Raw genomic sequence first — 144,179 nt, 5'->3', positions numbered from 1 at the left:
AATCCTGGAAATACTAAAAGGTATCAGATAGATTATATAATGGTAAGACAGAGATTTAGGAACCAGGTTTTAAATTGTAGGACGTTTCCAGGGGCAGATGTGGACTCTGACCACAATCTATTGGTTATGAACTGTAGATTGAAACTGAAGAAACTGTAAAAAGGTGGGAATTTAAGGAGATGGGACCTGGATAAACTGAAAGAACCAGAGGTTGTACAGAGTTTCAAGGAGAGCGTAAGGGAACAATTGACAGGAATGGGGGAAAGAAATACAGTAGAAGACGAATGGGTAGCTCTGAGGGATGAAGTAGTGAAGGCAGCAGAGGATCAAGTAGGTAAAAAGACGAGGGCTAGTTGAAATCCTTGGGTGACAGAAGAAATATTGAATTTAATTGATGAAAGGAGAAAATATAAAAATGCAGTAAATGAAGCAGGCAAAAAGGAATACAAACGTCTCAAAAATGAGATCGGCAGGAAGTGCAAAATGGCTAAGCAGGCATGGCTAGAGGACAAATGTAAGGATGTAGAGGCTTATCTCACTAGGGGTAAGATAGATACATCCTACAGGAAAATTAAAGAGACCTTTGGAGAAAAGAGAGCCACTTGTATGAATATCAAGAGCTCAGATGGAAACCCAGTTCTAAGCAAAGAAGGGAAAGCAGAAAGGTAGAAGGAGTATATAGAGGGTCTATACAAGGGCGATGTACTTGAGGACAATATTATGGAAATGGAAGAAGATGTAGATGAGGATGAAATGGGACATACGACACTGCGTGAAGAGTTTGACAGAGCACTGAAAGACCTGAGTCGAAACAAGGCCCCGGGAGTAGACAACATTCCATTGTAGCTACTGACGGCCTTGGGAGAGCCAGTCCTGACAAAACTCTACCATTTGGTGAGCAAGATGTAAGAGACAGGCGAAATACCCTCAGACTTCAAGAAGAATGTAATAATTCCAATCCCAAAGAAAGCAGGTATTTACAGATGTAAAAATTACCGAACTATTAGTTTAATAAGTCACAGCTGCAAAATACTAACGCGAATTCTTTACAGACGAATGGAAAAACCGGTAGAAGCCGACCTCGGGGAAGATCAGTTTGGATAGGTATTAAAATCCATGGAGAAGAAATAAAAACTTTGAGGTTCGCCGATGACATTGTAATTCTATCAGAGACAGCAAAGGACTTGGAAGAGCAGTTGAATGGAATGGACAGTGTCTTGAAAGGAGGACATAAGATGGACATCAACAAAAGCAAAACGAGGGTAATGGAATGTAGTCGAATTAAGTCGGGTGATGCTGAGGGAATTAGATTAGCGAATGAGACACTTAAAGTAGTAAAGGAGTTTTGCTATTTGGGGAGCAAAATAACTGTTGATGGTCGAAGTAGAGAGGATATAAAATGTAGACTGGCAAAGGCAAGGAAAGCGTTTCTGAAGAAGAGAAATTTGTTAACATCGAGTATAGATTTAAGTGTCAGGAAGTCGTTTCTGAAAGTATTTGTATGGAGTGTAGCCATGTATGGAAGTGAAACATGGACAATAAATAGTTTGGACAAGAAGAGAATAGAAGCTTTTGAAATATGGTGCTACAGAAGAATGTTGAAGATTAGGTGGGTAGATCACGTAACTAATGAGGAGGTATTGTATAGGATTGGGGAGAAGAGAAGTTTGTGGCACAACTTGACTAGAAGAAGGGATCGGCTGGTAGGATATGTCCTGAGGCATTAAGGGATCACAAATTTAGCATTGGAGGGCAGTGTGGAGGGTAAAAATCGTGGAGGGAAACCAAGAGATGAATACACTAAACAGATTCAGAAGGATGTAGGTTGCAGTGGGTACTGGGAGATGAAGGAGCTTGCACAGGATAGATTAGCACGGAGAGCTGCATCAAACCAGTCTCAGGACTGAAGACCACAACAAAAACAACAATGGATATGGTGTCTGTCCTTTCCGACATGTCCGAAAGAAAAATCTATACATCGAAGAAGCAATGACGGAAATGAAAGAAAGGTTCAAAGGTGCGATAAAATTAAGCGTGGAAAAATTTCAGTGATAAGATTCACTGACGACGTTGCTACCCTCAGTGAATGTGAAGAATTACTCTTACGGGACTTGGTAATAAAATCTTCCACTAGTAATGAGTGTGTTGGGTAGGGACACTACGAATGTAGTGTGTGGACATATAAGGTGAGAATGTGGGTCTCGCGGGAGACGTGCGCGAGATAGTCCCTGCAGTCGCACTATCCTCTGTGCCCTCGGTGGCTCAAATGGACAGAGCGCCTGCCATATAAGCGGGAGATCCCGGGTTCGAGTCCCGGTCGAGTTACACATTTTCACCTGTCCCCGTTGATATATATCAACGCCCGTCCGCAGCTGAAGGGATTAGTATATACTTCTAATCACTAATTTGGTCAAACCAAGAAGTGCTTTCTACGATACGTAAATTCACATTTGAAAATCAGCAAGGCTGATGGGGATGCGTATGGTGTGACACGTTGCAGGAGATGATTTCTATTTTCAAGCACTTTACTGGATGGTAAGACTTTGTTAGGGTTGGTAGTATGTTATTAGCGTTTAATTGTGTGGAAATGTCCTCGAAAATTAAGGACTTCTTGTATGAAGGAATTATTAGTGTTTAATACAGCTTGCATTAACGTCTGCTTCGGGACGTTTCTTCGACAGGTAGCGCCCTGCCTTATGACTCCGCTACCGGCGCGCGGACTGGGTGTGCACGGTTTCTGGTGGGCAGCCTCCGGCTGTGGCGCGGGGACACAGGTCTTCCGCTGGCTAGCTTCTTGGCGCAAAAATTTTAATGTAAAATATATTCGTATTATTCTGTTTATTCGAGATTAGAGTTTACTGTCCCGTCGACAGTGCCGTCCTTAAAGAGGGCGCACGAACTCGGATTCCGGAAAGACGGGGGAGGAAATCGGCCGTGGCCGTTTGAAAGGAACCATTCCGACATTTGTCTTGACCGACTTAAGGAAATGATGGAAAACGTAAGCCTGGGTGACCGGTCGGTGATTTTGGCCGCCATCCTCGCGAAAGCGAGTCCAGAGTGCTAACCACTGCGCCACACGCTTAGTTTTCCCCCCTAAATTGGCCGCGGCGGTCGTGTGACGTTGCTATATCTATGACGTCATGGGTCAGTAGACAGACTGTCAAATGCTATGGATCTTAAAACACCTTGTGCGTTTCCCGAAATCTCCAGTTAACAGATAATGTTACCTGATAATTTTTTTTTCAGTTTCAAGAGTTGAAGAATCAGCGTCTGGCGGCAAGAAGTACAAAGTTTTAAGGATCCTGAATTGCATAAAATAAGATAATTATGAAAGAGATCAGCCTCCCGCAAAATCTAACTCATTTCAAAGTCTTAAAATTCCTTTGAGCGTTGTTTTAAAAGTCTTTTATGATCTTGCCATCTGAAGAGACAGGCTTTTGTTTGAACGCAGCTAGAAATTTGATACGAGGAAACTCTGAGTTTGAGAGGTGAATGTGACTCAATTCGTATTAACTGTCCACCGAAAAATTCAGCCGAATAAGCCCGTACAAAAAGTTACGTCTACTTCCTTTACAATTATAAGAACGCCCGCACCGCAGTATTGAAACAGATATTCGTTAATTTATACTAGCTGTACCTAGCCATGCGTTGCCGTGGCTCAGTCTGGTTAAATGGAAAATAAAGAAAAGGGGAAGCAGACGTTTCTGATATGTATGGGAATTGGATATACGTCCTAATCGCCTTCTCCTCCCCCTCACCTGTCTCCGTTCATGTCCTCCCGTTCCCTCCACCTCCCTCTCCTTCCCCCTCTCACAGTCCGTCTTCACTCCCCCCCTCCACCCGATCTCCAATCATCTGTTGCCCCCTCTCATCCTCCTTCACGCTTTCTACGCCTCTCCTCTATGACCTAGAGACTTGTTTGTTGGCGTTGCAGATTTTGACATCTAAAGAAAATGTGTCGCGTAGGAACAAAATTGGAGGAAACAGTTTGCGACTTTGCGGAAGAGAAAAAATTAATCTGATTTGACAACTCTGTAGTTATCACAATATGCAGTAAAAAAAAGAATATTACAAATAATTCCATTTGAACTAGGACAAATGAAAGTCTGAGAATGGACTCATAGTTTGGGCAGTTTGAAAATGCGAGAAAGCAGTCTGCGCCAGTAGCAATTACAAATGACACTAACACCGGTCTCGAAGCGCCGTCGAGAGAGAACAATTTCTTCAGTCCTATTTGGGAAGAACAGAAACATGAAAGATTAATTCAGGGTGTTAAATAACAGTAACAATTACTTCATCATTAAATAATGTTATTATGAACTATATAGGATGATCAGAACAGTCTGAAGAGCTTGTAAGAGTGTTGCAAGGTATGAAGATGAGACCGTGCAGGTCTCTAGAATGAAATTACAATTAAATCAATACCATTAGCTGTCGATGGGCGTTGATATGCATCAATGGGGACAGCTGAAAATGTGTGTTCCGACCGGGACTCGAACCCGGAATCTTCTGTTTACATGGCAGCCGCCCTATTCATCTGAGCCACCGAGGGCACAGAGGATAGTGCGACTACAGGGATTTATCGCCGGCGCGCTCCCTGTGAGACCCACATTCTCAACTTATAGTCCACAAACCACATTCGTAGTGCCCCTTGCAAGTGCCCTTGCAAGGTAGGTTTTGCGGAGGACCAAACTGTTAAGGAAAAAAATTCGAAAAGTTGCGCTGTTTCCGATTTCCTTAGCGTTGAAGTCAGCCATCAGGCGCTCGGACACGCAAAATTCAAGCGCCCGCCAGATACAACTAGTGTCAGTTGTGCCCATGGCGTAGGTCACGGGAGGGCAACGGGGTTCGGCCAGTGATTGGTTTCAATCCTGCCCCCCGAAAGAATTCGTGGGAGGGAGAGCGAGGCGCTGGCATTGTACTGTGCCCGGGACGTATTTTCGGATACTTCCAACGACATTTGGTTCGCCTTGGATATGTAGCTCATGACACAGACCAGTGTCCGTTTTACTTAATCCGTGCATGCACAAAACCACTTTGCCGCATCTGGTTTTGAGCAAAAGAGAAAAAAGTTTCCAGTAGTAGCACAAGTCCAGCAGACAGGGGGGAAACAGATTACTACCTTGAAGGGATGCAGGGACGAGTATTTTCGCCTACGGAACAGTGCTGATGACACGTAGACATTTACTGTTTACAGTCTATGCCTGTGCTGAACACTCATAGCTCGCAAACGTTGTTGACTGTAGGCGAAAATGGAGAGAAAATTAGCGACTACTCGCAAAATTTGCCGACTTGATCAGCGGCAGTAGAGGTCATAGCTTGGTGAGCAAACCAGTTGTCTGCTGCCGGTCCACGAGTTTATTTTTGCATGATGGCTCTGCAAGATGCCTGGAATCTCATCTTCACATACATACATTTATTTACGCGTAGTGAACGTTGTTCCTTTACTAACGGCGTTGCAGAATTTTGCAACGGAAATTTTTAGGACAGCTATTGTAAAACGTAATAAGTAAAGAAACAGTGAAACTGACAGAGTAAAACTCTCTGCTTGTGAGTTAACGACCACTGCGCTCTCATTTAAATATATGGCCGAAAGAGTCAGCCTACAGGAATTGTGAAATGAACCCCGTCTAACGACCACTGCGCTCTCATTTAAATATATGGCCGAAAGAGTCAGCCTACAGGAATTGTGAAATGACCCCGTCGTCCAGGACCGCGTGTCACAAAGGGCGCAGATTCACCACGAGATGGGGAAACCCACAAGCGTCTATTGTCTGTTGAGGCCTAAGCGCTGTAGTCTGCGAGTGAGACAGACGAGAACCTACGAAAAATGATTCAAATGGCTCTAAGCACTATGGGGCTGAACATCTGAGGTCATCAGTCCCCTAGACTTAGAACTACTTAAACCTAACTAACCTAAGGACATCACACAAATCTATGCCCGAGGCAGGATTCAAACCTGCGACCGTAGCGGTCGCGCGGTTCCAGACTGAAGCGCCTAGAACCGCTAGGCCACAGCGGCCTGCCGAGAACCTACGTCATAGAGAAACCCAGTAGAAGGCTTTTGTGGCCAAGGAGACGAAGCAGTGTTAAATATGGCGGACCTAGGATCGGCCATAAAAGGAAACATTTATGAAAACTATTTAATTCTCAAGTAATGCAGGGAATTAAGCCACAGCAATTTTAAACTGCCATCCTCCATAAATTTTAATGGTGATCCCAATAAAACTTGAATATTGATCATTTCTACAATAGTTTAGGATTTACTGTTAAAGCGAAATCAACAAGTTTTCTAACAAAGACCTGAATGCCAAAATCTGAACACTTTGGTCGATCTTAACCATCGACATTTAATATAGAAGTGCATCACCAAAATGACAAACGTTCTAAATATCAACTCTGTAACTTTATTTGTTTAAAAGATATAGTGAATTTAAATGATCAGTATTTACAGTTAAGCATCAGATCATCATTTCACCCGCACAAAACACATTGAACGATGACAGCATGAGACCTTATTGAATCATTAGGTAATAGAATATTTGTTGTAAGGTTTAGTGCATAATGGTTACTTTTGTTCTTTATTTATTTATGAGAAAGCACATGTGTGCAAGGCTACTGGCCGTGACATTCAAAGTTAAGAAGGAAATTGTATTGGTTTTATGTAAAAGAAATTAACGTTTATTATGTAACTGATATTATTTTTACTTTATTTAGAAAGTGAAAGTGGTCAAGCTTTGATTATTTAAATATGTTAAAATGTAAAATAATGTAGAATAAGCTGTAGCCAATCAGATGGACGGCTTCAGGACAGGGAACTGCCCTAGTCAGTTGAGCGAGGATATTAGGCGCGCGGCCGGAGACGGGCAGAGAGGAACAGCTCTGGTCTAGACACCAAAGAGTACAGTTCGGCTGGAGACACCAAAGGGCACAGTTCGGATGCACACGCGAAAGCGGACGGCCGGTCTTTAAGCAGCTAGGAAGTGAAACGACTTTGAAAATTTCGCGTTGTGTGGCACCGCGGGACTTAAGTGTCTGAGAGGTGAGCAGTCGCGCGCCTGGTGTGAAGTCTAACTTTTCGCATAGTTAATGAGGTGGAGTATCGGACTTGTAATTCAAGATGAGATTGTGAATGATCTAACTGTCTCAAATGGATATGCGATCGAGTATAATAGCAATTCTAAATACGAACACTTTCGCTATTAGTTTCCTTTCTGAATAAACATTATTCTAACCAAATCGCAACTGTGTGGCCTACATCATGTATGGGTCGTTAATTTAGTTCTCGATATTATTATCACTGTTATTATATGTCATGTTAACTTTGTATTTCGCGAACTTACCATCCGCTAGACAATTTAACGAAAGGGTCACAAGCGCCCAATTTAGAGTGTCTAAAGCGACACGTGCGGTTCAACCCCGAGACGAGTTTGAGCCAAGACAACACGACGAAGAGGAACCGCATGTGAGCCCGAACATCTTTGGGATGTTAGCTTGCATGCTGGACCGAGACTCGAACTCCGAACCTTCCCCTGTCTTCGGCAACTGTTCTACCAACTTTGGACACATCCTCACGGCTTTACCTCCGCCAGTACCTCATCTCCTACTTCTCATCCTTCCTGCCTTGCAGACTTCCATCTTCTGAACTTCACTACCATCACTACTTTTTACTACCTTCCAAACCATCACTACCTTCCAAACTTCATATCAGCGCACACATTTCATTCTGTAATGAAACATTGTTCACGATGGTTAAATAAATTTAAACATCTGAACATGTGGTGAACATACACTACTGGCCATTAAAATTGCTACACCACGAAGATGACCTGCTACAGACGCGAAACTTAACCGACAGGAAGAAGATGCTGTGATATGCAAATGATTAGCTATTCAGAGCATTTACACAAGGCTGGCGCCGGTGGCGACACCTACAACGTGCTGACATGAGGAAAGTTTCAAACCGATTTCTCATACACAAACACCAGTTGACCGGCGTTGCATGGTGAAACGTTGTTGTGATGTCTCGTGTAAGGAGGAGAAATGCGTACCATCACGTTTCTGAATTTGATAAAGGTCTGATTGAAGCCTATCGCAATTCCTGTTTATCGTATCGCGACATTGTTGCTCGCGTTGATCGAGATCCAATGACTCCTAGCAGAATATGGAATCGGTGGGTTCAGGAGGGTAATACGGAACCCCGTGGTTGATCCCAACGGCCTCGTATCACTAGCAATCGAAATGACAGGCATCTCATCCGCATGGCTGTAACGGATCGTGCAGCCACGTCTCGATCCCTGAGTCAAAGGGTGGCGACGTTTGTAAGACAACAACAATCTGCGCCTGCGATGGTGTACTCAACGACGAACCTGGGTGCACGAATGGCAAAACGTCATTTATTCGGATAAATCCAGGTTCTGTTTACAGCATCATGATGGTCGCATCCGTGTTTGGCGACATCACGATGAACGCACATTGGAAGCGTGTATTCGTCATTGCCATACTGGCGTATCACCCGGCGTGATGGTATGGGGTGCCATTGGTTACACGTCTCGGTCACCTCTTGTTCGCATTGGCGGCACTTTGAACAGTGGATGTTACATTTCAGATGTGTTACGACACATCATTCGATCCCTGCGAAACCTTACAATTCAGCAGGATAATGCACGACCGCATGTTGCAGGTCCTGTACGGGCCTTTCTGGATACAGAAAATGTTCAACTGCTGCACTGGCCAGCACATTCTCCAGCTCTCTCACCAATTGAAAACGTCTGGTCAATGGTGGCCGAGCAACTGGCTCGTCACAATACGCCAGTCACTACTCTTGATGAACTGTGGTATCGTGTTGAAGCTGCATGGGCAGCTGTACCTGTAAACGCCATCCAAGCTCTGTTTGACTCAATGCCTAGGCGTATCAAGGCCGTTATTACGGCCAGAGGTGGTTGTTGTGGGTACTGATTTCTGAGGATCTATGAGGATTTCTGAGGATCTATGCACTCAAATTGTGTGAAAATGTAATCACATGTCAGTTATAGTATAATATATTTGTCCAATGAATACCCGTACGTCATCTGCATTTCTTCTTGGTGTAGCAATTTTAATGGCCAGTAGTGTACATGAATGTACTCTCAAAAACGTGTATTTTGAAGCATAATTGTTGGCCTGACGTGTCGGGAAAAGCGATGCCATTAGTATCCGTGCGTTACCCCATAAACATAGACGCTATTACTGTGACTTCTTGCGCTAGGAGCACTATTCTAGCGTCACGTGACAAGGAGGTCCGTGAACTTCATTATGTAAACCAGGCCCGCGGTTCACCAAAGGTTGTCTGTGCCTGGCGTGGATGGCTGGACACGAGACTGCTCAACCTTTGGCTCGAGTTCGATCCTTACTACCACCCCATGACCAATTTACGTATCGCTCTCTCGTTCGGTTTTAGGAAACCGAACAGAGAACAAGTCTGATGACGTCTGGCGGGCTTCTTGAATTTGCGAACTGTAACGTAACACATCCCTTCCTATCAAAATGTTCGAAGATGTACAGAAAGTAAATCCCCTGCGCTGAACTAACTATTCTAATGTTGTCAAATGTTGTATAATTTCGTAACAGTTGAAACATTATACTAGCAGATAAATGTTACTTACCTTGCTATATCTGTCTCGTTGTCTAATGTGTCGGTTCTTGTTTATGCTTTCTAATTAATAGGTCCAAGGTTTTTTGTTTCAGTAAAAGTCGCTGGAATGTTGTTGCTTTTTGATATCAACAGTATTTATTCATAAATTCTTGACACTTCCTTCAACATCACTTGTTAAGTAAATGCATTGTGCAATATTTCAACACAACATAAAAAACTTAATGGTTATATTGACCAGTATCGACTGCAACTGGAACTATTATGGCAGGTTTGGCGCCTAAAATTTCTATAAATATTACGTATATAGCTTCCACATCCTTATAGAACAGGATATAGTTCAAATGAATTTTATTATGACTGTCTCAACTGAAATTACTTTCTACATATAATTTACATAATGTTCTCTGGAAATAATTATTTACATAAAGATTTATGCGCCTAATAATTCGTAATCAAGCTTGCAGATTTTGATAATATAAAAGCTATCAGCTTCCTGTCTTTGTATAATTATCGATTCATTTATCGCTAGTAAAATTATAAAAATTAAAAATGAAATCAGAAATTTTGTTTATGTGGAAACTAAAGCAAAAGCAAAATCAGTTTCACTGTGAAGTGGTCTTTGACTCATTCAAGTTAACAACTGTCATTATTGTCATGGTTCAAGATAGATATTGCTAAATGGATCGGTATGAAAAATAAAATTATGTTATCACAAAAAGAGTGTTTCGGTCATCCTTTATATGCAAAATTGTCTTTAGATGTGGAATATATTCTTTAAGTGTAAAAATTAAGTCAGGCTGAAATTTATACTGAATCGAACATTTCAATTGAAGTATGAAAGTTCTGAGGAGACAAGATTCATTACAGCACTCAAAGGCCTGATTGGCTAACTTCAGTGTTAATTAATTTGGAAACGGTACAACATACCGAATTTCTATCTTAACGCTTATTTCTCAGTAAAACGTAACTTGGAACAGCCTCACAAACGTTTCAGGCTGCTTCTGACAACCCTGTTTCCTGGTCGTCTTCGTCTAAGGAGAAACTCTAAGGCCGAAATTCCATGTCACATTCATTATGCAAATATACAGTACAAAAAATTAGTCTTAGCTCAAAAGACATCGCGCTAATACCTTGTAACACCGCTTCCAATCATGTTAATGGCCTCAATTAGACAGGGAAGAGAGTCCACAAATTTCGTTTTGTATGCTATATCCATCTGAAACCGCTGATCCCGTAGACCTACCAAATTACGGGGTTGGCAGCACTGTACGGCACACGCAACTCTAGGGCGGTGGCGAGAATGATACTTGAAATAGCGACATCTTCAGTACAAGAACAGCGTGTGCACTCATTCATATTCCCCGTTTGTTTGGTGTGACACAAATTGAAATTCATCACCAGTTGAGTGAGACATGTAGTGGTGGTGTCATGGATGTGTCTGAAGTGCGTTTGTTGGTGTGACAGTTCACAGAACACGAAACTCCGTGTACAGTAAAACAAAAGAATGACGGCCTCGGACCAACCATGATCGAGCGAGTGAAGACAGTTGTTTTGGAGGATCGCTGAGTGAGTGTGGAACACACCGCCTACAAAGTTGGCATTTCCGTGAAATCTGTGCACACAATCGTGCATGAGTGCCTGAAAATGCGGAAAATGTCCTCTAGGTGGATGCCACGAATGCTGACGGACGACCGCAAGTTTGCGCAGATGCTATGTTGACAGGCAATGTCGACGCTTTATGGTGGCGTGAATGGAACTTCCTTTTCATCGCCTGTGACAATAGATGAGACATGGATACCTTTTCTCAATCCTGAAACGGAGCACCAGTCAGCTCATTGGAAGCTCACACACTCATCGTCATCAAAACAATTTTGAGGTAAGCACTAGTGCTGGAAAAATGATCGTGACCGTGTTCTGGGACAGTGACGACGAAATCCTTACTCACTGCGTTCCAAAGGACGCTACAGTACAAGGTGCATCCTACCAAGATGTTTCGAAGGAGGAGATACTTCCAGCATTGCGTGAATAAGGGTTGGAAAAGACTACCCCCGTGTGCTCTTGCACCTACACAATATACCGTCCCCAGTGAAATACTAAGACAAGACTTAAAAACAGTACTTATAAAGAAGACATTTAAAAATTGAATAATATGTGGACACCAGCCGCTCAGATGAACATGTATTTTTCTCGTGTATCTGTATTATAATAATTTCTCTGTGTAAGTTTCGAGGGGAAAGAAATATAAAAATGCACTCAAAACAAAATGATCTAAAGAGACGACAAGATGCGCTCTTTTGTTAATATTCTTAGTCGTCTTCACTTCTTCTTTTGTCTTGGTCATGTGGAGATGGACGTCTTGCGAATGCTGGCAAATGTAAGCATATTTGTACTAATTAAGCAGATAATATATTGATTTAATATTATTGTTCACTTTTAGTTTGTAAGAGGTGATCCCGATTTCATGTCCGCCTTCCTTGAATTAACCTGCATTCGAGTAATTTACAGTGTAACAATCGCAGCGGCAGTTTCAGCCAACGACGCCATTACGTGGCGATATTAACTTCCAAAAATTAGCGGAAGCGGAAAACTCGCCCGCTATTAACATAACATACAACAACGCACCAGCGCTTCGGGTGAACGCGATGTTGCAGTTTCATCGTGACAACAACTTTGGTATGATTTATCATGTTCCTTACTCACCTAACCCGGCTCCTGGCGACTTTTGGCTGTTTTCCAACAGTGAAATACACTCCTGGAAATGGAAAAAAGAACACATTGACACCGGTGTGTCAGACCCACCATACTTGCTCCGGACACTGCGAGAGGGCTGTACAAGCAATGATCACACGCACGGCACAGCGGACACACCAGGAACCGCGGTGTTGGCCGTCGAATGGCGCTAGCTGCGCAGCATTTGTGCACCGCCGCCGTCAGTGTCAGCCAGTTTGCCGTGGCATCCGGAGCTCCATCGTAGTCTTTAACACTGGTAGCATGCCGCGACAGCTTGGACGTGAACCGTATGTGCAGTTGACGGACTTTGAGCGAGGGCGTATAGTGGGCATGCGGGAGGCCGGGTGGACGTACCGCCGAATTGCTCAACACGTGGGGCGTGAGGTCTCCACAGTACATCGATGTTGTTGCCAGTGGTCGGCGGAAGGTGCACGTGCCCGTCGACCTGGGACCGGACCGCAGCGACCCACGGATGCACGCCAAGACCGTAGGATCCTACGCAGTGCCGTAGGGGACCGCACCTCCACTTCCCAGCAAATTAGGGACACTGTTGCCCCTGGGGTATCGGCGAGGACCATTCGCAACCGTCTCCATGAAGCTGGGCTACGGTCCCGCACACCGTTAGGCCGTCTTCCGCTCACGCCCCAACATCGTGCAGCCCGCCTCCAGTGGTGTCGCGACAGGCGTGAATGGAGGGACGAATGGAGACGTGTCGTCTTCAGCGATGAGAGTCGCTTCTGCCTTGGTGCCAATGATGGTCGTATGCGTGTCTGGCGCCGTGCAGGTGAGCGCCACAATCAGGATTGCATACGACCGAGGCACACAGGACCAACACCCGGCATCATGGTGTGGGGAGCGATCTCCTACACTGGCCGTACACCACTGGTGATCGTCGAGGGGACACTGAATAGTGCACGGTACATCCAAACCGTCATCGAACCCATCGTTCTACCATTCCTAGACCGGCAAGGGAACTTGCTGTTCCAACAGGACAATGCACGTCCGCATGTATCCCGTGCCACCCAACGTGCTCTAGAAGGTGTAAGTCAACTACCCTGGCCAGCAAGATCTCCGGATCTGTCCCCCATTGAGCATGTTTGGGACTGGATGAAGCGTCGTCTCACGCGGTCTGCACGTCCAGCACGAACGCTGGTCCAACTGATGCGCCAGGTGGAAATGGCATGGCAAGCCGTTCCACAGGACTACATCCAGCATCTCTACGATCGTCTCCATGGGAGAATAGCAGCCTGCATTGCTGCGAAAGGTGGATAAACACTGTACTAGCGCCGACATTGTGCATGCTCTGTTGCCTGTGTCTATGTGCCTGTGGTTCTGTCAGTGTGATCATGTGATGTATCTGACCCCAGGAATGTGTCAATAAAGTTTCCCCTTCCTGGGACAATGAATTCACGGTGTTCTTATTTCAATTTCCAGGAGTGTACATGTGATCGCACATTTACTAGCTGGGTCACTACTGCATCGTCGGTTTTACCTGTAGTCAGGCCAGATTCCCAATTAAGCGTCCCCAGCGCCCATCGGATTATCCCGTCGACGTTTTGGAAAATGTGTACGGTTGCAGGGAGATTCCGTTGAGAAGTTACATCAGTTTCACAGTTTTCGTGTGACTAATTTGTGACAAAAAATTCGCAGATGTAATCTGAATGTACCTCGCATATGCATGCAGCTCTGTGAACACAACTATTATAATCTTGGGAGTGTCCATACCACACTTTTCATGAAGGTGTAGAAGAAAGATCAACACTTGGTCAACGAGAATGTTCAAATAAACACTCTGGTTTATAAAGTACAAAAAGAGAGCATCATGTAATTATATAAACTGACGGTGGTTCCTGTCTTATTCTATGGAAGCGAAACCTGGGTTCCCACCAAAAAAAATCAACAAAAATAAAATTTAAACAGCAGAGATGAAGTTTTTATAAAGAAGAAGGGGTACACAAGAAGAGGCATAATTAGAAATGAAGATATTACAGCAGAACTAAATATTTTCAACATGAATGAATAATTTCAAAAATATCGGGACGATTGCAGAGAACACTTTAAGAGAATTCCAGGTCACAGAATTTCCCAGAAGATCCTGAACTACAAACCGAACGGGAAAAGAGATACTGAAAGACCTTGAAGAAGATGGAAATTATTCTGTTTATGAATTCGGAAGAGGCAATAACCTAATCCTTCAAAGAAAGATGATGATGATGATGATGACGATGGTTTATGTTCACAGTAATCTGAATAAGTGTGCTCAAGTGATGGTACGAAAAGCACCTCCAAAAGATCACCGAACCACCTCCAGTGTGAACTACACTCTCCGCACATTGCATGTTGAATGCCTCATTGGGCCGTTAGCGCAGTCAACGCTTTATTTCATTTGAGAAGAGACCCTTCGGACCACACCACACACCTACGTGCAGCGTCTGTCCAGTGTCCGTTCTTGTTGGCCCATTGAAGACGAACTTCTTGATGTGCCTTTTGCTAGGTGCCTTATTCCAAGTGCCCATTTCAGGCCGTTTCCTTCGCAATATTCGCTCAGAAACTGGTTGAGACGGATCTGTATTCACTGGCAGCAGGAGTTCTCGTCAAATTTGAAACCGACTTTCATTGACAGGGCTTAACGTTCGTCTCTAGTCCGTGTCAGTTAGAATCTTTGTACGCCCACTGTTCTTCACCATGTTACCTATCGGTCAGCAGTGCACCGTTCCTCGCAGACTTTGATGGACAGTCCGCACTGATGCACCAACAAATCTGGTGTAGTCGTGGGCATAGTCAAACAAGGATAGCTGCTTTCTGCCATTCTGTCATATCTCCCCATCGACTATCTTACTGCCCTGATTTCACGCAACGGAATGACACACACACCGCCTCGCTACCATGACTTACGTCGTCGGTGGAGGGTCACAGGTCCACCAGAAAACAGTCCTACGCCTTGTAGAGCTCTCATTAGCTGCCAGTGTGGTCCTTTAAGAGGTATGTAATATTTCGCCCATTGAGCTTCGTTATCACATTTCGACACCACTGCTGGTGGCTTCTTGACACTTTTTGTGCACACATGAGAACCCTCAAAACGTCTCCTAAGAACCGTTCTAGCAACTGCCAACGACCTTGCCGCTATGGTTCCTATCCGATCACCGAAGTTAAGCACCATTGGGCGTGGCTATGATCTGGATGGGTGACCATCCGGGTCTGCCGTGTGTTGTTGGAAAGTAGGGTGCGTTCAGCCCTTGTCAGCCCAACTGAGGAGCGACTCGATTGAGGGGTAGTTGCTTCAGGTCAAGAAAACTGACAACGGCTGTGTGAGCCGTATGCTGACCCTACGCCTCTCCAATCTGCATCCGATGGCGCCTTTGGGCTGAGGTTGACACGGCGTTCGGTCCGTACCGTTGGATCTTCCAAAGCTTTCTCGGACGGAGTTTAGTTGAGTACTAGCAGTTGTCTTCTGCGCATGGAGGAACGCTCGGTACTGCTGTCACGAATTGGGCTCTCAACGAATATATTTAAACTCACGACTTGGGCAAATAACTATTCTGTAACGAGGTTATATTTTCAGATCTAGGAATCGTCAATTTGTTCCACACTTTTAGTGTAGAGAAGAGTAAGTACAATGAGAAGACTGTACAAGGTACGATGAAGCATACAAGTGATAAGATGGTTTGGCAGTAGATATCGGTAGAAATCCGTCGACCACTTGGGATTGCAGAAGGTTTGTATTGCATCCGACGTCGACTCGGATATCGCTATATTGGCAATTACCAAAAACCTATGGATATTGATGGTGAAAAAATTTCTGTTAAGAAAGACCCCTGTCCACGCTAAGTCTAGATGATATAGTCAAAGTTGTAAGGTAAGATGACAGCTTTTGCAATAATCTCGTTGCCCCGAAAATTGTAACGAGATCTAGCATTATTTACGGTACTGCAAACCAAACCTGTATTTCGGCTTCGGCGTCTTTGAAATTAGGCAGTTCTTCCTGCAGCGTTCAAAACTGACAGTTTCACTAGTGTCCACGAAACCCATAAAAATTTTCTCAAGTAGGTAAAAAAAATAGTACACAGACAATCTCCTTGCACGCTTACGAAGCATCTCTTTGATGAGGAACTCGTATATCACAGTACAAGGCTACGTCTTGTCGGTTCCAGCTCATCTAGATCTACATTTACTCCTGTACTCTGTAAATAAATATTAAGTGGAAGAGAGCACTTCCCGTTGTATCAGTTATTAGTGCTTCTTCCCGTCCATTCGCTTATGGTGCGCGGAAGAATGCTTAAACGCCTCTTTGCACTGCAGTTAGCCGGCCGCTGTGGCCTAGCTGTTCTATGTGCTTCAGTCCGGAACCGCGCTGCTGCTACGGTCGCAGGTTCGAATCCTGCCTCGGGCATGGATGTGTGTGTGATGTCCTTAGGTTAGTTAGGTTTAAGTAGTTCTAAGTCTAGCGGACATATAACCTCAGATGTTAAGTCCCATAGTGCTTAGAGCCATTTGAACCATTTGAACCACTGCAGTTAGTCTAATCTTGTTTCCTCGATCCTGCAGGAGTGATACGTAGAGGGCTGTACTACATTCGTTGCTTCGTCGCTTAAGGCTTATTTTTGAAGCTTTGTAGTGAGGCTTTCACAGGCTAATTTATGTCCGTATGCAAGTGTCTCTCAGTTCATTTCTTTCAACACCTCAGTAACACTTCCCCGCAGATCAAACACACTTGTGACAATTCCTGCTGCCGTTTCTGTGTACGTTGAATATCCCCAGCTAGTCCCGTCTGGAACAGGTTGCACCTATTTCGGCAGTATTCGAGGATGGGTCCCACAAAAGTCTTGTACGCAATCACCTATGTAGACTGATTATATTTCTCTAGTATTCTACCAATGAGCTGAAATCTGCTATCTGATTTATTTACAAATGAGCCTGTGTGATCGTTCCATTTTATACCCCTAGAAAGTGTTACACGCAATTTCGTATCAACTGACTGATTCCCATTATGAATCACTGATGTTGTTAGTCATAGGTTACTACATTTTTCGTTTTGTTACGTGGACAGTTTTACGTTCCTGAAAATTTAAAGCAAGTTATCAATCTTTGCACCACTTAAAAATCTTATTAAGATGTGAACAGATTTTTGCAAACAGTATTTTATTTTCGTAAACCGGATCGTCTGTGAGAAGTCTGGGGCTACTATTAATATTTTGTATAAGGTCTTTCACATACAACATGAACAACAAGGGTCCCAACACACTTCCCTTGGGCAAACCGAAATTACGTCTACGTCTGTCGATAACTCTCCATCTAAGATGACATACTACGTCCTCCACCAATAATCCTTCAATCCAGGAGCGAACTACGCTTGATACCACGTAAGGCGGTGCTTTCGATAATACGCGTGGCTGTGGTACAGAAGCAAACGGGGACATCACACTTAAACCGAAGGGCAGAAAATTGGACACGTCTGTCTCATATGGGTTGGGTACATCGTGGCAGATTCCCACTCGTCAGCGCAGAGTTTGCGATAAACCATTGCCAACATCGTTTGTAACGCATTAGGCTGTTTACACAGTTCGCTGGTCGTTACCCGCAGATCTGTGCGGATGATCTTATCGAAGTCACATTTACTGTGAGCGGCCGCAGCCAAACATGGACTCCAGAAACGTGGCTTGGCTTGTTATAGGCTCTTCAAGTGTTTGACATGCGACAGCTGGCGCACTGTACTGCCTCGCCACCAATACACCATTGGAAGTCTGGCATTGTCAGCTCCCACTATGTTGCCACTTACTCTGAACTAAGCATTGTGAGTGTCACTTCCCAATAAGACAACTTTCCCGGACGTAAAAAATTCATCGATTAAAAAGAGACTCCAGCCATAACTAAAACTAAGAATGGTTACAGAAACCACAGAGATCTCCCAGCCAACCCCCGATTCTTTTTTAAATCCAGCTCCCATGCATAAAACAGCTTCAAGCGGTTGATTACTTAACAGTTGAATTCTGTCAAATCTTTGCCTTTAAGGAAGAAAGTGAGAAAAAGTTTAAGAAGGGTTTGAAATTATGCTTCAAGATAGTTAGAAGTCGCTAAGTGGTGTCATTATGAAACACTTGATGAATATAAACAGAACAACTTGCGCTCAATTTTGAGCAAAAGCTAGTCTGTTACGAATCTAAATGTTCATTACGTCATATTTACTGAATCACGTATCGTTCAGTGAAATAACGTAGGTATTTTCAGTGGTATAGGTGGATTTAGTTTGAAAAACTCTGTTACGAATATAGTCAGCAGTAAAGAAGTAATAAATTAAAAAACATCATACCTGATGCTGCCGTTTTCCTACATGAACAGCGATAACGTAGTAAGCTATAAACTTTTTTTCCTCTCATCTTTTTTTGAGGGGTTTCAGCGAAAAATAGTTTCGCAAAGGTTTTAAATTATGTGTAAGGTTTGTTGGAAGTCGACAAGTGCTCTCATTCTTAATTACTGGATGAAGTAAGTCGGGGTTTTTGCGTGTCGTCAGTTACACTACTTCAAGACCAAAACACAACTTCTAACTTCAGTATTTGTCTAATTGTGTTAAACTTTTGACATGAGATTATACCTCTTAAAGAGTAGATTACGACAGAACTTTAAGTATAACCAGCAGTAAATAAACCATAAGCTGTATTTTCATCATTATGCCAGAGGAAAAATGATGCAAAAGCGAAGCAGTAACCGCACCATCATATAAAGTTGTGCTCAGATTGTTTACGAGTGTACAGCCGTGTTAGTGCGATGGTGCAGATGCTGGTTGGCGTTTGCAAGATATTTTCTCTGGCAATATAAGCTCAGCCATTACGTTCCCATAGAAATCGCGACGATGGCATAGTGGAATGCCGAAGCCGATTGCCTTTGGAATAAATCAGAGATGAAAATAAAGGTGTTGGTTTACGTGGTTTATTTATCGTTGGCTGTTTATATGTGATGGCTGTCACCCTATCGTCCTTCCTAGCAAGGGTGGATGAAGTGTAATTTTAAATTATTAAATTCGAACAATAATTATGAGAAATATTGAAAATCTTTTTTTCATGCAACTCCGCTGCAACTGGTATCGGGTTCCTGGTTCCAAGAGAGCGTTTTAGTACCAAAGATAGTCTTATAATATGTGAATTTCAGAATTTTTATGTGGTTTTTGCCGAATACAGAGATTTTAAACTTCATATATGCTAGGACTTCGGTATTAATGAAACTGAAAAAGACTATGTTTCTAAGATTCATTGGCGAACAAGGTGTTTTTGATAATAAACCCGAAAAACAGCATTTCATGACTTAATTACTTTTCGAGACGTGACGTAATAAGTTTGAAGCTATTCCCTAGAGGGCAAAAATTAACCGGTTTCAAAAAAATTAACGTAGCTTCGGCCCTATATAGAATTAAGAACAAATTTTTGACATGCCTAGACATGATAAGAAATCTAAATGAATGTCAGACTTTTTTACATAATTTTTGTGACAGGTAGAGTTTTTAAAGAGACTTTCTATTTCGCATTGTGATGTATGTAGACAGCACGTCGCAACTTAGGATCATTACATCGAAGCGAACGCAACCGAATGTGCAACAGCGGGCGAGATTTCCGTCTGGTGTAAACGCTAGGCGCTTGTTACCTAATGGCATTTAGGTTGTGCGCGCTTCGCAATCGCAGCTGTTCGCTCGTATTCCGATGGTTGTCGATTTTTCAGCTAACCATCCAAGGAAGTTCATGTAGCCTCCGCTTTGGCGCTAAAGAGTACAGAACTCTTTCGTCTGTTACGTTGACTACTTTTGTTATTGTTGACATGAGTTATGGAGGGGTAGGTCTACCATTTTTTTCATGAAAATACGGGACATATGAAGAGGCTGTGATCAACTGATCAATAATTAGCCGGCCGAAGTGGCCGTGCGGTTAAAGACGCTGCAGTCTGGAACCGCAAGACCGCTACGGTCGCAGGTTTGAATCCTGCCTCGGGCATGGATGTTTGTGATGTCCTTAGGTTAGTTAGGTTTAACTAGTTCTAAGTTCTAGGGGACTAATGACCTCAGCAGTTGAGTCCCATAGTGCTCAGAGCCATTTGAACCATTTTGATCAATAATTTTTTAAATATTGTGTTAACAGAACCTTAGGATGACGGAAACATGATACTGAATAAATGCACTTTGCAGTAGATCAGTGGTTATTAATACACAAAGTGAAGTGCTCTTACAGATCCTTCGTTACCGCAATTTTTGTGTATTTGCTCACTTAACTGCTTGTGGGAACATCGAAAGCTTCGAGAGGTCGAAACCTCTTTGACGTCCCAGGAAGAAGATCTCTGAGGGAAGAAAAAGCAGAGACTAATAGTACGTTCTTGACGGTAACGGTGCCGAAGCTAAGCACATTCAGTTTATGCGATAAAACGATTCATGCATAATCGTGTAGAGCATCATTTAGTAGTGGTTCTAGTATGCCTTAGTACCCTACTTCCAAATACTTATTGCATAACAATCTATCATACAAGCTCACAGATGAAATGATTACACACTGGCAATTGTGCTACCTAAAACATCTGCTTTATCACATGACAATAATGAAACTTTTTTTTTTTTAAAACAAACGCTCATTTCCCACATTCGACACTGGGATGCATAGAGCAAGTTCTAACAATAACAGTCAGAACTTTTACTTTTATGCATTTTCCTTTAACATTTTAAATGTTCCAAACTATCTGCTGTATCATGCACTTCTTCCTTGAAATCGTATCAGTAATTTAATTTTTAAAATACAATTTTTTGACAATACAATATTCATCAAACAGTTTTGTGCTATCAATTTCTACACTGCATACTTTCTTTATCAGTGGTGTACCTGGTTGTATATCATTCCATCATAGCTCCCTTTTCAAAGGTGTCCAACAAATTGAATTATAAACTGTAAACTGTTTTCCCCATAAAATCAAGTATTCAACTGCTACATTATTTAAAGCATAAACAAAGGAATAAAACCTACCTTGATCATCAACATACAATCATCCATATGTTTACAGTAATATGCTGCATGCACCTACTTATTTTTGACTGTCACTAATAATGTGATTATTTTAGTCTTCTGAAGCAGGATACTAGGTGCCTGAAACTGGTAAAGAAATAAATATTCTTTTGTGCAACTGGTTGCGGTTTTTTCAACAAATACTTTTGTAGTTGCTGAAGACAGGTAAAGTACTAAATTCCTTACAGCTCACGAAATTATTTCCTTTCCTGTTTTTTATCTAAGTTCATAACAGCATGCTGTAATGCAAAATAAACACTCTGCTTTTCGATTTCTCGAATGCTTGTTTCAAAGAGAATGGTCTGACTATGAGCAATCCACAGTCGTAATTCAGAGTTCTTATTCCTGGAAACTAATTGCAAAGGTAAAGAACATCCTGATACAGAGGAGTAAACTGATTTTTAAAAAAGATATGAATTCAAAATTCTTTCAAGAGGACGAAGTAATGCCAAAGATCTTGTACGACGCAGTTGGCCATAACTGACACAAAAGCACATAACTCTTTCAATCTTTCCTCCCTTCAAGTATAAATATGAAAATACTTGTAAATTTCATAAATGATTTTCTTTTACCAATTGGCGGCTTCTCAGCGGCAGTTTCCACACTGTTGTTGATTATATGTACTATGCAGTCCACGCTTATAACATAATTGCTACCAAGGTTTGCTTGTAATTTAGCAAAAATATAGTCTCTGTCACTTTTGCTTGTTCTATCAAACATACATTTCATTTTATCAGCTGATAAACAGAAATGACGTCTTATTTGAGATATTAGATTAAAAGTTTTGTATTCAGTGGTAATGAATTGAGATATTTTTTATTCACCTGCTTTCTGAAATAAAATAATTAATCAATACTAGAAGAAACTTTGTTGATTTGTGACTACTGGTAGGAGCGGAAAAACTTACAAGTTTACATGGTCCAGACCTTCGTTAAGAAGTTGTATGTACCGAGGAACTAATACATTATTAACGATGGCTTCAGCTTTGTTTTATTTACAACTAAACACGACTTGACACATTTTTTTAGTGGCATTTGTGATGCAATCCATGGTACAGTATGCAGATGTTCCCTCAGCTGCAGCCATTGTAGCCTCTTCATTTCCTGGATTTTCACAAATTATAGTTTTACTATTTTTTTTCATTCTGTACTGATACAAATTAAAGCTCATAACTGCAGTATGTGTAGTTCTTTCTATACAGAGCGACTTTAATGGAATATTTTCTAGCAATTATGGTTAAGTATCAGGTCAACCATCAACAGTAAAACAATATCTTCCTTTATTATAATTAATACAAAAGCTCTGTGATCCTGAACATTAAGGATTTTATTTCATTATAGCCATTTAATAAAACAAATTATACCACCAATGTTTTACATTTTTAAGTACATATTTCATAGAAACAACATAAGCAGAATTTCTCACTATGTATAAACGAACTCACCCATTATTTTTTGTGAACAACTAACTGATTTTAAAAGTTGTTGCAACAGCAAACAGAAAAAGCAAGCTTAAATTTACTTTATTTATCGAGTTGAAAAATATCAGATTTCCCACCATGTGCAATCGCAAATGTGGCATTGCAAATTTTACAATGAACTTCATAAACTTCATAACTAAGTTTTGTTGCTTCGAGGAAAGGACATTTTTCCTTGAAGTTGGAAGAAAAACTACATTAGCATTTAGACATAATAGATTAGATCACACAAATAACAATACACCATGTCAACTGCCAACACTGTACTAGGCAATCTTCGTTTGTCTTCATTGTTCACAGAATGCGCCAAATAATGACAACAATAAGTGAGATAAGCGTCGATCCAGCATTTCTCAAAACATGATATGGCAAAAATTTTGGTTTTTAATTTAGGAAAACGGTGTCAAAAAACTGTTCGCCTCCCAGCAAAAATTCTGGAGAGGCGTGACACAAAAGCAAAAAAAGGGGACTGTCCCGTTTTTTTTACGAAACTAATGATAGGCTTATGAAGTGGTCTGAAAAAAAATGATATTTGTTACAGATACGAGAATACCAGTAAATCCCCATTCTTTAACGAATCGAACTCTCATTTATTAAACGACTTCAAACATCTGATTCTCTTAAAAATGAGTTTATGTGCTAAATATTGGACATTAAGCACGTACACACACCTAACATAGCAACAACCAATGAGAGCACGAGTTCAGTCACACCTTCTGTTCCATGCACAGTTGTCATATTATCGTCTTGCTACCTCAGCTGGTGGTTATTAGCTGTAGGTGTAGGAAACATGTAACAGTCCTCAGCAGATAGGAGGCCTAGGTCAGCTGCAAAGTCTGAAAGTCTAATAGAAAAATGAAAGTTCTGTTGCTAGGTAGTCCGATGTTGCAGAAGTGTTGGGCAGTCAGTACCAGGTCACCAGCATTATAAAGCCTGGTGCAGAGTTGGCTCACGTGACTGACAGCATAGAGGACTTATGTAGGAATTTTACGAAAGAGGAACAAGTAGTGATTGTGGGTAGAGCAGGGAATAGTCTTGATAGGGACGGGGAATATGATGTAAGTGTTGACCTGGTTGCATTCCGTGCAACTGTTTCAGCGTCATGATCGGGCCCATCTTACTGTGGCTGTTAGGTGCATTAACCTGGGGCTGGAGAAGGCGCTGATGACAGGGGCCATAGGTCGCATTTCCGTGGTGCCAGTTGAGTCTATCAGTAGATCGAGTTTCACTAGGCATAGCCTGCACTTCAATATGTATGGGAAGGGGAGGCTGGCAAAGCTTATAGGTGACAGTGTAGTGAGGGTGGTGGGATCACTCATGGAAAAATTCGTCTAGTAGTTGGTGTTGGAGCTACACCTTTTCTAGATAGAAGTCAGCTGATAGGTATACCTGCTTTAAGTAAGTCCCTCTAACTGCGGGCTCACCTTCAGAGATCGTCATGTTTCCAAGTACAGAAGGAACTCACATATTAAATCATAATATAAGAGGTATCAGAGGTAAAGTTTGTGAACTGCTTATAGATGTTGACTCTGAAATTATTGGTATATCGGAGCACCACTTAAATAATTTGACAATTCAAAGGCTTCCTTTGCCAGGATACAGATTAGCTGGCTGCTTTTCGAGGAGTTCCTTACGGAGTGGAGGTGTGGCCATGTACATAAAACACTGTATCCGTTTGCATCCACAGATGTATCACGGCACTGCACTGAACAGATATTTAAATGTTGTGCAGGGGCAGTTGAATTTAGTGAAACCAAAGTTCTAATTCTTGTTGTTTATAGGTCCCATAGTTCCAACTTCAGAGCATTTCTGCTCAAGCTAGAGAGGGTTCTTGGTTCACTTTATATGAAGTACCAGAAATTAGTTATATGTTGTGACTTCAATACTAATTTTGTATATGACGGTGCAAGAAAAAGGATGTTGGTAGATCACCTAAATCCATATGATCTGATACAGACTGTGTTTTCTTACAACTATGGTGCAGGGGAACAGTAACACAGCCATTGATAACATTTTTATTTATTCTTCATCACTAGATGAGGATTCTGTTAGTAAAAGGATGAATGGCCTTTCAGACCATGATGCACAAATATTAACACTAAAAGTCTTTTGTACTCAAATAAATGTCACATATAATTACAAACTATGTACAAAGGTTAATACAACAGCAATAGAGAGTTTTTTAAACCTCGTCAAGGAACAAGAGCGTCAGGATGTTTATAGTGCTGATAACATAGATGATAAATGTAATGCTTTCCTTAACACATTTCTCATGCTGCTTGAGAGTTGTTTTCCATTAGAATGTTCTAAACGGGGTAATAGCATTAAACTAAGTAGTGGCATAAGGATTTAATGTAGAACAAACCTGTAATTATATCAAAATTTTAGAAGTAGTCACAATCAAGCCACAGTAGCCCATTACAAATAATACTATAAGGTGCTTAAAAATGTTATTAGGAAGGCAAATATTATGTGGTGTGGAAATAGAATAGCTAATTCACAGGATAAAATTAAAACCATATGATGAATTGTGAAGGAAGTGTCTGGTCAGCAGCACAAGGTTGATGATATTGGTCAGCAGCACAAGGTCGACGATTTAAAGTCAGTTAATAGTAAAAATATTTCTATTACTGATCAGTCAGATATATGTGCAGTTTTAACAATCATTTTCTGATCATTGCTGGTGAATTAAATAAAAATTTAGTTTATACAGGGAATCACATAACTCTCTTGGCAAATGCCTTTCCGAGATTGATGTCTGAAATACTCCTCTGTGATGCAGACAAGGGGGAGATTGAGTCAATAATTAAATCACTGAAGACTAAGGACTCTCACGGAGTACCTAGCAGAATATTAATGTGCTGCACATGTTAGCCCTGTATTTAGCCATATTTGTAATTTTTCCTATGGGAATGGTCATTTTCCTGAACGATTAAAGTACTCAGTATTTTATAAAAAGGGAGAAAGACAATGTAGACAATTTTAGACCCATTTGTATGGCATCAGTGTTTGCTAAAGTTACTGAAAGGGCTGTGTATGTAAGGATAATTCATCATTTTATGTCACACGATTTGCTATCAGATGTACAGTTCGGCTTTAGAAGTCGTTTAACAACTGAAAATGCTATATTCTCTTATCTCTGTGATGTACTGGATGGGTTAAACAAAAGGTTTCGAACGCTAGGCGTATTTTTTGATTTAACTAAGGCGTTTGATTGTGTTGATAACAAAATATTGCTCCAGAAGCTGGACCGTAACAGAGTACTGAGAGTAGCTCACAGTTGGTTCACCTCTTACTTTAGCAACAGACAGCCAAATCTCATTATTCACAGTACTGAAAATGGCTGTGATGTGGGGTCTGAGTAGGGTATGGTAAAGTGGGGTGTGTTGCAGGGATCAATGTTGGGGCCACTCCTGTTCCTTATTTATATAAATGATATGCTCTCTAATATTAAAGGTAACCCTAAAATATTTTTGTTTGCTGATGACAGTACCTTGGTAGTAAAGGATGTTGTGTGCAACATTGATTCGGTTTCAAATAGTGCAGTTCATGACATAAGTTCATGGCTTGTAGAAAAGAAACTAACGCTAAGTCACAGTAAGACACGGCTTTTTCAGTTTCTAACACACAGTTCAACAAAACATGACGTTTTAATTTCACAGACTGGGCATATGATTGGTGAAACTGAACAGTTCAAATTTCTAGGTGTTCAGATAGATAGTAAACTGTCGTGGAAAGCCCACATTCACGATCTTCTTCAAAGACTTAATGCTGCAATTTTACTGTTCGAACGGTATCTGAAAATTAGTCTACTTTGTCCGAAAATTAGTCTACTTTGCTTATTTTCATTCGCTTATGTCGTATGGTATTATACACTCCTGGAAATTGAAATAAGAACACCGTGAATTCATTGTCCCAGGAAGGGGAAACTTTATTGACACATTCCTGGGGTCAGATACATCACATGATCACACTGACAGAACCACAGGCACATAGACACAGGCAACAGAGCATGCACAATGTCGGCACTAGTACAGTGTATATCCACCTTTCGCAGCAATGCAGGCTGCTATTCTCCCATGGAGACGATCGTAGAGATGCTGGATGTACTCCTGTGGAACGGCTTGCCATGCCATTTCCACCTGGCGCCTCAGTTGGACCAGCGTTCGTGCTGGACGTGCAGACCGCGTGAGACGACGCTTCATCCAGTCCCAAACATGCTCAATGGGGGACAGATCCGGAGATCTTGCTGGCCAGGGTAGTTGACTTACACCTTCTAGAGCACGTTGGGTGGCACGGGATACATGCGGACGTGCACTGTCCTGTTGGAACAGCAAGTTCCCTTGCCGGTCTAGGAATGGTAGAACAATGGGTTCGATGACGGTTTGGATGTACCGTGCACTATTCAGTGTCCCCTCGACGATCACCAGTGGTGTACGGCCAGTGTAGGAGATCGCTCCCCACACCATGATGCCAGGTGTTGGCCCTGTGTGCCTCGGTCGTATGCAGTCCTGATTGTGGCGCTCACCTGCACGGCGCCAAACACGCATACGACCATCATTGGCACCAAGGCAGAAGCGACTCTCATCGCTGAAGACGACACGTCTCCAGTCGTCCCTCCTTTCACGCCTGTCGCGACACCACTGGAGGTGGGCTGCACGATGTTGGGGCGTGAGCGGAAGACGGCCTAACGGTGTGCGGGACCGTAGTCCAGCTTCATGGAGACGGTTGCGAATGGTCCTCGCCGATACCCCAGGAGCAACAGTGTCCCTAATTTGCTGGGAAGTGGCGGTGCGGTCCCCTACGGCACTGCGTAGGATCCTACGGTCTTGGCGTGCATCCGTGCGTCGCTGCGGTCCGGTCCCAGGTCGACGGGCACGTGCACCTTCCGCCGACCACTGGCGACAACATCGATGTACTGTGGAGACCTCACGCCCCACGTGTTGAGCAATTCGGCGGTACGTCCACCCGGCCTCCCGCATGCCCACTATACGCCCTCGCTCAAAGTCCGTCAACTGCTCATACGGTTCACGTCCACGCTGTTGCGGCATGCTACCAGTGTTAAAGACTGCGATGGAGCTCCGTATGCCACGGCAAACTGGCTGACACTGACGGCGGCGGTGCACAAATGCTGCGCAGCTAGCGCCATTCGACGGCCAACACCGCGGTTCCTGGTGTGTCCGCTGTGCCGTGCGTGTGATCATTGCTTGTACAGCCCTCTCGCAGTGTCCGGAGCAAGTATGGTGGGTCTGACACACCGGTGTCAATGTGTTCTTTTTTCCATTTCCAGGAGTGTATTTTGGAGTAACTCTTCCCATTCTGAAAGGATATTTTTGACTCGGAAACGGGCGGTTTGGGCAATAAGTGGAGTAAGTTCACGAACCTCTTGTCGAACCCTGTTCACAAATCTGGGTATTTTGATATATTCCTTACTGTAATATCTTGCTAACAATATTAGCTTATTCCCAAGAATAAGCAGCTTTCACTCAGTTAATACTTGGCAGAAATCCAACCAGCATTTGGATTGGACTTCCTTAACTCTTTTGCAGAAGGGTGTGCAGTATACTGCTGCATCCATTTCCAATAAGCTACCACTAGAGTTCAAAATGTTATCAGTAATCCACGCGCTTTCGAATCGAAACTGAAGAGTTTCCTCATGGGTCACTTCTTCTATTCTGTTGAGGAGTTCCTCGAAAAATTAAGCTGATTCTTGTTATACTGTCGATTGCTTTTACCTAAACTTATGAATTGACTTTTTTCGGGTTCATAAACATTTTATTTTTATCTGTTATTTCTTTTATGTTGTAATTTCAGGTACTGACATGTTCCATTACCTTGGAGATTTCCTCCGCAATTTGGTCCTACAGAACTTGATGTGTAAATAAATAAAAAACGCATAGGACAGTTGCGATCTGTAGTATAGTTGTCGTGATTTGTTCGTGCACGGCTTGTTGCTTTGTGCGGTATGTTTCTTTTATGAAATTTGTGAAACTAACTGTGGAATTGCTGAGGAAAACAATAATACTACTAACGTCTTGCGAAGTGAGCTCAACATGCACATTAACAGGGATCATAATGTAGTAAATTGACAACTCCTTGACTTCTTGCATATGTTAACACGCCCATTACTAATTATACTGGCCCATATTGGGCGCCAAAATGTGATGAACCCTTAAAACCTCTGTGATATTACATAGTCTGCAGATTATCAGTGAGACCGCCCCACCCTGAGACCCAATAATTAAGTGAAACCAATAATTTAAGTGAAATCAAACAGCAAAAAGTTTATGAGATTAAGGAATGGTAAGTGGATGGAACAGATTAATTAGAGGATTTAAATATGAATTTTCTCATTTATTACAGTACATTTTCTACATAAAATTACAAATCTCAAGACCGATTTGTTTGGGCGTGGACTGACTCATTTATTAAGGGGAGGAAGGGTGAAATGACGCATATCGCTATTCTTCGTAGTCTTTTGTCGTACTGTGATGTCGCCTGCAGGCGCTGGGTCAGAACGACGCGTCGTCTCGGTTCTGTGCAATGGCGAGTCAGCCACCCTCTTCGGTGTCCCAAGGCTTTAGAGTGAGGCCCAGGAACTGTCTCCGCGTGTCGCCGTATGTTTCCGTAGCTGATGCACCGTTATCACCGAGTGGGACGAGAATGTTAGGCAAGGAAATTGATGCGCTCCGTTGAGTGCTTCATTCTCAAGCACTGGACCGTAAGGATTCGTCTAGTTAACATGGAAGAGGCCAGGAATAAGTCACAATGTGACGATGAACATTGGGATGGGAGTAAGGATCAGTTTCAAAGTCAGCAAACTGGGTAGGGGATGGATATAAGAGAGACTGTGGCTTGTTGCTTCCACGCTGTCTCACCGACTTTCCTCTCCTCTCTTCTTCTCTTCACTCTGCTAAGTTCACCGACTCCTCGAATTTTTCCTCCTCTTGGCGGACTAATTTGCAGTGTCGCCCATTTTTAAGTGAGCTGACTTCTTCTCCAGTTCTTCAGTTCCCCACGCCTTCCTGTGTGAATTCTTGGCGCTTTGTGAGTACGCTCCATCCCAATACCATAGGAGTCCATCAGTTATTGGTACACGTCTCGCTTTTTAACACAGGCGAAAATGGGTGCTGCCAGCCAAAAGTTTCACACACCTGCAGGTGTGCGTTCCTGTCACTTTTCTGTCTACACTCTATCTTCGCCGTTATCTGCACGTTTCGAATAGTCCGCCAGGCTCTTCACAAGGTGTCCATTATTTTTAAGCGAGGCGAGAGCATCCGTCAGACTACCCCTTGTGTGTTTGCAGAATGCTTCTCCGGCGCTCTCTGTATGAGGTATGACTTTTCCATCATCCTGGGCAACTGGTGCTCTGAGTCGGGAAAGTGACCCCCAGCAGAGGTATCACCATACGAACATAGTCAGTATGGAACAGCACAGCTCCTACTAATGGGGCCACACTTCGCTTACTTATAATAGCGAACTGACAACATCCTCTCCTTCCATACTCAACTGTCAGTCACTTTATTATTTTGACCCAGGTGTAGACGGGTATATATGTGCTTCGCAAATCCAAGAGATCCGCAGCAGAAATGCCAAAGGAAAAGAAATGTAACTGGTTGAAAATTAAACTGCTATAATTTTATTGGTAGAAGAAATAAACAGGTTCTACTGGGGCGTAAGAAAAACGATTAATTCATTAACTGCTTGCATTAGGCGGGAATGGAGTCAATAAATACAAGCTTCATAACTGCTATGAGGTATATCCACAAAGTAAGTTCCGTTTGGTTATATAAAACAAACGTGTACAGATACAAAAAAAATTATTGTACAAAAATCTTCAACTGTTAAACTACTTTTCTACATAGCTTCCGAAATTTTGTAGGTACTTGTCATAGCGTGGCACAAGTTTTTGTATGCCTTCTTCATAGAAGTTTGCCACCTCTGTATTCAATCATGTGGTAACATGTTCTTTCAGCTCGTCATCATCGTTGAAGTGTTGACCACCAAGGACAGATTTTAGGTGTAAGAAGGGATTAAAGTTGCTAGGAGCGAGGTCCGGGCTGTACAGAGGATGACCAAACGCGTCCCAGTGAAATTGCCGTAAGAGTTGTTTGGTCACATTTGCCGTATGAGGTCGGGCATTATCGTGGAAAAAAACAACATCTTTTGACAGTTATCCTCGGCGCTTGTTCTGTATTGCGCGGCGCAATTACTTAATGGTCTCGCAGTAACCATGTGCATTGATTGTTTGGCCTCGTGGTAAGAAATCAATCAGCAATTTGCATTTTCTGTCCCAAAAAACGGTGCACATGACTTTTCGAGGTGTCAAGATTTGCTTAGGTTTAACCTTCGTTGGGGATGAAGTGTGCCTCCATTCTATTCATTGCCTTCATCATTGTAGTCAAAACTGAAGAGCACTGCCCATCCATTGTTTTTTGTGTTGTTCAGTAAGAATTTTGGGTACCCAACGTGAGCAAAGTTTTCGAAATTTCAGTTTTTCAGTAACAATTTCATGAATTTGTGATCGTGAGATTTGCGGAACTTCCATAGCAAGGGCACTAAGTGTAAACTTATGGTTGTGCTTAATCTTCTATTCAGTTGTGCGAACCAGTTCATCAGTAACCACAGACGGGCGTCCACATTGTCCTTCATCGTGCACTTGATCACGTCCTTCATTGAACAGTCTGACCCATCTTCTAACCATTGAATCACTCATAGCATTTTGTCCGTAAACCTCGCAGATTTGCCAATGAATTTACTTTGGTTTAACTTTCTTTGCATTTAGAAAACGAATCACGGATCTGATTTCACAGGCGGCGGCATTTTCAATTACGGCTGACATTATAAAGAAGCACTACAAAGCACACGTCGGCAGCAGCGATCTGAAAATGGCGTACATGTCTTCTCCTTGAGTTAGAGTAACTGCCGCGCATGCTCGGAACTGCGATCGTAGCGCTGCACCGGGTAGAAATAGAAAAGGAATTTACTTTGTGAACGACCCTCGTTTTACTAAAAAGAAAGAGAACAGTGCAAGTAAACAGGTGCAAACATGTATCTATTGTGCTAATTAAAATATACAAAAAAACTTCAACATTTTCGTTGCTTACGTTCATGGTATCTGTAATAATATGGCTGATGTTTTTTATGATAAATAAAAGTAGTTTACCTGGGATAATACTGTCAGCCCTCTAACAGAGTTCGAGGGGCAGTCAAATGAATACTTCATACCCACTACAATGGGACCGTGGAATTGTTCCATCCAAAAATAATCACCACATATGTTGAGATATTTATCCCACTGGGAGACGAGAAGTTCAGCTCCTTTTTCGTAGAAAGCGGTCCGCCGCTGACGGATCCACAATGGCATCCACTCTTATACTGCAACCAGTTGCTGGCCTTACATAATTTTGTAGGTTCCGGGCAGTAGCACTGCACCGGCAGAGAGGAGAGGTAACTGTATATCAGTCGTCTCTGGTCGATGTTTTCCGTTTCCTCCCTTGCTCCGGCTTTCTTGTGTATGTACTAGTTTCACGATATTGTTTCCGAACCGTCCAGACAACCGAGTAGACACTGCACAAGCAGTTCAATCTTCCTGCTCTAACGTCAGTGCCCGAACACGTTCTGTCTCATATGTCACATGCTGACTGATGAAACATGTACAAAGAGTATACACATGCACTCCTTAGTTACTTTTAATGTATGGCAGAGTGAGACGTTTCTCGTTAATTCCCTCATAGGCATTTGAAACATAAGCTGCGATGTTTGCAAAAACAGATATAATGTCTTATGGGATAACAGCAATCAGTGATTTTATAATGTTACTTAAAATCCGTCTTGATTGCAATTTTTTTTTATTCGTATGACCGGTTTCAGTTCATTCAGAACCATCTTCAGATCTGATATTTCAGTTACAGGAGTAACCCGTCCAAATCACGTAGCATGTGAAAGTTGCTGGATTTGGACGGGTTACTCCTGTAACTGAAATATCAGAACTGAAGATGGTTCTGAATGAACCGAAACCGGTCATATGAATAAAAAAAAAATTGCAATCAAGACGGATTTTAAGTAACAATAAGCTGCGATATTGTTGCGAATAAAACAGTGACCCGTACATACAATAAGTTTCCTTTAATTTACGTCTATGGTCACAAACTTTTTGTTAACAGATTACCGGTTTCGGTCTATTTGTATCTCTGACCTTTCGTTGTCTTGTGTTGGGGTCGAAATCTTCAACTTCATAAGTAACATCAGGCAACTGTCTTACAACATTATAAGGTCCAAAGTAGAGCCTGAGGAGCTTCTCAAAGAGACCAACCTTTTAAACAGGAGTGAAGAGCCAGACGAGGTCACCACGCTGGTAGACAACAGGGCGGTGGCTGGCGTCATACATTCAGCGAGCGTTTTCTTGAGCCTGCAGCGTGTAGAGTCGAGCTAACTGCTGAGCTTCCTCAGCTCTGGTGAACACCTGGCCGATGTAGTCGTCGTCTACGTCATCAAGATGTAACGGAAACAGTGTCCACCGTCGTAGTCGCCTCACGCCCATCCACCAGGAAAAATGGCGTAAATCCTGTGATGTCTTGTTTGGCGGTGTTGTAGGCAAACGTTACGAAAGGTAGCACCTCATCCCAGTTGCTCTGCTCAACATTGACGAACATTAATAGCATGTCGGCTAAGGTCTTATTAAGGCATTCAGTAAGCTTGTTAGTTTGCGGATGGTAGGCAGTCGTCGTGTGGTGAGTAATGTTGCACTGGTGGTTTATCTCTGTCACAAGATTCAATTTAAAAACCTTCCCTCGATCTGCAATTAACGACCTTGGGGCATCGTGTTTTAATACAATGTCTTCCACGATGAATTTGGCTACCTCTGGTGCTTCGGCTGTTTTCACGGCTTTTGTAATGGCATATGTGTCAGATAATCAGTGCAAACAATAATTCATCTATTGCCACTAGCAGACGTTGGAAATCGTCCGAGGAGGTCAATTCTAACACGCTGGAAAGGTGTTTCGGCTGATGGAATTGGTATGAGTCGGCAAGGTGGTTTCTGAGGAACTGCCTTTCTCCTCTGGCACTCTCAGCAGTGCAACACATAGTGACAGACACTCTTAAATAAATCTGGCCAGAACAATCTCTTGCGGATTCTTTCGTATGTCTTAATAACTCCTAAATGTCGGGCCTCAGGTTTGTCATAGAATTTCTGTAGAACATCTAAGCACATGTGTTTAGGAATCACTGGTAGCCACCTCTTTCCAAATGGATCAAAGTTTTTTTTTTTTTTTTTTAAGTAATCCATTAACTACCTTAAATTGTCACTTCACGTCCTCTGACTGATTTAAGGCAAGCAGAAATTGAGATATCTTGGCGTCCTTCTTCTGCTCAGCAGAGAGATCCTGGAGTGCAGTGAGACAGTCATTATCTTCATCAAAGTCTTAATGGTATTTCACAGGGTTTCTTGAGAGACAGTTGGCATCTTGGTGATTTCTTCCACTTTTGTACACTATGGTAATGTCATACTCTTGATGACGTAGTGCCCACCTGGCGAGTCGTCCTGTTCGACCCCCCCCCCCCCCCTCCCTCCCAAATGACCTATTAATTGAGTCTTTTTCCTGCCAATTTCCAGGTGAGGAAAGAGTAGGGGAGGGCTGGAGGTTTTCCCAGAGAAGGAGGGATTAATTGATTGACTGAGTTAATTAATTAGTAAATAAAATTGATATCAAAAATGTGCTTTTATTGGTGAGTGGAGTTCCCAGTGGCATGGGGGAGGGAAGAGGAGAAGGAGGGGAGGGACAGGGATGATTTGGTAAACCACTTAACCAAACAATAGGACAAGGACCTGTCAATCGAAAGGACGGATCCCCAGGGACTCTTAGCAGAACAATAGGTTAGGGACCTGTCAATCAGATGAGAACAATAGGTTTGCCCCTGAATGTATGCTTGCCCCTGATATGGGCAACCAGCACTAACAAATTGCCGTCGCACCTCCTACACCACATACTACTCATAGACACACAAAATTATTCCCAACAACTGTCAGATTTATAGTCTCAGAGAATGGAATCATCACATGCCTGCTTGATTTTTATGGGGACCCTGATGAAAAATCGATCAATATTTACATTAATATTAAAATAGAACCAAAGCGCTGGATTTAGGATTTCACAAATGTATCTGCTTACTCAGCCAACAATGCCGATGTTAATTTTGGCGAATACATTTCAGTATACAAACTACTACACTTTCTCAAGATAATACCAACATCTTGTCTGCAGTGTGCTAGGCACACATGGTACATGATGTCCATCACGCTATGAGAGGTGCGAGTTTGACGTGGAGCATTTGGTACTTAAAGTGTATGGGTACTTATCATATCATGCTCAGAGAGTCCAAACCATAAGAGAACACTTTGCTGAATCTGGAATAGAATTTCAAAGTATTAAAAGACAGGTCAAGACAAGGTGGCTGTCATTGCATCCTGTTATTGAGAAAATTCTATGCTAGTTTCCAGCATTGAAATCATATTTTATAACTCTTGGAGATAACTGGTTCAGTTGTATTAGGAAAATATTTTGATGATAAACGCACAAAGAAAACACAATGCTTTCTTGGTATCTAGATAATGCTTTAAAAATATTTCAGAACGCCATCATGCTTTTGGAAAAAGATAATGCTTTATCTTGTGAAACCTACAACATCCTAACAAATTTACGCCAAAAAATAGAGGAAAGAATAAATAACAAAATATTTGGATTTACTTGCTCAAATGCCTTCACCAATTTCACAGCTGATGAACAAAACTCTATTAAAATTGTTTTGATTACATGGTACAAAAATACATTGAAATACCTGGACGATCATTTTGATTTTGCAGAAGGTAATAATTTGGCAATAACGCGAATATTTGCTTTGGAAAACACAATTATTCGCAATGATATGTCTTGTGTTGTGGAAAATTATCACTTACCAAACTCATAGATATGGACGAACTTTATAATGAGTTCTCCAGTGTTAAGGAAATTGGGCAAAGCAAAAAAAAAAAAAAAAAAAAAAAACCCTATCTGTTAAACTTGGCATGAACAGTTTCAGCATTCGAATACACCGAACTTATTAAAAACTTTCCAGTTTATTGTGTCCGTTCCATGTCCTCATGTTGCTGCTGAGATGGCATTTTCACTTTGTGGAAACGCCTAGACTGATTTGAGAAGTAACCGTGTCTTGAACTCTTAAAGGCGGAACTGTAAGTAAAAATTATCAGTACAATTCCATTGATTTTTATAATTACGTTTTGAAGAATAAAAAATTGTTCAAATGTTCCAAACCACTCCTTCAAAAAGAAAAACTAACAAATTGTGCGAAGTGCTTTATTTACTGATTTGTGTCAAAGTTTTTTGTGATTACTTTGTAATAACAAAGAATTTTGTTAATTTTGTTTCAAATTTAAAAAAACTGATAACAAATTATTTTAATTGTTTTTCTCTCGTTTCTGTACATTTAGAGGCAGGTCCCACTTTTTTGTCAAGTCCTGCTTCTAATTTTCTGGTTTCCTGCACGTCAGTGAATAATACACTGAAGAGCCAAAGAAACTTGTACACCTGTATAATATGGTGTAGGGCCCCTGCGGGCACGCAGAAGTGCCACAACATGACCTAGAATGGACTCTATTAACGTATGAAGAGCTGGCCATAAATATTTAAGAGTACGAGGGGGTGGAGGTCTCTTCTGAACAGCACGTTGCAAGGCATCCCAGATATGCTCAATAATGTTCATGTCTGGGGAGTTTGGTGGCCAGCGGAAGTGTTTACACTCAGAAGAGCGTTCCTGCAGCCACTATGTAGCAATTCTGGGTGTGTGAGGTGTCGCATTGTGCTGCCGCAATTGCACAAGTCCATCAGTATGCACGATGGACATGAAAGGATGCAGGTGATCAGACAGGATGCTTATGAAAGTATCATCTGTCAGAGTCATGTCTAGAAGTCTGAGGGATCCTATATCATTCCAATTGCACATGCGCCACACCATTACAGAGCCTCCACCAACGTGAACACTCCAGTGCTGACATCAAGGGTCAATGGATCCATGAAGTTGTCTCCACATCCGTATATGTCCCTCCGCTCAATGCAATTTCAAATGATACTCGTCCAACCAGTCATGAACAGCCCAATGTCGGTGTTGGTGGGCCCAAGTGAGGCAAAAGCTTTGTGTTTTGCAGTCATCAAGGGTACACGAGTGGGCCTTCGGCTCCGAAAGCCAGTATCGATGATGATTCGTTGAATGGTTCACACGCTGACACTTGTTGATGGCCCAGCACTGTAATCTACAGCAATTTGTGGAAGGGTTGCACTTCTGTCACATTGAAGGATTCTCTTCAGTCATCGTTGGTCCCATTCTTGCAAGATCTTTTTCCAGCTGCAGCAATGTCGGAGATTTTATGTCTTACCAGATAGCTGATATTCACGGTACACTTGTGAAATGTTTGTATGGGAAAATCCCCACTTCATTGCTGCCTCGATGATGCTGTGTCTCATTGCTCATGCACCGACTATAACACCATGTTCAAACTGACTTAAATCTTGATAACCTGCAATTGTAGCAGCAGTAACAAATCTAACAACTGTGCCAGACACTTGTTGTCTCACATAGGTGTTGCCGACAGCAGCACCGTATTCTGCCTATTTTCTTATCTCTGTATTTGAATATGAATTCCTATACCAGTTTCTTTGGTGCTTCCATGTGTATACAGTTACAATTAAAAGTGAACTATTTTTCAGTGTTAATTCATAAGAACACACTTCTATGTGCTGATCACTACAAAATCTACTTGTTTAGATTGGGTGGGAATGCAACACTTTCATCATGTGTTGGCAAAGCTAATGAATCTTACAGTGAAAAAGCAGTCTGTGGTGACAGACTAATCTGTAGTGTGGCCCAAGGTCTAGTTTAGGTTAGACTACAAAACTTTGTTTGTGATTTGGCAAGGCCAACGAATGTGGTGCTGTGTCTGTCATGAAAGACTGATCTGTATTGTGGCCCTTTTAGCAGGTTAGGTTGAACTTAAAACAGATTGCTAATGAAAACCAATTAGACCACATGTGCTGAGACACTCACCTGTAAGTGGCCCATGGTCTATGTTAGTGTGAACACTTCGCTGGATATTGTCAAAGGAAAAGACTGTCAACACTTAACTACAGTTGCTGTAATATACTGTTCTGGTTGATCAATAGTATTTGTTCATCCTTGTAATAACGTACTTATATTTCTCATTCCTGATTTTGCCTAAAATCTGGACAATGTGGTTCAATTAAAACTTATTAGGGCAAATAATCAACTGATGTTATTAATAAACAAGTATTGTCATTGGATAAGAACAGTGTACTGACAACTGATCATATTCAGTTTGTTGGTTGTGATGCTTGTTTGGCTATTAGGTCCAAAAAGGTTTTGATTTACAAGGTGTTTGTTTACATAAATATTTTGCTATTTGAAATATAATTTAAGCTACATTTATTTACAAAGCAAATAATATTTTCAGGAATCTTATTGACTAACTATATGTGAATTATTTCTTCTATTGACTTTCCATTATTTAATGCAAGAGCCATTATTAATAATAACAGACTCTGGAAAACTCCCTGATACCTTAAGATCACTCCACTTATCTTCTCAGTTTTCTATTACTTCCCATACTGTGTATTCCTTTCTGTTCATACATTTTCTTGTATTTATCAATTTTTATTTTATTGTGATTTCCTATGTAGGCCTACTCCACGTATTCTGTTGTTGCAATTATAATTTCTGTATTTTACTTTATTTCTGCATCACTTCTCATTTGTAATACCTCTTCAAGCCAGTCCTTAACAATCTTGTCAAGTACTATTTTATTTTATTATTATTATTAATTTAATGTAAATTGTTATAATTAGAGGCACTGTTTTACAAGTTTAGTGTTAATGTTTTTCCTGTTTGGCTCCTTTTTATATTTATTTACTGTTCAACATTTTACCTTTTTAATTGCATTACCACTGCATTGCAAAAGATGACATTTAATGTTTGACTGTGCTTCAGTGTACAAGAGTAGCATCTTCTCCAAGATTGTTTACAAATCTTTTAACTTCTTCAGTGATGATAGTCAGTTAAAATGTGATGATGGCCTCGTAAGCTGCAAACCAACTAACTAAATAAATTAACCTCTTAGAATATAAACAATATTATTAGTTTTAGTATATGTCTATATGTTAATTGTATGTAGCTGCAGTCTGCGGAATTTCTTTCTTTGTTACAGATAGCAGCATACCACCAGTACTCATAGGGTATATTATGTTAGATGATGTAATCGAGCCAATAAGACAGACCTGCCCAAGGCTAATGGTTCAGAACTGCCGAACATGCATCGATGGGGCAGACGAATTTTGTCTCTTTTTACTAGTATTAGTGTAAAAAAAGTGTATATGTAAGTATTAATATAAGTTTTTAGTCAATACTGAAGTATCTCTGAACAAAAAATTTGCTAGTTTACAGTAAAAAAAAGTATCTTTCAACATATGTATAAGATTCTGCTTATTATTAAAGTATCTTTGAACAAAAATTGTTAACAAATACATTAAACATATTGCACAAAAAACTTTATTAACAAAGAAAATATATGTACATATTGCTAATAAAGCTGGGATTAATTTATTATATATATGTATACTGTTATTATTAGTATTAGTACTACTACTATTATTGCTGCTACTACTACTAATTACAAACAGCTCACATCCTGATCTCACCAAATCATACCACATTGGCAGGTCAACTAAATCTGATTTCTGCTCATGATGATGATCCTTCCACTATAGTGCACAGACAAAGAACAACAAAACCCCCACACTCGGCCTAGAGAGACGAGGTCTGAGAAAAGGGGAACTTGTTTTCTCCAACTTCTTAAGTCATCCTATTAGCCTAAATAAATGGGGGAAGAATGACCATTAATTGTGTCCTTGTGACAGCATAGTGGATTGATGACCTTCTGTTCCCTGCCATTCTTATGCCATACAATTGGACAATGGGTATGGGCAGCAAAATAGGGACCTTATCTTGACACATGATAGGCACTGTAAAACTTTCTCAAAACGAAATTGCATTGGATTAAAATAATTTTCCAATATGTGCAAGTTTCCACATTACACAAATCACACTATGCTATATATAATTTGTAAATTACCATGCACAAAAGTATAAATTTGTAATTATGCATGTTTTTATGTACCATTACTGCTGTACAATAGATATTCACTTACTGTATATTTTATGATAGATCACTATACTATTACACTAACTGATAGATAATATGGCAGGTTCGTATTTTTACTGTGACTTCAAATTAATATAGTGTTATACATCTATAATTATTATTCCTGTGTTTATTCATTTCACATTTTACTTTTTTTCACATATCAAAGAGGGAAACTTGTTTGAATTTCCTGTTCAATCTCCCCCCTCCCCAATTTTTTCCACTATACAATAATTACTGCAGCTAGAGAATTTGTGTGTGCTGAAAATTGCACATCATCGTCTAAGCATGCAATACCTTCATCAGGCATATTATTTTTTCTTGGGATATCATTTTACTCCTCCTCTTCTTCCTTTGATTCTTACTCGTTTCCTCCCGTGTTGCAGATTTCTATTAGATCTGTTGCCCTAGTTTCATAAAGTCTCACAAATTTGTGTTTTGCCACATGTGAAATGCAATATTATTTCATGCACAGAGAGATTGTCTGTCTCACTTGCCTCAATTATCTTAATTTTTTCATTAAGTGTCAGTGACAAACACTTTTTGTTCAACATTATGTTGTCACTTAAATTGCTACAAGTAAACTGAAACTGGCAGAAGGTAATGCACATAGTGCAGTTTTTTGAAATGCTTGACCTTGCCAGGTAAAACCATTGTTTAGGGGAATAACAATCACTTCTTTCTCTTAAACAATGTTGTCATGGCTGTATAATCTTCATGTAAAAGGTTGTGTCCTTGTACAGACGTGAATAGCTAAGGTATACTTTAATACAGCAGTTCTGTGTAACCTTTTTTTTCACATTATACAATGAATTGTTTATTAAGTCTTAAAATTTATGTTCCATTTCCACATTAGCGAAGTTCCACTTTATTCAAAAAATTAATGTATAAAAGTGTATTGCATGTGTCATCTCTAAAATGGCTGTACAGCTTGGCCAAATTTGTGAATTATATATGTTGTGCTCTGATCAAGTTTTACTGTATATGGGTACATGGTGAAGTTCAATTTACCACATCCAGTTGCTCTATAGAGGTGGGCAGGGTATCAGGTTACATTGTAACCTTGTCTTCAAACGAGCACTGATCCACTATGAACCAGTTCTTGATCTACACAAGTGCTCTTCATGATACATAAAAATTTATCCTTAAACTACCTGATTTAAGTGTCATAAATATTACCCCTTACTTTGCACAAATACTTGGACATAACTAAGCTGTTAGAGTAGGAAGATGAATATCAAAAAGACTTAGCTAGAGTTAAAGCAAAAAACAGTCATCAACTAATAGATTGCTTATAAAATTCTGAATTCTGAAATACTGAAATATTGAAATGTTTGAGATCCATATGAGACTGGATAACAGCACAACTTGAACATACTCAATGAAGAGCGTTGTGTATCATCACAGCCATAGCTTACTCAGGTCAGGGGAAAGTGTAACAGAAGAGCTACCAATATGGGGCAGAAAAGTATTATACAGCTCATGAAAATGTACTTGTTAAATTCCAATAATAGGGCAAAGTATTATATAGCCCCATACCTATGTCAGCAAAAAAAGAAAGGGCTGGACATCAGTTTAGTAAGGATTAGTCTGATCACTCTATCTGTTGTTTTTTGAATGCGCATGTTGGTAACTTTTTTCCATTATGTACTGCCTATATAGTTTGCTTTATCTCATTATAGGTATGTTCTTTACACACACACACACACACACACACACACACACACACACACACACACACACACATACACACATATATACATACACCACGAGAGACTGTATGTATGGTCTTGGTGCGGTGCTAAATGACACGATGGCTGATTTAAGTTTCATATTGTTAGCTTGCTCTAGGCTGCATTTCATTACATTACCATCTGTCAGTCATCAAAATCACTAAACCTTTTCAATGGTAACCTGGCCAAATGCTACACAGTAGCTCTGCAGCATGATAACATCCCAGAAATATGGGGAGAGGATGAACTCTTAAGGTAAAGAGAAGGAAACAAAAGTCACCAAAGTTGTCAGAATATCAAAGGGGAATTGCATTTAATACAATTCTTCCAATTGTATTAGAAATTCTAAAGAGAGATCTTTATTCAGTGATGTCTGTATTGCTGCCTTCGCAAGATCTGAGCTTACTGTCATACTAATTATCAGTCGTAATATGCTGCTGAGCCTCTACTTCCACATCCCTTTCAACTGTTACACTAACACATACTCCAATTCTTTCTCAATGAAACTTTTTACCCAGAAAATTAAATTTACCCCTATACTTATCCATCCTATCACCCCTATCTCATTCTTCCCTATTCCACCCCACAGCAGAGTTCCCACCACCTCCACATCTTTTGCTCTCTCTTTCCTCTTCATGCCATGGCCGGGTAAACACCCAAATCTTTTACTTCATTTCTGTTTCTTACTATCCTCCCCAAAACCTACCTCCATCACCACAGTTTCAACTAACCATTCAGATCCTACAACCCTACAAAATGTCTCAGCATCCCTCACGTAACTGCTCATTCCCTGTAAATATCATTCCACTTTCAGAGACTGTATGGGACTTCCTTTTAAGTTCATATTTCTGAAAAATCTTTCTTATTTCAGTTTTTAATTTGAAAAGGTGATCAGTCTACTGTTTAGTATCACAAATGAAAATCACCTTTTTAATAATTTTAAAAACATGTAAGTGTTTCATCTGTTTAATTTTGTATGTGGCTGGTAATGGAATGCTTGTGCTGCTGACAGTCCAGCTCCCTTCCATTAGAGCAAGGTGGACGAACCAATGCTAAGTGTAAAAAGGACTGCCACAAGTAGCATTTTGGACTTAAAACAGATATGGGTCTCCAGCCCATATGTCACTTTTCTCGTCCTTCTTCATTAAGAACGAGTGCTCTGTCTCTCTCTCTCTCTTCTCTCTCTCTCTCTCTCTCTCTCTCTCTCTCTCTCTCTCTCTCTCTCTTCTACCTTGATCTTACTTCCTTATTACATTTACAAATGGAGAGCGTGAAGGCTGATTGCTTATATGCCTTAGTGCATTCTGTTACTGGCCTTATTTTATCTGCTTCACCTTTGTGGGAGCAATATGTAGGAAGATGAAGAAAATTTGTAGACTGTGCTCTGAAAACAGTCTCTTAAAATTTTCAAAATAGGTTTTTGTGGATTATCAGACATCTGTTTTTGAATTCTGTCAGCCTAAATGTTTCAGCTTATCAATTACAATCCCTGGTAAGCAAATGAGCCAGTGTTCATAATTTATTAATGAATTAAAAATCTGTGTTAAACCAGAACTCAGACCCATTTTCTTGACTGTCACAATCAATGCCCTTACCAGCTAGGTTATCGAGATGTGACTAATAACCTGCCTTCATACATTCAGCTTTGTTTCCATCCTGGAAACTCTTTGACACTTGTTCAACTCTCTCTGTATGTGCTATCTATTTTATTTACAGTTGACCCTCCATGATCACTGTCCAATTTGTGGGTTTCGGGTATTTCAATGATAAGTCTTATTCACAATGTGGCTCATTAATCCTGTAGCCAATGACCATTATAGTGTTATTTTTCTTGCAGTGGATAATCTTTACACTAAGAGTAGATGAAATGGGGTAGGGGGGACAATTAACTGCACCTTAGTGAGGGATAAGGCAACCAACTAGGATAGACCAAAATGCCCAGTTGAGATGTTCATGCCATGCAACTGTTAGTATGGGCCATAAGGTAATACTCTTGATAGAATGCCCAATGAGGAATAAATATGGATGTGCTGCTTACTAACCTGCAGTACTGACGGCATGGTAACTCACCAGACTGCTACTGTCACAACTAAATACATTAAGCATGATGTGAAGAATGACTGATTGCAAAATTATGATGTGGCTAGGGACTTGAGGGCTCTGCTGGCATGTGATTAGTATGTCAATTCACCATGTTCATCCCCAGCTCTGAGAACCAGAAGCATTGAGGTCTTGATTGAGAGTCATGTGAGCATAACTCCGCTACAATTCAGCACTGTTCAAAGGTCCTTTTGCCAGACTATTTACAGCTAGGTAAACATGTGTACCAAGCATAGGACTGTCAGAAGCCTTAATGCGACATGAGAGTTACTGATATGGCAAGACTCTGGCCAATACTCTGGCCCAGAGGAAAGAATGCTGGTCATAGTGGACTGAGGTAATTCAGGCAATGGCTTTCAGCCATGGAGCAAATCCAGATACTTTCATAGCTGGACCTTACTACACAAATTTTGGGAGTTTGCTGGAATTTAGGAATGAAAGATAGGTTAGTAGAGTTAAAAATGATATCACACACATTGCAGAACTGTCAGACAGATTAACAGGACTTTTATCAAAAATAAACAAAAGACAAACTATGGAAATCATTCAAGTCTGTTTACTAACATGATCACCATATACATATCAAGAAAAAGAATATCAATCTCAGTTGTAAGCCAACAATTATTTCTGGACATTTCCTGTGATATGTTTCCCTGATACAGTATTTGGAAAGACCTTCCCATTACTTCACTACCTGTATGTCTTAACTTTTATTTTTACTGATCTCTCTTCTCTCATAAATACTGATCTTGAAATTAATTTCAGCATTTCTCTAATAGGTATTTGTAATAATGTACAGTGGTTTGACTTTGGACAGAAACAAAACTTTTAAAGTACAGAGAGAAAGTTGTTTCTGCAAAAGCCTATATGTGATTTTTTTAAATGCATTACAAGCACAATTTCAGTCATTGCACAGAAAAAGAAACTACAACACACATTAAACTAAGATATAAAGTTTATATATTGAAAGCAACTAGATTAATGTAGAACCAACAAGTCTCTTGAATGACAGTTTCTGTTGCAGTAGACACAGTTAAATTTTTCAACTAGAAATAGAGCACAACAAAAATCACTATCAGGAATATTCTGATGTTGCAGTGAGACAATTGATATCGTCTCACAATTACATTGGAAAATCTTTCAAGTTTTCACAGGTTGATTGGTATCCATACCATCCATGAGACTGGAAAATCAGAATCTGAATATTAAATCACAAGGTGACAACAAGACTGAACAGCCAGGTATATTCCTATTGTATATGGTCCTTAGCAATGTCACAATGTTTATTCATGGGTCTTTTAAAATGATTGGTTAATAAATCTTTATTCCCATGTAATTTTTTATATCCATATTTTCAATTTCATAGTGGTTTTATTGTTCTACACTGTATGCTTCACTGTTTTTGCATAGATGATAGAAATCTGGAACATGAAACATTCTAATTATTATTTCAGTTATTTGAATTAATGAATTCTCTAGAATTAATTATTTCATAATGGTCTGCCTACTTGACCTATGAGACATTCTGAAAGTATATTTTATAGTTAAAGTGCAAGGTGAAGCAGCTAAGACAGCCCACCTCAAATGGCTCAGAATGATATGTGTATTTTTATACATGTCTAGCAGTAACACTGACAAGTCCTCTCAAAGTAAATAATAGCTAGTAACTCTGCCTCATAATTTTATACTTTTCTTGAGGGAACTTTCCTTTTGTTACAATAAATGTGTTGTGTAATTTTTGCTAAGTTACAGCAAACTGTTGCAGATTTTCTGATCCATGCAAGTAATTTTTACTGTTTTTAGTTGCTGAATTATGACTACAACTTTTAAAATTAAACTACACTCCTGGAAATGGAAAAAAGAACACATTGACACCGGTGTGTCAGACCCACCATACTTGCTCCGGACACTGCGAGAGGGCTGTACAAGCAATGATCACAAGCACGGCACAGCGGACACACCAGGAACCGCGGTGTTGGCCGTCGAATGGCGCTAGCTGCGCAGCATTTGTGCACCGCCGCCGTCAGTGTCAGCCAGTTTGCCGTGGCATACGGAGCTCCATCGCAGTCTTTAACACTGGTAGCATGCCGCGACAGCGTGGACGTGAACCGTATGTGCAGTTGACGGACTTTGAGCGAGGGCGTATAGTGGGCATGCGGGAGGCCGGGTGGACGTACCGCCGAATTGCTCAACACGTGGGGCGTGAGGTCTCCACAGTACATCGATGTTGTCGCCAGTGGTCGGCGGAAGGTGCACGTGCCCGTCGACCTGGGACCGGACCGCAGCGACGCACGGATGCACGCCAAGACCGTAGGATCCTACGCAGTGCCGTAGGGGACCGCACCGCCACTTCCCAGCAAATTAGGGACACTGTTGCTCCTGGGGTATCGGCGAGGACCATTCGCAACCGTCTCCATGAAGCTGGACTACGGTCCCGCACACCGTTAGGCCGTCTTCCGCTCACGCCCCAACATCGTGCAGCCCACCTCCAGTGGTGTCGCGACAGGCGTGAAAGGAGGGACGACTGGAGACGTGTCGTCTTCAGCGATGAGAGTCGCTTCTGCCTTGGTGCCAATGATGGTCGTATGCGTGTTTGGCGCCGTGCAGGTGAGCGCCACAATCAGGACTGCATACGACCGAGGCACACAGGGCCAACACCCAGCATCATGGTGTGGGGAGCGATCTCCTACACTGGCCTTACACCACTGGTGATCGTCGAGGGGACACTGAATAGTGCACGGTACATCCAAACCGTCATCGAACCCATCGTTCTACCATTCCTAGACCGGCAAGGGAACTTGCTGTTCCAACAGGACAATGCACGTCCGCATGTATCCCGTGCCACCCAACGTGCTCTAGAAGGTGTAAGTCAACTACCCTGGCCAGCAAGATCTCCGGATCTGTCCCCCATTGAGCATGTTTGGGACTGGATGAAGCGTCGTCTCACGCGGTCTGCACGTCCAGCACGAACGCTGGTCCAACTGAGGCGCCAGGTGGAAATGGCATGGCAAGCCGTTCCACAGGAGTACATCCAGCATCTCTACGATCGTCTCCATGGGAGAATAGCAGCCTGCATTGCTGCGAAAGGTGGATATACACTGTACTAGTGCCGACATTGTGCATGCTCTGTTGCCTGTGTCTATGTGCCTGTGGTTCTGTCAGTGTGATCATGTGATGTATCTGACCCCAGGAATGTGTCAATAAAGTTTCCCCTTCCTGGGACAATGAATTCACGGTGTTCTTATTTCAATTTCCAGGAGTGTATATACTTGAGTGACATACAGATCAGATGGAATTTGATCTGATATGCTGCCAGGAGAAGAGGTCCAACGATTTTTTGCTCTGCTAAACCAAATCCAAACCAACAGTAACTCTGGTATGGTTCAAATATTTATTACACTGACAGGGCAGAGGAGCAGTGGGGGACAATAGAAAACACTTTTAGAGGTTTCCAATTCTCTCAAGATTTATTGTGACAACATCATTGGACATAGAGAACATAAAATGATTTACAGATCAATAGCACAAGTGGTTCTGTGGTACCAGGTATCGACCCATGCTGAAACATCCATATCAGTAAGTGGTGTAGGCTCCTTGGGCGGAAACGCAGGTGCTGACTCTGGCATCCAGTTGATTGTACAGCTGGCAAATACTGTCATGGGATGCGTTATGTCATGCCTGCTTGACCTGTTCACATAGTTCTGTAAGAGTTGTTGACCTACAAGTTGCATTGATTGGAGAGAAGTCCACATATCATGCTGGCCAGATGCAGAGTACGTTGAGTGTCATGGGCAGTATGTAGAAGAACAGCAAAAGAACAGGTCCAACAACATTCTGCACACACCAAGCACTGGTTAGTGTCCCCTCCACAAACACAAAAGATAAATGAGAGCTGTACCATTTTGCAACCCAGACTACAAGGCCAATATGTCTTGGATGAATTCACTCTACAAGACAGTGGTCACCAGGTCTACATTGTACATACAAACAACCATCACTTGCATGCAGGCAGAATCTGCTTTCAGCACTGAAGATCACGTCGTGCCATTCCGGTCTCCCAAGTGATCTTCTAACGGCACCAGTTGAGCTTAACAAGGCATGGGTGGAAGGTGAGCTAGGCGTGTGTGTGCCTGTAGCCCCACTGCTAATAACTAGTATGCAGCAGTTCATATTGACACATCTGGCCTGCCAACACTTTTGTCTGTGCTGTGGTAGGTGTACAGCCTGCCAGATGTACTTTTTTTTTTTTTTTTTTGCAGTGTATTATGACTGTTATAGCAAATGTTAAAAATTATTATATTGAGCACTGACACAGGCTATAAAACATTTCTGGAGAGATGATTTTACACAGTGATTTCCATTAGAACTTCTCATAGTAAAGGCCAATGTTATAAGGCATTTTATAGCTTTGGGTGTCATCGTTGTTTCCTCTTATTTTAACTTTCCCCATAGGTAAAAGTCCAAAGCCTGGTGAGCAATCCTAGCATTTTGTGTTTTCTGAATGACCAAACTAAATCCAAATGTTCTGCTAAGAATAAGTGTAATTATCTGTGCAGAATGTATGGGACAGCCACCATGTTGGTACTACATGAAATGCTGTAAGTCCACTGAGGTTGTTTTCCAATAACTGCAGTAGCTTAACAGTTAGGAATTGTAGATAGTTTTGCCTGTTCAGAGTCAAAGCAAGAAAAGAAGGACCAAAGGGCAATTCTTGAAAAGCCTGGACAATATGCTGACAGACAAAGGTTGTTTTGTGCACTCCTCTCACCTCATGTGGATTTTATCATCCTGGCAGTAGAGTACATTGACCCATTTATTTGCCCGTGGTTGGTAAATGATGCTTCATCCATAAAAAAAATCTTGCATATAAATGCTGCATTACTTTGCAGATTTTGTAGCCACAAGTCAGAGAACTGTAACTGATTTTGAAAGTCATTTCCACGGAACTGTAATAGATATGTAAGAGATGAACTGCAGTGGAATGTAGTATTTATAGAACACTCCTTTGTCTGATCCCACCTGCACACTGAAGCTGCCTTGTAGTGGCATGTGGACTTTGTGTTACTACTGCTAAGACATTAGTTGCATTTATCTTATCAGTTGTTCTTTTGTCTTTATGTATTTTATGTTTTGCACTGCCAGTTTGCTGAGACATTTTTTATAAATTTTGTGAAGTTAGCTCATGAGAGCTTGGCATGATCAGGATACCTTTCAGCTTATAAAACTGATAGTGAGGTGACATTACCTATAAATGAAAACCATATCCATCTCTTTGATTTTTGTATATGCTTTTAAAATCTGAATGGCTTCAGGAGCAAATTGTCTGGTTATTGTAGCAGCAGGGCACAGACTGATGGGCAGCAAGCAGACCATACTTTTGTCACATGCTTGCCCTATATTAGGTGCAGTCAAGTGGATATTTGTGAGACCTCTCATGATGTCAACAGTGGTTTGCAGCAACTGTTGCCTCAGTACTATTTGATCAAGTTCAACACCCGTCACACTGCTGAAGTCCCCTCTGAAGGCTCTTTCCAATGCCAGAGGAGTAAGTACATTGTCTTATTACATAAAAAATCAGTGTTTTAATGTGGCAGCTATTAACAATAAAAATTACTTACTGACTCATGAACTACAATAGTATTCACATAGGTTGAGACACAGGTGGGTTTTAGATTGTTGCTAGTTCAAAGCAACAGTTGCAGTACCTTGTTTTGGTAAGACCATATGATTTGTATCACAGCAGTAATAAGTGGAGAGCATTCATGACCACAAGTCAGTTATAATGGAAATTACAGGGACAGGTTAAGGTTTTGTGACAACAGAAAAGAAATGATTTTACCATTACAATTTAACAAAAGTAGCAGAGCTGCAGGTCTTTCAAATATAAAATGGCAGAGAGAGTGAATAGAAACTGGAACAACAATATATGACAAGTGGAGACAGTTTAGAGTATTTATGAGGAGGGTACAGGAACAGAAAGGACAAAAAAAGGCAAGAGGAGGACATGAATTGCATATTATAACAGAAACATAACAAGATTAAAAAGCAGATGCTGGACAGCGCACAATAAGTTACAAAAAAGGTTTGAGAAAATGGTTTACTTAAGACAAATAAGCAATGTGAGGAGCAAAAAATAATTTAATGTCACATATGGTAGAAAAAGATAGAAAGACACAAGGAGGGTTTATGATTATGTAGGATATGTAAAAGAAACTAATAATGTTCCATATGTGGAGGAAGGAAGACAGATCCAGTCACATCTGCAAGGAAAAACCTTTAGTTATTTGTGTGGAAAGATGGTGGGTAGTATGTGGTGTGTAAACTAGACATTAGTAGAGAAACAAGGTGGGCATGTAGCATGAAATGTTTCTGGGAAATTCCAGTTGCACATGAAGGAAATCATGAAAATACGTAGAAACAGCAGGACTGGAAAGGCATGTGGACGAGACAATATCTCTCTGACCTCCTGAGAAAGCTTGATTTGGCAGTTAGTTCACTACCTGGCATAATTGTTCAGACTGTTCAGATTAAGCTTACAGAGAGGGGAGGTGCCATATCACTGGCAAAAAGCTATACTACATATAACACAACACATTGGCTCAAGGGAACTCATCACTGTTTTAGGGAACAGCACTCTTCTGAATCATAATTTGTAGGTTTTGCTGAGGATGCAGCAGACAGATTATATGAGATAAGGCAACTGGTCTGCATCACTAGCATTTGAGGAAAAGGCATTTGAGAGAAAGTCTGTCATGAGTTTTCATTGCACAAATTACAAACTGCTGGAATAGAAGACCTTGAATACAGGCATTTCAGCAGGGCCTAATCCAGAGGGTATACTAAGACCCATGTTATTTGTAAAATATTTATAAATTATGCAGACATAAGGATCCACTGTAATATTAGGAGCTTTGCACATGAACTGTTGGAATATCTCACAATAAAGACAATTATGGTTTGTGAGACTTTCCAGGAAGACCTTACAACAAGAGGGAAATGGATAAAAATAAATGGAATGATCAACAATGTACACAAGGGCCAAGTGGTCATTTCATGCTCCAGAAAATCCAAGACAGCACTTGAGTATAAGATGCGGGAAGAAATAATTTAAATGTCAACTAATTTTAAATACCTAGGAGTGAAATCTGGCAGAGCAATACATATGGGTGTTCCTGTGACAGGGGTAGTTTGAGACGTAAATAAGGTCCTCTTCCACAAGACAAGAATCTGGAAGGGCTTCAAGCAAGATGAATAAAGATACATTGTTCTATGGTAAGGCGTCAGCTGGAGTATTGCAGTTCTGTATGGGACCCATACCAGTCGTACCTGACATCATACCTGGAAGGCATACAAAGAAGTGCAGCAAGATTTGTTCAGGGGTTTTTCAACAAATCTAATAATGTCACTGCCCTGACAAGGGAGCTGAAATAGAAATAACTGGAAAGCCAGAGAATAAAATCACTGATCAGGTAACATGTTTAGGTCCATTGCAGGTTGCAGTGCATTGGCTTGTACTAAGAGTAAGTTTTAATGTGGAGAAATAGAGGAGAAGCCAGAGTTTAGATCATTCCCATATAAAAAATGTACTACAGTGCTAAAAGTCTGAGAGCTGGTTTTCTTTCATAGGTAAATGGAAACAGGAGTGGAACATTTGACAGAAATGTTTTATATCCCAAGCCTAAGACACTACAGTGTTTCAGGAAGAGGCTGCAATAGGACATACTGAGAGATTAAATGAAATTCAGTGAATGTAAATATAACTAAAATGTATATTGCCACAGAAACATGAATGCTTCATTGCAATATGATGTATTTCTAATAAATTGAGAACTAGTGAATATATTGAGTTGTGGTTGTCACTAAGCTATACATATTTGGAGTCACAAATGATGGCTGTCAAGTTTAGTTCTGCACCCCTTCATCATGCATTCTCTGACAACCGAGTGCTCTGTTATGGATGTCTTAGCCAGTGTCAGCATTAAACATGATCATAGAGAATTATTTAGTGAGTTTTTATTCCACTTTTTGCAAGCTGTCATCACTAATGCTGTTAAGTGACAAATTCTACACAAGCAAGGAAGATACGTAATTTGCAGGATACATACTTTCTTTGAGTACAAAACAAATCCAAAATTAGTTCACTATTTGCTTAAAACCTCCATCCTCTAGCAAAGTGTTTGCTACCTGCTGCTTTTTTATGTCTACACCTCCATTTTGGGTGGCCTGTTTTAGCTGCCTTACCTTGTGTGCTTCACTACTGATTCACACATAAACTAGGAAAGTGAAACTTGAGACAGCTGTACTATAGAAATACAGCAACCAGCCACTTTTGTTCAAGTACTTTAATCCATAGTCACCAGCCATCATTATCATGTATAAACTGATGCCACTCAGCTTCATTTTTATGCAAACCAGCTACATCCACCTCATAATCATATGCACTTTTAATTCAATTTGAGCAGGTTTACAAATTTCGTATTACAAATTCTTCTATTTGATTTGACTGAGGTTTATGTTCTTACCTAGCCCCCAATTTTAAAGACAGCTTTAGCAATTAGTCCCTTCTTCAGCTCTGAAAAGGCTTCCTTGTGCTGTTTCATTGAAAAAACTTTTACTCCCAGCTTTTCATAGTCCATATATCTGAAACAAATTAATATGTATTTGAGTATCACACAGGACATTTTCAGGTAACATGGCTTCAAATAGGCGATTCACATTAGTACTGTCCTCTTTCTTCTTAGTTTCAATTAACTTTATCTACAGCTGCATCCATATCCTGCAACCCACTGCGGAGTGCATTGCATATGGTACTTACCATTTATCACAACTACTGCAACTATCTGCAATAATCCAATAATTAGTGTCTTCAAAATTCCAGTGTTTACAAAATTTTAAAAGTGCATATTATTAGAGTGTTGCACATTTGGAATTCGGTTCTGTTTATCATAAAAAGATTTGGTAGAAGTTTTCATGAAGCTACCTTCTTAACTTTTTTTTTTTAATTAATAAGTCAAGTCCAATTTTTGTGCCAAAAACTGAGGCAATGAGTTAGATTAACTAAGTATGTAAATTACAAAGCTAAAATGACAGCCCTGTATTTGATTTAAGTGATAATGAAACTGCTCTGACTTTCATTGTGATATTGTAATTCAATAAAGATACAGAAATTAGGAAGAGACAGTTCAGAGAAAGCTATCTGTGCTGGTGTATGGCTTCGCCAGCACACCGGTCGGCACTAGGAAACATTGTATTGCAGGTGCTAAACTAGATGCGCCTATGACAAGAGAAGACCAAAACATGACCCCAGACTAGGCACCGATAATGCCCCCTGGGCAGCATGCATATAGGCAGCTGCTGCCGACCGAGCTTTCTCAGTCTCTCAATCTCAGTACCTCAGTATATAGCATCGGGACTCAGTTCTCATTGAAGCTCAATATGTCACACTGTGCTCTAATCTTCCACAGCAATAGTCTTTGCCTTGTACCTTACCTAGCAGTGAGGGAACAATAGTCATTGCATATACAGGGTGGAGAAAAATTCTGACGTGAAATTTTAACCCTGGATAGCTGATGCTAGTAGGAACCAGACTTACTAGTGTTGTGTAAGTCAACAATGCATGATTTTTAAACTACGGAATCTTGGCACCACATGCTATGATTGGCTGTGGGATTGCCCTGTTGCTGGCTGCTCTGGACAACGCATGACTGCAAAAGCTTTGCCTGCCAGAGATTGCGATGTATCCAAGGTGACCTGCATGCTTGGTGGTAGCATGTCAGCCTTCCACCCTCGGGGCCTGGGGGTGAATCTGCCAGAGTCCTGACACATCCATTGTAGTTTCATGATAAAATGTACTGGGAAAAAAACCCATCAACAGCTGTTAGTTTGTGAACGGAAAGTCTTTTAAAAATTGAATTGGCCCTCAAAAGGGCCTTTTTTATAGCTAGGACATTGTTTACTTAAAGCAGGTGCTCGAACTAGCGACCCTCTGACACAACACAAGCTTGGCAACATCGAACGGTGTTTTGCCAAACTCTTTCAAAGATTCCTGGAATTGCCCTGATGTGATTGGTGGCATATTGAATGTTATACATTAATTCCTCTTCATTTCTAGGTGGTTTGCTTCTGGGTGGGTGAACTAGAACCTTGAAGAATCCCCACAGGAAATAGTCCGGTTGCGTGATGTCTGGTGATTGTGGGGGCCACGTCATATGAGCACCTTTGCCAATTACCCAGCCATTGAAGAGTTCATTTAAATATCCACACACAGCATGACTGCTATGTGCAGGATACTGTAACCACATGCATAGCTGTATGTCCAGGGGAACATCTTCCAGCAGGCCGGGTAGAGTTTCTTGCTAAAAGTGAAGGTAATTTGCCCCAGTAAGTTGAGGAGGTACATGGACCGGCCCAGTCAGATGGTCATCCACAATGTCTGCCCAAATGTTTAGCAAACATCATTCCTGGTGTTCATGGACATACATGACATGATGATTTCCCCTTGCCCAGTAATGAACATTTCAAGTATTGTAAAGGCCATCCCAATGGAAGGTGCACTCATCAGTAAACAACACAATGGCAGGGAAGTTGGGATGTTGTGCAACACATCACAGAAACCACTAACCACTGGCAAAATCCTAGCCTGTGTTCATAGTCTGCCACATGGTTTAGGTCTTGAACAGGGTGAAAATTAAATGGATGTTAGCCGTCATCCTTCAAAACCTCAGACTAACCAATGAGTGATCCCCATGTCATGTCCAACTGCCCAAGTACTTGTTGTAGGTGCTTCCTTGAAGTGCTCGAGAACAGTCTCAATCAGATTTTTCAGTTTTAGAACCAGCAAATCACCACATTGCTATCTACTGTACAGCAATTGCTTACCGCACAAACTGTGTCAGCTGCCCAACCAACCAACCAACTGATCCAACATGTGCCACCACACAACATTCCACCATTTTGGCACTTCAATGAAAAAGAAGTGGAATGTATTAAATATCTCACCCAGTTCCAGGCCCACTGTCAAGTCCATTGACTTCAAAGTACTGTGAAATCTCATTATTTCTTGTCTGTCATGGGAACCCCTGTGTTTTGCTTAATTCAAAAAGTCTTCCCTACATCCTCTCCCGATGCACTCTCTTATGATGAAATTGTAGGTGCATTAAGACAGTATTATGAATGGCAGATTCAGGTCATGGCAGCCAGATTTCAGTTCTTTCACCTTACAAAAAACCTGAACGGATGTACTGTCAGTGGTATACCAACTTACAGGGACTCACTAAGAAGTGTAAATTCAAGTGTAGTCTTGGCAGTTTTTATAGTGACATGATAATCTGTGATGTGATCACATACAATGTCCCTGACAACAGAATTAGAGAACAGATTCTCAAGTACTCAGATCCTTCGCTCCATCAACTGTTGCAAATATTAGAACAATTTGATGCCCGTGTCATAACCACCAATAAACTTGATCAGATCCCGATTTGCTCACTACTGCCCCACTCAGCAGCCACAATAAATGTGCACAGACATGCAGATAGCCCAGTAAACAAGTGGCCAGGCATATAAATCCAGTGATGTCTTACCCTCACTGTTTAACTTGCCATAAGTGGCAAAACTGCCCGTCACACAATGCAAAATGTTACTCATGTGGAAAGGAAGGCCCTGTCCAGGCAGTTTGCTTTCAATGGCAAAAGAACGTCAATTCTGCCCACTCTCACAACAACAAGTCTCATGCACATTCTGTGAATGCAGTGTTTTCAAAACTGACTACAGTTTCTAGCAGTAATTCAAGTAGGATTGTACGCTCATCTTGCCCCAGTGCAGTGTGATGCCACTCCAACAAATTATTTGTAACATTATAGACTGCTGCCCATCATGTTGGCTTTGAACTGGACACATGTGCTTCTGTAACTTTGCTTAATCATGCCATGTACAAACAGTTAGGCTTACAAGCCTGTCTAGCATCCACCTCACTGTGTACAATGGACAGGAAATCCCAGTGCCTGGACAGTGTAGTTTGCCTGTCACTTACAGCTCTCACACTAGGACAGTGAAATTTACTGTGTTGCAATCAAGAGACAGTGAATACTTAGATTTGTTTAACTTATTTGGCCTTAGCATCCAAGACAGGGTACTTTCAGTGACTGCTTTCAATCCGAAGACAGTGTCGCTAGTTTGCTCAAGGAATATCCTGAACTCTTTTCTGATGGACTTGTAAACGCTAATAATTTTGTAATGCACATTACCATGACAGACAATGCACAGCCTAAGTTTTTCTGGGCTTGGCCCATTACCATTGCTTTATGAGACAAAGTGGCCAGTGAATGAAAAGAATTGCAAGATTATGGTGTGATTCCTCCAATGCGAGCTAGTCAGTGGGAAAGTCCATTGGTTTTGATGTCAAAGCTTTCTGCTTGCATTCACATTTGTGTTGACTTCAAAACTACAGTCACCCCACAGACAATAATTGACACTTATCCATCTCAGGTAGTACACTAGAAGAATACATTGCCAATTTGCGTACTCTTTCTCAAGTGTTGTCAAATGCAGGACTCAAGTGTTGTCTCAAAAAGTGTAATCACCCCCTGTCTGTGGCAAAGCACAACACTTCATATGCACTTTTAAACAAGAGATATCTAAGCTTCATACCTCCCACACATAGGAACAGGCAGTGCAACGCTTTCTTACCTCCTATAGCTCCCATCCACGAGACAGACCATCACCACCAGAACTTCTGCATGGCCACCGCCATGGGATGCTGTTACACTTGCTACACCCACTACAGCATCCACATATTATCACATTCCACCACACGATCCTGTTCTTTTCAGGGTTTGTGGCAACTGTTGGCACTGGGAGAGAGTCATGATCCAAGAACACATTGGCTCTTTTATGTACTTGATTGCAGGTCCCGATGGTTTGTAGCACCATCCTCAGAATCAAATTCACATTTGTCATTTGCCCCATGATTCTGCTGCTTTTCTTCCCCCAGGTTCATGGCCTCACAGGATCACATTGTCTTCACAGCCGTAGCACACCAGGATGAGCCAATTGACATCACCACTCTCCGACTCAGTGGATCTGGACCTGCTGTCACAGTTTCCATCACCGTCATTTCCCAAGTAGATGCCCTCAGGACTGGATATTCCTCTGCTCTCACAAGCCAGATCATGGGGTACAGCTGAGAGTACACGGCCCTCCACAGCTATGGCTCCCAGCTCATCTCTATATCCAGCTTCCTTCCTCCCTCCCCATTGTCATTCACACATATCCAGTACATGACAACGTGTGGTGTTTTGGTGTGTGTGTGTGGGGGGGGGGGGGGAGGGGGGAAGTGGGGGGGGGGGGGGAGGAATGTGCTGACATATGCCTTCACCAGCACACTGGTTGGCCCTAGGAAACATTGCATAGCAGGTGCTGAACTAGGCACACCTATGACAAGACAAGACCAAGACATGCCCCCAGGTTACATGTGGATAATGCCCCTGGGCAGCATGCATATAGGCTGGTGCCACCGACAAAGCTGTCTAGCCACTGGTATATTTTACATACATCCAGTATCTCTTTGGATTTCCTGCCAGATTTCAAGGTAGAGCTTCAGGGTAAAAACTGTCAAAAGCATCTCACACTTAAGTCCATTCCAAGTGTTGAGCATCTATAAGCCATTGTCAGTCTTGAAGATTTTGTGTTCTTTTAAATCAGGATTTTTTTGTGGGTTCTACACAGTGTCCTGATCTTTTTTGTCTACCAAGGAGGGGAGTTCATTCTGTCTCTTATTAATTTACTCAGTATAAAAATGATTCAAATGGCTCTGAGCACTATGGGACTTAACTGCTGAGGTCATCAGTCCCCTAGAACTTAGAACTACTTAAACCTAACTAACCTAAGGATATCACACACACCCATGCCCGAGGCAGGATTTGAACCTGCGACCGTAGCAGTCATGCGGTGCCAGACTGTAGCGCCTAGAACCGCTGGGCTTACTCAGTATAAAACTTTGTTTTGCCATGAGCACCATTTCTTTGAATTTAATCCACATTTGGTCAATGCTTATGTAGTTACTGTGGAAGGAATGGAGACTGTTGCTTATGAAGGCATGAAATGAATTTTTATCTGCTTCGTTAAATAAATGTATTTTGCATTTATTTTTGGTAGTTTTGGCTGTTATGGTTTTCAGTCTTGCTGTACTCACTTTGGGATCACTGATTCCTGTATCTGTCATGATGCTTCTATTAGCTCATGAATATTTCTTGCTAAGAGGCCAAATCTGTTCTGACCATCATTTACACTTTGTGTGGTATTGTGAACTAAATGCTCAAAATAATTTTTGGAGAACACATGTAGTACATTTTTGATGGGTTTTTTATGCTTAGCACCAACTTTAAACCAGCATTTTGTCAGCATGTTGAGGGTACATTGAAGTCACCACCAACTATAATTGTACAAGTCAGGTACCTATCCAAAATGAGGTTCAAATTTTCCTTGGATCTTTCAGAAGCTGTGGTATATTTTCTGAGTCAGGGGAGTGGGCTGGAGAGGTAGGGATGATCACTAAAAGGAACCAATTATTAATTTATCCCAGTTGTTGAGTATCACCTCTATCCATACTAACTCACAGAAACTTTGGTAAAGGCTTCTGCTGAACTTATCCCTGGCTTTAGCAAGCTTTCAGCAGATATAAAAAATTCCACTTCAGTGATTTCTGTGAGTACTTAAAGCTCTGGTTCTTTCCAAACACAGCTACTACCAATGCTTCCTAGATCTATCCTTGTCCTGTGTTTAGCCTGCTCCCTTTGAGACTGTACCTCTGTTTGTACTTTATTGAGACCCTCTAACCTAAAAATCCACCCAGTCCACTCCACATAGCCTTTGCTATCCATGCAGCCACATCATGTGTGGAGTAGACCCATTATCTATTAAGTGGATCCTGACACCTTTCCATTGCATGGCCCAAGTCAAGGAATCTCCAGCCTACATGGTTGCAGAACCATCTGAGCCTCTGATTTAGACCCTCCACTTAGCTCTGCACAAAAAATCTGCAGTCAGTCCTGTCAATGATGCTACACATGGTGAGCTCTGCTTTCATCTTGCAAGCAAGTGTGGCTGTCTTTACCACTTCTGATAGTCACTAGATAGTGGAGACATCTCTTCAGATCTGAAGTGACACACATAATTGGTATCAACATAAGCCACCACCAGCAGTTGGCTGCACCCTGTGCCCTTTATGTCATTTTGTAGTATTTGTTCCACATCTGAGATGTCTGCCTCCAGAGTGGACTCTGTGTGTACACTGGATTTGTTCCACTCCTTGGCAGACATATTCCTAAGGGGCTCCGTCATGCACCTAACACTGAAGCCACCAACCAACAATAATCCCACCCTCTGTAAATGCCCAGATCTTGCAGTCTGCTCAGAAACAGAGAAATTGGCTGCATCTGGTTCAGGATCTCTATCAGCCATAGACAGCACCTGCAACATGACTGTCAGACATACTGTGGAGGCCTTTTGACCAGTCTCCAGGAAACTCTTATGCTTGGCATTAAAACAACCTTCCACACGACTCTGGGTTAGGGTCAATCTCTAAGCAGGCTGAAACAAGGAAATCCACAGCAGTGGAATGATTGGGGGACATGTGGGACATGCTGGACACCTTTTGGATCCCCATGTCTTGCTCTCCCACAGTGATATTCACTGGCAACAGCCTCAAGCTGCATGACCAAGGCAGCACAAAAAATATTTTGCAATGCGGAGACCTTTTGAGGGCATATAGCATGCATGGCATAGACACAATAGCTGTCCAAACCAGTCGCTATCCGAAAGAAAGAGAGACAAATAAAACTGAATTTGCTTGTGTCTGTATATGTGTGGATGGATATGTGTGTGTGTGCGAGTGTATTCCCGTCCTTTTTTCCCCCCTAAGGTAAGTCTTTCCGCTCCCGGGATTGGAATGACTCCTTACCTTCTCCCTTAAAACCCACATCCTTTCGTCTTTCCCTCTCCTTCCCTCTTTCCTGATGAGGCAACAGTTTGTTGTGAAAGCTTGAATTTTGTGTGTATGTTTGTGTTTGTTTGTGTGTCTGTCGACCTGCCAGCACTTTCATTTGGTAAGTCACATCATCTTTGTTTTTAGATATATGAATTTATAATTCCAACTACAGATTCAGCTGCCTACAAGATTTTGAACTTATTGACAATAATCTCAGACAAAATGGATCATCAATTAAAAAGATAAAAATTAAACAGTCAGTTTGTGAAATTATATTAATTTTCCCCAGCCAATGAGTACCACCAATGGATAGCCTACATGGCGGACCATCAAATGGAAGGGCAAAGTAATTTCAACATTCTCCATTTGTTTCATGCAGAAAATCCTCTAGATGGCAAATTTCCTCAGAAGTTCAAAACCAACTTTTATTAATTTAAGGTGACTGCATGCAGTACTGTCAGCATACCAGTTTCTACCTCATTTGGGGAATTTACATCCAAACAGGTGTCCCAACCTTTGAGAGAAAGAGACTGAGCCACCTGCCGAGGCAACGCTGCACCAACAGTTTGTTTTCTTCCTCTGTCATGTTGACTGTAAAGACTTACTTGTTAACTATGGAGATGCACTATGGTGTGGCATCCAAGTTCACAAACAGCACTAAGGGCCACTCTTGAAGTCAATTCAGTTGCTGATTTGGACAAATACACAATATAGGAAGGAGGGTGTGGCATTTACAGCCATTCTAGTATGTAAGTGTTGCCTTCCACCATCCAGGGAGCTGCATTGTAATGGGACCGTCTGGTGTGATCAGCATGTTTCTTGTTAGGAAATGTGCAGCTCTTAAAATGATTGATTTTGTGTGATAATGCCATTTTTCACCACAAGAATCTGGAATTGCAATTCCACTGATCACAATGTGGTATGTTCTGCTGTTTGGATCCTGCCTCTGTGCCTATAACACAAAAATCGTGGGATGGCTAGCAACTCTCAGTTTGTTGGTTTGTTTCAGTGAAACAGTCCTCACTCTCTCTGGGGACTGGACCTATTCTTGATTAGATTTTCATTGTGTGAGATGTGTTGTTTTAGTCTCATTCCTGGCCCACAGCATGGTGACATCTTGCCAAGTTGTCCAAAACTGTTTCTATAAAATACTATGACTGGTTACCTTGCATTTGTCTTTCTTCTTGCAATGTACTGTATTATTCAAATTTAATTGCTCTTACTGGCTATCAATGATCTGTAGGTTTCCCCCTGCCCCCTTTTTTTAGTTAATCAATCAGGCACTGAAAAACACCTGCCAAGTGAAGAAGTCTCATGGTCCAGGGATAGCAGACTTTCAAGTGAGTGTTACTACCTTTGTGATAGGTGATTTCCCCAGTTTTGTTCATATCACTCATAATCTACAGATCAGACACTACAATCAGACATTGCAATTTTACTGTATTTGGACTACAGGTATCCTTTCCTTTGCTGCACATTTTCGTCTAGTATTTGTAAGATGCTGTTCACTGACAAACAAAACAAAATAATAAAAATATCACATTTGAAAAGGAGTATGCTAAAACATTCTACTAAAAGTTGTAAGCATTTTACCTTGCACCCATGGATTCTAGAAAGCCCAGTGCCTTCGGAAAGCTAAATGGGTTGATCTTCACTGCAAAAATTGTGATTTCATTCTTGTACAAGAGGTATGGTGATACACTGAAAGCAGAAGAAAAGGATGCACATCAAAACTTCGCTGTGTTAAGCTGTGATAACTTTAGTGTCAAGTGGCAAGTATTACTAACACTGACTCGTCAGCTTTTCTATAACTTAATAAGCCATCCCACAAAATATTAGATGTTTTTGAAAAACATTTTCATATTTGAAGGTTGTTTCATCATATTTACAGGCATTGCTAGCATCATTCTTTCACAGTTAGATAGTTTCATGGTCTTTTCACAATTTTCAAACAATAATGTGGTTACAGTATTTCAGAACATTAAAATGTGAACAATTTAATTGTCATGTAGTATGTTTGATTAGTGGTCACTTTACCTGTGTAATACCTTTGGTCAATCAGTCATTTTTTATTCATGTGTTGAGCAGCAATTCTTCTGGAAACAGCAGTTAACTAAATTTTAAATGAATGTTATTATTTGCCAGATTGGTTTCCAGTATTTGAATGGAACGGGTAAAGTATCATTCCTGGTTATTACAACCAGTTATGGGCCCAGACACAGTGAATCCAAGTGTTATGGTGTACCAGTAAAACCAGTAGCATGTGAAATACAGTGTACCAATTACATATCCTACTATAATGGTGCAGGTAATGGAAAAAATATAACATACCTTTGTTTGATGGCACAAACTTCAGCAATTGAAAACTCAGGTTGAAAACTCTCATAAGCAAACTTGAGTTACTATTTTGTTTTCAAAAGGCAGTAAAAGGAAATTTTGGACCTTCTTCGAGATGACACAGCTGGACAACAAGCACAGAAGGAGAACTGACGAAAGAACACCACAACATGAATAGAGAAAGTAACTCATAAATAATCTAGTGAATCTTGGACAGCTACTCGGAGTATATCAACGACATGGAGACCATCTATTATTTGTGAAATTCACTAACAAAAAATTTTGAACAGAAAATTATGATGAATCAACATTTTGTGACAGTATGTAAAATGTTGTTAACAATGAATTTCAACATAAAAGAAGATGTCCTTGAAATCATCAACTGCAAACTTCTGTTAGCTGAGAAGTTTTGAGAAACTGATGCTGAAAACACTGTTTTTGGAAAAGTATTTCAATTAAAAATAAAATATATTCTTGTAATGCAATGATTATGAAACAGCCTCTTACCAGAGGAACTTAAAAATGGCTGATGATCACATTATTGTCAGAAATTTACTGTGTTTTGAAACGATGAAAAAATTACAGCTGCAGCTCACAGAAAAGACTCAGGATTGTATGCTTTCATGTTCAAATGAATGAATGCAATGTCAAGTGTTTGTCTTTCATTAGTGACAAAATCTCTTTGCATAAATACTTCAAGAATATAGAGAAATTTTGTTTGCTAATACATGGACAGGGAAAGGCCAAGGTTTCAAATCCTTTAAATATATGTTTGGACTGCCTAAAAGATAAGTAGACTCATTTATCTCGTATTCAGTCTCTTTTTCCCACTAAAAACCATTTCAATTGGTACCTAGTATTGCATATGGGCCTCTAACATTTGTGGCTTTAGATGTAAAGAAATATATAGTGACTTTTGTTGATGATTATACTCACTTTAGAGCAGCTCATACTCTTCAAAGCCAGAAATTTTTCATTACTGCTCATTTTAACATTAAAATCAGCAGATGTAAATGTGGTGATGGTGGAAAATGTATTTAAAATAAAATGAAAACATTCTTCAAAGAAAATTTCATACAGTTTAATTTTAGGATGCTATACATACCTCTGTTACCAGTAAGTCTTATTATAATTGAAAATGGTTGCATCATTATTATTACAGGAAAACTTGGAAAGCAGTTTTTCATAAAAAGATATAATAGCACAAGTTTTATCATTAATTATGCACCTGCTTCAGGTTTGGATGGAGAAATTGCATAAACACTATGCTCTGTTTGGAAATCAAATTAAGAAACATTACTTACTTTTGTGTAAAATACGTATTTGCAGATTCCTAAGAAATTAATCACAAACATGTCTGAAATGAAATCATTGAAGTGTTTCATGACTGATCATTGTCCAAACGGTTATGGGCTATTGGGTCCTGAAGAATGTAAAATTGTTTTCAGAAAATATGTCGTTCTCGAAGCATGGAAGTTTTTGTTTAAAAATGAAACAAGTGATGGATGACTCATAAAGGGAACTGTTCAGACAAAATACAGCAGAATATCAAGGACATCTGATGAAATCGATTTCAAGAATTGTGTGTTCAGAAGAAATTAAGCAAACTGATTTGTTGGATGAAGCAGTAGACTAACAAGAAGACATAAATATGTGGATGATTATTGTTGTGACTCGCCGATCTTTCAAAGTGCCGCCGTGCAGTTACGCGCGTCCTCTACATGCGGCGCTGTCTGCCAGCCATACAGCAGCAGAGCCACCTAAGCGGCCAGCCAGCCAGTGGCCGCTAGACTCAGACTCAGTTATGGTTTGACTGTTAAAGTGTACACACGTCTTACTCTGTTCACTTGATCTGTGACTTTCATGTATTGCATCTTCCTTGAAATATATTTGTTCACCTTGAAGTTATAACAATTGCCAACAGGATGGGATTTTTCTTTTCCATCATTGACCCACACGTTTCCATGGCTACTTTAGAGCAACTATTGCAAGAACAGCAAACGCTTCTCACGAATGCAATTCATGATTTTGTTGCGGTATCAAATGCGGGGCATCTCTCGTCGTTGTCTCTACCTCCTCTTCCTCCTTACGATGAGACAGCGGAAGACTGGTCTGATTACGAAAAACATCTTTGACAGCACTTCTTGTCATTTCATGTTGCGGACGAACAAACATGTAAGTCTCTGTTCCTTTCGTGGATTTCACCTCAAATGTATAGGTTGTTGTCGCAATTGTCTCCTTTGAAAGATCCTGCGTCTTTGTCCTTTGCTGAAATGTGCTCACTTCTGTCCGTCTATTTTCAAAAGCAAACAGATGTGGTAGCCTCTCGTGTTGCCTTTTATCATTGTCAAAAAACAACTGAATCAATCCTACCGCGTTGGGCCACTCAACTTCACGGCCTCAGTAGAAAGTGTCAATTTGTTACTGAAGTTCACAAAGAATCCTATGCCGATTCCGTGGTACAGGATGCTATTATCCGATCGGCGCCCGACAAAGAAATTAGGCAGCATGCCCTTCAGTTGGCAAATCCGACTGTAGATGAAGTCCTATCCATCGCTCTGTCTTTTGAAATTTCTCACGCTGCTGGAGCGCAAATAGAGGCTTGGGGCGACGTCAGGGAAATACAACCTCTGTGCGATGTTGAAGAAGCATGTGGCGTGCCCCGCCGGCCGACGTGGCCGCAGTACGCTCCCAAGCACAGCCTCGGCCTAACCGTAAACAAACCTCTAAGAAACTGCAGCAAAACCCACGGCAATTTCCTTCATGTCCACAGTGTTATATGAAACATTTACAAAAAGATTGTCCACAACATTGGGCCGTGTGTCACAAATGCAAAAAAAAGGGTCATGTGTCATCCATTTGCAAATTCGACCACATACATGATGTTCATGAACATGTCACTGTTTCTGATTCTGTGTTGTCTGTCAATTGTATTTCTTCCCTTTCAAGGAAGTTATTCCTCACTGTCCAAATACTTGGTCGAAATGTTCGCATGCAGGTGGATACTGGTTCTGCTGCCACTATCATCAATTCTCAGTCGTATCTTCAGTTGGGTTCTCCAATCCTGTCACCTGTCACTAGGCAATTACGAACTTACAATAAACAGAAGATTTCTCTCTTGGGACAATTTGATGCTGAGGTATCTTACAAATCTGTCGTTCGCACTGTTCCCATATTTGTGTTCGACCATAGTAACACAGAGAATCTTTTTGGTTTCGATGGCTTTCACGTTTTTGGGTTCTCCATAGATGGCTCTGTCAATATCGTCTCTGATGCTATTCCTTATGCTCAATTGGATTCCTTGTCGACGACATTTTCGTCCCTTTTTTCTCCTGGGTTAGGCCATGCAAATGACTTTGAAGCTCATATGCTCAAACCCACTGCTCGGCAGCCTATTCCTGTGGCCCTTCCTGATCAGGTCAAACGGGAGCTGGATCATCTCACTGCTTCAGGGGTCTTGCTTCCTGTCACTTCCAGCGAGTGGTCCTCTTCTGTCATTGTTGTTGCTAAAGCCAAATGGTGATATTCGTCTCTGTGGCGATTTCAAAGCCACTGTAAATGCTCAATGCCTTATTGACATTTACCCTATGCCTCGACCTGAAGAATTGCTCACTAAACTTGCTGGAGGCCAGTATTTTCCTAAACTTGACCTGTCAGAAGCTTATCATCAACTTCCTCTCGACACTGCTTCCTGGCAGTTTCTGGTCCTTAACACGCCTTTCGGCCTCTATCAATACCAACGATTGCCATTCGGGGTTGCCAGCACCCCTGCTCTCTTTAAGCGATTCTTGGAACAATTATTGCTCACTGTCCCTGGGTGTATAAATTACCAGGACGACAGTGTTGTCACTGGCTCCACCACTGACGAACATCTTCAAAATCTCCGCACACTTTTTCATGTCTTACAGACTGCCGGTCTTAAGTGTAATCTTCAGAAATCAAAATTTTTTCAGGCATCTATCACGTACTTGGGGTTTCAACTCTCTCGGGATGGTATTCGTCCGCTTCAGCAAACTGGCACTGAGATCGATGCCCTTTCTTACCCTACATCTGTTAAGGAACTGCAGGCCTTCTTGGGGAAAATAGCATACTATCACAAGTTTTTTCCGTCTGTTGCTTGGGTGGCTAAGCCGTTGCATTGCCTGTTGCATAAAAACGTGCCTTTTCACTTGTTCACATCATGCGATGCGGCTTTCCAGAAATTGAAGACTATGCTGAAACAGGCCCCGTGCCTGGTTACCTATCGACCTGGCCAACATGTTGTTCTTGTCATGGACACCGCTCAATACGGGGTTGGTGCAGTCCTTGCGCACCGTTTTTTTGACGGTTCTGAACAACCCATTGCTTATGCCTCCAAAACACTCACGCATGCCCAACAAAAGTATTCTCAAATTGAAAAAGAAGCTTTGGCTGTTATTTATGCTTTTCGTAAGTTTGGTGTTTTTCTCTATGGATCCAAATTTCATCTTGTTACAGATCACAACCCACTTGTTTCCTTGTTTCATCCAGCAATGTCACTTCCCAACAAGGCTGTACACTGCCTCCAGCGTTGGGCTCTTTACTTGTCTCGTTTCAATTATGAGATTCATTTCCGGCCGATGGCTCAACATGCGAATGCTGATGCACTGTCTCGCCTTCCCATGGGTCCTGATCTGGCATTCAATAGGGATGAACTTTTGTGTTTCCACCTGGATGTTGCCGAGCAGCGGGTTGTGGATGGGTTCCCCATCACCGGGGACCGGCTGGCAGCTGCTACGGGTTCTGACCCTACCCTCTCCTAGGTTTTATGCTGTATTCAGAAGGGTTGGCCAGATCATCCATCCACTAAGATTTCTGATCTGTTGCAGAACTACTACACTTTGCGTTACCGCCTCACGGCTAGGGATGGTGTTATCCTCCTTTCCACCAAAAATGCTTCGCCGCGTGTTGTGGTACCTGCGTCTTTGTGTGCTTCGCTCTTGCACCTCCTTCACCAAGGGCACTGGGGTGTCTCTCGCACAAAATCTCTGGCGCGCCGTCATGTGTACTGGCCTGGCATCGACTCTGAAATTGCACACGTGGTCGCTGCCTGCGGCCCTTGTGCGTCACAGGCCACTGTCCCAAAGTCATCTATGTCACCGTGGCCTTTGCCTGAGAAGCCCTGGGAGCATATTCATGCTGACTTCGCAGCACCTTTTTTAGGTACTTATTGGCTTCTCATTATTGATGCCTACTCTAACTTTCCTTTCATTGTCCGTTGCACGCCGCCTACCACTGCGGCAGCCACCAATGCTCTAGCTTGCATTTTCTCTTTGTAAGCCCTTCCCTCTACGCTTGTTACTGATAATGGTCCGCAATTTGCCTCTTCCAATTTTGTGGATTTTTGTGCCTGTCATGGCATCATGCATGTCACGGCCCCTCTGTTCCAGCCACAGCCAAACGGTGAGGCTGAACGACTGGTCCACACATTTAAGACTCAGATGAGGAAACTCCTGACTTCTTCTGCTGCTGATGATGCGCTTCTCCAATTTCTGGCTTCTTACCATTTCACCCCATGGGTGACCACAGCCTGGCTGAGCTCTTACATGGCCGACAACCCCGCACGCTACTTCATCTTCTGTGGCCTTCCACCTCATGGCCGCAGGTGCCTTCGCTTGGCCGGTTCACTGGTGATAACCTTGTATGGGTACGGGGATATGGCAGGCAGCCAAAATGGAGTCCTGACCACATCTTACGACACCGTGGCCAATGCCTGTATGTAATCCAGACAGACACAGGTGTTGCAGTGCGTCATTCGGACCAGCTTCAGCCTCGTGTGCCGGCAACACCTGTTCCAGATGCCGCTACACCACCTTCGGCTCTACCTGATGCTTGGGATACTGGAATCTCTCATTACTCACAACGCAGTCCTCTCACCATCATATCAGTGCCAGCACAAGAACTGACGCCAACAGGAGACATGCCCATGCAGGAACCAGATGACCATCATCTGTCGGAGCAACTCTACTCGCCTCCTTCTCCTACAGACGCGGACACATAACCCATGTCTCCTGTTATAACAACCAGACTTGCCGCAACGGGCCGATTGGTGCACAGGGCCCCAGCAGATCCAACCCCCATGTCTCCTGTCATCTCGACCTGTTCTCATCGAGGACACTTCTGTCTGTACGGCAAGCCTCCTCCTCGAGACTTTACGGCCAGTCAAACAACATCTATGGACGTTAGCAATCTACAGGCCACCTCCATCAAGACCTGTGCAAAAACTACAAAGGGGGAAAGGTGTTGTGACTCGCCGATCTTTCAAAGTGCCACCGCGCAGTTACGCGCGTCCTCCACATGCGGCGCTGTCTGCCAGCCATGCAGCAGCAGCGCCACCCAAGTGGCCAGCCAGCCAGTGGCTGCTAGACTTGGACTCAGTTATGGTTTGACTGTTAAAGTGTGCTCACGTCTTACTCTGTTTACTTGATCTGTGACTTTCATGTATTTTGTCTTCCTTGAAATATATTTGTTCAACTTGAAGCTATAACAATTATGTAGAACGGATGAATGAATGACTATGTGGCTAGAATGAAGAACGGTTTGAGGAAGATGTACTCCAAAATTTGTGGAAGTGAAGAATTAACATGAAGAATTTCTTCTTCCTGGCACATAGCTGATTGTCTGCAACATTTTGTTATAAAAGTTAAACACAAATTAAACAATGCATTACAAGGACAGCTCCAGTTTTTCATCCTGCTGCACTGAAGATCTTACTCAGTGCAGTGAATGGTCATGATCTTCTCAACAAATGGGCAAACAGAGTGCATTTCTGCGTATAGGACAAACTGAAAAAAAATTATGTGAAAGTGCCTCAGGGATCAAAGATTAAGGGAGACTTGAAAATACAACCATATATGGGATCAATCAGGCACCAAGAGTTCAGAAATTCACATATGACAATGTTTTGAAGGAAATCAGTCTACAACAATCTGAGGTTGATAGATGCCTCTGTGTTTGATGCTTTGATAACTCTAATATTTACCTTGTATTATATGTTGATTATATTCTGTTTGCTGGAAATTGTAAAAACAAATTCAAACTGAAATCAAACATAAGTGAGAGATCCTGAAAAGCACCAGTGCTTCTTGGGAATTAATATACAGGGAACCATTGGGAAACTGTTCCTTAGTCAATGTGTTTATTTCCAGAATTTATTGAAAACTTCCAATATGGTGAACTGTAAACCCTGAAAGAAATCAGCGGAAGTCAGCCTCAGTGAATATTTCAATAGACTTAGTTAAATACAAACAACATACAGAATTAATAGGCCCTCTGTTGGATGCAGTGACAGCTACAATACCGGATATCAGTGCACAAGTTAATTATTTCAGCAGACATTGAAATAAACATACTGAATGATATTGGAAATTTTTGGAATGAATTCTTCATTAGATTAAAGGCACACTTGATTTTAATCTGCTTAATAAAATTTCTAATGATTCTGATTAGGGAAGTGAAGAATGCACAACATTTAAAATGGGATACAGTCTCCAAATTTTTAGAAACGCTGTCTGTTGGACAACAAGGAGGCACACATGTGTTTCAGTATCTTAAAAAGGAGCAGAATATGTTGCTTTTGCAGTAGCTACAACAGAATTCTTGTGGCTGAAGAATTTTCTTGAAAAATTTAAAATATTTCAAAAGATCCAACAACTTTTGCAGACAACCAGCCATGCATAATACTATTGCAGAAATTGGAGCACCATCAACTGAAACATTTAGACATTAAATACAACTTGATATGCCAACATACAACAAAGGACATTTGTATGCTCAATAGACCAGCTTCGAGGAACTAGTGATGGATGTCCTGACAAACTCTGTTAAAACTGTACTGTTCAGATCACTGTGTTTCAGAATGTGATTGGTGCTAAAGGAAATTGGATTTGTCTATCATCCTTAAATTTGTATTCAAGATTATTACAAGTTTCTAGCTGTAGCCTAACAGTTTATATATGTCATGTTTTTAGAAAAGTAAGATAGTTATTAAACTGAGATGGAGGGGACATGAGTCTTCCAAAACCTGAACTTATTTTGTAATTGTGATTTAGTCTCATAACAGACATAATTTAAATCATTTGATTCAGGTAAAGGAGACACATCAAAGTTGTGGTACAATATAGTTTCACGCGAAAGTCAGAACTGTTTTCCTATGTTTCTCACACAGAATCTGATGCAACCTTATTTTTAGAATCTCTTGTTTCATATTACATATGTTTTTGCCCATTATGTTATTATCTGTGTGACATGTTTGATTAGTGATGATTCATCTCTTTGCCTGTGTAATTTATTTGCTCAGTCAATCATTTTTTTTGTTCTTATGTGGGCTAAATGTTTTTTTATAAAGTATAATTAAATAGATGTTATTGTTTGACAAATGGCTTCCAATTTTTTGTGTATAATACCTAAAGTGTTAATTCCAAATACTTACAACACAAAAAAACCTAATCTCATAATCAGTTTAAGTATCAACCTCAAGATTTAATTAAACACAGTTGCTATACCTTACTCTTGTTTCTGGTGCAGCACAACCAAAGATGGCCAGTTTTCCACCACATTTGAGCATCCACACAGCATCTTCTATTGCTTTTCCGTTTCCACTGCAGTCAATAACAACATCAAAACCAAACTTTTCATCTTTTTCCTTCAGTTTTTTTAAATTGTCTGGAGTGATGACTTCAAATCCAAATCCTAGAAATTAGAGTAGCTTGTACATTAATCCCCCAAAGAAGCTGCTGAAATAATAGTGGATGTATCATTTTATTATAATGAATATATGGGTGTGTCTGTAATGATGGTTATGAGTAAAATATTTTCAAGAAAAACGGGTCTAGGCATGGCTATATGGAAGCTTCAGTGTCAGAAAGGTTGTAAAGCGGGTGATGAAGCAAAGTTTCCAATATTACCATGAACAAGGAAAGTAAGTTCCTCACTACTAGAGTAGTTTGATGAAATTTAGGTGCCCCCTAAAGGCTACTCCTTCAACTAGTGAAGTGATTCATGACAAAGAGAATTCCTGAAATAAAAACTTGTAATAATGGGTTTTTTTGGCTGATATAGTTAAAGACGTGATTAGATTTTGAGGTTGGGGTGGTGCAGGGTGTTGGTACAGCTTTTAAATACCATGGATGCAAAGAAAACTTGTTACACATATCAGAAATCTTATACAAATCACTGAAATTGAACACCAGACAGTTTAGATGGAAAATTTCACTCTTTTTTGAAACATATTATAATTGTACTTTGTGGGTCATTTCCCCTAAAGCCAAAGGGGTAAAGTCAAAGAGAGGCAAGAATAAGTGATTCATCACTGTTTGGACTGAGGCATCTTATATTAGGTTGAGAGAGTTACCTAATTCAGAGGAGAGCTATGTTTAAGAGCTGAAACTCTATTATGACCAGTATTATAAAACCATCCAGTCTGTTATTAAAAGAGTGAAAGTTGTTTGCAGTGTTCAAGAGAAATGAAATACAACCAGAATAATGCAAAAAGAATTTGAAATATTATTAGACGTAATACAAACAAAAGTAGCAACACAAATGAATCTGAGTCCCCTAGAAAATTCTCCCCCATCCCCTCTCTCCCTCTCCCTCCTTCTTTCCCTCTCCCTCCGACCATCCCCCTCTCTCCCTCTTCTCCCCCCCCTCCCCTCCCCCCAAAGGCCCAATTTACTGACCAACCACCATGTCATCCTCAGCCAGTTGGTGTTTTCAGATGCTGACATGGAGGGGTTTTAGGTCAGCATGCCATTCTCCTAGCCATTGTCAGTTTTCATGACCTGGAGCCACTACTCTCAGTCAAGTAACTCCTCAATTTACATCTTGAGGCTGACTGCTCCCAAGAAGGTCAACCGCATATGGCTGCTCAGATGGCTACCAGTCCACGTGGAAACTGCACCTGACAGTGCTTAAGATGACCTGACAGAAACAATGTATCCACCACATGTGGCTGTTGATCCCCTAGAAGATAGCTCTACCAGAAAGACACTGTGGCACTTTTAAATCATTGGTAACCATATTCAATGATTACTTCATTGCAGTTCAGAAAATGCTTCATCCACTAATAAACAATCAAATACAGGCTCCAATTCTTTGGTTTCTCCTGGTGTATTTCTTGCTCGAACAGTCCAAGGGTGTACTGCCGGTCCATGTGTCCAACAGGCAAAATGTTTCGGTGATCAGACATGTCGCCATCATCAGGTGCACTGACGAACTGAGCTCCGATGCCACCACAGATGCCGATGCCAGGTTCTCAGCAGCTGCTGACATGCGGCAGCAGGCACAAACCGTGGGGAGAATGCCTTGCAGAGGGAGGGGATTTAAGACGGCCGCCCACCCTCAGGAGCTCAGTTTGTCAGTGCACCTGATGATGGCGACATCTCTGATCACTGAAATATTGTGCCCTTTGGACACTATGGACTGGCAGTACACCCATGGGCTGTTCAACCAAGAAATACACTGGGAGAAACTGAACAATCACATCATATTCTACTACAAGGAGGAGCTGTATCACAGCATGAAAAAATTTGATAAGCTGTGCCACCGAAGGAGCCATTTGCTGAGTGGTCTTGCTTTTCTGAAGAGATGTCATGCTGATCAGGTTGTGCCAAATCTTGCTAAGGTCACGCATCACATCGATTCTGCAGCAGCTAAGAGAATTAAGAAGGTGCTAGCCTTGCCTTGGTTCATGAGAGGGTGCACTTTCCTAGGTGCAGCATTGACTACAACTCCTAGGAACAACTTAAACTACATCTACAACTAGCCAATCATTTTAATTCTGGGACCTGGGACTGGTTTGATGGTGTTACCTGGGTGACCACCAATTCTGCACATAAGAAGGCCTCGGGATGTCAGATATCTAAATTCTCTCATCTCTCTGACAAACCATCACTGGAGGCCCCATGCAAGATGGTCATCAATCTCATGGACATTGAGCTGACTGGGGATGCAATTTCTGTTCTGGAGAAGGGACTTAATTTTGCTCCCACACCTAGGTTCATGCTGGTAGTGGACATTGACAGTGCAGTTGAAGAGGTTGCTGTGCGACTACCACCTGAAGCAGCTGAAGAAGTATGCCAGGAAACCTGCCGTGCTCTGATAAGAACTAAACCGATCAAGCCGAATATTACCAGCAGGGAGAGGGCAGCCATCCAAGACCTGAGACAGAGCCATGAGATTGTTGACTTACCAGCTGCCAAAGGCAATGGTACAGTTATTCTTTCCCATAAGGACTACATTGAGAAGATGCAGAGCCTGCTAGTTGATGAATCTTACAGGAAGATCAATGCTGGCCCCACAAAGAAGGTGGAGAACAAGACTAGGGCTCTTCTCAAGGACATGGATGTACCAGAGTGTGTTGCCAAAAAATTTAACACCTCAAGGACCTGTACCGCCAAGACTTTATGGACTCCCTAAAGCCCACAAAGAAGGGGTGCCATTACGCCCAACTGTCAGCAACATTAGGGCACCTACATATTTGCTGGCCAAATGCCTGGCAGAATTACTAACCCCTTATGTGGGTAAATGCCCTTATCATGTTCTTAATTCTGTGGATTTTCAGCTTCAAGCTGAAAGACTCAGATATCCTGGTGAGTTTTGACATTGTTTCATTATTCACCAGGGTACCTCTTCAAGTGTCAGTTGAGCTTATTGCACAGAAATTTGACAAGAAGATGACCGACCTTTTCAGGCATGTCCTGACCTCCATGCATTTTTTCTTTAATGGAGATTACTATGAACAAACAGAAGGAGTCACAATGGGGAGCCAACTCTTGCCTGTGGTTGCAAATTTCTATATGGAGTACTTCGAGCAGGAAGCTTTGGCATCATCCAAATGGAAACTTACTAGTTTTCTGCACCATGTGGATGACACGTTCATGATCTGGCCCTTCATAGACTCTTCACAGAGGATTGGGGCGCTAAAAACACTGATGCACAGGGTGCGCACCATCTCTGACACAGAGAGTCTGCCCCATGAGCTGGAACACCTCAAAACTGTTTTCCAGAAAAATGGGTACTCGGGATGGCAGATCAGACACGCTCTCCACCCCACCTCTACGGTACAGCATGTGGAAACAGAAGAAGTCATGGAGGAAGAGATAGCCACTGCCTATACAGGGTGGTCCATTGATCATGACCGGGCCAAATATCTCATGAAATAAGCGTCAAACAAGAAAACTACAAAGAACGAAAATTGTCTAGCTTGACAGGAGAAACCAGGCAGTGCTATGGTTGGCCCACTAGATGGTGCTGCCATAGGTCAAACAGATATCAACTGTGCTTTTTAAATAGGAACCCTCATTTTTTATTACATAAAGAAATATGAATGTTTTAGTTGGACCACTTTTTTCGCTTTGTGACAGATGGCACTGTAATAGTCACAAACGTATAAGTACGTGGTATCACGTAACATTCCACCAGTGCAGATGGTATTTGCTTCATGATACATTACCCATGTTAAAATGGACCATTTACCAATTGTGGAAAAAGTCGATATTGTGTTGATGTATTGCTGTTGTGATCAAAATGCCCAACGGGAACGTGCTACATATGCTGCATGGTATCCTGGATGGCATCATCCAAGTGTCCGGACCATTTGCCAAATAGTTACGTTATTTAAGGAAACAGGAAGTGTTCAGCCACATGTGAAACATCAACCATGACCTGCAACAAATGATGATGCCCAAGTAGGTGTTTTAGCTGCTGTCGCGGCTAACATCAGTAGCAGACAAATTGCACGAGAATCGGGAATCTCAAAAACGTCGGTGTTGAGAATGCTACATCAACATCAATTGTACCCGTACCATATTTCTATGGACCAGGAATTGCATGGTGATGACTTTGAATGTCATGTACAGTTCTGCCACTGAGCACAAGAGAAATTACGGGATGATGACAGAATTTTTGCACGCGTTCTATTTAGTGACAAAGCATCGTTCACCAACAGTGGTACTGTAAACCTGCATAATATGCACTATTGAGCGATGGAAAATCCACGATGGCTGCAACAAGTGGAACATCAGTGACCTTGGTGGGTTAATGTATGGTGCGCATTATGGGAGGGAGGATAATTGGGCCCCATTTTATCCATGGCAGTCTAAATGGTGTAATGTATGATGGTTTCCTACGTTATGTTCTACTGATGTTACTACAAGATGTTTCACTGCATGACAGAACGGCAATGTACTTCCAACACGATAGATGTCCAGCACATAGCTCGCATGCGGTTGAAGCGGTATTGAACAGCATATTTGCCCATTGGACACTATGGACCAGCAGTACACCTGTGGACTGTTCGAGCAAATACAGGTTCCATTCCTGCAGTGACAATATATTTACCATAAAAAGAATTTTAGAGAAGTTATGAAAATGCAATTTGGAGACAAACATAGTTTTCATTGACTTCAAAAAACGTTTTTGACAGACAGAACAGGAAGAAACTGTGGGACCTAATGAGTAGAGCTGGATATCCTAGACATCTTATTGAAACTACAAAAATATTACACATGGGCACAAAAGTAATAATAAGGTTTGGTAATAATACATCTGAAGAAATCACTACCAATAAGGGACTCAAACAAGCCTGTAGCCTATCATTAACCTTATTTAATGTATATACAAATGATGTGATTAAAAATGTCAGACAGGAAGTAAATCTAGCTATACAGATTAATAGAAATAAATATGTTAATATTGTCATGTACACAGATGGTGTTAACATTTTGGAAGAAAGTGAAGATGATTAGTCCATAAATTACATCAATTAGGAAAAAAGAATAGTACCCTTGAACAAAATTAAAATCGTGCTTCATCATGGGAAATGCCCCATACACCAAAAATAATAATAGATAATACACCACTTGAGCAGGTCTCCAACTTTAATTTCTTAGGATGAGAAATAAGCTATGAACTGGACAAAGACATAGAGAATAAGATTAATGAAGCCAATTACCGTTTGGAATGATAAAAAATTCCAGAACAAAATTAAAATTTTATAAAACAATGGCTACACCTGTATTGCTATCAGGAATTGAGTCATATATCCTTAAAAAACTTGATAAAAGCTAACTAAAATCAGCAGAAATGAGTTTTCTACGGGCGCTGATAACCTCGCTGTTGTGCGCCCTAAAACACTAATCATCATCATCATCAACGAGTTTTCTAAGGCGAATGAGAGTTGTTACCAGGGAAGATGATATAAAAATTGAAGATGTTAAGAATGAACTAAATATTTGTAATGTTAATGAAAAGATTGAATAAAACAAAGCATTGTGGAACCGTCATCTACATAGAATGAGTGCAAGAGAATCCCACTCCTGGCCATTCTGTACAACACAAGAGGAAGAAGTAACACAGGAAGACACAGAATGAGATGGCACTGAAAAATGAAGACAGAACAGGCACAAGGGCCTAAGCCTTCAAATTCAGAAGAAAATATTGGTGCTTTAGATTTAATTGTGCAGATATACATACACCACCAACAGACACTAGTTTCAAAAGTACAACCCCTTAGGAACCTACAAAATTCCATCAGAATACAGAAAATAAGTGTTCCTACTGGCTATGGTAGTGTCCAATGATTTAAAAGTGATAAAATTCAATTCAATTTATTATCATCCATCTCATTATTTACATGATATAGGAATTGTTATATAGAAAGAAAGAGAGAGAGAGAGAGAGAGAGAGAGAGAGAGAGAGAGAGAGAGAGAGAGAGAGGGAGAGAGCACGATTTATATTTTTAACAATTAAGGGAAATAACATTTTTTTAGTTACACTTTACATATTTTGTCTTCTTTTTACATGAAAGATGAGAAAAAATTTACAAGGCTTATACAAAGAAAAATCCATTAAGGGGAATAACATTTTCTTAATTACACTTTAATATTTTTCTTAATTAAACTTCACATATTTTGTCTTCTATTTACATGCAAGTTGGAGAAAAACGAAAGATTATGCCGAAAAATCAAAAGATAAGCACTATCTCTTTGGATAGCAAAGAAATTCATCAACGTTATAGAAACTCTGACCTAATAGTAGCCTCTTTAATTCTTTTTTAAATATATGTAAGTTTTGTATGCTTTTTATTTCTTTGGTGAGGCATTGAACATTATTTTGGGTAGATACATCACACTATTTTGGTACAGGGATTTTGAATGTAAGTTTCTCTGGAAATCGTGCCTGTTTCTGGTCTGATAGTCATGTACTTCTCTGTTTAGGGAAGAGAATTCTTGATTTGACTTTAGGAAACATACTGATTCATAGATGAATAAACTAGGGAGGGTCAAAATTTTTAACTCCTTAAAGAATCCTCTACATGGATCTCTGTAGGCAACACCCTTCAGAATACGAATAGCTCTCTTTTGGAGCTTAAAACAACTTTTTGCGAAACCCTTATTCCCTCAAAATATAATACCATATAGTAGATTACTATGAATGTAAGAGCAGTAGGCACATAGTACTGTTTCAAAATTGCAGTTTTCTTTAAGTTTTCATAATATATAACAGTATCTACTAAGATTTTTTATTAATTTCTGGTAAAGCTGTTTTCTATGGGGTTAACTGCTATGCTGTAGTGGATATGCTGTTTCCTGTCAGATCACGAAAGTGCTGACTTGGATGGATTATCCTAAAACTGCCTCATTATTAATCATGACTCAACACAAATTTCCTGACAGGAAAGCAAATCAATTTTAGTTACACACATATTTAATTATTTCCACTCTTTTCAAAAGTGGTGTGTGACAGAATACTCATTTAACTGAGCAGAGCTTGTTAACTCCCTCTTAGTTTGATTCTTGTAGAGTATTCATCACAGCAAAAGCAATACAGAATCTCACAAATGAAGTTCTAGAAGAAAAATTATCCTATTGCAATATTCCGTGATGCTGAAGCCTTTGATTGGGTGGCTCACAAAATTCTGTCTGTCAGACTAATGTGTTAGGGCATTAACAGTATCTCTCTTTCATGGATGCAGAAGGTAGCTAAACAGGCTTGCAAGTGATCATAACCAACAGTTTTAGTCTTAATCCCACAGAGATTCATATTAGAACTTCAAACAAGAAATAATGGTCTGTTAGCACCAGAAGTAAACATTAATTTCCATACATGGAATGAAACACAATGTGGAAAATTCACACAGTCCAGTTGGATGAAAAGTTAAACTGGATGTAACACATAGGTAAAGCAATCAAGCAGCTCAGCTCAACATGTTTTACCTTTAAAAGAATCTCTCACTATGTTGACTTAAAGACAAGACTGTGGGCTTATTTTGTATATTTTCACCTCTACTGCCTTATGAAATACTTTCCTGAAGCAGTGCATCTAGAATAAATAATTATTCAGCAAAAATAAGCAGTAAGAATCTTGTATAAAATGGATACCATGCTTCTTGTAGCAACATTTTTAAGGATTTTGCAATTCCTATACTTGCTTCCCTATGCATTTACGCCATAATGGGTTTTAATGCTGACAATAGTAATCAGTTTCCGCTGACCTGTGCTGTGCATAATAATTTATCTTTTATTTATTTATTGTATTTTTTTTGCATGGAGACAACTGGTGTCTTTTGCAAACGTCATAGCATTTTTTTACAAGTTTAGTACAGTCATATATACATATGTGATTACATATACATGATACAAATGTACCACTGTACAAGGCACAAGGCACAATATTGGGTGTTACATCGTACCTATTACAAATATTCAGATTTTACACAACTATATATATATATATATATATATATATATATATATATATATATATATATATATATATATATAATGGAAGGAAACATTCCACGTGGGAAAAATTATATATAAAAACAAAGATGAGGTGACTTACCGAACAAAAGCGCTGGCAGGTCGATAGACACACAAACAAACACAAACACACACACACAAAATTCAAGCTTTCGCAACAAACTGTTGCCTCATCAGGAAAGAGGGAAGGAGAGGGGAAGACAAAAGGAAGTGGGTTTTAAGGGAGAGGGTAAGGAGTCATTCCAATCCCGGGAGCGGAAAGACTTACCTTTGGGGGAAAAAAGGACAGGTATACACTCGCACACACGCACATATCCATCCACACATACAGACACAAGCCTTGTGTCTGTATGTGTGGATGGATATGTGCGTGTGTGCGAGTGTATACCTGTCCTTTTTTCCCCCAAAGGTAAGTCTTTCCGCTCCCGGGATTGGAATGACTCCTTACCCTCTCCCTTAAAACCCACTTCCTTTTGTCTTCCCCTCTCCTTCCCTCTTTCCTGATGAGGCAACAGTTTGTTGCAAAAGCTTGAATTTTGTGTGTGTGTGTTTGTGTTTGTTTGTGTGTCTATCGACCTGCCAGCGCTTTTGTTCGGTAAGTCACCTCATCTTTGTTTTTATATATATATATATATATATATATATATATATATATATATATATATATATATATATATATATATATATATATATATATATATATATATATATAAAACAAAGATGAGGTGACTTACCGAACGAAAGCGCTGGCAGGTCGATAGACACACAAACAAACACAAACATACACACAAAATTCAAGCTTTCGCAACACACTGTTGCCTCATCAGGAAAGATAGAAGGAGAGGGGAAGACGAAAGGAAGTGGGTTTTAAGGGAGAGGGTAAGGAGTCATTCCAATCCCGGGAGCGGAAAGACTTACCTTTGGGGGAAAAAAGGACAGGTATACACTCGCACACACGCACATATCCATCCACACATACAGACACAAGCAGACATATTTAAAGACCATGTCTGCTTGTGTCTGTATGTGTGGATGGATATGTGCGTGTGTGCGAGTGTATACCTGTCCTTTTTTCCCCCAAAGGTAAGTCTTTCCGCTCCCGGGATTGGAATGACTCCTTACCCTCTCCCTTAAAACCCACTTCCTTTCGTCTTCCCCTCTCCTTCCCTCTTTCCTGATGAGGCAACAGTGTGTTGCGAAAGCTTGAATTTTGTGTGTATGTTTGTGTTTGTTTGTGTGTCTATCGACCTGCCAGTGCTTTCGTTCGGTAAGTCACCTCATCTTTGTTTTTATATATAATTTTTCCCACGTGGAATGTTTCCTTCTATTATATGTATACAATAATTTATTTTAGTTTAATATTAATATTCACTTAAAGAATATAAACACTTGTCAATCAAGAAATATTTCAGTTTCACTTTGAATAAGTTCCCTTTGTGGCACCTTATAGAGCTCGGTAATCTGTTGTACCATATTTGACCACTAATGCATGGACTATGGTCTGTTGTTTTTAATTTTGTTCTTTGTCTGTAGTAGCAGTCTTTATTTCTTGTATTATAGGCATGCATATCAGAGCACTTCGTTGCTTTGTTTTGATGTGTCACAAAAAATATAATTAATTTGTAAAGATACAGTGAGTAGACTGTGAGGTATTTATGATGAACAAAGATTTCCCTGCATGAATCTCTATACCCTAATCCATGGATAATTCTGATTGCTCTTTTCTGTAGGGTTAATATTCTGTTCATATGTATGCCGGCAGCACAACCCCATATCTCTATCCCGTAGTTAATCTGTGCAAAAATGGTTCCATAATAAAATGTTTTTAATGTCTGATGTGGGACTACTTTTGATAACTGGCTGATTAGATGTAATGAACTGCTGATTTTATTGCATAAAAATTTGATATGGTTTACCCATCTTAGATTTTCATCTAGGTGAATACCTAGAAATCTGCAGCCTTCTGTGTCCACTACTTCCATTCCACCTATGTTACTGATAGAGGTTTGGTGTGAGTTTGTAAGTTTAAATGGCAATAACTGAGATCTACTGATATTAACTTTCAAACCTTGATCTGGGAAATAAATAATACACGATACAGGTGTAGACTTTGTCTGTTAGTCTAAAGTAGTTTAGAGTGGAGTTATATACTCTTGTGTAAATGTAGTCAACTAACATAAAGCAAAATATTGAGAATAACCTCCAGTTTAAAAGAAAACTAAACCATTCATCATTAGTCACTTTTTTTTTTTTTTTTTTTTTTTTTTTTTTTTTTTTTTTTTTTTTTTTTTTTTTTTACAAATTATTTGAATATGTAAATTCCTAGACTGAAAGGTGCAGCAACATTCGAATAGGGTATCAGTTGTAAAGGTGCATGAAAAGTAATGCTGTACTGTAAATAGTACTCAGTATTTGCAGAGATAGGTAACTGTTTTGCCTGAAAAATACCATTGTAATTAAATAAATATTAAGCTAACAATGTATATCTTTTCTTTTGTGTAAATAAAGCAGGGTGTATGTGTGTATGACTGGGACTCCTTCCAAACCCCTAGATCTATTTCAACCAAATATGGCACACAAACAGCAGGCCTCTTGTGTATCAGCACTGTGGGGTTCATACCTCCTAGCTCCAATAGAAGTGAAGAAATGGGCAAACGTGTTTTTCTGGCCCCTGCCATAAAGACTGCCCAGCATGACAGGTGTGATGTGTGGCAACAGTATCAGCCTGCCTTATCAACCTGCTTTGCAGGGTAGCCAACACATCAGAGGCAAGAAATGGTTTTCAGCCCCTGGTGTGTAAGCTGCCCTGCACAATGGGTGCATTGTGTTGGAGTAGTATGGAACTGCCTAACCAATCCACTTTGTAGGGCAGCTAACATGTCAGTGGCAAATAACAGTTTTGAAGCCCATTGCTTGGAGGCTACCCTACGCAACAGTTACATGAGAGTTATGTCAGAATCCATCATCAACCTGTTGCGCAGGGGATGGGTAGAGAGCAGGGGCAGGTGGAAATGGAAGGTGAGAATGGGACAGAAAGGATGGACTGAGGGAAGGGGCAGGAGGGTCTCTTTCAGGAGGGAGGATGAGATGGGCAGAGAAATGAGCAGCAAGAGATGGGCAGAGTGGGGTGAGGAGGAGAATGATATGGGCCCGCTCTGGCCGCCTCCATCTGCGGTGGTGGCCTCCTGGTGTTCCCTTTACAGTCTGCGCCCGCAAGTGGAGGTGACCATAGCGGTCACGGATGGAATAGGGAACGTCCAGAGTGGCAGGGGAACGCTACTCATGGGTGCAGACCGAGAAGGCAACACCAGGAGGCCACGACCGCAGTTGGAGGTGGCCAGAGTGGGCGTGGACAGAATAGGGAACACCTAGAGCGGCAGGATAGCGCGACTCGCGGGCGCGGACCGACTAGGGAACGGCAAACAGAACACCAGGCACCGGGCAGGCATAAATATGCGAACCGGTCCAGCAAGCAGCCAGTGTCAGGTCACACCTGATGAAGACGTCAAGTAATGACGTCGAAATATCGTGTTTGGAAGACGCTGATATCCGGCAGAAAACCTGAATTCCACGAGATGTCATCAAATCGCCAGGAAAGTCTAAGAAATTGCTGTCATATTGGTTGCTGTGCACATCAGGCGTGTTGTGTGGGGATAGCAGTAGCTGCATTACTGGCCTGCTTCGTTGCTCAGCCTGCATATCAGAGGCAAGTAATGGTTTGCAGCATCCAACATGTAAGGTGCCCTGCACTAGAGGTGTGTCTTGTCAGTACAGTACTCACCTGTTTTATCGGCCTGATTTGCATGGCAGCCTAGACCTCATCGGCAAAAAATGATTTTCCAGTTCCCAACATGTAGGCTGCCATGCACAACATGTATATTGTATAAGAAAAGTGTTAACCTGCCAGATCAATCTACTTTGCAGGGCAGTGCACATGTCAGGGGTAAAAAACAATCTTTTGGGCCCCGACATATAGGCCACCCTGCTTGATAAGCATACTGTGTTGGAGTAGCATTGATCTGCTTTATCGACCTGCTTGCATGGTGGCCTGTATGTTGGAGCAAATAAATGATTTTCAAGCCCCTAGTGTGTAGCCTGTCCTGCATGACAGGCATGTTCTGGGAGTAGTATTGGTCTGCTTTATTGAACTGTATTGCACGCATTACAAGTGTTGATGAACATGTCTGGGCACAAGTTGAAAAGGATAGAGGAGGGAATGGACAGAGCGAGTGGGAGGAAGTAATGGACAGAGAGATGGAGGGAGGTGGAGAAGCATGAGGTAGGTTGAAACTGTAGAGGGGTGGTGGGAATGGACAAGGGTTAGGCAGAGATGGAAAAAAAGTGGGAGAGAAGGGTATGGTGAAAGAGAAGAGAAGAGAATAATGATATGGTCAGAGAGAAGCAGTGGGGGAAATGGGCAAACAGAGAGGGAGAAGGAGATGAAGAGACACAAGAGGAAATAGACAGGGATGGGAGGATGAGGTGGAAAAACAGAGGGAGGAAGAAGTGGACACAAAGAGGAGGACAAGAAAGTGTGTTCAATGCATGTGTCGAATACATATGCATGCAATGCTGCAGGGAAAGGATATATAAAGTGGACTGTAAGTATGTATGTATGTGGGTCCAAGATCTCCTCCCAAACCACTGGATCGATTTCAACCAAATATGACATACATATAGCTATTTTTATGAGAATCAGTACTGTGAGGTTTAAAAACTCCTAGCTGCAATGGAAGCAGCAATAAAACAAATATGTTTTCTTTCTGCCCCTACCTAAGAGGCTTCCCTGTAGGAGAGGTTTGATGGAGCATCTAAAAGGACACCCTCCTCTAGTATTATTTTTCCTCAATAGAAGTAGCCAATACCAGAAATATTTTCAAAATCTGAATAGGTCAATATTGTCTCAGCTGTTTTTCTAAAAAAATTCATATGATTTTGTACATGATGTTTTACGATACAAGCCAAAATCTATAAAAATAAATTACTTTATTTTCATTATTGCAATCCATATGTACTAGCTTTGAATGTACAGCTGAAATTGTTAGTTTTCTTTTAGAATCACTTGAATTTACGAAATATTTGGTACACTTAAAATTTATATTATTAAGTATTATTTAGTATTTTTTATTATATTTATTGCTGGATTCATTTATAAAATAATACTATAAATTAATAGAAATTCATTTGTCAAGAAAATTTGTAAACCCTTTGGAATATTTTTATTACTATGGAGTGAAAAGTAGTGGGTATGCCTGATGTGACTGGACGTGTTTTTTATATTTGGGCTTTATATTTGGCTTTGTTAATGTGAAAATTCAAAAGACAGGATGCTACAGAAAAATGTGAGAGAATAAATTATCATGACAACAAAATATTTGCACAGGCTAAATTCAAATGTAATTATGTCAGTTGAAACCATGAGATCTCAAAATATTAAAATTTCAGCTTCAAGAATCAGCTCCTCGACATTAAGAACTGCAGTGAGGTAAGGGGAAAAAAAGATAAGTAAATAGTTTATCGTAAATCTTACTCTGCTTGTATTTTTTTTTAAAAAGAGACCGTACCAAAAGCAATAGTAGCGACATCAACAACAAATTTTGAGGGAGGGGGAGGTTACAAGCAGTATCAGCCTGCCTTATCTACATGTGTTGCAGGGCAAAATTTTTTTTTCAGGCCCTGAAATGTAGATTATCCTGCATGACAACCATATTATGTTAGAGGATTATGAGCCTTACATGCATGATGCCTTGCATGAGAGGTACATTGTGGGAGTAGATTGGTGTGCTTCATCGACCTGTTTTGCAGGGATTGCACATGCAAATGTTTGTGGTTGGGGGAGGGTTGAAGCGGACAGACAAGGAGATGGAAAGAAAGGGGACAGGAGTGCATGGACAGGGAGAAAAGGAACAGGAGATGGAACAGAGGGAGAGGAGGAGATTGATAGGGAAGGGTTGAGGAGAAGGTTGAGAGGAACAGGGGAAGGAGGGAGAGATAGAGAGAGGGGCAGGAGGAGGTGGATATAGAGAAGAGGAGGAGCAAATGGATAAGGAGAGGGGCAAGAGAAGATGGACACTGGAGAAGTTTGGACAGAGAGAAAGGGATGAGGAGGAGACAGACAGGAAGAGGTGGGAGGACAAGATGGACAGAGAGACATGGGAGAGCAGGAGATGAACAGAGAGGATGGAGAGGAGGAGTAAATGGACATAGAGGGAAGGGAAGAGATGGACAGAGAGAGTGGAGAGGAGGAGATGGACAGAAAGAGAAGGGAAGCAGGAGGGGATGGGCAGAATGAGTGAGAGGAGGAGATGGGCAGAGAGGAGGGGAAGTATGATATGGGCTTAGGTGGGAGAAAAGTATGGACAGAGAGATGGAGAGGAGGCTATGATGAGAGTGAGGGAGAAGAGGAGACTGGTGTGTGTCGGGGAAGAGGAGATCTAAAAAGAGTTGATGAGAAGACATGTACAACACATGTTAAACACATATGCAGGTGAAGCAACAGGGAAAGGAGCACAGATGCTGGCAATCACTTGTTTCTCTACAGTCCCTAGCGTATAGGCTGCACTGCACAACACACAGGTTTTTGAAGGGAAGCCTATATGTCAGGGCCGAGAAACTGTTTCTGACCCCTGAAATGTAGACTGGCCTGTACAGCAAGCATGTTATATTGAAGAAGTATAGGCCTGGCCTGGCGACTTGGCTGAGGTGCAAGAAACTGGTTTTGAAGACCCTGACATGTAAGCTGCCCTACATGGCAGGCATGTTGTTGGACTAGTATCAAGCAGCTCCATCAACCTGTTGGGCTGGAGCTACAAATGTGAACAGGCACATTTGGGGAGGTTTGATATAGATAGTGGAGCGGATGCACAGAGAGCAGTGTAGGAGGTGATGGATAGGGAGAGAGAGGGTGCAGAAGGGTTGCACAGAGAGAGGGAGCAGGATGGGATGGACAGAGGGAGGGGAGACAGAGGGGAGGAACAAAGGGGTTTTAGAGGGTTACAGATAGGAGGAGGAATTGGATAGGAAGAGGGGAGCGTGAGGAAATGGAGAGTGGGAGGTGGGCAGTAGGAAATGTACAGAGAGATTGTGGCAGGAGAAATTGTACAGAGAGAGAAGGGAAGAAGAAGATGGTCAGAGACTGAAGGCGAAGGAGGAGATGGACGGAAAGTAAGGGGGGGGGGATAGAAGTAGTGGGAAGAAGAGATGGAGAGAAATATTGTGGAAAAGTTAGACGGAGAAAGGAGACAGGATGGTTTGGGTAGAGAGAGGGGGCAGCAGGATAGGGGAGAGACATGTGCAGAGAGGTGGAGAGAAAGAGATATGAAGAAAGAGGAGCAAGGAAAAGATGTTCTGACAGGGGCATAAGGAGGAGCTGTGTGAGAGAGAGGGGAAAGGAGAAAACAAATTAAGGGAGGAGAATAGCATTGACAGAGAGAGGAGGGAAGGAATAGCTGGTCAAAGAGAGGGAGAGGAGGAGATGGGCCAAGTGGAGGAGGAGGAGGAGGTGGACCAAGAGTGGAGGAGAAGGAAATGTGTGTATTACATGTGTCAAACACTTATGTGAATGAACACCAGGAAAAGACTTCTATATAATAAATCAGAATAAGTTTGTCCAGAATGTTCTTCCACACTCCTTGATTAATATCAACCCTATGCAACAGACAAACAGCAAATGGTATGAGTATCAGCACTGTGGGGTTTATACCCTCCTACTTCCAATAAAAGCACAGCTAAGGACAAAAACACGTTTTTTCAGTCCCTACCACGCAGGCTGCTTGGCACAACAGGTATGCTGCATAGAGATAGTATAGGACTAGCTTATTGACCTACTTTGCATTGCAACTTTCACGTCAGATGCAAGAAATGTTTTTCCAACCCCAACATATAGGCTGCCCTGCACAACAGATGTGTTGTGTGGGAGTGGTACTGGCCTGCTTTATCAACCTCTTTTGCAGAGACTACATGTGTAGATGTGCACAACTGGCAAGATGCGGAAGGAGATGGATAGTGGGAGGGGAGGAAGGATGAGGTGGGCAGAGAAAAGGGGCAGGAGGAGAGGACAGAAAGGGGAGATGGGTAGAGGGGAAATACAGAGAGGGGGAGGATGAGATGGGCAGAAAGCATAGGGAAGAGGAGATGAACACATGGAGATGGGGAAGGAAGAAATATACTGATAGAAGGGAAGGACAAAATGCACAGAGAAGGGGGAGGGAAAGATGGGAAGAGAGAGGGGAGGAGGAGATGGTCAGTGAGAGCAGAGGAGCAGATGGACATGTATGAGGCAGGTGGAAGGTGTAGATGGTAGTGGACAGGTGGAAAAGGAGGAGGTGGATTGTAGGAAACCTAGGTATAGTGAGTGTGGAGGAGGAAATGGATAGCTAGATATGAATGGATCAGGTGTACAGGGATGCAGAGTGACAGGGGAAGGAAGAGTTTGGCACAGAGAGAGAGGAGGAGGAGATGTGTGCACTGCATGTGTTGAATGCATACACGAGTGAAGCTAAGTGGAAAAGACTGCTCTGCATGACAGTTGAGTTGTGTGGAATAGTATTGCCCTGTCTTATTGACATGTATTTCAGGGACAAGAAACAGTTTTTCAGTACCCTGGATGACAAGCTTGTTGTGTTGGAGTAATATCAGTGTGCTTTATTGACCTTTTTCGCAGGGCTACTCCTGTGAATGAGCATGGATATGCATATGATGAGATGCACAGAGGATGGGATGTACAGAGAAGGGGCAGGAGAGGATAGACAAGGAGAGAGTGTGTAGGAATGGATGGACAGAAGCAGATGAACAGAGAAGGAGTGGAGGAAATGAACAGACAGATAGGAGCGTATGGCAAGGTGGATAGGGGGAGAGATGGCACAGGAGGGGGGGACAAGAGGACATGGGCAGAGATAGGGAGAGTGTGTTGTGCAGGTAGAGTAAGCATGCCTTACAGGGGCTACATGTGCAGATGAACATGGCTGTGCAGAGAGGGCAGATCGGATGAGTAGTGAGAAGGGGAAGAACAATGTGGACAGAGAAAAATGGCAGAGGAGGAGATGGACAGATAGAGAGGTGGGAGGAGGTGATGAACAGAGAGAGAGGGAAGAGGCGTATATGTAGAGAGGGAGATGGATGGAGAGACTGGGGAGGAGATGGATGGAGAGAAGGGAGGAGGAGGAGGTCAAGAGAGAATGTGGAAGAGGATGAGGTGGACATAGAGGGGGGCATAGGAGAAGGGCACTGTGTAGAACAAGGATGGTTCAGAAGGGGACATGGGGAGTAGAAGGTGGGCAGAAAGAGGGGTAGGAGGACATACACAGAGGGAGGTGGAGGAAGATGTGATGGGGAAGAGAGGGCAGAAGAGATGGAGAGATAGAGAGAGTGGAGAGAAGGAGATGCAGAGAGAAAGGAAAGTGAGTGGCGAGGAGGACACAGACAACAGAGTGTGGTGGGAGGAAGATGTGAACAGAGAGACAGTGAAGGAAGAGTTGAACACAGGGACCTGGGATGAGGAGATGTGTGCAGTATAACCTTGAAACATGCATGCAAGTACAGCTGTGAGGAAAAAGCTAAAAGCATATTAAAACAAAGGTTATCTAGTATAAATCAGGAGGTAGAAATGTTTTTTTAAAGTAGCAGATATTTTTTCTAATTTAATTTATTAAATTTAGCTGGTATAAGCTTGAATAGCTTTAAGCAGTATAGTTTATTGGTACTATAGTGTGTAATCAGAATAATAGCTGGAGTCCACCCAAGATCATCCTGCAGACATTTATTTAAGGATCTAGGGATATTCACAGTAGCTTCTCAGTATATATACTCTCTTATGAAATTTGTTATTAACAACTAAACCCAATTCAAAAGTAATAGCAGTGTGCATAACTACAGTACTAGGAGAAAGGATGATCTTCACTATTCAAGATTAAATCTAACTTTGGCACAGAAAGGGGTGAATTATACTGGCACTAAAGTCTTTGGTCACTTACCAAATAGTATCAAAAGTCTGACAGATAACCAACAAGTATTTAAGAAGAAATTAAAAGAATTTCTGAATGACAACTCCTTCTACTCCATAGAGGAATTTTTAGATATAAATTAAGAAAAAAAAGAAAAAAAAATTTAAAAAAAATAAAGAAAAACAATAAACACAAAAAAAATAAAGTTGTTATATTAACTTAAGTATGTTGTTAAATTAACCTAATTATGTCATGTATTAGAAAATTTGACTCGTTCCACATCATTACGAAATATCGTATTCATGATCCATGGAACTAGTATTAATCTAATCTAATCTAATCTAATCTATGATATACAGACAAAGTTTCTATGATATCCTTGCTTTACAGCTTAAGTTTCTAGGATTTATTTGCCTTCTGTTAATTTACAGCTTGATTGTTACACTCCTGTACTGTTCTTCTTGATGGAATCATCAAAACATGGTGAACAGATGAATGAATGTGGGAGGTGAGGAAATGACGACTAAGTAGTTAAAGTAATGAGTCAGGTTTGCAGCAGAGGATTGGCAGAAAAAAAAGCAGGTATATTTGAGTTTCATGTCCTGTTTGTGTTATGCTTATTAGAAGAGTTGCACTTTCTAAGATGAGCAGGGTTTAGGAAGGCAATTGGCTTCCTTCTTGTTGAAAGAATCATCCTGACAAGCAGCTAAATAAGTAAAATATAAATATGGATAACTGCACAGATATTTTGAGTCTCATTTTTCCATAATATGAATTCAATGCCTTAATCAAGGCACAGAAAATAGAATAGAACAGATGACTGGAAATAAAAGAGAGGAAATTTGGAAATTGTGAACAAAGCTATTAAAATGGTTTAAGAAAATGTATACATGAAGCAAGAGAGAGAGAGAGAGAGCTGCAGAAGGTGATATACAGAGAAACGCATAGCTAAGGAAAACATTCTGTAGGATATGAATTAGTGAAGAAAATGTTGTGAGCAATACTTACAATAAATATCTATATAAGCTGAAAGAATGACAAGACAGCAGAATTATATTCAAGAAATATAAAAATGAAGTAGGTGAAAAAGTATGCAAATGCAAGTAAAAATCAGGGAAAGATACAAGAAACAGTAAATTGCCTGGAAACTGATATATATTACAACAAGCATACTGAAAGATAGTAGGGAGGAAACATTGAAACAAATGAGAAGAAGAAGAATTGAACATAGAAGAGGAAAAGTGAAAAGAAAAGAAAGAGAAAAATGAGTTGTTATTAAACAACAGCAAAGAGCACTAGTGGAAAAAACATACAGAATAATGAAGACTAGTAAGAAGTAAGCCACAAAAAGAAATACATTTATTGAAATTTGGCAGGGAAGAATTGAAGGTATTTTATCCAATAAAGAAGTGTTTTTGTCTCACTAGAGATAGAAAAGTGTTAATGGTAAGTTCTGGGCATGTGTAAATAATTTAAGGAACAAAGATAGCAACTCATTGAATAGTAAAGACAGTGATTTGTTGAAAGGCAAATAAAAGAGAATGAGAAAATTGCTAGCTTTTGGACAAAACCTTTTTTCAGAGCTATAGATTTTCTCTCTCTCTCTCTCTCTCTCTCTCTCTCTCTCTCTCTCTCTCTCTCTCTCTCTCTCTCTCTCTCTCTCTCTCTTATACACACACACACACACACACACACACACACACACACACAGGTCCATTGAAAGGAACACAAATAAGAATGCGAATTTCGAAATCTGTGTGTATACAGGGTGGTCTATCTGAAGGATGAGATGGACAGCTAGAGAGGTAGGAGGAGGTGATGGACAGAGAGAGAGGGATGAGATTATCTCAAAAACTATACATTGAGTAAAAATAGTGGGTAAGACAAGTTCGTAAGCTCAAAGGAGGACATCAAATGATACTACATGTGACCTCCAGCGCCCACCCGCACTGAAATCAAGAAAAAAGTAAAAGTGGGGAAGAACTATGATTTATTTAGAATTATTCAAGAAAGATGCATCAAATCAATAAAAAAATGTGTATCAGTTCTTTCTTTACACCAAATTAAGCTATTTTTGTACAAAATGTACCATATCCTACTTTTAGCATTACTCAGGAACAATGACATGGACACAGTAGAATGATGTTCCCATGAGGTGTTTCATAAGTGTGAGTCCCCTTGCCTTTCACAATATGGGGTGCTTAATTAATGAAATTAGCCATGAAGAAATTGTTCAAAATTATCCCCATTTGCTTCAATGCATATCGTCAATCGTCTGTGAAAGTTGCCCACAGTTTTGAGCAGCACATCCTGTGGTATGGCTGCACATGCTCTTCAAATGCATTGCTCCATATCATTTTGGGTTGTGGGCTGTCTTTGATAAACAATATTTTTTAAATAACCCCACAAGAAAAAATCAGGAGATGTTAGGTCTGGTGAACATGGAGGCCACTGAATTGGTCCACTGCGTCCTATCCACTGACCACTGACCAGGGCACCATAGATTTAAAATGTTCCATTCATTTTTAGCATAATGGGGAGCTGCTCCACCCTGTTGGAACCACATTTGTTGCCTAGTTTCTAAATCAACATCTTCCATTAGCTCCAACAAATCATCAGGGAGAATTTGTAAATAAGATTCCCCAATAACATTTCGATCAAAAAAATATGGTCACATCAAGTAAGTGTTTAAAATTCCACACCAGACCTTTAACGACCATTTGTGTTGATTGTCAACAGGTCTGTGCCAGTGTGGATTGACAGGGGACCAATAATGACAATCATGACAATTTAGTCCGCCATTGTTTTTTAATGTGGCTTCATCAGTGAACATGATGTATCTAAAAAAATCATTGTCACCTCTTATCGTTTCCAAGGCTCACTGGCAGAAATGCATGCATGTCTTTTGGCGTTAATGCCTGTGTCAGTGTGATATGATACGCCTGATATTTATGTGCCTTCAAAATCCTCAAAAGAGTTGATTTCGGTATTCCAGTTTGTCTCTGAATCGCACGACTACTCATTTCAGGTTCCAGTTGACACAGGCGAGAACAGTAAGGGTACAAGTGTCATTTTCATTGTATTCACGATGATCAGGTGGGCAGTGCATGTATCCATTTTAAGCTCATTGAGTGCAATTTCGAATAATATTTTCACTTGGATGTCGTCTGTTTGGGAAATCTTCCACATACAAATGCGCAGCTGCATCATAATTGTAATGGCATTCACCTAAAATTAACATTATATCAACAATCTCTGAAGGAGGATAGTGAGCATGTTTTGCTAAAGAATAATTTACTTTCGTCAGTTGATATTTACGGTTCACAATCTGAAAGTGAAATGATGTCTGATCGCATTGCAGTGACTTTTATACTGAGCCATAGTTCACAGTATGGTCATGGTAGCACCACAGTTGGGTGAGTAATGCAATTGTGAAGAGTTCCATAATGAGATTTTAATACCATTCCACCTCCCTCCTTCAAAAACTGTGGTGGGTAGGATACATTTTGTAAAAAAATAGCTTAATTGGTGTAACGAAAGAATTGGTGCACATTTTGTATCTATTTGATGTGTTCTTCTTGGATCATTCGAAATAAATTGTAGTTCTCGACAATTTTAATTTTTCTCCATTTCAGTGCCATCTGTCAATGGTTTAAAATAATGTTTCAGACTAAACTTGATTACCTTTTTATGAAGAATCCGAATCTGCATTAAAAAATGGGGGTTTCTGTTCAAGATTTAAAAGTTGCCCCCCGCCCCACCCAATGGGGCAGGGGCTGCAGGCCATGTGTAGTATCATTTGATGTCCCCCTTTGAATTCACAAACTTGTCTTACCCACTATTTTTACCCAATGTATAGTTTTTGAGATAATCTCATCTGAAACTTCAGATAGACCACCCTGTATATGGTGTAACTATAAAATAATGGAGCAATTGCTGAAAAAATTTTATTTAAAAAACATACATACACTCCTGGAAATTGAAAAAAGAACACATTGACACCGGTGTGTCAGACCCACCATACTTGCTCCGGACACTGCGAGAGGGCTGTACAAGCAATGATCACACGCACGGCACAGCGGACACACCAGGAACCGCGGTGTTGGCCGTCGAATGGCGCTAGCTGCGCAGCATTTGTGCACCGCCGCCGTCAGTGTCAGCCAGTTTGCCGTGGCATACGGAGCTCCATCGCAGTCTTTAACACTGGTAGCATGCCACGACAGCGTGGACGTGAACCGTATGTGCAGTTGACAGACTTTGAGTGAGGGCGTATAGTGGGCATGCGGGAGGCCGGGTGGACGTACCGCCGAATTGCTCAACACGTGGGGCGTGAGGTCTCCACAGTACATCGATGTTGTCACCAGTGGTCGGCAGAAGGTGCACGTGCCCGTCGACCTGGGACCGGACCGCAGCGACGCACGGATGCACGCCAAGACCGTAGGATCCTACGCAGTGCCGTAGGGGACCGCACCGCCACTTCCCAGCAAATTAGGGACATTGTTGCTCCTGGGGTATCAGCGAGGACCATTCTCAACCGTCTCCATGAAGCTGGGCTACGGTCCCGCACACCGTTAGTCCGTCTTCCGCTCACGCCCCAACATCGTGCAGCCCGCCTCCAGTGATGTCGCGACAGGCGTGAATGGAGGGACGAATGGAGACGTGTGGTCTTCAGCGATGAGAGTCGCTTCTGCCTTGGTGCCAATGATGGTCGTATGCATGTTTGGCGCCGTGCAGGTGAGCGCCACAATCAGGACTGCATACGACCGAGGCACACAGGGCCAACACCCGGCATCATGGTGTGGGGAGCGATCTCCTACACTGGCCGTACACCACTGGTGATCGTCAAGGGGACACTGAATAGTGCACCGTATATCCAAACCGTCATCGAACCCATCGTTCTACCATTCCTAGACCAGCAAGGGAACTTGCTGTTCCAACAGGACAATGCACGTCCGCATGTATCCCGTGCCACCCAACGTGCTCTAGAAGGTGTAAGTCAACTACCCTGGCCAGCAAGATCTCCGGATCTGTCCCCCATTGAGCATGTTTGGGACTGGATGAAGCGTCGTCTCACGCGGTCTGCCCGTCCAGCACGAACGCTGGTCCAACTGAGGCGCCAGGTGGAAATGGCGTGGCAAGCCGTTCCACAGGACTACATCCAGCATCTCTACGATCATCTCCATGGGAGAATAGCAGCCTGCATTGCTGCGAAAGGTGGATATACACTGTACTAGTGCCGACATTGTGCATGCTCTGTTGCCTGTGTCTATGTGCCTGTGGTTCTGTCAGTGTGATCATGTGATGTATCTGACCCCAGGAATGTGTCAATAAAGTTTCCCCTTCCTGGGACAATGAATTCACGGTGTTCTTATTTCAATTTCCAGGAGTGTATTTAGTTATTGGCATCCTCAATATACTCCCCTCCACTAGCCCTGCAACACTCTATGAGAATTTTCCACTGATGTAAACAGTTCTGGAAGTCTTTCTCTGCAAGCTCCGTGATGAGGTGTGCAGCTTTTTCTTTCACTGCTTCAACAGACTGAAGTTTTGTTCCTTTTAATACAGCTTTGATCTCAGAATAGATAAAAATCACATGGTACTAAGTCAGGTGAATAAGTTGGGTGGTCTAACAATGGGATGCTGTACTTTGCTAGAGACAGACAATGCAATATATACAAAGATAGTAATTGTTCTCGAAAGAACAGATACCATTCATGACCAGGCAGCTTCTCTAAAATAAATGATAATTAATTGAAACCCTCAGCTGCCAACAGGTGTTGTTGACATACCTCAGTGGGGACAGCTGAAAATGTGTACCGCGACTGGGACTCGAACCCGGGATCTCCTGCTTACGCGGCAGCTAAGGGTTTCAAATACTTATCATTTAATGCAGTATATGGTGGTGTTTTGTCTTGATGCAGAACCCGTGACCCATGACTTGTTCTTCCACAGTCCATGTCTTTTTCCCTTATTTTCTCACAGAGTTGAGCAAGATGCTCAAGGTAATAATGTTGATTGATAGTTTGACCTCAGGAAGATATGCAGTTCCATGAATAGTGAAAAAAAAAAACAATCAACATTGCTTTGAATCTTGATTAGCTCATTCTATCTTTTCCCACTCAGTGAATTTGGGCATTTCCAGTGCAAGGATTAGCACTTGGTTTCTGGATCACAAGTGACAAATGAAGATTTGTCACATGTTGTCACCCTTTCCAAGTATTTAAGATCATTTTAAACGGTATTCAAAGTAAGTGCTAACCTTTTTGTGGTCTTGTTTTTGTTTGATCATGAGAATTTTTGGCATGAATTTGGCACACACTTTCCTAAACTTACATTGATTATGTAAATCTTGCCTTAAGCACTTTTTGTCAATTCCTACATTTTCAGAAATCAAATACTTGACCAACAATTAGATTGAATCACATTGCGGAATTTTCAATATTTTAATCCATTTCCAATGCTGAATGGTGAATCAAGTGTGATTGATCTTCAACCATCTGGGTCACCTTGGAAATGCTTGAACTTCTTTAAAACTTGTATATGTGATGAACAGTCTTTGGTATGTTTCCTTTTAGAAAAAGAAAAGTTTCAGTGGCAGTTTTTCCAAGTTTCATATGAAACTTCACAACAATTCATTGCTGTATTATTACACATATTACTCTTGGCAAAACAAAATAACATCTCTTACACAAATTAAGGCCACAGCCACAGTGATTTGACTACAGACACCGGAGATGCTGCATTTGACTCTTCATAGCCATTGGTCATTCACGGTATGGCATGTTGTTCTAAAAGAAAAGGAAGGAAGATTGGATGTAATGTCCTGTTAACATTGAGGTCATTAGATTGGGTTGTTTTGGGGAGAAGACCAGACAGCGAGGTCATCGGTCTCATCAGATTAGGGAAGGACGGTGAAGGAAGTCGGCCGTGCCCTTTCAAAGGAACCATCCCGGCATTTGCCTAGAGCAATTTGGGGAAATAATGGAAAACCTAAATCGGGATGGCCAGATGTGGGTTTGAACTGTCAAAAGGTCATTAGAGACAGAGCACAAGTTTGGACTGTGTCAAGGAAGGGGAAGGAAATAAGCCGTGCCCTTTCAAAGGAATCATCCTGGCATTTGCTGGAGCAGTTTAGGAAAATCACAGAAAACCTAAATCTGGATGTCCAGACATGGGTTTGAACTGTTATCCTTGCAATGAACTAACCATGGCTTCACCTCACATGGTCCTGTTATTTTATACCCACATGTCATGTGTACCTTTCAATGTTCATAGCCTCTACTGTTCAGTGAGCTGTTACCTTCACTCCGTAAATTTTATGAAGTTCACAATACATCTTAATAGAATTAAATAAAAAACAATTAAAATAATTTTATTAGATGACATATGCCTAACTGAAGGCCATAGCATTTTGTCACAATTTTTGGAATTCTACAGTTGATGAAAGTTAATGTTGATATTTACTACAGAAATTAGTAGTTACTTATGGTTGTCACAAAATTAGTATGATAAGAGTACTAACCAAGATTTTCAACAATCTTGCGCCTGTCTTGCATAGGCTCGCAAACAGTAACCTTTCGATGGCCCTGGACATGAAGTATACAGGCCCACAAGTTGCCTATAATGCCAGCACCTATGATAAGAATGTGAGATCCTAGAGGTACAGGGCTGAGCATGTCCCAACCATGGGACACACATGAAATTGGTTCTACCAGTGCACCTGAAAAATAATGAGAAAAACTTGTGAACTAATGTAAAAAAGTACAATATGTAAGTGAATAAAATCTTAATAATGATAAAATCAAATCATCATAAAGATTGGTGAACTGTTCTTAGGTTATCAACTGAGAAACAGTATCATACTGGTTCCTTATTTCTACAAGTTCCCTAATCATCATGTTCTGGGAGTCTAAGATTCCTGGAGGAAGTTATCCTCTACAGATACCAAGTGGCATTCCTTCTTGCCATTGAAAACCACAGACTGGTCATTATGTTTCTTGTGAAGCAAATGTCACAGGTGGTAGGTAATTAGTAAGGGGGTTGCTTTCTCTGAAACCTACTTAGAACCAGTGGTGGCTTGTGAGTGTACATTGTGGGTGTTCACAAATTTTTAGATTCAAATAAATTTGCTCTATAACAGTTGTGCTTATCAACAAGTTTATACAACTACAGCTACTGTCAATAATAATAACAATGACAATAATAAGATTCATAACCGATCTGACAAAAGTAAGAATTGTTTTGTGGAATTTTGTTGTTTTGTACATAATTATGTACAGTTTAGGACAATAATGTGTAAGCTTCCACAACTCTCTGTTTCAAATTTTTGTGCAAGTGGGAGTTTTTGTGCTTTTACTTTTTTTTGGACAAGTGTGCAAGATCCCTAACAGATGTATTAATTCACAAATTTACTTCCGGGCAGAAAATCAGATATTCTTATGCTGCACCTACATAACATCTTGTGCTAACGGTACACTTTCCTTGTTAAATGTTCACTTGTAGTCACGATTATTTGAGATCATCACTCCCACAGTCAAAGGATCTGTTCTCAATGGTTCTAGTTCCTTTGTGGCTAATGTTTCCTGATAATTTACTTTTACATTCCTAGAAGGAGATTTTCACTCTGCTACAGATTGTGTGCTGATATTAAACTTCCTGGTAAATTAAAGCTGTGTGCTGGACTGAGACTCGAACTTGGGACCTTTGCCTTTTGTGGGCTAGTGCTCTACTGAATGAGCTACCCAAAACACAAACTGCCATTTGGGGGAAATGGTTAAACTCAAGTAGTAATGACTACCAACACGGTCACTTGACTAGAACTCAAAAGAAGTCCCAAGATCCATAATGGCCTAAAGGACACCACCATTGGTTCCACATTTAAGTGAATATCAGAGAAACCAGTGATATAGCTTTTGATGAATTTTATTATATGTATATTTTGTGCCTACAACACAGATAAACCTGACTCACCATTAAGATCAACAAATTTCAGAAATATGAATAAATGCTACAATCTCACAATCAACAGTGATGTGCTTTTGGCCCTTATGATTGTCACACCTCCAATGGATAATGATAAAATTCATAACTTAATATTTTATAACTCATTAAGAAATGCACAAAATAGGTTTACTGTCAGTACAACTTTAACGTACTTTACTATATAGTGAATGAATTAGTGTATCTGAGGAGTGTGCTATCATCTAGTGAGGTTTATGTCATGTGAATGGGGATAAAAGTTTGTCGCAGTGTGCTACCATCTGGTGGCAGTGGTGTAAACTTCTAGTGGAGTGGCAAGGGTTAGCTGTGCACCTTGTGAACCATGCAAGCTGTTTATCAAATCCATAGGCATTTGGCCCCTAAGTCAATTATGTCACACAAGTCATTCATGTGCAAAAGCTCCTTAAAACATGCACAACTGAAGCTGTGCTCATGACCCAGATGCCAAGTTTCATGGAATCTATATGAGCAGTAGTGCAGTAGACTTAAGTGCCATATCTTTCAGTTTTTAGCATCTATGTTATGTTTAACAGCATTCAAAGAAAAATAACCAATAAATCTGCAAGGTGTTGAAAGTTACGATGGTCACGTGCTCTTGTCCTCTTACACAGCAGCTGCCACTGCTTAGAACATATAGCTCAGAAGCTAAGTCATGATTAGAAATATATTAGTTTTAATAGCAACAGGTAGACATGATCCTTTGAGGATATCTGCACTGAAACTTTTATCACTACTGTATTTTATGGACTATATGACCCACCTTAATTTTTAAGCACTTTTTTAAAATATAACATTTTTTATGACTTTTACAAGTAGACTGCAGCGCCAGACTAAAAAGCATCTTAGTTTATAAAACCAAACTGACTTTTAAAATCCTTCAAAATATTCATCTGAACTTTGTTCTTCTTCTTCCTCTTCATTTTTGTCATTGTTTTCCTCTTCGTACTTAAGACAATCTTCACTGTATCGAGAGCATTACTTATGCTGCACTTCTTGAAAGATTTAACAATGTTTATCTCTCACTCAAGGCCATGACTGTTTTATCCACTGACACATTTGTTGGATTGTAAGTCATTTTAAACCTCCCTTCAGAGTGAATTCATGTTGTGTTTCGTCCATCATCCATTTGTTCCATTCCTCTCTCATATACAGGGTGTTACAAAAAGGTACAACCAAACTTTCAGGAAACATTCCCCACACACAAATAAAGAAAATATGTTATGTGGACATGTGTCCGGAAACACTTAATTTCCATGTTAGAGCTCATTTTAGTTTCGTCAGTATGTACTGTACTTCCTTGATTCACCGCCAGTTGGCCCAATTGAAGGAAGGTAATATTGACTTCGGTGTTTGTGTTGACATGCGACTCATTGCTCTACAGTATTAGCATCAAGCACATCAGTATGTAGCATCAACAGGTTAGTGTTCATCACGAATGTGGTTTTGCAGTCAATGCAATGTTTACAAATGTGGAGTTGGCAGATGCTCATTTGATGTATGGATTAGAACGGGGCAATAGCTGTGGGGCGGTACGTTTGTATCGAGATAGATTTCCAGAAGGAAGGTGTCCCAACAGGAAGACGTTCCAAGCAATTGATCAGCATCTTAGGGAGCACGGAACATTCCAGCCTATGACTCGCGACTGGGGAAGACCTAGAACAATGAGGACACCTGCAATGGACGAGGCAATTCTTCATGCAGTTGACGATAACCCTAATGTCAGCATCAGAGAAGTTGCTGCTGTACAAGGTAACGTTGACCACGTCACTGTATGGAGAGTGCTATGGGAGAACCAGTTGTTTCCGTACCATGTACAGCGTGTGCAGGCACTATCAGCAGCTGATTGGCCTCCACGGGTACACTTCTGCGAATGATTCATCCAACAATGTGTCAATCCTCATTTCAGTGCAAATGTTCTCTTTACGGGTAAGGCTTCATTCCAACGTGATCAAATTGTAAATTTTCACAATCAACATGTGTGGGCTGACGAGAATACGCATGCAATTGTGCAATCACGTCATCAACACAGATTATCTGTGAACGTTTGGGCAGGCATTGTTGGTGATGTCTTGATTGGGCCCCATGTTTTTCCACCTACGCTCAATGGAGCACGTTATCATGATTTCATATGGGATACTCTACCTGTGCTGCTAGAACATGTGCCTTTACAAGTACGACACAACATGTGGTTCATGCACGATGGAGCTCCTGCACATTTCAGTTGAAGTGTTGGTACGCTTCTCAACAACAGATTCGGTGACCGATGGATTGATAGAGGCGGACCAATTCCATGGCTTCCACGCTCTCCTGACCTTAACGCTCTTGACTTTCATTTATGGGGGCATTTGAAAGCTCTTGTCTACGCAACTCTGGTACCAAATGTAGAGACTCTTCGTGCTCATATTGTGGACGGCTGTGATACAATACACCATTCTCCAGGGCTGCATCAGCGCATCAGGGATTCCATGCAACAGAGGGTGGATGCATGCATCCTCGCTAATGGAGGACATTTTGAACATTTCCTGTAACAACATGTTTGAAGTCACACTGGTACGTTCTGTTGTTGTGTTTTTCTATTCCATGATTAATGTGATTTGAAGAGAAGTAATAAAATGAGCTCTAACATGGAAAGTAAGTGTTTCCGGACACATGTCCACATAACATATTTTCTTTCTTTGTGTGTGAGGAATGTTTCCTGAAAGTTTGGCAGTATCTTTTGGTAGCACCCTGTATACTTTAAATCGTTTATTTATCAGAACACCAAGAGGTTGCAATTGTGTAGTAAGTCCTCTTGGAATAATGGCAAGCTCTGCATTAAACTGTCTCAATTTCTCTTTCACAGAATTTTTCAAATTGATGTAGCATGATAAGATAACTCTTCTTCAACAAAGCACCTTTCCTTCTCTCTCATGCCCTATTAATCCATAATTTCATACCAGCCTCATCCACCCAACCCTTTTCATGTGCATGAACAACACCTGGTGGTATTTCAGAAGGTGTTGGCATTATTTTGTGCTTGAAAATGATCAGTAGATTAAATTTAGTATCATCAGCACAACATGGAAGGAAAACATTGTAATACATTTTTTCAGGTCCACTAGTTTTTATAGTTACAATTTTAGTATCTTCCATTGCAACAGTTGTCTTACTTGACACATTTAATGTCAAAGGTGTTTTTTCCATATTTGCTATTTGGCTTATATCTGCACTAGTTTTCTTTCAACGTACAGTAATAAAGTGTTGGAAGGTTAATATTTTCTCTTTATACTCTTGTGTCATTTTATAAGATATTTTGGTTTTTGTTCACATGCTAAGTCCATGACACTCCATAAACCTGTAGCACCAATCAACTCCACCCTTAAAGTCTGTTAAGTTCCAGTCTAGCGTTAACTTACAAGCATGTGTTTGAATCTTTTTTGTACTAATTCCAATGCCATTTTGATGGTGTCACTGAATGCGTTTCAATACATTGTGGAGGTTATCGACTGCAAGAGTCGACTGCCTCATCTCTGAGAATGAACTTCTTTGAAAACTGTTGATCTCAGTGTGTTCCGAACTCTGTATTCGAGCGGATGTGTTTGTACTGACTTGATCAAAATAAAGTTAATTCACTATAAATGAGCGAATACTTAATGTTGGGTTCGATATTACTGTACGTAACATCGTGATCCCCACACTGGTGAGCCCAACCCTCATGAACGCCGCTTATGATGACAGAAATGTGTACTGGAACATCGCCATGGACAAACAATGCAGTAACTCTTTGTTGAATTTCTACGTCCATCGACTTTGCATAGCACCGCATCTGGATGCAGTGTACAGGAAGTGTAATTAGTGTGTAAATTCCTGACTCTTGTGTGAATCATGCTTTTTGACAACTTTCATCACCTTCTCACACATCAACAATGCGACCGAGGCGAACACGTCGTCCGCCGAAACCCGCTCAACGCATCGGTAATTTCACTTCCGGACAGCGCAGTGCTCCTTTGCCAATTAATTTGGACTATCTTGACTTGCTTTTGTATAATGAATTAACTTTGTGCAGTGCTTCGATACTGGACAATCATGCCAAACAATGGACTGCAACAAACGGGGACTATGTTGCAAATCCCAGTGAGCACGAACTCCAAATTACGGCTAAATTGCATGCCTGGTCAAATTCACAGGAACAATCTCATCAAGGACATCCTACCGATCAACGACAGTGCACCAATTACACCAACGAAAATGCTGGCTGTTTCTCAGTGCAACACTGGACGTGCCACGCTTCCCTCTACACAGCACCTGAGCCGCACTGACTCGGCTTGACCGCTATCGACAGCCACGTCACGGCCGCCACCTGCTGGCTCACTGAACTCAACCCAGTCAAAACAATCAGCTGCGCATTTCAACAACTCGCCGACACTATGCACACTTACTGCCCGGCTGTTCACTACTCAATGTCGCCCGCAACTTGTTTACCCACCCCAGAAGACGATTTCAGCTGTATCAGTGCTTCATACAGCAATGAACATGTTCTCACTCTGCTGCCGCCGAGTACTGAGTTTCACATTCACGATCGCCCACACGATCTCTTCTACTCGAACTGTTACATCAATACTGTGCCGCCGACCTTGTTTTGTACGGCAGGTTACCCTTTGATAGAGACAGATTCTGATTTCGACCCCATCTTACTCAGTGATACACAGCAGACTGCTTCACGACATACATTTTCGCCTGAATAACTGCAACAGTTACATGAGTAAATTGCGACATACAACTTGTTGGTACAAGATCAGTTACACATGCTGCATCCGACACTGACCGAGTATGACATGCAACGAGATGCTCCTGTCATTGTTCCGCCTCCGACTGCTGATGATCCTTTGCTGTTACTACCAGCTACAACTAATACCCTGATGATCACGCTACATGGATCTATGTCCCAGATGTCACAACTGTCATCATCACGCCACCTCAAGTGAGCATTCTACATTACTGATGTGATACAAGCAACTTATTTACGCCGCTGCCACCTTTCCTTGGTAGTTCCAAACACCTCATTTCTGTACCATGGCACAACCAGCCGCATTCCGTGCCTCTTGCTTTGCTGCCCTCTTCACTACCTCCACAATGTACGACCAAAACATCTGCCGTTTCTGCTTGGACGAGTGCGCATCCTTCCGCTCCGACACACGACTGTGCAGCAGTTTTGCGCAAGCAGTTTGCAGCCTTATGACTTGACCGGAGCGCTGACAGCAACAGCACACATGCTGTTCCAGTTCCATCAAACTGTGTCACCTCTCTGCCACGGACCAGTAGTTCATCCACCAATTCGACTTCTTCATGTTCACATTGTGTCTCATCGCCTTCCTGCTCCGACCATGGTTTCGCTGACCACGTCCGCCTTCCACCACCTCTCGCCGTTGCCATGCCTCATGCACAAGGCTCACGGTCACGCCCCCCAACCTTCGATCACAGCTTGGAACATCCTGCCATCTAACGCTGTACCACACTCACTGTCCACAGACTCTGAGGTGACGCTTCCATCTACGCCAAAGTCATCCGCCGCCAAGGTCTGTCATGTGCAGCTTGCTGTTTTCTCCCCTGCTGTGACATCAAGTGCCTCTATAACTCCATCGTTATTGCGAGTGTTGCTCATCCGGCATCTTTTACGCAACCTGTTAAGCCACAGCATGCTTGTTCCTTTAAGTCATACGGCCAATAAAAAACTGTTACCGGACACGTTGCACTTACCATGGCACTTGCCGGCAAATACTTCAGCAATACATCGCATTGGATCTTCGACGCACTCCGTGCCTTTGATTGGATCAAAACTCCGCTGTGGCACACAGCCTCGGCACGACGATGTTCTCCCCACTGACACGCCACCGCCTTCTGCTCCCACAGTGCCATTAGCAGCATGGCACGGTCAACCTGTGAAAGCCTTCCACGCCTGCTTCCCTCCACCGGTTGTGCCTACCAAGACATCGAGAAACGGTCCGATCGTGCATCGCACTAGCGCCTGCCATGACACGATTGGTCACACGCACCTGCGCCATCAGCCAGCCGGGTGCGCACACGCCTCTCATCATCCTTACCATGCTCTGCACTACCGGCAAGGGCTCTGAGGCAGTTATTGACTGCAAGAGTTGACCGCCTCATCTTTGAGAACAAACTTCTTTGAAAACTGTTGATCTCAGTGTGTTCCGAACTCTGTATTCAAGCCGATGTGTTTGTACCGACTTGATCAAAATAAAGTTAATTCATTATGAACAAGCGAATACTTAATGTTGGGTTCAATATTACCGTACATACATCTTGATCCCCACGACATCATTTTCTAGTTTTGGCCATTTTGCATTCAGTCCTCTATTTGCACATTTAACCTTTCTCATTTTTTTCATTTCTTCTTTATTAGCACATCACTCATGAATGATTTTTTCCATTAGTGGAGGGCCAAACTGCTGACCAGCTGCTCTCTTTCCATGTCCTTCTGCACATGCTATTACTTTCAATTTATAGGCCACATCATAAGAATACCTCTTATTTTTTTCCATTACAAAACTGGTTACTAACAAAAATACTGTATTGTTACTGATAATACAAATCATGTTCAATTCATATGTTGAAAACACAGGTCACACTGATCTGCAAGAAAGGTAGCAAAAGTGATTTACAGATTTACTATCCAGTATCACGATATCCACCTGTTGCAGGATTTTAAAACATACTGTGATCTCAAATGTAACTATTACCTCAAATACAATGGCTACTCCATGCCAACTAAAATGTATTCCAAAAACATTGGTTTTGCATGACATAATCTGTGATATTGTGACATTACATCCTGAAAGCCATGGATCAAAGCAATCAAAAAACTCATATAAACAATTCAATAAATGAAAACAGTAGTTGAGAGGAAGAACAGTGGCCATTTTGTCATTAACTGGTTTTCTCTTAATACCCAAGAGGTACTGCAACTCCTTTAATTATCAGTGTGACTAAATTAGCTCTAGTTCTAACCAGTAGCTAGTACAATTTAACATAAATGCAGTAATTAAAATAACACCTCTGTCGCAATGTCCTTTGTGCTGCCAGTTTTGAAAAATAGGCAATAATCTAATTATATTTGACAGCTGTCTGAAGACAGAGGTCTAGTCTTCTGAAACTGACAGCATTGTCAATCAAGGAGATTGAGGGCATGGTGGAATTTTATTTACAGCATACATGCATAAGTTTACAGCGATAGCCTGCAGTGATTGTTTCTGTATGTTAATGTGTAACTTGATTTGCTTCACATCCCATAACACTCTCTTTCACTGTAAGATTTATAGAACATGTTACCTGAATGAATTAGTTAATTAAAAATTGTGATAGTTGGTAATACAACCTACAGAAGGAGTTTGGGATAACTACTGCTCTCTATTAATATCTCTTTCAACTTGCTGCATATTATAAAAAAATGTCCTTTATATCTATGAAATGTGATGTATGAATGAATGAACGCTGTATTTTGTCCTTATTAATAGGCTAGATAGCTCAAGATTCATAAAAAATGAAAATAAATTTTCATAATACACCCACACAGAAGGACGGAGAAAGAATGAGAGAGAGCTCCACTCACCTTGCTCAAAGGTAATGTTGTCTGGTAGTTTATACACTTGTCTGGCAGGTGCAAGGCAATATTCAGCCCACCCACCATCATTCATCATTCCTAAGTTTCTGTAGATGCCACCAATCTCACAGTAGTGAGGCTGTCCTCCAGTACAGGCATCACATGTGTCACAGCCACTGAAATGTGTACCATATGTGGTCTGAAGCATCAATGACTATGACACTGAAATGTTGTAATTTGTAGACATGGATACAAACAAAAAGTAACAAATATGCTAACTTTTTGAGTCTGAAATTTCTCCTTTAATAATATATCATTTGGATTTGTTTCTTCAATACCACAAGTAAGATCCTAGATCAGATACGATTAAGGCCTGATGTTTGTAGTAAAATCTATGAAGTATATGTGAGCATACCATTGTTGATAAAAATGGTAATACACAAACATGCTTTCATTTTCTGTTGCACTGTGGAATAGTCTTCTGGGGGTAACAATTAAAATTAAAAATATATTTATCCTACAAAAATGAGCTGTAAGAACATAGTGTTAAGTATAAGAATCCAGTTTAAAGTATAAAGTAGGACATATTACAGAGGAGTCTTCTAAGATTGTGATATCATCACATTCAGTTTCCAGTATATTTCTCTTTAGTAGCATTTGTGATTATATATATAAAGCAATGTCAGATGAATTGTGGCTTACAACAACTGTCTGCAGATTACACATTACTTAGTGTGACAGGAAGTACTGTGACTTCAGCAGTCACTACAAAACTTGGAATTTTTTGGTTGCCATACTGTTCACAGGAAATTATGTTGATTCATTGGTGAAGGCTTAGTAACTGTCCTGAAGTCAAGACTGATGTTCATAATTACAGGGCAGTGCTGAAAATGTGCCCTCAATCTTTCACCTGTCACCTCCTTGCAGAGCTACTGAGATGTTGAGCTATTGAGCTACAAAAATGGACAGGACCAACACTCAGATATATGGTTCCCAAGCACCATAAACATGTCAGCAGTATATGTGCATGTCATGCATTATCAGTTTCCACAGGAACGCCTCACCCACTCCCCCTTATCTTTGCTTGACAATGGAATCACAACAGTAGTTTATCATTTGTCTGAGGAGAAAGAAGATCTGTGATGGTTTGATAATTCCACATTCTATTTTACATGGCTGAAAACACAGTCTTATTATGTGACAGATGTGCACATCTATACTTAATCTCTGGACCATATACATCTGTCAGTAAAAGCAAACATCATTCTCTCACTAAAGAAGAGAGAGAAAACAGTGTGAACTTTAGGATCAAAACAATGTCCTCTCCAGGAGTTAGGACATGGAATGAATTCTGCGCATGATTTGGCATGGCTACTCAATAATGTGATGTACAGGAGAGATAAGGTAGAGTAATATGCTGCTGAATGTCAATTCTTTTGGCCAATCTGAAGATGGTTTTAGAAGATTTCCCATATTCATCTAGTGATATACTGACCTTAAGCTACAATTTACTTGTCAGCCTAGAAAATGTATCTTCCAAGAACATTTTGCTCAAATTTATTTATGCTAATCACATTTAAAAAACAGAAAGCATAAAAGTAATGCAGTAATTCTGTTAACAAGATCAGAAGTGAATTTTTGTAAGCACCAGGTACAGAAGGGTGTGAAAAGGAGGGCTGATAAAGCATAAACACCATCTGATGCTTCAGCTCATATTAAAATTTCATCGAATGGTTTTAAACAGTTCCTAGTGGTTTCACTCAGTACACTAGAGCAAATTTTTTTTTTGCACTACTCTCCAAAGGATGTGCAATCATGATTAGCAGTGTTGCAGGCCCACAGTGTTCTTAGAGAAGGGTGAATTGTCCAGGGGGATGTCAGTAGTGTCAAAGGTTCTAAAGAATGTCATCCTGTTGTTCATCACACTGGGAACAGTCATTTTTTACTGTGGAATGTGTGGGAATCAACACCCAAAAGGAAGGGGTATTTTATTGATGTACTTTATCCCACCCCCTGAAGCCTTTCTGTGTTGATTCTGAGCAGCACTGTGTCTGAAATACTTTATTCAGCCACCACAAGAAAACTACATGATTTCAATACTGGGCATTGGGGTTAGGACCTCTATTGCAGAGACATCAAGAAAAGGCGTAAAAGTGGATAAGAAGGGTATGATGATCTTCCCCTTGTCTGACATGTCCATGGTGACAATGGGCATAATTGATGTGAAATGTTATGCTAATGTGACATTAACCCATCCTATACCTCATGTGAACTTCTGAGTTCTACCTTTTTTTCACATGTGTCATCACCTTGCTGTTTGAAGTATCACTGAGCCTAAGGCTGAAGTCACAAGATGTCATGCTTTTGAACTATTACAGAGGAAGGCTGTAGGCATCTTTGAACCAAATTTCAAACTTCTACAATGCAGTGGAAGATAATTATGGAGTTTCAAAAAAGTGACCCTTTAATTGTGTTGTGCAGTGTAATTTTTTGGATACCCACAATTTAATCATATGAAGATGTAAATTCAGATAATTAAATAAAAGTATGGCATCCATATTGACATTAATAATATAAAATGGTTTGCTTTGCATATACTATTGAAATATCCTCACTGTTTAGGTATCAGAAATTTACCTGAAAATTACTGAGCAACTATCAATCATTTGAGATATGATAAATTTTGTGAACTTCTTGACAAATTTATTTCTTCAAATACATATTTCAAAACTAACCACATTTGTCATATCAAAAAGGCCAGTTTAGAAAATGTCCTCCATCTTGGAAAAATTTCTGTGGGCTACCACATCTTCCTGTCAATAGCTCTTGGTCAGATTCAGTATTTTGGGACTATGGTCTCCAATATGCTATCTGAAGATGTGAAGTACAAAACTGAGAATCTCTCAATATTTAACAAAAAATTAAAATTGTGCTTTATTAGCCACTTCTCCTTGTGAAGAAGCAAGCTGGGATCTTTTTACTTCCTCTCTTGTTTTGCCATCTGACTTCTTAAATTCTTTCTTTTTTTTCATTTTAGCTAATTACCATTAACATACATAAGTACGATCTATATTTTCATGAAAGAGAAAGGTTTTTTAAAGAATATAGCACCAGATCTATTTTTGTGCTTAGTTTTGTGTATGTAATTAATTTCCTGATTCATTTTGACTATTCCTAGTTAATATTTTTCATTATAGGATGAAATCAGTAATTGTTTCTTAACTTAAATTCTATTATTGACTTATAAACAAATATAAATTCTGTATTAATTATAAACATTTCAAAGACAAAAACCTGTCATGCTTTAAGTACCTGTTTGGCACTACACGGAAACATATCAGCAAAACCAGCCCTTAATTAATTACAAAGTTATTACCAGTTTTATCAAAAGTATTTTTTGCATAACTATATCTGTTAATTTCACCATTTAAACAAATAACTCAGCTTAACTCTTGTAATAGAAGAAAGTGTTAAAAAGAAAGAATTTTTCCATGTATTCAGTTAATTGAATGAGGTATACTTAATTGTAATTTCTGTAACTCTAACATCAAACAATGTATAGTTTCAGTATCTATTATTGTGATTATATATAAGGGCCCGAAATTTGGTCCCAAGACAGTCAGTTAACTGCCGATTTTCAGACAAGAAACTCGTGCTGGTTAGGTCAACAAAGCTGCATCAACTTATCTGTGAAATAATTATATATAAAAACAAAGATGAGGTGACTTACCGAACAAAAGCGCTGGCAGGTCGATAGACACACAAACAAACACAAACATACACACAAAATTCAAGCTTTCGCAACAAACTGTTGCCTCATCAGGAAAGAGGGAAGGAGAGGGGAAGACAAAAGGAAGTGGGTTTTAAGGGAGAGGGTAAGGAGTCATTCCAATCCCGGGAGCGGAAAGACTTACCTTAGGGGGTAAGTCTTTCCGCTCCCAGGATTGGAATGACTCCTTACCTTCTCCCTTAAAACCCACTTCCTTTCGTCTTCCCCTCTCCTTCCCTCTTTCCTGATGAGGCAACAGTTTGTTGCGAAAGCTTGAATTTTGTGTGTATGTTTGTGTTTGTTTGTGTGTCTATCGACCTGCCAGCGCTTTTGTTCAGTAAGTCACCTCATCTTTGTTTTTATATATAATTTTTCCCACGTGGAAAGTTTCCTTCCATTATATTGTTATCTGTGAAATAAGGGTGACAGGCTATGCGTTAAAACAATGACAGTGTCTGTTCAATACGTGCCACATTATTCTGCAATGTTGGCTACATTATTTACAGTAGTCAGTGTTGAAATTCCACCCCCCCCCCCCCTCCCCTCCCTCCCATTTTTCAGCCAGTATAATAACGCAGTTTGTCAACACCAAGGACTATTAATGAAGAAATAAAGCAGGCGAATGTCACATCCAGATTATCTGGAACTAGAGAAGGTAAAACCAAATAGGCAAAACTTTTAACTGTATATTCTTACAGGATATAGAAAACTGTCAACTTATAAAAATTTTCAGTGTATGTTATTAAGAAAGCAGTAAAAGTTAAACAAAAGCTACTCTGTACATCTGGGAAAATAACAGTTTTTTTATATACATTTTTTCCCTTTTAATTCATTATCATCATTTATGACTTTAAGAGAACAAATAGAGCATAGCTAGTTAATGACTACAGCTAATAGCAGCAGTCTCTGGCAGGTACCGGTACTTCTCTCTATTACTTTGCACTTCGACTTATTCAACATCCCTGTCCATCATGGCATGTATGGAACACAATGTATGTATGAACAATAAATGAAGAAAATCTAGAAATAATGTAAAGTTATGGAAGTTAAAAACAAGCAAAGTAGCTGAGCGTTTATGAGTAACTTGCATTTATAGGGCCTATATTTTGTTCTGATTTAAGATGATCACGCACATGCCCATAGTTATAAAATTCACTCCTATGTCATCTGACTCTGTACAACATCATTTTAGGTAAAACTGTATCAGACTGCTCTCGTGTTGACTGTTGTACCTGTTAGTTCTATGACTTTTCTTAAGAGATTAACTATAAAAGTCAGTCCATAGATGTAACAATGTTACTGGCAATCACCTCTTTCATGCTAGCATCAGGGAATACTTTGCTGTCTATGGTAGTTATACTGTCTAGTGTCCTTTTTTTACTCTTAATAAAAACAAACAAGCTGCTTAATGACTGAGAAGCTGACATCCCATATGTTTCACGTGCAGGATTCTTACCTGTTTGGGTCTACAGCAACCCTGTCTCCTACTTTTAAGTGAGTCACGTTTGATCCAACAGCTGTAACAGTTCCACTAAACTCATGTCCCATGACAACTGGACTGTCAGAGCATGGAAATGAACCCTATTTAACATAGAAACCATTATTTTACAGGAAAATTTGTGCTCTCATCAGGTACTTTTTGAAACTATTATAAAAACACAGAGGTTCATAATAGCTATAAACATTATCATGACAAATCATAGTAGATGAAAACACTGCATTTTGGACATATTCAAAACTACAAAAAAAATCTCCCATTCAGCACATTTTGTCAAAATATAAAAGGCCTCTAAAATATAAAGGAACCTTTTTTTTAGTGATTGCCACACCATCTCGCATATGACATTTCCCTATTTTGTAATAATACAAAATGAGCTGCCCTTCTTTGGAATTTTTTTGATGCAGGCATGATGAGTGAAAAACCTGAGAATTTTATGGAAACTCTTTTTCTTTTGCTTTGTCTTAGCGTAAGACGACTGTATTATTTTAGCCTGTTCTGATTTTATGTTTCTGTTCTTTGTCTCTTGATAAAACTGTAAAATATTTAATTTTATTGCTTCACCCACTTACTTTATGTGCACAATACAAGATTTTTGCATTTCTGCTTACACATTTTCAAACTTACAGTAGTTTCTATAATTTAAATTTATTGCTTGGTTCTTACAAGCCCTTTACTTCAGACAAAATTCTTTCCTTGTAGGACACAAAATTTTCTCATATACCAGTAAATTTTTCTCACTACTTCTTTTATTAACTTTTATGTGTATTAGGGAAAAGATGGCTACACAGAGTTTGAGAAACGAATATCTACAAAAATGAATTAAATTTCTCATTCACCATGCATGACAGGCAAACTTCTTCCAGTTTTTCTGTAGTAGAATATGTCTAGATATCTTTAAACTGAATTACCATATTTTCATAATAATAATAATTTTATTGTCTTTAAGCCATTACAACAATAGACAAAGTCATACATATAATACAATACAGTACATGCTATAAAAGAACAGAATTGTTAATAACATTACAGTTTAATATCACAGGTCATGAAATCCTTTATATTGTAGAATGGATTTACAACTAACCAGTCATAAAGTGTTTGTTTGTATTGTTGCTCTGGTAAATTTTGTATAGCTTGTGGAAGTTTGTTAAATAATTTGTGGCCCATAAGTTCATAACTGTTAACTGATTTTGACAGTCTGTGGTAGGGCATATAGATACAGCTGTTTGTCCTAGTGTTGTAACAATGTATATTTGCCCTGCATTTTACTTTAGGTAAGTTCTTTTGTGTGTAGATTAAAATAAAATAAATATACAGGTTTATTACTGTCATGATTTTTTGTTGAGTAAACAAAGGTTTACAATTAGCCTTGTAGGGTGAGCCTGTAATTATCCTAATAGCTTTCTTTTGCAGCAATAGTATATCATGCATACAAGTGGAGTTTCCCCATAAAATAATACCATAGGGTATGATGCTTTGGAAAAATGAATAGTAAGATATTCTAACATAATTTTTAGGTACACAGTGCATTAATCACCTTAACAAATAGATTACCCTAGACAATTTACCACTAATATACCTAATATGTGGATTCCAAGAAAGTTTATCATCCAAATATACCCCCAAAAATTTAACACAACTAGGATCATCTGATGGAAACTTGTTTCTTAATCAGAATACCATCTGCTGGGTTTTGCTTTCATTAAGCAAGAACCCATTTGCTTTAAACCAGAGTGAGTATATATAATTGGCTTGATTGCTAATGTTCTGTTAGCAAATACTCAAGCTCTCAAGACTTAATGAACCAAAGTTTTGTATAATTAAGTAGTTGGTTGCATGTTCCATTGATCAATCACATGATATGGTAGCCGTTATGGTGTGGAACATGTCAAGCGTACAAGAAACGCACATATGAAACAAGATTTTTTAATATTTACCCCATTCCCTTAAATGGCACAACATGCATATATTATATTTATAGATTTATTTATTCCTATCCAAGAATTCATCTATGGTATAGGAGTTGTCAAGGAGATATGATTTCAATTTATTTTTGAAGCTATTACTGCTATCAGACATTTTATTTCATCTGGTAATTTTTCAAAATTTTTTATAGCAGCATATTTTACCCCTTTTTGTGCCAAAGATAGGTTGAGTAAACGATAGTGTAAGAATTATTTTTTCGGTATTATAATCATGAATGTCACTGTTGTTTTTAAACTGGTCCTTGTTGATGAGAACAAATTTCATTAGTGAGTAAATGTACTGTGAGGTTGTTGTACGAGTTCTCAATCTTTTAAAAAGATGCCTACAAGATGTGTGACTATGACCCCACACATTATTCTAAACATTTTCTTTTGAGCAGTGAATACTTCTTGTCGAAGTGTTGAGTTACCCCAAAATATTATTTCGTATGACATCAGAGGGTGAAAGTATGCAAAGTATGTTAGCTTACTAATTTCTATAATTTCTATATCCTCAAAATTGGCAGTTATTCTGATTGCAAAAGTTGCTGAACCTAGTCGCTTTAGAAGATCCAAAATATGAATTTTCCGATTAAGATTCTCATCTATATGTACACCTGAAAACGTAGTATGCTCTACCCTGTTTACTGACTTCTGTTGCTGTGTTAGATTTATTGAAGGAACTTTACTTTTTGCAGCAGGATGTATGGATGTACTGTGTTCTTTTTTTTTTTTCAGAGTTTAAAGCAAGGTCATTTGCAGAAAACCAATTAATGACTTTTCCAAAGAATTTATTTGTACCATCTTCAATTGGAGTTTCTTTTAGTGGATTAATAATGGTGCTTGTATCATCAGAAAACAGTTCAGCTTCTTGTTTCAGATAAGAAGGGAAGTTGTTCGCATACATCAAGAACAGAAGGGGACCCATGATTGAACCCTGTGGAACACCTAATGTAATTTCACTCCAGTTAGATGAAGTGGTAAACTTATTTAGATCACTTGACCCATATAAAGAAACTTTTTGTTTCCTGTTCTGTAGGTATGACTTAAACCACGCATATGCTATTCCATTTATACCATAAAATTGTAATTTCTGTAACATAATGTCATGGTTCACGCAGTCAAATGCTTTGGACAAGTCACAGAAAATTCATATTGATGACATTTTACTATTTAAAGACTGTATTATGTGGACAGTGAAACTGTATATTGCTGTCTCAGTGGAACAGCATTTCTGAAATCCAAACTGTGATTTACTAAGTATACCATTACTGTTGATGTGGCTAACTGCTCTTGAGTACATTACTTTCTCGAAGATTTTTGAAAATGCTGTAAGCAAGCATACTGGCCAATAATTATTGACATTATTTAATATGATACTGCTAGAAATAACCTGGAAGAACTGATTCTGACCAGTTAAGTCTCAAAACCTTACACACAGCTTGAGCTAGCAATATGACATATCAAATCAATAACGTTAGAAAAATGATGAAACTGTGATGGGGAAATCCAGTTTACAGTGCCTATAATTACCTCCAGGAAAACATTAATTCTGTATTTTCATGTAAGTCACACAAACATACACACGCGCACACACACACAAATATCTTTTGTCAAAAACATATTTGTCAATAATTTTAGTACTTGCCTCAAAAACATGTAGATCAGTGCCACACACTCCTGAATATGCAACTTTAATTAGGACCCAACCTTCCTTAACTGATGGTACAGATTTTTTAATTAGTGAAACTGTCTTGGTTTTGGAATTGAACTGTAATGCTTCCATTGCTGGATAAACTATTGTGCCTTGAAGCTAAACAAGTATTTTGAGTCAAGAGGCAACTTGGCTAATGAGAGTAGCTTTATATAACACCGATAAGAGAAGTGAACTGTGACATGCTGGGGTTATCCTTGTTGTATAATTAATACATGTTTGACAAATTATCTTATTAAAGCAGATTTCTTGGCAGCAGAAAACCAAAGCACATACAGTGATAAATGAGAGATTTACTAATAAAGACTGTTTATATGTTTTACATTTGTTATTCACTATACCTCAGATGTGTTTTATATGAGATTCATCAACATGTAGGTACAGTGACAAAAATCATAGTACAATAAAGTTGGGAAATAATTACTTAGTTTATGATCCTGTGCATCGTTGTAGGGCACAAAATGAAGTTCTTGGTTCTTTCACATTTATTTAAAAAATATTAAAAGTGTAGCCTTCTCAATATTAACTGATTATTTAGATTCTCAGTTACCAGATACCTTAGTCACTGAACAGAACAATTTTATTTGCAGGTAATGTAAGCAGTATTTAACAATCATTATACATCAGTAATAATACAGATAAAGAAACATATGGATTCACAGGAGACCTGTTTCCAACCAACTTCAACCTATTGCTTCCACACCAGGTTTACACTTCTTGGTTACTTTACAACATTATGACAACGAATCCATTTTAATCTTAACTTTTCTCTTCATCTCTATCTCTCACCCTGGAACCTCTGCCTATACCCTGTAATTTTTTTGTTCAGCATTTCTTGCAGCACATTCTTTCCTGCCCTTGGCTCCCAGAGTAGGTTCCTGTCACCTCCCCGTCACACACTAATGTGTTTCACATGAGGATCTCTCCCAATCAAATATTCTCCTGTTTCTCTTCCTCTCAAACCCATTGCCTTTCATTTATGGGCAACCTATCTATCTATCTATCACTTGAGCCTTGTCCCGCAGGGTCAGCCATCGTTAATTGGATTTGGCATGTTAATGTTTAAGGGGTGGCCGGATGCCCTTCCTGCCACCACCCTGTACCCCCTGGAAAGGAATTAGTGTACCCCAACTGTCTGCGTTGAGTGTAATCCATGGAATAGTGTGAATGTGTTCAGATGTCTGCGAGCCGTGTAACTGAGGCGGAACATGGGGACCAGCCCAGTATTCACCTAGTGAGATGTGGAAAACTGCCTAAAAACCACATCCAGGCTAGCTGGCACACCAGCCCTCATCGTTAATCCGCTGGGCGGATTCGATCCGTGGCCGACGCTTCTACCCTAGTCCAGGAAGCAACGCATTAGCATTATCGACTACCCTGGCGGGTCATTTATGTGCAACCTGTTATAGACAAAATCACTACTTCTGCCAGTCAAAACGCATTATTAGGAGTCAATAATGGCTGAGTGTCTGTAAGTTGTGTGTGTGTGCCAATCACAAAATGTTCTTGGCAGATATTCTTAAAATTTTACTCAATACTCTAAGGAACATTTAGATGGACAATAGTCTTTATATTTTAATACAAATAATATATAAAGATATACATTATAGAAGGGGATTAAAAAAAGGTTTATAGACTGACGTAGCACATCACGCATAAAACAAGGGTCAGTAACCACACAGAAACCAAGGGTCGCAAATACCATGAGAGTGCGCTATGGTCACGATAGGGTGCTATGGTTACGAGAGGGCATTGTTGTACAAACATGGGCAGAGCACATGGAGACCATTGCTATTTGAGCTGTGGATGCATTGGGAGTGACATTACTAGCTACATGTACCATAAAATGGCTCAGATGCATTTGACTTGTAGAGTGGCAAAATGCATTGGATGACAAGCCGTGCAATTGTGTTGTACGAAATATCCAAATAGAAAGGTGCCATGCCACACAGTATTCACCACCCTGCATGACTGATCATGCAAAACTGGCTCTTCCTGTGCACATAAGCTGGATGCTGGTTGCCAAAGAACAACATGGACAGTTGTGACAGAAGGAAACATTCTCAGAAGGGTGCAGCATACGCCGTCAATAAGCACATGAGGTGTATCCCATTCTACTGATGTCCCCTAACCCTCTGTCTGGAGCATTGTCCCAATGGAGACCACCATTTGTTTTATTTCCAACATGCCCAGGCATAGCAACCAGGGGACTGCAACAAGTGCATGGGACATGTGTGGTGGTTCTCCAGGTATCAACTGAAGACTGAAGCTCCACAGTGAGTGTCCTCTTCATTGATGAGGCTGCATTGCTAACGTTTTATTGCAACCTATTAATGGTGCTTATCAAAATTTACCAACAGTGAACTGGCCATATAACAGCATAATATTGGAGGGTTGTGAGCAGTGGAAGTAAAGAACTGTGAAACACAACTGTGCAACAGTTGGCTACATCATTTACAGTAGTCAGTGATGAACTTCCATCCCCCATTTTTCAGCCAGTATAACAATGCAGTACATCAACACCAAGGGCTATTAATGAAGAAATAAAGTAGGAGAACGTCACACTTTTTTTTGTTTCAGAGTTCCTTACTTTCACTGTTTCACAATCCCCCAACATTATACAGTTATATGGCCAGTTCACTGTTGGTAAATTTTGATACACTGCAGTAATAGGTTGCAGGCAAACATCAGCATACTGCTACAATAGTTTGCTGTTGAGCATCTATGAGCAGTAAAAACCTAATGACACAGTTCACAGTTCTTGCAGAATAATATGGTAAGCGTGACACTATTTCTCAAATAAATTGAACAGACATTGCCACTGACCCCCCCATGAACCATGGACCTTGCCATTGGTGGGGAGGCTTGCGTGCCTCGCGATACAGATGGCCGTACCGTAGGTACAACCACAATGGAGGGGTATCTGTTGAGAGGCCAGACAAACATGTGGTTCCTGAAGAGGGGCAGCAGCCTTTTCAGTAGTTGCAAGGGCAACAGTCTGGATGATTGACTCATCTGGCCTTGTAACAATAACCAAAACGGCCTTGCTGTGCTGGTACTGCGAACGGCTAAAAGCAAGGGGAAACTACGCCCATAATTTTTCCCGAGGGCATGCAGCTTTACTGTATGATTAAATGATGATGGCGTCCTCTTGGGTAAAATATTCCGGAGATAAAATAGCCCCCATTCAGATCTCCAGGCGGGAACTACTCAAGAGGATGTCGTTATCAGGAGAAAGAAAACTGGCATTCTACGGATCGGAGTGTGGAATGTCAGATCTCTTAATCGGGCAGGTAGGTTAGAAAATTTAAAAAGGGAAATGGATGGGGTAAAGTTAGATATAGTGGGAATTAGTGAAGTTTGGTGGCAGGAGGAACAAGACTTCTGGTCAGGTGACTAAAGGGTTATAAACACAAAGTCAAATAGGGGTAATGCAGGAGTAGGTTTAATAATGAATAGGAAAATAGGAATGCAGATAAGCTACTACAAACAGCATAGTGAACGCATTATTGTGGCCAAGATAAATACGAAGCCCACACCTACTACAGTAATACAAGTTTATATGCCAACTAGCTCTGCAGATGACGAAGAAATTGAAGAAATGTATGATGAAATAAAAGAAATTATTCAGATAGTGAAGGGAGACGAAAATTTAATAGTCATGAGTGACTGGAATTCGAGTGCAGGAAAAGGGAGAGAAGGAAACGTATTAGGTGAATATGAATTGGGGCTAAGAAGTGAAAGAGGAAGCCGCCTCGTAGAATTTTGCACAGAGCACAACTTAATCATAGCTAACACTTGGTTTAAGAATCATGAAAGAAGGTTGAATACATGGAAGAACCCTGGAGATACTAAAAGGTATCAGATTATATAATGGTAAGACAGAGATTTAGGAACCAGGTTTTAAATTGTAAGACATTTCCAGGGGCAGATGTGGGCTCTGACCACAATCTATAGGTTATGACCTGTAGATTAAAACTGAAGAAACTGCAAAAAGGTGGTAATTTAAGGAGATGGGACCTGGATAAACTGAAAGAACCAGAGGTTGTACAGAGTTTCAGGGAGAGCATAAGGGAACAATTGACAGGAATGGGGGAAAGAAATACAGTAGAAGAAGAATGGGTAGCTTTGAGGGATGAAGTATTGAAGGTAGCAGAGGATCTAGTAGGTAAAACGACGAGGGCTAGTAGATATCCTTGGGTAACAGAAGAAATATTGAATTTAATTGATGAAAGGAGAAAATATAAAAATGCAGTAAATGAAGCAGGCAAAAAGGAATACAAACGTCTCAAAAATGAGATCGACAGGAAGTGCAAAATGGCTAAGCAGGGATGGCTAGAGCACAAATGTAAGATTGTAGAGGCTGATCTCACTAGGGGTAAGATAGATACTGTCTACAGCAAATTAAAGAGACCTTTAGAGATAAGAGAACCACTTGTATGAACATCAAGAGCTCAGATGGAAACTCAGTTCTAAGCAAAGAAGGGAAAGCAGAAAGGTGGAAGGAGTATATAGAGGGTTTATACAAGGGCAATGTACTTGAGGACAATATTATGGAAATGGAAGAGGATGTAGATGAAGATGAAATGGGAGATACGATACTGCGTGAAGAGTTTGACAGAGCACTGAAAGACCTGAGTCGAAACAAGGCCCCGGGAGTAGACAACATTCCATTGGAACTACTGACGGCCTTGGGAGAGCCAGTCCTGACAAAACTCTACCATCTGGTGAGCAAGATGTATGAAACAGGCGAAATACCCTCAGACTTCAAGAAGAATATAATAATTCCAATCCCAAATAAAGCAGGAGTTGACAGATGTGAAAATTACCAAACAATCAGTTTAATAAGCCACAGCTGCAAAATAATAACACGAATTCTTTACAGACGAATGGAAAAACCTAGTAGAAGCCGACCTCGGGGAAGATCAGTTTGGATTCTGCAGAAATACTGGAACACTTGAGGCAATACTGACCTTACGACTTACCTCACAAGAAAGATTAAGGAAAGGCAAACTTACGTTTCTAGCATTTGCAGACTTAGAGAAAGCTTTTGACAATGTTGACTGGAATACTCTCTTTCAAATTCTAAAGGTAGCAGGGGTAAAATACAGGGAGCGAAAGACTATTTACAATTTGTACAGAAACCAAATGGCAGTTATAAGAGTCGAGGGACATGAAAGGGAAACAGTGGTTGGGAAGGGAGTAAGACAGGTAGTAGCCTCTCCCCGATGTTATTCAATCTGTATATTGAGCAAGCAGTAAAGGAAACAAAAGAAAAATTCGGAGTAGGTATTAAAATCCATGGAGAAGAAATAAAAACTTTGAGGTTCGCCGATGACATTGTAATTCTGTCAGAGACAGCAAAAGACTTGGAAGAGCAGTTGAATGGAATGGACAGTGTCTTGAAAGGAGGATAATAGATGAACATCAACAAAAGCAAAATGAGGATAATGCAATGTAGTCGAATTAAGTCGGGTGATGCTGAGGGAATTAGATTAGGAAATGAGGTACTTAAAGTAGTAAAGGGGTTTTGCTATTTGGGGAGCAAAATAACTGATGATGGTCAAAGTAGAGAAGATATAAAATGTAGACTGGCAATGGCAAGGAAAGCGTTTCTAAAGAAGAGAAATTTGTTAACATCAAGTATAGATTTAAGTGTCAGGAAGTCATTTCTGAAAGTATTTGTATGGAGTGTAGCCATGTATGGAAGTGAAGCATGGACGATAAATAGTTTGGACAAAAAGAGAATAGAAGCTTTCGAAATGTGGTGCTACAGAAGAATGCTGAGGATTAGATGGGTAGATCACATAACTAATGAGGAAGTATTGAATAGGATTGGGGAGAAGAGAAGTTTGTGGCACACCTTGACCAGAAGAAGGGATTGGTTGGTAGGACATGTTCTGAGGCATCAAGGGATCACCAATTTAGTATTGGAGGGCAGCGTGGACGGTAAAAATCATAGAGGGAGACCAAGAGATGAATACACTAAGCAGATTCAGAAGGATGTAGGTTGCAGTAGGTACTGGGAGATGAAGCAGCTTGCACAGGATAGAGTAGCATGGAGAGCTGCGTCAAACCAGTCTCAGAACTGAAGATCACAACAACAACAACACTGCCACTGAATCCATGGAAAAATTTCTTCTTTTTAACAGTTCCTTCTACCACAAAAGTTAGGCAAAATTATTTGTTTAAATAATGAAAATAACAGATATAGTTATACGAACAATACTTTTGACAAATCTGGTAATTATTTTGGAATTAATTAAGGGCTGGCTTTGCAAATTTGTTTTTAATAGAGCCAAATAAACACTGTAAGAATCCTAGCAGTTCTTTTTCCAAATAATTATAATTAGTACATAATTTGTATTTGTTTGTAAGTAAACAACAATAGAATCTATGTCATGAAACAATCACTGATTTCACCCTACAACAAAAGATATTAACTAGGAACAGTCAAAATAAATTAGGAAATTAATTACATACACAAAACTAAGCACAAAATTAGACCTGGTGCTATATTCCATAAGACTGAGGGATAACCTTTCTCTTTTATGGAAATGCAGATTATATTCATGTATGTTAATGATAGTTAGGCAAAAATGAAAATAAAATGAATTTAAGGAGGCAGATGGAGAAACAAGAAAGGTAATTAAGAGATCACAGCTTGCTTTGTCACAAGTTGTGGCTGTGTTATGTTTAGTAGTCACTCCCACCACAGAAGCTAGCAAATGAAACATAGGTCTTGTAATATCAGACTTGGTCCCATTTATCAGCAATCCACTACCCTGCAACTCTAAACGTTTTGCTCCTGTAATCCTCCCCTGTTCATAACAACTGGCTACCACTATCACGTTGTTGTATACTGAGTGGTTTAAACCTCATCTGTGAAACAATACTGAGAAGGAAAGTTGCTACTCACCATATAGCGGAGATGCTGAGATGCGATAGGCACAACAAAAATGTGTGAAAATATGATTTCAGATTGATCAGCTCTTTCTAACATTGACGTTCCTCCACTCCGCCTCTGAAAAATTGCATGACACACACACTTGCACCTGCGGCAACCTTGCATGCCAGGCATATAGTAATCATAAAGCTCATCCTCAGTCATCACCAGATGTTGATCCCTGTCTTCCACTACTAACAACACCCCCTCTTATTTAACTTGCACAAAATCTCCAATGCCATCAACTTCACCAGATAGGTGTAAGATTTAAATAGTGCATGCTTGCTCACTACTGGTACCCTAATTGACACAAACAATTGTGCATTATCTGTTGTCACCTTCAGTGTGGCACTACACTATTAGAATGACAGATTCTGGCTACCCAGCTCCACTACCAGCTGCAATTTCAGTAGTAACTCTTCCTGAACCTTCCTTAAACTGTGCTCAGGGGACAGCAAGACCAGATCCATTTGCTCTTGAAGCTTTTGACACATGGCTTCCTGTAAGTTTATCAGCTCCATTCTTGCATCCCAAATGCTATCTCATACAGATTGCAACAATCATGTTAGTGTAATCCTCACAGCCAGTATCTGCATTCACATTTATATGGCACCCAAATCTTCATTCAAAGTACTAGCAAAGGGCATGGTATAATCTGTAATCTTCTTAGTAAACTGCTGAAGCGTGCATGTGTTATTTAGCATCCCACCCCTAGATTCATAAATTGTATGAAATGCCACTCTGCTGTTGCTGCGTTTGCCTCAGCAAACTCTTTCACATCTTCCACAGTTTCATTCAATCTGTTCATATCAAATGCACCTCCTGTCCCAAACAAGGTTTCCAGTATCCTACCTGCTGCATTTATCCATCCCTTTTTTACCCTTCTGGCCTTGTACAGCATGTTGACTTCTGGTACTGGTTTGATTACCTCCTGTGTCTGCTCTTTCAAATGTGCATATCTCCCGAGTAGCTTCCTGTGCTCCTTGGCAATTTCCCTAAACACCCCATTACTACTCACTAACTGCTGCAGCTGTGAAAACATCCCTTCAGGCCTCCTTAACTCATTCTGTAGATCCCAAAAATTAAACACTAAGCTCGGCGACCGACTGTGGGTCGACAGCATTATATCTCGTTGCTGTGGCAAAGCTTATTTAACAGGCAATCTCTGGTCTGCCGCACACCTGCTGCTGCCTACTGTAATGTGAGGGTAGGCCCTGCTGACAACACGGGTTTTGCTAGTTGTGTTCTGTCGTCCTATCAGAAGGACCATTGTCTGTGTTGTTTGTGTGTCTGCACCCACGTGCTCAGCATCTTTGTATGGATCGACAAGAATTCTCTTCCTCATGCATAGTACAACATAACACACACATAGAAATACCCTGTGATATTCATAAATAGTACAAACTTTCTGAAATATCCTAGTTTTACAGATTTGGGACCACTTGCCCCATGAAGAGAGAAATATGGAACAAAAACATCACAAGAAAAAAATACAAAAATGCTAATACACACACATCAAAAAAAGTTTTGCATCACCCCAGTTCGCAGAACTCCTGAGGATAGGCGTTGACTGTGGATATTGTATCACAGCCACAGTCCCTTTGACTGTTCAGAGATGTCACTAAACTCACCCAAAGATGTAAACAACCATGCATGAGCAGCACCTGTTAGACCTTCGGGGGTCCAACAGCAGATCAATTTGTCATTCCACCAGGAAGGAAGTACACAGCTTGTGTTGTCTGTATTTCAACCATACCTAGGCAGTCAACACTGTGGTTCGATTGCGTCCACATTGTTAGTTTGTGCGAGGAAGGGCTCTCAACAAGGGAAGTGTCCAGGCGTCTCGGAGTGAACCAAAGCGATGTTCAGACATGGAGGAGATACAGAGAGACAGGAACTGTCGATGACATGCCTCGTTCAGGCTGCCCAAGGGCTACTATTGCAGTGGATGACCGCTACCTACGGATTATGGCTCGGAGGTACTCTGACAGCAACGCCACCATGTTGAATAATGCTTTTTGTGCAGCCACACGACATCATGTTATGACTCAAACTGTGCGCAATAGGCTGCATGATGCGCAACTTCACTCCCGACGGCCATGCTGAGGTCCATCTTTGCAACCACGACACCATGCAGCATGATATAGATGGGTCCAACAACATGCCGAATGGACAACTCAGGATTGGCATCACATTTTCTTCACCAATGAGGATCGCATATGCCTTCAACCAGACAATTGTCGGAGACGTGTTTGCAGGCAACCCGGTCAGGCTGAACACCTTAGACACATTGTGCAGCGAGTGCAGCAAGGTGGATGTAGCCTGATGTTTCAGGGTGGCATTACGTGGAGCCAACATATGCCACTGATGGTCATGGAAGGCGCAATAACAGTTGTATGATATGTGAATGCCATCCTCCAACCGATAGTGAAACCATATCGGCAGCATATTGGCGAGGTATTCATCTTCATGGACGACAATTCGGGCCCCCATCGTGCACATCTTGTGAATGACTTCCTTCAGGATAATGACATCGCTCAACTAGAGTGGCCAGCTTGTTCGCCAGATGTGAACCCTATCGAACTTGCCTGGGATAGATTGAAAAGGGCTGTTTATGGACGATGTGATCCACCAACCACTCTGAGGTATCTACGCCGAATCGCCATTGAGGAGTGGGACAATCGGGACCAATAGTGCCTTGATGAACTTGTGGATAGTATGCCACGATGAATACAGGATGCATCAAAGCAAGAGGACTTGCTACTGGGTGTTAGAGGTACTGGTGTGTACAGCAATCTGGAACACCACCTCTGAAGGTCTCGCTGTATGGTGGTACAATATGCTATGTGTGATTTTCATGAGAAATAAAAAGTGCGGAAATAATGTTTGCATTGCTCTCTATTCCAGTATTCTGTACAGGTTCCGGAATTCTCAGAACCGAGGTGGTGCATAACTTTTTTTGATGTGTGTACTAACTTACTATTTTTTTACACGTCTGAGACCATTTGCTCCAGGATTTATCATTACGACTCAAAGAAATATGAACAAAATCATATTAAGTAATATAAAGATGAAGGGTTGATTATTATTTTTTATTTTCAGTGCATATCCTGTGTTTGTAATGTCATATTTAATTTAAGTACAAAATTTCCGTTATATTTGTCTTATCTCATATTTTATGTTTGTTGGGTTTTTGTCAGTTGGGTAGACGGTGGTTCTGGATGGGTATATAGGTACATTGAACTATTATCTACTTGCGGAGGCACTAATCCATGTAATTATCTACTTCTGTCATCACTGTTGTGATAGATTCACCAATGAGCCAAATCATTATGACCACCTGATTACAAGTTTGTTTGTCCGTCTTTGGAACGAAATACATCATTGATTCTGCGCATCAGGGATCCGACAGTTTGTTAGTATGTTTGTGAATGTATGTGGCATTAGATGTGTTACAGGTCATGTAATTCGCATAAATAACGAGCCGCTAATATGCGTACGCGGTGGTGGCGTCTGATAGCTACCCAGATGGGTTCCATGGGATTTACATCGGGCGAATTTGGTCGCCGAAACACCAACGTGAGTTCACTACGTCCATAAGCGCAACGTCCCTGTGCTGTTCTCTTTCAGTATCTCGCAAGGAGGCAGTGATGTCGTTTTCGAATGCAACTTTTCGTAAATAACAGGCAGTGAAATTATTCTGTTCTAGGTCTTCCTGCACTGTACAGTTTGATCGGATAGGAGATCTGGACATGGCATCTGCAATGATAATTATTGTTGATGCCAATATATGTAGAATGGTGAAGTTGTACTGCTGTACGTACAACATCCATCTCTCTTAATTTCCTGGGGTCAGCTTTGACACCAACAGGAAGTTAAGAACTTTATGGTCCGTATACGCCTTTGTCTTGCGTCCAAAAAATAAATATCTGAATTTCTGGAACGCTCAAACCACCATGGGTGTCTCCAGTTCCGTGACGGAGTAGTTTCTATCAAATTTAGGCAGAACCTGACTCCCAAATCCTATCATCTTGCCATCCTTGGTTTCAAATCCCTGGAAAGGACAACTCCTAATCCCGTTTTTGCCATGTCGTGGTCATACAAAATTCTTTGCTCAAGTCAGAATGTGAAAGAATTGCTGCAGACAACAACGCTTTCTTCAATGCCTGAAACTCTCTCAACGACCTCGTCCTATACCCATGGCGTTTTCTTGACAGTTGGGACTTGGGGAGGCAAAGCTGTTGATGTTAATAAACTTTTCGTACAAATTAATTGGACTCAAAAATCCTCTTAATTACTTTTGCGCAGTTGGCGTAGTAAAATGTTTGATTGAATCTAATTCTTCCGGATCAGGAGAGTTTCCTTCACTCGAGATTGCTTGCCCCAGAAAATTCACCTTTGTCTGCTGAAATCTGACCTCTCTATGTTTACATTTACCCTGTACTCATTGAACGTATGTAATAAACCATTCAAGATACTATAATATTCTTCTCGACAACCTTCTGCGATTAAAATACCGCTGACATGCATCGTAATATGCTGACCTCAGTTGTCCTCTAAAATGGCATTGAGACTGCAAATTAACGCTGCTGGCGAGACATTTAACCTGAAAGATAACCATTTATATTTATGATGTCGTCTAAAGGTCAAGAACGCAGTACACGGCCGACAGGGGTTTGGGGTTCCACTTACCAAAACCTAGAACGTAGATCCGTTGAAAAGAAAACAGACCCTCCACGTAATTTCTGCACAAGCTCTTCATGGTTTTTGCGGCGGTCAGTTTCTGGAGCAATCATAGTCTGGACTTAATGTGAGCCCAGAATAAGCCTAACTGAACCATCCTTTTTCTTTACCAGTGGAGATGACAAGGCATGTTCAATTATGTCATTCTCTAGCATGTTTTTTCCTCAAAAATCTTGTGTCTCATAGACAAAGAAACGGCGTATGAAGATACCCTGAATTTGTCGTGTTCCTTCGTTTTGAATTCCTATTGTAAGTTTTTAACTTCCCCAGGTTTTGATGAAAACACCTCAGAATTAGCCCGCAGGATCTTCGGCTAGCTCTTCTCTCTCTTGTTCCTATATGTTTTCACATGCCTCTACCTTCTTTTGGATTCCCTGTTCAATTTTCTCTCTTACTGCTTCTTCCTTGTCTTTTCATTTATATACTCGTTCTCACATTCTCGTCATGGATCATGCTTCTTTCCTCCTCTTCTCACAGTTTCAATCACTTTGTTGAAAGTTGGGTGGAGAGAACCTGTTCCTCAGATCTTATACGTTTCGCTTGTGTGGCGACATTACACCTCGGCCCATATTAAGGACTGCCTTATTTTCGTTTAGAAAGATCATGCTGATGATGATCTCGATTCCTAGAATTGATATAAATAGGAAGTTCCCTCTAAGTGTGTTACCTAGACAGATAAAATCTACATGAGTTTGTTACGGCACCTCTGCACATTTGCCTCAAAGGACTCCTCATATTTTTAATTTCTTCATCTTTGGATTGGGCAGGGGTCATAATTTGTACATTTTCCATATGCAGCTTTGGAAATAGCCGAAAGCTGGTTATCACCATTAACAATTCCTTTTTAAAGTGACATTCCTCATCGATACTTTGATAATCAGATGGAGAGCTTCACTGGCCCTCTCCTTCTTTTCGTAAGGCAGGTCCTGTGTGCCATCGTCATAAGTTAGCAAGTCAATTTCGCTCGATCCCAATGTTTTTGCGGATGTTTGAGGACCCATTTCTACGTCTGTTTTACGTCATTGCTGAGATGGATTGGGATTTAAGTCTTATAATCTCAGCTGTGGTGATCTAGTTTCAATATCTTGTGCTGGCTGGCCATCCATTCTCTCATCTCGTCAGGAATTCTCCGCTCTCTGCCCATTTTCGCAATGAGGCTGGTTCCTCTGTCTTTGATTATGGACCTCCTTTATACCTACAGTTGTGATACAGTTTCTGTTGTCTCTGTTATGTGACTGTGATCTCTAATTTCCTCCTTCCGGAGTCCTATTTTTGTATCTGCCATTATCATTTTTATTACGATGTGGTGATCCGCCAAACCGATTATTATTGTTGTTACTTTGTCTCTGTCCTCTCCTACGTCCCCTTCCATTGCCTTCTTCAAACGCAAATTCTAAGTCCTGTAATAAGTTTTTGGATTCTTCTACGTCTCTAGCACATTTTCTCTTAAGGATTGACAGTGCTGCAATGGTAGATTCTTGTAGCACAAACGGATGATTTTATCCAGCAACTGATTTTTCTTAACCATTGCGTCAAAATGTTTGATAGGGCTTTTGTAACCGGATGGTCCGAAATCTTTACACGTCGTATTTTCTTGCTTTATCGTTTCCTGCATAGCCTTGGACCAGTATCTATCCAAGATCGTCTCTTTGAACTCCTCATAAGACTTGCGTGTGGCAGCGATACCAAGCGTTTTTTTCTCATACATTTCCTTCTAGATATCCACAACTGAAGGCTAACTTGAATTACAAAGGCCAATTTGTTGACAAAAGTACTCCGAATTGAGACAGTCAAATCTTGGGATGTAAAGAATTTCCGGTGTCTCAGTGCGTGAGTGTTTGAAATCGAATCCTACAGCTTCCTGCTTACCAAATCGCCACTCTACTAGTGTCAGCGTGCGCTGCAGGTGCATTCCGGCAACAGGCATTCGCAAAGGTATATTATTTGTCAAAGATTCACCAACTTCGACAACTCTCGTTTGTGTTGTTTTACCCTGCAGATCATCAATGCACTTTTCCAAGCTTTTCGTGCACTCTTCCTGTACACCTCCCGTCTCGTTTTGAAAACCAAAAGGTCCTGTACTTCTTCGGTTTCACCTGCTGGACGTGGATTCGTCATAGCTAATCCCTCAAACACCTTACGAATTTCTTGTCCTAACGCATTTCAGTTCTCGATAACTGTTCGGGAGCCTGGCCAAGTTTGGTCACAATGTGTTGTTCTACATGGTTCATCTTAGTCTCGTCGGCTTCAATACGCTGTTCGTGACTTGACTGCCCTTTCTGTAATTCGCTAGCTGATTTGTGCATCGCAGGGGCATGCTTTGCTAGCAGTTTCATAGCAGACAACGAATTGTTTAAATCTGTGATATTGTTACTAGTGTCGCATTTTGTTACTGTATTTTTTATCCGTTCATCAAAGTATTTTCGCATTTGTTCCTGAACTGTTTTAATTTTATCGATTTCATTGCGCTTGTCTTCAACACGGTTTATTTTCTCTCTAGCTCCTTTACCGTTCTCTGATTCATGCGAACAATATGATAAACGATTTCTTCGATAGAACGTTACATAAAATCAAACAACATATCGAGTTTCTCTTTCTCCCTTGTTGTGTTATCAGTCTCTGTTAGGTGACGACCCACGAGAGTTCATCTGAACGGTGGAAAGACTGCCCTCTCATCGTCACTATCACCGAAATTTTGATTGGTTACAATTGCTTCTATGTGCTGTGGAATTGCATATTCCGGTGTGAAATTGTCCACAGAATTTGCGTTATTTGGTGCCAACATTTCGCCATGAGATGGTTCACTTTCGAAACCGATAGGATTTGGTTGTTCTGCTGGAACAAACGATTGTGGCTCTGGCATTTCAATCTGAAAATTATTCTGCTGTTCCATGTTATTGACTGCACTGTCGACTTGACTTTCCTTTTGACTACGAGCTTTCTCCTAGTTAACATTTACTTTAACAATAAAAACAACAAAGACAATAAAATGTGTATCACTGAGCAACACGCAATCCTGACTCAAATTAATTTGCATATCACAAAAGTGCCTTTGTGTTCTCAAAGTACAAGGACGAGATATAGGGCAGAACCCACAGAATCAAGCTGTAATTATTAGAAGCGTTTATAAAACGCGTCTGCGCCACGCTACTAATATCACGTGACTACTATTGAATTTTAAATGCACATTCAAAGATAAATTTATTTAATGGCTGCTTTACAGGATAACCACGAATTTCTCATCCAGGCAGTGGTCGCCATTTTTATGCCAGTGATTATTTTATTAACTGTCGTCTGACTCGTGTGTGCATAAGTGAAATGACATAATACTCACCTCAAGTTGATTGTCTGATAAACTTGCGCAAGGATCTAAAAACTGCATCTAAGGGAATGAATTTCGCCCTGTGACATTCAATTTAAGGTCCAACATTTAGCACAAATGACTCCTGCTCCTAGCTATTTCTAATAGTGCATCCGACTTCCAAGAATGAATTTGGTGCTTCTTAATAATACACCTGACTTGCATTTATTTATATTTAATACTTCTTCATAACACATCTGACTTACGTGAACTGAAATTGGTACTTTTTTGAATCTGCGGAGTTCGTTTTGTTTACAGATGACACAAGTATTGCAATAAATAGTATGTCGAGTGTAGTTCTAGAAAGATCTGCTAATGATATTTTCATGGATATTAATAAATGGTTTAAAGCCAACTCACTGACATTAAACTACGAAAAGACTCACTATATGCAATTCAGAACCTGTAAGAGGTTTCCACCCAGCATATGCATAAAGTATGAAGAAGAGCAGATAGAAGAGGTTGACAGTCTTAAATTCCTGGGATTACAACTTGATAATAAATTCAGTTGGGAGGAGCACACCACAGAACTGCAGAAACGCCTTAATAAATCTGTATTTGCAATTCGAGTGTTAGCAGACATAGGCGACACAAAAATGAAAAATCTTGCATACTTTGCCTACTTTCATTCCATAATGTCATATGGTATAATATTTTGGGGTAACTCTACAAGTCAAACAAAAGTTTTCAGAGTCCAAAAGCGTGTAATACGTATTATTTGTGGAGCAAATTCACGGACGTCCTGTAGAAACTATTCAAAGAACTGGGTATACTAACTACTGCCTCTCAGTATATTTACTCCTTAATGAAATTTGTCCTAAATAATATATCTCTTTTTCCAACAAACAGCTCAGTTCACAAATACGATACCAGGAACAAAAATGATATGCACAAGGACTTAAAAGCACTTACTTTAGTTCAAAAAGGGGTCCACTACTCAGGAACACTTATCTACAATAATTTGCTAGCACACATAAAAAATTTAGTTACAAATAAAGATCAGTTTAAAAGGAGTCTGAAAGACTTACTAGTGGCCAACTCCTTCTACTCCATTGACGAATTTTTTAATAGAAACAAATGATGTATTATACATACTCATACCATTAGTATTGTTATTTCAGCTTAAAAAATGATGTATTGTATATATTCATACTATTAGTATTTTTATTTCAGCTTAAAAAAAATTGACATGTTCCACATCCACTAGAATCTCCTCAGCACGGATCTATGGAACGAAAAACTAATCTAATCTAATCTAATAACATACAAATTTCAAGGGTGAAACAAGATGTTACGTTTAGTGACTACCATTTATTTTCACCACATAAAAATGCCCCCCCATGAACCATGGACCTTGCCGTTGGTGGGGAGGCTTGCGTGCCTCAGCGATACAGATGGCCGTACCGTAGGTGCAACCACAACGGAGGGGTATCTGTTGAGAGGCCAGACAAACATGTGGTTCCTGAAGAGGGGCAGCAGCCTTTTCAGTAGTTGCAGGGGCAACAGTCTGGATGATTGACTGATCTGGCCTTGTAACATTAACCAAAACGGCCTTGCTGTGCTGGTACTGCGAACGGCTGAAAGCAAGGGGAACCTACAGCCGTAATTTTTCCCGAGGACATGCAGCTTTACTGTATGATTAAATGATGATGGCGTCCTCTTGGGTAAAATATTCCGGAGGTAAAATAGTCCCCCATTCGGATCTCCGGGCGGGGACTACTCAAGAGGACGTCGTTATCAGGAGAAAGAAAACTGGCATTCTACGGATCGGAGCGTGGAGTGTCAGATCCCTTAATCGGGCAGTTAGGTTAGAAAATTTAAAAAGGGAAATAGATAAGTTAAAGTTAGATATAGTGGGAATTACTGAAGTTCGGTGGCAGGAGGAACAAGACTTTTGGTCAGGTGATTACAGGGTTATAAATACAAAATCAAATAGGGGTAATACAGGAGTAGGTTTAATAATGAATAAAAAAATAGGGGTGCGGGTTAGCTACTACAAACAGCATAGTGAACGCATTATTGTGGCCAAGATAGACACAAAGCCAATGGCTACTACAGTAGTACAAGTTTATATGCCAACTAGCTCTGCAGATGATGAAGAAATTGAGGAAACGTATGACGAGATATAAGAAATTATTCAGGTAGTGAAGGGAGACGAAAATTTAATAGTCATGGGTGACTGGAATTCGTCAGTAGGAAAGGGGAGAGAAGGAAGCATAGTAGGTGAATATGGATTGGGGGGAAGAAATGCAAGAGGAAGCCGCCTTGTAGAATTTTGCACAGAGCATAACTTAATCATAGCTAACACTTGGTTCAAGAATCATGAAAGAATGTTGTATACCTGGAAGAATCCTGGAGATACTAAAAGGTATCAGATAGATTACATAATGGTAAGACAGAGATTTAGGAACCAGGTTTTAAATTGTAAGACATTTCCAGGGGCAGATGTGGATTCTGACCACAATCTATTGGTTATGAACTGCAGATTGAAACTGAAGAAACTGCAAAAAGGCGGTAATTTAAGGAGATGGGACCTGGATAAGCTGAGAGAACCAGAGGTTGTAGAGAGTTTCAGGCAGAGCATAAGGGAACAATTGACAGGAATGGGGGAAAGAAATACAGTAGAAGAAGAATGGGTAGCTCTGAGGGATGAAGTAGTGAAGGCAGCAGAGGATCAAGTAGGTAAAAAGACGAGGGCTAATAGAAATCCTTGGGTAACAGAAGAAATATTGAATTTAATTGATGAAAGGAGAAAATATAAAAATGCAGTAAATGAAGCAGGCAAAAAGGAATACAAACATCTCAAAAATGAGATCGACAGGAAGTGCAAAATGGCTAAGCAGGGATGGCTAGAGCACAAATGTAAGGACGTAGAGGCTTATCTCACGAGGGGTAAGATAGATACTGCCTACAGGAAAATTAAAGAGACCTTTGGAGATAAGAGAACCACTTGTATGAACATCAAGAGCTCAGATGGAAACCCAGTTCTAAGCAAAGAAGGGAAGGCAGAAAGGTGGAAGGAGTATATACAGGGTTTATACAAGGGCGATGTACTTGAGGACAATATTATGGAAATGGAAGAGGATGTAGATGAAGATGAAATGGGAGATAAGATACTGTGTGAAGAGTTTGACAGAGCACTGAAAGACCTGAGTCGAAACAAGGCCCCGGGAGTAGACAACATTCCATTAGAACTACTGATGGCCTTGGGAGAGCCAGCCATGACAAAACTCTACCATCTGGTGAGCAAGATGTATGAAACAGGCGAAATACCCTCAGACTTCAAGAAGAATATAATAATTCCAATCCCAAAGAAAGCAGGTGTTGACAGATGTGAAAATTACCAAACTATCAGTTTAATAAGTCACAGCTGCAAATACTAACACGAATTCTTTACAGACGAATGGAAAAACTGGTAGAAGCGGACCTCGGGGAAGATCAGTTTGGATTCCGTGGAAATGTTGGAACACGTGAGGCAATACTAAGCTTACGACTTATCTTAGAAGAAAGATTAAGAAAAGGCAAACCTACGTTTCTAGCATTTGTAGACTTAGAGAAAGGTTTTGACAACGTTAACTGGAATACTCTCTTTCAAATTCTGGAGGTGGCAGGGGTAAAATACAGGGAGCGAAAGGCTATTTACAATTTGTACAGAAAGCAGATGGCAGTTATAAGAGTCGAGGGGCATGAAAAGGAAGCAGTGGTTGGGAAAGGAGTGAGACAGGGTTGTAGCCTCTCCCCGATGTTATTCAATCTGTAAGGAAACAAAAGAAAATTTCGGAGTAGGTATTAAAATTCATGGAGAAGAAGTAAAAACTTTGAGGTTCGCCGATGACATTGTAATTCTGTCAAAGACAGCAAAGGACTTGGAAGAGCAGTTGAACGGAATGGACAGTGTCTTGAAAGGAGGATATAAGATGAACATCAACAAAAGCAAAACAAGGATAATGGAATGTAGTCGTATTAAGTCGGGTGATGCTGCGGGAATTAGATTAGGAAATGAGACACTTAAAGTAGTAAAGGAGTTTTGTTATTTGGGGAGCAAAATAACTGATGATGGTCGAAGTAGAGAAGATATGAAATGTAGACTGGCAATGGCAAGGAAAGCGTTTCTGAAGAAGAGAAATTTGTTAACATCGAGTATAGATTTAGTGTCAGGAAGTCGTTTCTGAAAGTATTTGTATGGAGTGTAGCCATGTATGGAAGTGAAACATGGACAATAACCAGTTTGGACAAGAAGAGAATAGAAGCTTTCGAAATGTGGTGCTACAGAAGAATGCTGAAAATAAGGTGGGTAGATCACGTAACTAATGAGGAGGTATTGAATAGGATCGGGGAGAAGAGAAGTTTGTGGCACAACTTGACTAGAAGAAGGGATCGGTTGGTAGGACATGTTTTGAGGCATCAAGGCATCACAAATTTAGCATTGGAGGGCAGCGTGGAGGGTAAAAATCGTAGAGGGAGACCAAGAGATCAATACACTATCAGATTCAGAAGGATGTAGGTTGCAGTAGGTACTGGGAGATGAAGAAGCTTGCACAGGATAGAGTAGCATGGAGAGCTGCATCAAACCAGTCTCAGGGCTGAAGACCACGAAAACAACAACATAAAAATGGACATTAAACATGTTTCCAACACTGCTTATTAGATTAAACATGAGTCATAATCCGTTCGAAAAACGTGAATGAATGTAATTGAATTAGATGGTGTGTGTTTGGTTACGGGAATGGAGGAAATAGAAACCAATAGATTTCCTACTTCTTGTTCACAAGACAAATTGTCCTGCGTGAGTAACACTGAACGTGCATTACAGATGTTAACGACAATGTGCATGCCTGGAAGAGAAAAGAAACACTCCTGATCCGAAATGAATTACCACGAGTCTTGCCACCTGACTTCCCTGCCATGTCGGGTCTGAGCGGTACTTTACCACAGCGAGTGACGGTTCTGTGGCGTCGGAGTCAGGGTGCGTTCTCTGCGCCGGCTCTGAGATTGCAGACTCATCTGGCGGTGGTCGAACCACGACTAGACCTGCCCTACTCTGAAATAATTTTCCGAAAAAGTCCTGTCCAGTTTGAATTAAAGAGAAACACGACATTCGCTCAGATCACAAGCAAAACCTGTCTTTACACTTTGGCGAAGTTCAACGCAAAGTGAAGAAGAACTTCTAACATAACGGTAAAACATACAATCCTGAATGAAGCTACTGAGTAAACCCATACTTAGATCCAAAGTAACCCCGAACGTGGCTCAGCAAACGAAAATTTTATGCCCTGTTCACTTTCTGTAATCATGACCAGCAATCTATCAAATTTTGCGTTATAACAACTGAAGGTTAAACAGAAAACTGCCTTCTTCGCTAGGTGCTAAGGCAGCTAATCAATCTGCACTTGCTAATTACCGGGGCAGCCAGACATGGCTGTTGATCTTGTAAAGTAGTCCGCTTGAGTCAGAAGACAGACTTTTCGCGGATGATGCTGTAGTATACAGAGAAGTTGCAGCGTTAGAAAATTGCAGCGAAATGCAGGAAGATCTGCAGCGGATAGGCACTTGGTGCAGGGAGTGGCAACTGACCCTTAACATAGACAAATGTAGTGTATTGCGAATATTTAGAAAGAAGGATCCTTTATTGTATGATTATATGATAGCGGAACAAACACTGGTAGCAGTTACTTCTGTAAAATATCTGGGAGTATGCGTACGGAACGATCTGAAGTGGAATGATCATATAAAATTAATTGTCGGTAAGGCGGGTACAAGGTTGAGATTCATTGGGAGAGTCCTTAGAAAATGTAGTCCATCAACAAAGGAGGTGGCTTACAAAACACTCGTTCGACCTATACTTGAGTATTGCTCATCAGTGTGGGATCCGAACCAGGTCGGGTTGACGGAGGAGATAGAGAAGATCCAAAGAAGACCGGCGCGTTTCGTCACAGGATTATTTGGTTAGCGTTACGGAGATGTTTAGCAAACTCAAGTGGCAGACTCTGCAAGAAAGGCGCTCTGCATCGCGGTGTAGCTTGCTGTCCAGGTTTCGAGAGGCTGCGGTTCTGGATGAGGTATCGAATATATTGCTTCCCCCTACTTATACCTCCCGAGGAGATCACGAGTGTAAAATTGGAGAGATTCGAGCGCGCACGGAGGCTTTCCGGCAGTAGTTCTTCCCGCGAACCATACACGACTGGAACCGGAAACGGAGATAATGACAGTGGCATGTAAAGTGCCCTCCGCCACACACCGTTGGGTGGCTTGCGGAGTATAAATGTAGATGTAGAAGAACGAGAGTGCAGAATGACGCCAGATTCTCACGTTGGAAATTACGAAGCTTCGCATTCTTCCACTTTCTATCATTTCTTGCATGCCTCTCCCAGTCACACGAAAGACAACAGTGCAGATCTGTATCACAGAAGGAGAAAAGAAATTGAGTCCTGTCCCGCATGTTAATGCATTTTATGCTTGCCAGGGTAGTGTCTCCTATCGCTCCTTTGACGTCGTGGCACTTAACCCAATGAGAACTTCTCTTTCTAGATGTTGCTGAAGTCACAGCGTTCTCATGCTCAGTTTGGAATTTCTCTAAAAAGAGCAAAACTAAACAGCAGTGGTTGTGGGAAGGTGTCAGACTGTCCTCTGCCGAAATTTTTAAGATTTTGACTTCCAGGACAGTTGTCGCCTCACTGTAGGGGTGCAGAACGCTCTTTTCCCCGCGGCGTGCAGTGAAACGGCAACGGAAAAGCTTGTCCAGAGCTTTCGCTGAACTAGAAGCTTGTTGCTTACTTCAGGGACAAAAACTGCCCTCTACGTGTGGCTGCCCATGGGCTGAGGCCCACTGCAGATCCATAGTGTGTGTCACAGAGGGTGTTGTCACCCTTGTGGCACTCTCACCTCACTGGTGTTGTAAAGGCACGTATCTGGAGGCCGAAGGCTTGCCAATGCTGACCGTCCCTTGTAAATCCTGAATCCTCGCTCGGCCCTAGCAAAGTCTGCTCTGCTATGAGCTAACTCATTGCAGCTAACAGCTGAACTACAATTGCTATTAGAAATACAAACGAGGTTATTGAATTACAGTATAAAGAAAGCAAGAAGGAAAAAACTGTATGCATTTTCATTGACTAGGCATATTCATACTAGTAACATAACAAATTTGCATAACCTCACGATTCAATGCTCTGTAAGGCACTCAAAAAAGGTAGGTTTAAATGAATAAGAATATTAAGCGATCTTTTATGTGCATTTTTAAATAGAGGTATTTTGCGTTTAAATTGGAGGGGTTCGGATGTTATAGTATTGAGTCTCCCTACAACAACCTTGCGGTCACTAATCTCTGTATCAATCATGATGCTCCCTATTTGCTTAGGATTATTTATTGCTAAAAGATCATGTATGATTTTTCACCCACCTACACTTCAGGTGGGCTTTAAGGCTAATTGTTAAAAATAAGTTTCTGATAATGCATTCAGTATAATTTCAGACAATGTTTTATGCCATCCACCAGCTATATACATCTGTTTTCTCCAACATATTGAGGGTAGATTGAAGTCATCACCAACTATAATTTTATATGTAGGGTATCAATTTGAAACAAGACTCAAGTTTTCTTTGAACTATGCAGCGACTGTACCATCTGAGCTAGTGGGTCAGTAAAAGGAACCAATTAAGTATAACCTCTACCCATAGTAACCAACAGGAACTACCTGCTTCAATTCCACTGCAAGGTAACAACTTTATAAAGAAAATACAGATTGTTGCTCACCATAAAGATGACACAGAGTTGCAGACAAGCACAAAGGAAGGAGAGTTACACATTAGTTTTCAGCCAAAGCCACCTTCAGTAAAGGAAATGCTCACACGTTCATTCACACAAGGAAGCATATTTCACATACAGGTGACTGTCATCTCTGGCGGCTCTGACCTGAATGCAACTATCACGTAGAACAGAAGCAGGAATCTCAAGATAAGGAAGGGGAAAGGACAGCAGGCAAGAGGTGATGACAGAGAAGAGCACTGTCTGGTGGGATATACAGGGATTAGAGTGCTAATGGGTGCATCATCAAGAGGCTGTGGGGCACGGAAGTTGGGAGAGGGCAACAAGGAGCAAAAAAGGGTAAGAGCAAGGAAGAGGGAAGACAGATGGATGCATTGACTGAGGTCAACACCGAAAGAGTGTGAGGGGACGGGAATAGGGAGGTGGTGATACGACAGAGGTGGTGGTAACTGTTGGGTAGAAGGTGGGGGGGCAGTAGGCTACTGTAAGTTGAGGTGGGGAATATTTGAAAGCGGTGAATGTGTTGTAAGTATAACTTCCATCTGTGCAGTTCAGAAAAGCTGGTGGTGGAGTGGAGGATTTCTTTGAAATCCAGCACGTAATGTCCAGCTGCATGCTGCGCAACAGGGCCACAGTTTGGCGATGGCTCTTCATCACCGATGGTTGGTAGTCATACCAATATAAAAAGCTGGGCAATGATTTCAGCAGAGCTGACAGGTGACATAACTGTTCTCACAGGTGGCGCAGCCTCTGATGGTGAAAAACGTCGCAGATATACGTGAAATTTTTAGTATTGTGTCCTCCCTATGGTGCACTGCGGCAAGCAGATTACCACAGTTGCCAACATGTGAGGCCTTGTGTTGTCATGGAGATGAGAGTAGCACAAAACATTCAGAGTCGATTGTTGCACCATGAGGGAGGAAATCAAACACAAGAACCCCTTCAGAGTGCTAGATGAGCATCGCTATGACTTCAGCAGCGGATGGTTTGGCTTTGAACTTTTCCTTCAGAGGAGAGGTGCTGTGGCCCCACTCAATAGATTACCATTTAGTTTCCAGTTTCGAAGTGATGACCCATGTTTCATCACCTGTGATGATGTTCGACAAAAAATTGTTACAACTAGCCTCATAACACGCAAGCAACTCCGCACAGATAGTCCTTCAGTTCTCTTTATGGTCTTCTGTTAGGTGGTGACGAACCCAGCGGGCACACAACTTCAAGTATCGCAATTAGCTAATCAATGTGTCAGCACTACCAACAGAGACATCCACTTGTGCAGCGAGGTGTTTGACTCTGATCGGTCAATCACCTCGAATGAGAGGGTCCGCACATTCCAAAATTGCAGGAATCTCAGCTGTGTGTGGCTGGCCAGCACTCAGGAGATCATATAGGCTTGTATGACCTTTCGTTGATGATGAGAACGCCTCGCCCAACGACTCACCATGCTTTTATTCACTGCCAGATCTCTGTAGACATTCAACACCGAATATCTCTCATGCTCTGGTTTTACACCAAAAGAAACTCAGTGACTGCTCTCCCCTTAGAACGCACCTCCACTATAAAGGCCATTTTGAAGGCTATGTATAGTGCCACTCTTATCAGTGCTTCATGAAACTATAGGGGCTGAAGCAGGAATATTCCAAGATGTCCTACAACAAATTACGCATTTTTAAAGCAAAATTAGCTGACAAAAAATGTGCTACATTGCTTATTGAACTTCTCTCATATTTTATAAAAAGGGATGAATACAGGGTGTTACAGAAAGGTAAGGCCAAAGAAAGAAAATATGTTATGTAGACATGTGTCCGGAAACGCTTACTTTCCATGTTAGAGCTCATTTTATTACTTCTCTTCAAATCACATTAATCAAGGAATGGAAACACACTGCAACAGAACGCACCAGCGTGACTTCAAACACTTTGTTACGGGAAATGTTCAAAATTTCCTCCGTTAGCGAGGATACATGCATCCACCCTCCGTCGCATGGAATCCCTGATGCCCTGAAGCAGCCCTGGAGAATGGCATATTGTATCACAGCCGTCCACAATACGAGCACGAAGAGTCTCTACATTTGGTACCGGGGTTGCGTAGACAAGAGCTTTCAAATGCCCCCATAAATGAAAGTCAGGAGAGCGTGGAGGCCATGGAATTGGTCCGCCTCTACCAATCCATCGGTTACCGAATCTGTTGTTGAGAAGCGTACCAACACTTCGACTGAAATGTGCACGAGCTCCATCGTGCATAAACCACATGTTGTGTCGTACTTGTAAAGGCACATGTTCTAGCAGCACAGGTAGAGTATCCCGTATGAAATCATGATAACATGCTCCGTTGAGCGTAGGTGGAAGAACATGGGGCCCAATCAAGACATCACCAACAATGCCTGCCCAAACGTTCACAGAAAATCTATGTTGATGACGTGATTGCACAATTGCGTGCGGATTCTCGTCAGCCCACACATGTTGATTGTGAAAATTTACAATTTGATCACGTTGGACTGAAGCCTTATCCGCAAAGAGAACATTTGCACTGAAATGAGGATTGACACATTGTTGGATGAACCATTCAGAGAAGTGTACCTGTGGAGGCCAATCAGCTGCTGATAGTGCCTGCACACGCTGTACATGGTACGGAAACAACTGGTTCTCCCGTAGCACTCTCCATACAGTGACGTGGTCAACGTTACCTTGTACAGCAGCAACTTCTCTGACGCTGACATTAGGGTTATCGTCAACTGCACGAAGAATTGGCTCGTCCATTGCAAGTGTCCTCGTCGTTCTAGGTCTTCCCCAGTCGCGAGTTATAGGCTAGAATGTTCCGTGCTCCGTAAGACGCCGATCAATTGCTTCGAACGTCTTCCTGTCGGGACACCTTCGTTCTGGAAATCTGTCTCGATACAAACGTACCGCGCCACGGCTGTTGCCCCGTGCTAATCCATAAATCAAATGGGCATCTGCCAACTTCGCATTTGTAAACATTGCACTGACTGCAAAACCACGTTTGTGATGAACACTAACCTGTTGATGCTACGTACTGAAGGGCTTGATGCTAGTACTGTAGAGCAATGAGTCGCATGTCAACACAAGCACCGAAATCAACATTACCTTCCTTCAATTGGGCCAACTGGCGGTGAATCGAGGAAGAACAGTACGTACTGACGAAACTAAAATGAACTCTAACATGTAAATTAAGCGTTTCCGGACACATGTCCACATAACATCTTTTCTTTATTTGTGTGTGAGGAATGTTTCCTGAAAGTTTGGCCATACCTTTTTGTAACACCCTGTATATGTTCCAAATCTGTTTCGAAACGAGTAGATGAATTTGAACCAAAATTGGCACACATGACAGTTATAGCATGAGAAGAAATAGTGGGCAGGAATGAACCACCTCCCATTAGTGTCAGGATGCAGGTGAAAAAGAGGTGACACAGGTAATTAACTGAGAGAGGGGAAAAGGAGATGGACAGAGGGGTGAGGGAGCAAAGAGAGTGGTGGGGGTGGTGGTGGATAGAGTGGTGGAAGGAAGAGATGAACAGAGCTAGGAGGGGGGAAGCACTCAACAGAGAGAGGTGGGAGGGAAGAGACAAAAAGTAGATGGTGTTAGAAGAGATGGTCAGAGAAAGAAAGGTGGGAAAATTGACAGAGGGAAGGGAGAGGAGGAGATTAACAGAGCTAGAGGAGAGAACAAGATAGACAGAGAGAAGGGGAGAGGGTGATAAATAGAGAACTGATGAGATGATGAACAGAGAGAGGTGGGAGGAGGTGATAGTCAGGGAGGGGAAAGAGGAGGAGAGAAACTAGAAAGAGCATAAGAGAAGACCAACAAAAGGTGGAAGTGGAGGAGATGGACAGAGAGAATGGGGAAGAAGGAGAGGGTCAAATAGAGGTTGGAGAAGATTGATTAAGAGAGGGAGATGTACAAGGAGAGCAGTAGGAGGAAATGGCTTAGAAGAGAAGACAGCATGGAGATGGACAATGGAAGGGGCAGAGGAGGTGGGCTAAGAGAGGGGCGAGGAGATGATGAGCAGAGAGAGATGCAAGAGAAGACAGAAAAAGAGAGTCACAAGGAGAGGAGGAACAAGTAAAGAAATTAGGGGAGGAGACGGACAGAGGGAGGGGGAGGACAAGACGGACAGAGAGAGAAGGAGGCGGAGATGGACAGAAAGAGAAGAGAGGAGGAGATAAGCAGAGAGAGGGGAATGAGGAGCTGGCAGAGGGAGGGGCGAAGAAGTGATGTAGATGTGTGCAGCATATCTGACAAATGCTTATGCAGGCAGGCAGAAAGTAATAAGTTGTATGTATGTATGTGTGCTCCACATCTCCTTGCAACCAACGGCTGGATTTCAACAAAACCTTTTACATACGCCACTTACTTTCTGGAAAGAAGTTCTGTGGTGATTAGAACCACAACACATGAGAGCATGGGTAGCAGTGAAAAGGAAGTGATACAAGAGATGGACAGAGAGAAGGCAAGGAGGACATGGACATAGAGGGGAGAATGAGGAGGAGACGGTCAGAGAGACGTGGGAGGAGGTGATGGATAGACTGAGGGGGAATGTGGAGATGTATGGGTAGAGGAGGGAGACGAAGTTGGGCAGAGAGAGGCGGGAGGAGGTGGTGGATAGAATGAGCTGGAATGTGGAGATGCAAAGGCAGAGGAGGGTTTGAGGAGATGGGCAGAGAGTGCGGGAAGGTGTAATGGCCGGGAAGAGAGGCTGGAGGGAGATGGATGTGATGGACAGAGAGAGTGTGGGATAGGAGGAGATGGACAAACATTGGGGATAGGAGGGGATTGACAGAGAGGGTGGGGATGATGAGGTAGAAGGGAGGGAGACGAGGAGACAGGCAGAGCGAAGGAGGGAGTAGGTGCACAGAAAGAGAAGTGGAAATTTGAGCAATATATGTGAAAAATACTTACACAAACTGAAGCTGCAGGTAATAAGGTAAAATATTCTACGAATGGTCATATCTATATATGTATGTTCTATATCTCCTCCTAAGCCACTGGACCAATTTGACCAAACTTGGTACAAATATCACTTATTGTCTGGAAAGAAGTTATGTGTAGATAGGAAAAACCTCCCTTTAGGGTAAGAGTGGTGGTGAAAATGAGGTGATGTAGAAGATGGACTTACAGAGGGGGAGAAGAAGATCCACAGACAGAGTGAGGAGAAGGTGATCAACAGAGAGAATTGGACGGAGGAAATGCATAAGGAATGAAGCAGTGGAGAGGTTGGAGGAGCTGACTTATACAGAGAGGGAGAGGAGGAGATCTACAGAGGGAGGAGAGAGGAGGAAATGGACAGAGAGGGGGATGTAGAGATGGACAGAGAGGGGGATGGAGAGATGGACAGAGGGGGGAGGGAGAGAGGGACAGAGAGTGGGGAAAGGACGATATGGGCAGAGAGTGAGGACAGGGGGAGGCAGCCAGGCAGATGGGAAAGAGGCAGTATAAATAGACATGCATATGAGGGAACAAAAATGGAAAGAGGGAGGGGAGGAAGATATGCTCAGTGATAAAGGAAGGAGATGTACAGAGAGAGACAGGGAAGAAGACATGTGTGAGGAAAGGGAGGAGAGAAGGCAATGAAACGAGAGATGGAGGGAAGGACAGTGAAATGCGGACAAGGAGACAAACAAAAGGTGAGGGAGAAGGAGGAGATGGAAAGGGGGAAATAGAAAGGGGTAGAAGCACAAGATCATAGATAGGGTGAAGAGGAGGTGGGCTGAGAGAGGTGGGAGTAGGAAGTGGACAGTGAAAGATGGAGACTGGCAAAGGTAGGGGGAGGAGCAGATGGAAAGAGATAGGAGGAGAAGCAATAGACAGTGAAGTTATGAGAAGACTCATAACAGAGAACAGAATTGAAAGAGATGGAGAGAGAGGGGGTGGAAGTAGGAAACTGCCAGTGTTAGATGGGTGGAAAAGATAGACAGGATGGAGTAGAAGCAGATGGTCAGATACAGGATGTAGGATTGCAAGGACTGAGAGAAGGATGGGAGGAGGATATGGACAGTGAGAAAGGTGAGGAGGAGATGGGTGGTGAAAGGGTGAGGAGGATATGGACAGAGAGAATAGGGAAGAGGATATGAACAAAGGGAGAGGGGTAGGAGGATATTGCTATATATAGTGAAGAAGAACATGCAGAGAGAAAGGAGGAGGATGTGATGGACAGAGATAGTTGGAAGTGGAGATGGACCGAGATAGGGGAATGGGAGATTGACAGGGAGGAAAAAGGAGGAGATATACAGAAAGAGGGGGAGGATGATTTGGACAGAGGGTAAAGGAAAAAGAGGTGGACACAGCAGTAGAGGGAGAAACTGAGCAAGAAGAATAGGAGGAGGAGGTGGTCAGAGAGAGGACAAGGTGGATATCAACAGAGAGAGGGTGAGGAGGAAAGGGACAGTGAGGGGAGGGGGGACAAAATAAACAGGAAGAGGGGGAAGAGAAGATATCCTTTGAGAGAGGAGGAGGATGGAGAAGGGGAGGAGGGGATATACAGACACATAGAAAAGAAGGAAATGGACAGAGTGTGGGAGAAATATATGGACTGAGAGGGGGAAGTAGATGGACAGATAGAGAGGGACAAGGAATTGGCTAGAGATAGTTGAGAGGAAGAGCTGAACAGAGGAAGGAGGTGGAGGAGATGCATGCAGAGAGAGTGAGGATAGGAGGAGATGTGTGCTCTGTGTAATAAGTTAGTATATTATAAAAATGTATGTATATCTGCATGCATGCATAGTTCACATCCCCTCTCAAACCACTGGATTGATTTCTACCAATATTTGCACACTCGACACTTATTACTTGAAAAG

At 41.0% G+C, this 144,179-nt stretch overlaps 1 protein-coding gene across 1 annotated transcript; it reads right to left on the bottom strand.

Moving 5' to 3' along the window:
- Positions 1 to 44,503: 44,503 nt before the first annotated feature.
- LOC124544617 (D-arabinitol dehydrogenase 1-like) lies at positions 44,504 to 114,689 on the bottom strand. The gene is made up of 8 exons (XM_047123217.1): positions 114,487 to 114,689; positions 110,830 to 110,954; positions 105,614 to 105,780; positions 96,530 to 96,727; positions 70,811 to 70,997; positions 61,545 to 61,652; positions 52,492 to 52,609; positions 44,504 to 45,390 (listed from the first exon to the last, which is right to left on the bottom strand). Exons 1-7 carry the CDS (start codon positions 114,622 to 114,624, stop codon positions 52,492 to 52,494), a joined length of 1,041 nt encoding a protein of 346 aa, XP_046979173.1. The 5' UTR covers positions 114,625 to 114,689; the 3' UTR covers positions 44,504 to 45,390.
- Positions 114,690 to 144,179: the final 29,490 nt, after the last annotated feature.

This window comes from Schistocerca americana, chromosome 8 (genome assembly GCF_021461395.2).
Source record: "Schistocerca americana isolate TAMUIC-IGC-003095 chromosome 8, iqSchAmer2.1, whole genome shotgun sequence".
In the NCBI taxonomy this organism is placed as follows: Eukaryota; Metazoa; Arthropoda; class Insecta; order Orthoptera; family Acrididae; genus Schistocerca; species Schistocerca americana.
Note: the sequence above shows the minus strand (reverse complement) of the source record. Positions and strands in the feature narration are given on the sequence as shown.

Coding starts and splice junctions, on each gene's coding strand:
- LOC124544617 (XM_047123217.1), bottom strand. CDS start 114,624: ATGGAAGCATTACAGTTCAATTCCAAAACCAAGACAGTTTCACTAATT. Junction 110,955..114,486: donor CTGATCTACATGTTTTTGAG/GCAAGTACTAAA, acceptor TATGTTAAATAG/GGTTCATTTCCATGCTCTGA. Junction 96,728..105,613: donor CAACATTACCTTTGAGCAAG/GTGAGTGGAGCT, acceptor ATTATTTTTCAG/GTGCACTGGTAGAACCAATT.